Genomic DNA, 144,179 nt, shown 5'->3' with positions numbered 1-144,179 from the left:
TTTTCCCCTCTGCTGTATCAGTGACCTAGGGGGACCTCCTCCCCCACTATATAATCATAGGCTATTAAATCTCATCTTGGGTATATACTCACTTATAATTGGACACTAGCCCAAGAGGCATGTCCCATGAAGGTGAATCTTTCAGAGGACACTTCTTACTCAGCCCACTTTCAAAGGTTGTCTTAGTGACTGAAGAGCTCACTAGCTCTTGGTGAGGCAAAAAGTTTGATTCTCACCACCTAATTTCGGCAGCTCACAATTACCTATAATTCAGCTCTAGGAGGTCCAATATCCTCATCTGGTGTCTACATGCTAGAACCTTATATTTAATATGAGAAAAATAAAAATTAAAGTTCACCAGGTCTGGATGGATGGCTCAGCATGTAGAGACGTTTGCACATAGCCAGAGAAAATGGGTTTGAAGTATATCTCTCAGATTCTGCCTTCCTTGTCCTAGATAAGGTAAAATTTACACCACTATTCAAGGACTTTCCAACAACTTTCAGGCACACAGACATATACCACACTCTTTTTCACACATGCATAGATTCTTTATAAAATCGCCATTATTATCAGATATGATATCTATATGTACTTTAGTTAAGGACTATTTTTCCCAGATATAGTAATCTGCAAAGATACTATATTTTGGAAATGAAAGAAAATAATTTCTCAGGGCGTTATGCAAATCATCTTAAACTTTCTAAATGGCTGTATATGGTTTTGCAAGACTATACATAGTCGGAGATATAGTTGTCAATAATAGAATATGTCATTTTGGTTTCCCCCATCTGATGAGAGCATTCTAATTTCCAAACCACTCAGATTATACCAGATTCCTTCAGAAGCATTAGTCGTTTGAGATTATATTTTTGCAAGATGGAAATTATTAGAAAACTTTCACACACTATGTCCTTGAACATATACACCATGTTCCTTTCACTACCTTTGCATGACTTCTGTCATCTGAATGTTGCAAAGGAGTCCATGGAAGATCTAGTTGTTTTGTTTGTTTGTATTTAGTTTTGGTTTTCCAAGACAGAGTTTCTCAGTGCAGCCTTTTCTTTCTCGGACACACTTTGTAGACCATTGTGGCCTCCATCTCACAGAGATTCACCTTCCTCTGCCTTCCTGAGAGCTGGAATTGCAGGCATGTGCCACAGCGCCACACTGACTAACTTTCTTTCAACCAAAGAAATCTACACTTGTAATTTTTTTCTTATGAGTAAAAGTTAAAACCAAAGTTGGGCCAATATTTCAGTAATTTATCATTTGCTTAGGGTACATAAGAACATACATGTTATCTCTATCATGTAAATAAATATATTAATAAACATGTTTATATGCATGTGGATCATGTACATGTTTAGTTCCATTTAGGCATGTGGAGGGCTTGAAGTTACCTGAAAGTGAAATTCAGAAAGTTTTCAGCCACCATATGTGTCCTTTGAACAAAATATATGTGTGTATCCTCTTTAAAAGCAACAAGTGACATTACAGTTTTGAAGGTAAACCAATATCTAGCTTATCTCATCTCTATCAACTAATAACCTCTATCCAGACCGAAAAATAATTTAACCAGTAAACAACTAAGTCTAGTGGTAAAACTAAACTATTTATTCTTCAACCTCATCAGAGACTTGAGAAGGAATAACATTAATTACCTGGGAGAGATATTTTCATCAAATTTGCCAAAATGCAAATAGGCAAAATACTTTAAATCTTACATTTATATAATTCCAAATTGTTTCATGGTCATTCTCACTATATGTAGTTTGTTGTATATATGTGTAATATAAATATATATTGAAAGAATAAATTTAAAAAATTAAATTAAATTTAAAAAGCAACGAGTGATTTACTTTTTTTCTTTTTTTTATTAATTTATTCTTGTTACATCTCAATGTTTATCCCAGCCCTTGTATCCTTCCATTCCTACCCCCCCCCATTTTCCCATTATTCCCCTCCCCTATGACTGTTCCTGAGGGGGATTACCTCCCCCTGTATATTCTCATAAGGTATCAAGTCTCTTCTTGGCAACCTGCTGTCCTTCCTCTGAGTGCCACCAGGTCTCCCCCTCCAGGGGACATGGTCAAATGTGAGGCACCAGAGTATGTGAGAAGGTCATATTACTTTAAATAAAAGAAATATTTAATCTGGGTCTTGCTTATACTTTCAGAGGCTTAGTCCATGGTCATCATGATAGGGAGTATGGCAGTATGCAGGCATGATGATGGAGCAATTGCTGACACCATACATCTGATCCATAAGATACAACCAAAGAGGAAGACTGGACATGGTGTGTGCTTTTTAAACAAATCACACACTGAATGACACAACTTTTTCAGTAAGGTCATATCCACTCCAATAAAGCCAGAGCTTCTAACCCTTCCCAAACAGTTCCAGTAACTGTAGACTAAGTAAGCATTTAAACATGTGAGCCTATGAGGTACATTCTGGTCCAAACCATCACACTTAGTCTATTCTCTTCTTTGCACTTCTAAATATGCAAATGGCCACCAAGTCACATTGTAATAAGCAGTCATATTGCATTTCTGGCTCTTGATGGGACATTGAGAAACATCCCCTCTTCATTAAACAAACTCAACTAGATGAAACGATACAAAAGCTCTTAGAAGTGAGCATATTCATCATATTAGTGAATCATACTTCTACGTTTTCTTTACTGCAATCAACATCAAAATCAAGGGAGTTAACAGTCACTGGTCATTAATATCTCTCAAGATTAGTTATCTCAATTCTCTAATAAACATACACAGACTAAATGGGTGTATGCATAAATAAGACCTAATATTCTTCTGCATTCAAGAAACATATCTCAGTCACAGGATAGATGTTGCCTCTGGGTAAAAGGCTTGGAAAAGGTATTCCAAACAAACGGACACAAAAAGCAAGCTGGGGTAGCCATTTTAATGTCTAATAAAATAGACTTTCAAAGAAAATTAATCAAAAGAGATGAGGAAGGACACTTCAAACTTATCAAAGGTAAAGTAAAACAATAAGACATCACAATTCTGAACATCTATGCCTTGAATACAAGGCACCTACATTTGTAAAAAAAAAAAAAAATTAACAAAGAATAAACCACACATCAATCCACACACATTAATAGTGGAAAATTTCACCCCACTTTCACCAAAGGATAGGTCAATGAAACAGAAACTAAACTGAGAAACAATGACACTAACCAATGTCATGAATCAAATAGATCTAACACATATCTACAGAACTTTTCACCCAATCACAAAAGATTACATTTTCTTCTCAGCACCTAATGGAACCTTCTCCCAAACTGATCATATAGTAGGTCACAAAGCAAGCCTCAACAGATACAAGAAGATTGAAATAATACTTGTATAATATCAGATCACCATGAACTAAAGCTGGAGTTCAACAACAACAGAAATAACAAAAAGCCTACACACATGGAAACTAAACAAGTCTCTACTTAATGAAAACTGTGTCAAGGAAGAAATAAAGAAATTAAGTACTTCATAAATTTCAATGAAAATGAAGGTACAGGATACCCAAATTTATGGGACACATTGAAAGCAGAAACACCCAAGAGGAGTAGACGGCTGGAAATAATCAAACTCAAGGCTGAAATCAATAAGTTAGAATCAAAGAGATCAATTCAAAGAATCAAGAAAAGCAGGAGCTGGTTCTTTGAGAAAATCAACAAAATAGACAAACTATTAGCCAAAATAACTAAAAGGCAGAGAGACACTATCCAAATCAACAAAATCAGAAATGATAAGAGAAACATAACAACGACACTGCAGAAATACAAAGAAACATTAGGTCTCAGTTCAGAGGCTTATATGCCATAAAATTGAAAATCTAAGGGAAATGGACAATTTTCTCAATCAATTCCACCTCTCAAAATTGAATCAAGATGAGATTAAAAATATCTAAATAGTCCTATTTCTCCTACAGAAATAGAAGCAGTCATTAAAAGTCTCTTAACACCCCCCCCCCAAAATACCCATTGCCAGACAATTTCAGTGAAGAATTCTTCCAGAGCTTCAAAGAAGGTCTAATATTGATACTCTTCAAGCTACTTCACAAAATAAAAATGGATGGAATATTACCAAACTCATTTTATGAGACAACAGTCACTTTTTATACCTAAACCTCAAAAAGACCCAACAAATATAATTTCAGACAAATTTCTCTTATGAACATTGATGCAAAAATACTCACAAACTGAATCCAAGAACACATCCAAGATATCATTCACAATGACCAAATACGTTTCATTCCAGGCATGCGGGGATGGTTCAATATATAGATATCCACCAATGTAATCCATCATAAAAACACTGAAAGAAAAAAAATCACATAATCATCTGCTTAGATCCTGAAAAAAGCATTTGACAAAATTCAACACCCATTCATGTTTAAAGTTTTGGAGAGATGAGGGATTTAAGGCACATACCCAAACATAATAAAGGCTATATACAGCAAGCCAATGACCAACATCAAATTAAATGGAGAGATACTCAAGGAAATTCCTCTAAAATCAGGGACCAGCCAAGGCTGCCCACTTTCTTGATATCTCTTCAATATAGATCTTGATGTTCTACCTAGAACAAAAAGACAACAAAAGGAGATCAAGTTGATCCAAATGGGAAAGCAAGAAGTCAAATTATCTCTATTGGCAGATGATATGATAGCATATAAAAATGACTACAAAATTCCAGAGAACTCCTATAGCTGACACACACCTTCAGCAAAATGACCGTGTACAAAATTAACTCAAAAAAGTCAGTATCCTTCCTGTATATAAATGACAATTGTACTAAGAAAGAAATTAGGAAACTACACCCTTTATGACAGCCACATGTAATATAAAGTATCTAGGAGTAATTCTAACCAAGCAAGTAAAAGACTTGTTTGAAAAAAAAAAAAAAAAAAAAAAAAAAAAAAAAAAAAAAAAAACCTTCTAATCTCTGGAGATGGAGATTGAAGATAGCAGCAGGAGATGGAAAGATCTCCCTTGTTTCTGGATTGGGAGAATTAACATAGTAAAAATGGCTATCTTACCAAAAGCATTTTAGAGATCCAAGGCAATCACTATGAAAATACCTGCACAATGTCTAAAGGCATTCAAAGATCAATTCTCAGTTTCATATGGACAAACAAAAAACCCAGAATAGCTTAAACAATACTGTACAAAAAGTTCCTCTATCTGATTCAAGATGTACCATAGAGCAATGGTAACACAAACAGCATGGTACTGCCACAGCAATAGGCCAGCTGATCAATGGAATCAAATTGAAGACCCAGAAATAAATCCACATACCTATGGACACTTGACTTTTGGCAAAGAAGTGAAATCTATTCAGCGCAAAAAGGATATCATCTTCAACAAAAGATGCTGGTCTAACTGGATGTCTACACGTAGAAAATGCAAGTAGATCCATATTTATTACCATGCACAAAACTGAAGTCCAATTGGCACAGGAGACAACTTACTGAACAGAACACCTACAGTCCAGGCTCTAAGGTCAATAATTAATAAATGCAGCCTCATGAGGCTGAGAAGCTTCTGTAAAGCAGAAGACATTGTCAACAGAACAATGCAACAACCCACAGAGTGGTAAAAGATCTTCATAAACCTCACATATAACAGAGCACTAATTTCCAAAATATATAAAGAACTCAAGATATTAAACAACCTGCAAAACAAACAGCCCAATTATGAAATGGGGCTCAGAATTAAACAGAGAAGTTTCAATAGAGGAATATTGAATGGCCAAAAAACACTTAAAAAAATGCTCAACATCCTTAGTCACCAGAGAAATGCAAATCAAAATGGCTCTGAGATTCCACATTACACCCATCAGAATGGCTAAAGTCAAATTCTCAAGTGACAGCACATCTGCTAAGGATGTGAAAGAAGGGGAACATTCCATCATTAATGGTGGGTGTGTAAATTGTACAGACACTTTGGAAATCAATATGATGCTTTCTCAGAAAACTTGGAATAGTGCTTTCTGAAGACCTAGCTATTGCACTCCTTGGAATATACCTAAAAGATGCTCTACCACGCAACAAAGACATATGTTCAACCATGTTCCTAGCAGCCTTATTCATAGTAGCCAGATCTGGAAGCAACCTAGATATCCCTCAGTCAAAGAATAGATAAAGAAACTGTAGTACATTTAGACTATGGAATACCATTCAGCTGTTAAAAACAAGGAAATCCTGAATTTTGGAGGCAAATGGATGGAAATAGAAATGAGCATCCTTAGTGAGTTAACTCAGATTTAAAAGATACACACAATATATGCTCACTTATAATTGGACACTATCACAATAGGCATGTCCCATGAAAGATTTGGCTTAGCAGGATATTGGTATAGATGCTGGGACTTCCTCTTGGGACTCCATGTGAGAGAGGTATTGGAGAATGGGGAAACAGAAGGATACAGAGGGTACTAGAATCCTACAAGAATACGTTCAAGGCTGGCAGACCTGGACCTAGGGGTATTCTGCTCGAACTACTGTACCAGCCAGGACAATACATACAATAAACCTAGACCCCCCATTCAGATCTGCCAAATGCACAGCACATTCTCCACAGTTATGTGTGAGAGCTGGGACTGATTCTTCTATGAAAACTGGTGCCCCCTATTTGACCACTTTACCTTGGTTGGGAGGCCTGGTGGCACTCAGAGGAAGGGTAAGGAGAATACCAGGATGAGACCTGATAGGCTATGATCATATGGTGGGGGAGGAGGCCCTCTTCTGTCACAGACCTAGGGGCAGGGAATATGGTGAAAGCGTAAGGGAGTGGGCAATGGGAAGATACAAGTGAAGGAATAACTATTGAGATATAATTTGAATACGTTACTTTAAAAAAATGTAAACAAGCTACAAAATGATGAAATAATCATCTGATGGGATTGATGTGTGCAAGTAAAAAAGTAAATAGAATTGTGATCCTAAAACAATTGTTTTAAAGTTTCACATAAAATCTCATTATTATGAAAATGATAAAATTAATTTTAAGATAAATGTATAAAAAAGTTAAAGTGAATATCAAAATATAAAATATAAATTTAGATTCCTTAACATATTTTGACATAATTCTATTCAATTATTTAATTTAACTTAATAATAGCTGATGCTAATTTTCAACCAAGCATTAAATTATGTCTGGGAATTATTTTGAAAAATTTTTCTAAGATAATAAATAACTGTTCATTTTCTGTGCCTGGATGATAGTTTTTATCTATTATGAGGAAAATACTTAGAGTAGTAACTTTCTGAATAGAAATCTATTAAATAATTGCTACAAAGGGAAAACTGCACATTTATTCAATAGAGACGAATGTTTGCTGACTATATGTTACAGAATATTATTCATCAAACATATTTTAGTTTTGGGACTATTTAATTCTCAAGTAAGTACTATATAATATACAAAATTTAAGTAATATATTTGTAGATGACAGGATAATGCCTATTTTATAGATATAAGTAATAAATATTAAATCATTTATCTTTTGTGCTAAGTACATTATTGTCTACAAATCTCCATTTGTGTTCAGAACGTGCATTTTGTATAACAATGCTACTCTCTAGAGGGTGAGAATATTACCCACTCTATCTTCTTTGTATTATTTTATTGTCCAACATTTCAATGGACCACTTAACCCTTTTAAACAGAAATCAAGTGTTTAGTTATTGTAATGAAATTAGATGGATTTCCTTCCAAAAATTTACACTCATTCCTTCTTTCAGGCTTCAAGTATCTCTACACATTTTTGTAAACTGTATCAAAGAACTAAGGCACAGACTAGAAAATGTATAAGGTTGTAAAGTCATGGACTGTCTAGAATATACTGGAACTATTTTCCAATTGTAGTAAACAAAGAAGCATGCCTTTGAATTTCTCACAATCAAAGAGTCTGGTCTTTTCAAATCTCTACTTGGCTAATCAGTTTCTAAAACAAGAGTTTTAAGAAAATTTCCATTGCTAAACTCTTAAAATCAAACATGACTAAATTATATTTTATTACATGATTCAGCAAGTAGCTAAAATGTTGTTACTATAAATATATGAGAAGTCACTGTTTGTTACTTATTAAAATGTTGGCAGTCAAGGTTCAATGAAATTTACAAATACCATAAATGTATTTAGTGTCATCTAATCACTTCCTTTTTTTGTTCTTCCATGTAAAAATGAAATGTAATAGCAGAAATCTGAAATAAATACTGTATTTCCTCTCAAGTCCATACCCCATGGATTTTCTTATTATGACCTTCTTTATTTAGATTCACTAAATTCAGCAAAATAATTTTATTGTGTTCCACTGTGTGTGTGCGTGCATGTGTGTGTGCATGTGTGTGTTTGTGTGTTTTGTGTGTGTGTCTGTCGGTGTGTGTGTGTGTGTGTCCCATGTACAGAGAAAACCTTACAGTAGTCAGTTCTTTCCTTTCACTATGTGGACCTAGGAGCCTGAACTCTTTTAACTTTTGTCAATGCCGAGGTTACATAATTATTTTTCGATCATCTCAAAGGATTGTACCCAAGATGCCTTTGGGAATTATATTGAAATATCTATATCTTAAATTTATTATGTCTTCTGGTCCATAAAAAGTATTTTATAAATTCATTGTGTGAGCTTTTATTTCCAAGAATCTTGTTCTTTTGATACTTTTAAGTAAATACGTCATCAACTTTTTACTCAGTTTGCTCATTAGAAATATTTAAGAATATATTCACTTTAAAAATAAATTTTGAGTGTGGTAATGTAGGCCTATAATTACAGCACTTGGGAGTCAAAGTCAGGTGCATCTTTATGAGCACAAGAACAATCTGGTCTACATCATGACTTCTTGAACAGTCGGGGTTATATAGAAAGATCCTATCATGAAAATCAAATAATAATTATAATAATACCAATATTATTATTGCTATATACTACTTAATTCCAAGAGTGTGACACCCTTGTTGTTTATTTCTAATATATTTTGTATAAAATTTTTATCACATATGTATAAGATCACGTCATCTAAAAATATTTTTCTCTTGCTCATTCATGAAAGATTGATTTTTATTTCTTGTAATCTTCCTATTTGAAGTGTTAATACTGAATAGCAAAATAAGTGTGAACATCCTAACCCTGATTTTAGAAACTTGTATTTTAGGGTTTATACACTTTCAAGGTTTTCATAGAATTCAGATGAAATGAGGAGTATAATGCAAAAGAGAGATGTTAGCTATCACTGGTAACAGGAGACACTGTGGAACATGAGCACAGAGAAGGACCAACGGGCATTGTAAATAAAACATTTCTATTCTCCCATGCTTCTCTCATCTAGAGCCCCAATAGGATGCCCTCCCCTCTGTCCCTGTTTCCTGGTAAGTGAAGGCTTTCGTGGGACATGCCCCTTGGGCTAGTATGCAGATATAAGTGAGTATATACCATTTGATTCTTTCTGCTTCTGGGTTAACTCACTCATTATGATCATTTCTAGCTCAATCCATTTGTCCACAAATTTCGGGAATTCCTTGTTTTTTAATAGCTGAGTAGTATTCCATAGTGTATATGTACCACAGTTTCTTTATCCATTTTTCTACTGAGGGACACTTAGGCTGTTTCCATGTTCTGGCTATTATGAATAAGGCTGCTATGAACATGGTTGAGCAAATTTTCTTGTTGTGTGCTGGAGCATCTTCTGGGTATATTCCAAGGAGTGGAATAGCTGGGTCTTGAGGAAGCCCTATTCCCAGGTTTCTGAGATAGCACCAGATAGATTTCCAAAGTGGCTGTACTAGTTTGCATTCCCATCAGCAATGAAGGAGTGCTCCTCTCTCTCCACATCCTTGCCAGCATGTGGTGTCGCTTGAATTTTTGATCTTAGCCATTCTGATGGGTGTAAGATGGAATCTCAGAGTTGTTTTGACTTGCATTTCCCTGATAATTAAGGAGGTTGAGCATTTCTTTAAGTGTTTCTCAGCCATTTGATATTCCTCTGTTGAGAATCTAGAGGGTCCTAGAAACCTACAAATAGAACATTATGATAGGCAGATTTGGGCCCAGGGGTCCTGCTCAAACTAAGGCACCAACCAAGGACAATACAGGCGGTAAACTTTAAACCCCTACCCAGATCTAGCCAATGAGCAGAACATTCTCCACAGTTGAGTGGAGAGTGGGTTATGATTTTCACACGTACTCTGGTGCCTCATATTTGACCACGTCCTCTGGAGGGGGAGACCTGGTGGCACTCAGAGGAAGGATAGTAGGTTACTAAGAAGAGACTTGATACCCTATGAGCATATACAGGGGGAGGAAATCCCCCTCAGGAACAGTCATAGGGGAGGGGAATAATGGGAAAATGGGAGGGAGGGAAGAATGGGAGGATACAAGGGATGGGATAACCATTGAGCTGTAACAAGAATAAATTAATTAAAAATTAAAAAAAAAGAAAAAAGAAAACAAGATTGAACACACACCACACAACACACAACAAAAAACAAAAACAAAACAAAACAAAACAAAAAACCACATTTCACTGAGTAAGTAAAGGTACCATTGCGCCGTGTACTATTTTCTAGTGTCTCTGAAGAGACAGTGTTCTGTGGAGATTTTTTTTTTTTTTTTTTTTTTTGTCCAGGTGATTGGCAGGCCTCCTTAACGGAGAAGACAGTGATTTTTTTTTCTTTAGAGAAAGGTCTTCCACTAGATAACAATCTTATATTCTTTTTGACAATTCAGGTAGATGCATTTTCACTTAGGGCCAAAGATAAAACACAGATCCTGTTCTAATGATCAACAATCATCTACCATAACACTCAGATAAGAATTGAAAGAAAGCAGATAAAGCTCTAAAAACAGGCATGCTTTTCACGGAAGAAATAGCCTTTTCTTGATGAGCCTCAGTAAAGTCCTTCTGTCTCCATTCTGCCATTTTTGATCCAGACTTTAAATCTCTGTAAGGGCAGAAGGAGACAACTGTGATGTTTTTTCTTCCCTCCAAAATAGGATGTTTTTAGGGATGTGGGATGTAGTAGCTCAAGGCTATTGTGAGAGAGGACTCCTCATCGGTGACCTACAAACATACGAATTTATTTGTATGGACTTCACATGTGTATAAGGAAATACGTCCTTGCTCGTGCGTGCGTGCGTGCATGTGTGCATGCGTGTGTGTGCGCGCGTGTGTGTGTGTGTGTGTGTGTGTGTGTGTGTGTGTGTGTAAGCCAGAGAACAACATCTAATATCACTCCTCTGCCATTGACCAGAAATTCCAGAAATAGTATAGGCTAGTGGTCCTGTGAAAACACGGTATCTGTGTCTTTCTGTCTCCACTGGGCTGCCAGTCTACGCATTTTGGCTTCACTGCTCTTGTTCAGTTGCTGATTAGCAAATCTGCACTGGAGAGATGGCTCAGTCAGTAAAAAATTCTTGCCTTACAAGCAAAAACATCTGAGTTCAATCTTCAGAACCCATGAGACAATAAATGTAGAGGTTGTTTTTATTTGAGACTCCCAGTTGCTTTCTAGACAAAAGCATGGGGCTGGTTCATCATTTTCATAGGGTTGCAATCTTCTTCTTGGTAAAAACTTGTCTGTCCTCTTGAATATTAGTATGTTGAGCTCTTCTACAAATTGCTTTATTTCATCAAAGTCAACTAATTTGTTGGCATGTAGTTTTATAAATTTCCTGAGGCTATCATAACAGATGGCTAAAAACATGAAGTCTTGAAACAACAGACATGCATTCTCTCACAGTTCTTTAGGCCAGATATCTAAAATCAATTTGTCAGTAGGGCAGCAATCACCCTGGAGTCTCTAGGGGGATATGTGGGTCTTACTTCTTCCCGTTTCTATTTCTGTTCTTCTGGCACTTCAGGACATCACGCCTTAAATCATTCTCTGCATTCCTCTTCCAATGACCATCTATTTTTTGATCTGCATTGTTATTTTTTAATTAAGGGTGTTTCTTCTTGTTTCAAAGTGCTTTATTTAATTAAATCTGCCAATAGTCTTTCTTTCATTTATGATCACATAGACTAGTTCTGGTGACTGTTTTCAGGTGTTGCCATTCCAGTCGCTATATGTCGTCAGTGTTCTATTAATAAATGCAGCAGTAATGTTTTATTTCAAATTTTAGAACTGTAAGTCTTATTAACTATCTATTTTCTCTATTGCTTCAGGAAGCAAATGTTATAGGTTGCTAATTTTCTCTGTTACACTTATATACTTTATCTTATACATTCTTATTTCACTTTTTCTCCTTAATTTAAATTTTATTTATTGGTCTCTTGTCTTGGGTCTCGAAATACATTTTAGGATCCTCCTTCTAATATGAGCTTTGGCAGCTGTAATCGTTCATTAGCAACATTCTGTGACTTTTGTGGCTTGGTTCTGTTGCAGAAGAGTAGTGAAGAAAATGAGGTCAAAGAATGAGAGAAGCCAGTGCCAGTGAGAAAGACTACAAACCAGAACAACTGGAAACCTCTGGAGCTACAGAATGTAGCACGGTAGACCATATGCAAAAATGCCTGCACTGTGTGAGTGACTACAAAGCTTGCCATAGGAGGACATAAAAGTTCTTTGTGTAGCACTTAGCCATGCTCTGCTGAATTCTTCTTGCAGATCTGGCCAACTTCCACTCCTCAAGCTGTCCCTTTCTGTATAAGCTTTTTCTGCACAAGAGGGTATAGGAATATATGTAAGGGTTGGTGGAGGGGTGGGAAAGAGAGATGATGTAATTCTTAAAAATGAAGAAAAAGAAAAAACTAATCCATTTCTATCATTAACGTATCACTGTCTGATTCCTTCTTCTAGGACAGAAGACTATTCATATCCTAGCAAGTACCCTGTGGACTCTAATATCCTCATGAAATGGTAACTTTGCCTTTGTTCATGTCATAGTAGTTTATTATATTGTTTGCAATTTTGTTTTGACTCCTTTGAGTATTTAAAAGGTTACTGTTTTAATTTTCATATATTTATAGAATTCTTAAACTTCTTTCGCTGTTGATATCTAATTCTCCTTAATTCTAGGTGGGAGGAATGGTTTGTATAATTTCAAACCTCATAAATGTACCAGGATTTCATTGTGTTATGAGCAAATAGTCTATTTGGGAAAATAATGCTTGTGCTTTTGATAACAATATAGATTCTGCTGTTGCCAAATAAAGTTCCAACAGATGTTTCTTTAGGTTTATTTGTATTCTAACGCTACTCAAAATTTTCTCTAATCTTACTTATGCTATGCTTGGTTATATTTATTGTTGAAAGTAGGATATTGGAGTTTTCATTATTATTCAAATGTCTCTTACTCTTCTAATCTATTTTTAAAAAGTCTTGTGTATTGCAGAGTTTGTTTTCAGATTCCTATATGCTCACAAAGGAGGCGAATTCCTTAGGGATTGATGCATTATCCTTAGAAGAACCATTCTTAACTCATAATAAAACCACTAGTCTTAAAGTCTACTTTGATTTTCACACGCCTGCTCTAGCATTCTTTTACCATGATGCAGCTTTTGCATTTCTTTGTCAATACCTTGTTCATTTCTTTGAAGATAATGAGTGCCTCCATTTCACAGAGTAGAATTACATCGTTTTGCTACATAGTATATTGTTTTCTACCTTTTGATAGGATCATTTTCTTATTGTTTTTCTTTTTTTTTCTCCTTTTTTTTCTTTCTTTTTTTTATTAATTTATTCTTGTTACATCTCAATGTTTATTCCATCCCTTGTATCCTCCCATTCCTCCCCCCACCCATTTTCCCATTATTCCCCTCCCCTATGACTGTTCCTGAGTGGGATTACCTCCCCCTATATATTCTCATAGGGTATCAAGTCTCTTCTTGGCTACCTGCTGTCCTTCCTCTGAGTGCCACCAGGTCTCCCCCTCCAGGGGACATGGCCAAATGTGTTTTTCATGATGTTTCTGATTTCATTGACTTTATTTATTCCATTTTACTATGTTGTAAATATTTCAAAGCTCATAATTTGCTTCGTTAATTTTTAAGCAGTATTAGCAAAATAATACTACATAAAACTTTTTATGTTTTAACTGTAAATAGTATTGGTATTCTGTGACTTTCAAAACATAGTTTAATTTATTACTCTCTAATTTAGTTACATACTAACTAGAGAATAGACATTTATATTCTGTATATTCTTATTCCTGTTCATGTTTGTGGTGCTATGTCAAACATAAATATTTGTATACCACAAACATAACAATTCATTTTTAGGGTTATTGTCATATACTGCTGAACAATGGGGCCATAGTAAAAAAAAAAAAAAAAAAAACAAGGTTGCTAGGCAGTTTTGTCAATATGCAAACATAGTAGTGCATTTAAAAGACTAATATAGCTATGCAGTTATTAAACAATATACGCTTATGGTGCTATCACCTTATATATGCTTCATAATTCACCAAAATTCATCAACCAGCACATGAAATAATTAATTATACAATATCAACTATTTCTATGAAGCCTGAAGAAATGAAAGCAAATAATTTATAGATGTTGAGGCAAACCAACATTGAGACATGTCCAGACATATCTAGGCCTTACTGCTTAGCCTAACCAACAACATCCATTTCATTTTTAGTCTCCATTTTGTTTTGTTTTTTATTTAATTTTAATATTATTAATTTATTCGGATTACAACTCAATTGTTATCCCATCACTTGTATCCTCCCATTCCTCCCTCCCTCCCACTTTCTCCCTATTCCCCTCCCCTAGGTCTAAGACCAAGAGGGACCTCCTCCCCCACTATATGGCCATAGACTATCAGGTCTCATCTTGGTAGCCTGATTATTCTTTCTTTGAGTGCCATCAGGCCTCCCCACCAAGGGGAAGTAGTCAAATATGGAGCACCAGAGATGTCAAAGTCAGTCCCCGCTCTCCACATAACTGTGGAGAATGTCCTGTCCATTGGGTAGATCAGAGTAGGGGTTCGATGTTTGCTAGATGTATTGTCCTTGGTTGGTGCCAGGGTTTGAGCAGGACCCTGGGCCCATATCTGCCCATCATAAAGTTCTTCTTGTAGGTTTCTAGGACCCTCTGGATCCTTCTACTTTGCTATTCTCCCATGCTTCTCTCATCTAGAGTCCCAATAGGATGTCCTCCCCTCTGTCCCAGTTTCCTGATAAGTGAAGGCTTTTGTGGGACATGCCCCTTGGGCTAGTATGCAGATATAAGTGAGTATATACCATTTGAGTCTTTCTGCTTCTGGGATAGCTCACTCATTATGATAATTTCTAGTTCAATCCATTTGTTCACAAGTTTCGGGATTTCCTTGTTTTTAAGAGCTGAGTAGTATTCTATAGTGTAAATGTACCAGTTTCTTTATCCATTCTTCTACTGAGGGACACTTAGGCTGTTTCCGTGTTCTGGCTATTATGAATAAGGCCGCTATGAGCATGGTTGAGCATATGTCCTTGTTGTGTGCTGGTGCATCCCCTGGGTATATTCCATGGAGTTGGATAGCTGGGTCTTGAGGAAACCCTGTTTCCAATTTTCTGAGAAAGTGCCAGATAGATTTCCAAAGTGGTTGTACAAGTTTGCATTCCCAGCAGCAATGAAGGAGTGTTCCTCTCTCTCTACATCCTTGCCAGCATGTAGTGTTGCTTGAATTTTTGATCTTAGCCATTCTGATGGGTGAAAGATGGAATCTCAGAGTCATTTTGAATTGCATTTCTCTGATGACTAATGATGTTGAGCATTTCTTTAAGTGTTTCTCAGTCATTTGATATTCCTCTGTTGAGAATTCTCTGTTTAGTTCCAGAGCCCCTGGCCTGGGAAAGTCTCAGAGAAATTAGTCACCATTTTTATCATAAGGTGAAATTAATTTCTAGTTCTCAGCTCTCCCTAGCTAGATATAATGTACTTGAAACAAAAATAGATTCTTCTAGTTTGGCTCAAGAAAGTATACCTGAAATATAATTGCTATTTCCTGCTTCATTATGTTTTTTTTCCCTTTAATATCTCCCTCTGGAAACAGCTCAGCCTCAGTGTTTGGGTCCCAAGTCTACTTTGTGTCCCTTACTGGTCAGTCCTTTTTCATTGTTCAAAAGACTTTTATCATTTCATCTAAGTAGTCAGTATTCTTCAGCACTGACAATAGACACTTTCCACAACAATCTTTTTATTTACCAGTTTTGTTTATCTTTATTTGTTCCTATGATTTGGCTTAATTTTTGTCACTATTTTATTTTAACAAACTTTAGTTTTCCACAACTTTTTGCATTACTATTCTATAACATATTACATTTCTTTCAAGACATAAGCTCAGAAAACAATTCTATATAGACAATTTTATACAGCTACTTTCTTATCAGAACAGAAAGGTGATGCAATGGAAATTCATAGTTTCTTATAACAAAATTAATTTTCCTATCAGTTTTTTTTGAGCAGTAGTAAATGTGTGATCTCACTTTATTCTTCTGATAGCTTCTTTTAAGTTGCTACAGTTGTGCTTTTTCAAAATAGTTCTAATAATAATAAATCTCTTTCATCTTATATTTCTCTGTAAAATCTTCCTTTTATATTTTCTTTGAACACTTAGCACCTTCTTTGTGCCTCCAGTCTGATGTGAAGCTAGCTCCTGCTCTTACCTTATGCACAATGAATCATCTTCTTACTACATAAAAGACTCATTTCATTTGGAACTTTTCAGTTTTTATTACAACATAATATCTTTGCCTTGATCCCACTTAAAATTGTTTGGGTTTCTTACACATGTACATTGATATTTATCATCAAAATTGTTACATTTTCAGTACCTGTTACATTCTCTAAATATGATACCTCCTTGTGACAATTGTTCCATTTGGTCTATTTTTCTTAAAGGCATCTTAACCTCTGGGTTACTTCCTTCAATCTGGAAGTTTGTTCATTTTGCCAGCCGTTATTATTAATGGCATCTAGCAAAAAAATTAAAAGAATTTACTGGATTTTCAATTTAAGAGATTCGGGCTTACTAAAAGATTCTCTTAATTTATATTCTTGTCAACGAAATAAAACAAGTTTTTCATATAACATTACTGACATCACTTCAGCTAATTATTTGGATATATTCATAGTGTTTTTTATAGCATGTCTTTCTTAGTGTTCTTGCAGACAATTCTATTCTGCATTTTTTTGCTTCCATGGCAAGCCTTCCTTTAATTGGCATGCTATGTAATTATGTTGGAAAGTGGATATTTTAGATAATATATGGCATCACCTCTTGATACTGACCTCTCATGAAAATCTAGTTTTCATAATTGGCTTCATACTGAATTAATTTGATTAAACTATCTTAATGCTGTTTATTTTCTGTTCAATATTTCTATTTTTACAGACTATTATTTCACAATAATATGGCTCTGCAGAGTTCTGAACATGCTAACTCAAGATGGTCCTTATCAGATGATTCCTAATATGCTTAAAATAAAGATCATAGAAGAATGAGAACTCATAAGGCACGTAGACCTTGTTTTAATTAAGATGGGCAATAATGATCTGCAGTAATGTAAGAAAGATTGGAAAGGGAAGGAATTGAAGAATACAGTGTTTATTATCTATTTCATTTATTATCTATTTCATTTTAAAATGGCAACTTAAAATTCCTGGCTTAGAAGGTTTTTCTGAAAGAGTTTTATAGCTAAGTGATTAATGTATCATATGCATAGGATAGACAAGAACCTGGTTTGACATACAATACCACAAAAAGTTTACTAGTTGCTCTCCCCTGCCCTCCAAAAATATACCTGTGAACCTAGAACAAAGTCCTCCTTCAAGATGTTAGGAACACTATATTAGAGTATCATAGTCTTTGAACTAAAAATCTCCCATGTTAGTCTAACTATGTTTATGCTCCCTGTATGGTGTATATTCTTCTAGCAATAGAGTAATTGTCTAAATCATTTTGGTGAGAAGGTGAAAAGTGTAGGGGAAAAATAGTGCATGGCAGTGTTCCAAGAGTTTATGGTGAGTCAAGGGATTGTTTTCTACAGGAAAATTGCAATAGTCATAAGTAAGCAGATCTCCACAAAATGGAACTACATAGAAGTGAATGAGTTAAGAGATGGTAAGAAAACAACAATTCAAGTTTAGTGATACAGACTTGTAATAGCTATCAGGAGGCATAAGCATGACAATAATAAGTTCAAGGCTTATCTGAGCTACAGAGAAATTACAAGATCATTTTGAGTATCTTAATAAGACTCACAGTTAAAATACATAGAGTATAATTTGATTTAAATTTAGATCTATGTTAATCTAGCACAGTGGTAATATTAATTTTCTTTCTTCCATAATACAAGAATTCTCAATTTTCAGGAAGATGGTGAGTTTTCCAGCATCAGGCATGATGACAGTTGTGGTAGTTCACAGATGTGTCAGCTGGGTTAGAATATTTCAATTGTTTCCCTGCCTTGGGAAATGCACAGTTTCTTATGAAGCCCTGGAAATTAGACTGCAGTAAAGAGGCTTTTGGTTCAAATACAGCTGAAGTCATCTAAGTCCAATGTCCTAAGTGTAGAGGCTTTTTCAATAGGGTCCACCCTTAAGCCTTGAGGGGTAACCAAGGACTATAAAAATTATTGATATCATTTGAGGAGTTATGTGGACATACCTGGTTTATAAAAAATAAATAAATAAAGATTAAAAGGACAAAAATGAGATAAGGACATAGTTCAATATTAGAGTCTTGATTTAACATATCAAACCCAAGTTCATTGACCAAAATGACAGAAAAATATTCAGAAATATCAAAACAAAATTTTCTAATGAAATTAAAATATTTTATTAACATGCTTTTGATGTTGTGTGGAAGTTTTCTCTTCATCTTTGCATAGAGAAATAAAATAAAGCCACAAATTAAAATTTTCCATCTCATCCTGCTTCCTTTTGAATATTAAACTTGATTTGAACTGGGATGAAAGTAAAATCAAAAACAACAACCAAACAAACTTCAAAACCAGATGAGGAGAAATGTGTAACGGAATAAGGGTGTGTGTGTGTGAAAGATTCTGAGAAATTATGTGATAATATAAAATTAATCATGGCTGAACCAGCCCTCAGAAAGACCATTTAGAAGGCAGCTTCATCTTGACACTGAGCCTTTATCATCATGAACAGTGGCTTTTAGAAGCCCACTGTTTATGATACCATCTTAGGATAAGAAACCCTTTTCTTCCTTATTACTTTTTTTCTGTAACTCTTTACCACCTTGCATGTACTAGACAGAGCACGGTATTAATAGCTTCTGGTCCTCTGAATATGTAAGGGTCATTGGAGGGTATTGACTACATTCTTATGTATTTTATATATTACAAGATCCAAAATAAAATGATCTTCTCAACATGGCTAAGTAGTTCCTTCCTTTATCTGCCTCCCTTTCTTTTTTCCGTCTCTCCATTCCTTTCTCCCTGTCCCTCTCTCCACCACTCCATCCCTCATCCCTCTCCTCTGTTCACTTTCCTACTTTTCCCTTCGTTCATCCATGCCTCCCTCCCTCCCTCTTGCCCACTCTTGTGTGTGTAGGTGTGTGTGTTATCTCTCATATTCTCTCTCTCTCTCTCTCTCTCTCTCTCTCTCTCTCTCTCTCTCTCTCTCTCTCTCTCTCTCCCCTGTGTGTGTGTCTGTGTGTGTACACATGTGCATACATAGGAATCTTTTAAACAAAACCAGGTTCACAGATGTGGCTTCAGAGAGAAGATTTACATTAACTAAACTGAGCTTCATCACATTCATATGTGATTAACCATTTGCTTTGATATATTTTGAACCCCATAATATTCACATGCTAGAAATTGAAAGGCAAGTTACTGGTATTTAGAGATGAGACCTGTTACTGTTTGGCTATAACATGTCCTATATACCATCAAGTTGGAATGTTTGTTTGCCTCCTGTTGGCATTGTATTGAGAGGCTATGGAACAGTTGAGAAAAGGACCCTGGCTGCTGAAAGTTGATACATAGGGGTTTCCTCTTGGCAGTTCTATTCTTGGATAACGTCTGCTTCCTGGTTTGATCCAGGGTGGATATTCTGTGATGCAAGCTTCTGTGCCAGGCAGAGGTGCCCTTAAAACCATGGAACATAGCAGGAGAAGCCATATTTACAGAGACAGTGAAAAAACAGTCATGTCATGAAGGCAGTCTTCACAAATGAGATTTGTGCATTTTTATGAAAAAAAAAAAAAAAACACTAAACCTATGGGTGTGACTGGATAGCAGAGGACTTCCATTCTTGCTATTATGAGCCTACAAATTTAATCAAAAGCACTTCACTGAAAAACAAAAGCATACAAGAAGAAATACAAGAAAGGCAAACTACTTCTTTTAACAAGATAAAAATGTCAAGTTAGCCCAATATAACCAGAAAGATTAATGTTGGCACAATCAGATCACTAACCCCTTGACTTTAGATCTAGCTCCCTGAATAGGAAAAACACATTTCTGGTTTTTTTTCAGTGCCTTGTTTCTGGTTATTTTCTTGTAATAGGATCCCTGAGTGACAGGCAAACAAGTAAGATTATGCCACAAGAGTGAAAAGCCCAGATACAGGATGTCATTCGCAGGGATAATTATCTGTTGATGAATTAGGGTCTGCTCTCTACTTCCCAACTGAGAAAAAAAAAGATGAGCTGGAAGATTAGAATATGCTAATTACACTTCTACATAATTAAGACAAAATTATAGTATTTTAGGACAAAGGCCATTTATTAGTCTTCTAAGCATGACACAAATCACTAAGGAATACAAGGAAGACAAATAACTCAATCATTAATAGGTTATTCATTTAATAAATAATACACTTTTATTAAAACATTGCATAAATGCAAGGGAGGGGAATAGTTACAAAGATAAATAGGTTATCTTCAGAGGACAGGAACAGTTTTATTGGATGGAATATGCACCAACTCATAAATTAAAAATAATATGAAAAATATTATGTATGTTTTAAAAGTTTGCAAAGATCAAATAGTTCTTTTACATTGTGTTTATATTATTTACTTTATCTATACATTGGTAGTTTAGATTCATTATTATCTGTGACAACTACATTGTCATTGTATATTAAAATAAGGATGCAATATAGGAGCTATGGCTCAAAAAAGTTACTTTTCTGGTCCTAAGATCCAGTCATCTCTAGCTATAATTTCTGTTGTCATTTTGCTTCTCCACTGTGAAGAGACTCATGTAACTTCTAATTTGACTAAATGAAATCTAGGCCCTACTGTCCTCAAGCTCCTCTCAAGAACACTGTTCTGGAGACTAATACATTGTATTTGAATTTTAAAGTCCCCAGGTTGTGCCTGCCATTACTTCTAACTAACAGTGCACACATGTAACAATGCTCAGGCCCCATTTCTGAAAAATCTATAGCTTTTACCACATTCCCTTTGAGAGTCAGTCTCCTAGCATAAAATGATGGAAAGGATATTTAATATTAACTTTTTCTTGTGTTGTCTATTTTACAGTGAGTGTTGGGGTGTTCTGCTTTCTACCCAGTGATCCTATGGTATGGTTGATGATCTACTCCAGAATCAAGACTGTCTGGGACTCTGCTGCTTTTTCCTCAGCAGGATAGAGAACCTTTGGACACTTCTGCTGGAGAGAATTGCGTAGAGTGGAATAAACTTCACTTCACTGCCATAAACTTTCACTTGCCACTACCTCATTCAAGAAAATACACAGGTGTATAAAACTTTCCTAAGTAGTTAAGTACAGAGTAGGTGGAGAAAACATAAAGATATGTACTTCTAAATGATTTTCCTGAAAATGTACATACTGAAAAAATGAAGATAATATTTAAATTGTTCCAAGAAAGGCTGCTTTGATACTGATTCTCTTCACTCAGAGGTCTCGTCTTTTAAACAATTTGACCTACCCTCTGCTCTTCTACTATTTGTCTCTCTCTAAAACCATTGCTTCATGTGAAACTCATATCACTCCTGTCTATGACTCAAAGTATTTCATATGATATTAATCAAATCTGGCTTTGTCAGGAGACCTTCAGAAGCTAATTAATGTTTTTCACTAGAGAAAAGTACATTTGCACATTAGATATGTGTTTATTTATTTATTTACATACAAGATCTGCCATTCTAACATTATTAGATAACAATAGAGTATATAAAAATAATCTGAATTTAGTAAATTTGTGGTTTTATGAATACTTGGCTTACTTCCTAAGGCGAGGTTATTCATAATCCTGCAGATTAGCCATCCACAGTAATTCATGTTTTCATGGTATTTATTTCCTGGATAATCATGGTGTTCACTGGGTGTTCAATTTCATATCTTCCTGACATTTTTTATTTACCTTTGTGGATCTACTTAACCATTATTTTCTGAGGTTCTTGTTTCTGTAGTACCTCAAGTCTGTTCCATGGTCTTGTACCTGAGTCAAGTTTTCCTGAATATTGTCAATGCAGGTTGACAGATATGCAAATACTCTTTAAAAATCTTACATGTTCCTCAATAAGCTCATTCTCTATAGTTCTTACTAATGCCAGCCTTAAGCAGTTCATTTGCAATAGTCTAACAATGATGCATTTCATGTCATGTGCTCTCCTGCAGCAAGCACTTGCAGTTGAGCTGCTCTTTACCTAAAATCTCAATGTTACATTTTCCATATGGAATAGCACGTGTCTCATTCCTCACCTGTAGGACTTTGTGTTTGTCCTAACTTAAAGTTGGCGTTTTCAAAATATGTTCAAATACCCTACTGACTTTGTTTGGATCTTTTTGTTTAACAAAATTTCAACGTCTCCTGAGACTGAATGGTGGGCACGGGGCCATAGAAACCTGCCCTTGTACGTCACTTCATACCAGGGACTACAATGTCTCAGCATAGCGCTGTAAAGGATATGTGACAAAAATAATTAAAATTTTGGCTCCCTATTGTTAAACTATTACTTCAGTATGTACTAGTTCATCTTTTCTCAAAATATTTGAACTTCACTATGGTGAGTCCAGTAGATCTGAAGTAGTGAGTGATATTTCTATCTAGTAAACACTGCGCATTCCTATTCATTCCAAGTTTAGAGTCATGTAGCTTACCTAACTCTACTTCCAAGACACTTGTAGGTTTCAAATTTACAAAAACTTAATGAAGAAGAAGAAGAAGAAGAAGAAGAAGAAGAAGAAGAAGAAGAAGAAGAAGGAGAAGGAGCAGGAGAAGAACTTAAAAATAAAATGTTCTATTTTGGTAGTAATAAAAGTTGAATATGTTATGTTACGATTTAAATATTTGTTAATTTAATAATATGCTCTCTCTTACTCCTCTTACTCTTACTCTCTCTTCTTCTCACTCTTCCTGTCTCTGTCTTTGTCTCTTTCTGGAGTATCTTTTCCTCCTTTTCTTCTCCCCCCCCCCATGTTCATTTAATAAACTCCTCTACAACATAAAAAATGTGCAATAGATCTCTATTATTTTATTAGAGCAAGAAAAATACAACTTATTAGTATTTATCATTAGTTTTTGACTTATTTGTGAAGACTTATTTGTGACTCTACAAGAATTATATGTCCACAAAAAAGAGATCTTCAAAAAGTATATTTAATTTTTATTTTTGAGTTTTTTAGATATTTTGATTTGTAGGCAGGGATATAGAATAAAAGTTAGAAGTTGCCTATGTTTAAATTTCAGTGTAAGGTGAAATATCTCTATGGCTCTAAAAGGTGTAAAATAAGTTCTGACTTTTAAATATTTACATATCTTTTGGTTTTCACAGATACTTGTGAAATATAAATTTTAAATATTTGTAACTTACTTTTACTGGTGAGACATAAATAGAATGCATAACAATTTTCAAATGTTAACATAATTTATCATCACAGACAGCATTACCTTAGAGACACCTGAATAATCCAAGATCATATAACAAGATGAATTTTCATATTATATTATAAATACTTACATAGTTAAAATATATGTGGCCTCAGGGATTATTTATGCATAATTATTATAGTTTACCTCTTACTTTCTTGTGATACTGAGAAATACTGCTTATATGACCATGTTAATAACCCTATTAATACTTTCTAAATCATGAACAGATGAGATATATATGTCTTTACTTATGTGTCTGCATTTGTGACTTTTAATTCTCTGTCATAATCAGTTATATCTCTGCAGACTGGGCTGTGTTATTTCAGATTCTTTATACAAAAGAAGATAGTAATGAAATATAAAACTAGCCGGACCTGGTGGCACATCCCTTTAATCTCAGCACTCGGGAGGCAGAGGCAGGAGGATCACTGTGAGCTCAAGGACAGCCTAGTCTACAAAATGAGTTCAGGACTGAGAAACCATGTCTCAAAAAAAAAAAAAAAAAATTAAAATGAGAAAATGAAAGAGACAGTTTGCTGCCTGAATAATCACCCAAAACTCTCTATAACATTGGAGCTTAATCTTCAACCTTCTGGCACAATATATCTGACAGACATATTTGTAAGGCACGAACTATTGAGGACTTACTTAGGCTGTACTGGCAGAGTTTGGGTATCTATTCTGATTGCATCCAAGCTTACACAATTTATTTTAGGCAGAATTCTTTTTGTGGCAGAAATGAGGACATTTTGCTAAGTGGTTGGTGTGTCATGTTTAAAGTCATCCCCACAAGAAGGTTCTTTGATGCTCATCATCTTCTTTGAGATGGGCTGGGTCTTGCTAGGAGTTAACCTGTTTTATTGACAAAGAGCCTTTAAAATAATTAAAGCATCTTTGGAAGCTACTAACCTGAACTTCCTATCTACTCAGATAATTAATTTTATTCCTTCTCAAGTCTCTGATGGGGTTAAAGACCAGAAATTTTAGTTTTACAGTTAAGCTTAGTTGTTTAGGGTCAAGATATTTTTAGGTCTAGACAGATGTTTTAAGTTGATAAATAAAAGGTATGATAGATGTCGATTTACATTTAGAACTTTAGACACACTGATAGGAAAGACATGCTCTTCAAAGTTGCCAAATACAAACAGCCAAGACACTGTGAATGTGACAATAATGTAATTTCTGATTGTTTTATGATTCTTCTTGCTGTACATAGTTTATTATACATACACACACACATTACATAATTTATTATACATACATATATATATATATATATATATATATATATATGTGCTCTTAAAATTATAGTAGGAAAATGGTGGCAAAAAGGGAAAACTTAAGTTTCAAAATGAAAACCAATTTTATCAGGATAAGTGAACAATAAACAGCACAAAAAGGAAAAAAAAACTCTTAGTCTGTGTTTAATAATAGTAGAAAAGAAAATGACTTCATAAGATTGATGGGTAGACACCCTGGAGGACATTTTCTTAATTAATGGTTTATGTGGGTGGGGACTTCGCTGAGCTGGTGGTCATGGGTTCTAAAATAAAGTAGCCTGAACAAGTCATAGGGAACAAACCAATAAATAGCACCCCTTTCTGAAGTTGTATAAGCTCCTGCCTCCAGGCTCCTGTCCTGTTTGCCCTGTTTGAATCTTATCCTAATCTTCTTTGATAATGAATACTCATATGGGTATGTAAGCCAAGTAAACTCTTTTCACTATCCCCAAAGGAATATAATTGAAAGAATGAGAGATGTTAACTCTTTATATTTGAGTACACTATATGCATGTACACCTATATGACCGAAGAGGTCATCAGATGCCAGTACAGATTGTTGTGAGCCACCATGTGGTTATTCAGAATTAAAATCAGGAACTCTGGGAGAGAAGACAGTGCTCTTAACCAATGAGCCATCTCTCCAGACTGTGAGATGTTAACTCAAAAAATTCTTGATGTAAATTATATGAGACTAAGGAACCTAAAAATGACATTATTTGGCAAAACTTGCCTAATTTTAATAGGTTTATTTCTTAAAAAGTTTAAGCAAGAAAGGGAGGAAAACAGAAGTCTTAGAAACTTTGCTGAATATCTCAACTGATAAGCATGTCTCTAAAAACACTCCATTGATAATGTTTTCTTTTATCACCTGAGTATATTTCCCATATAGCAAATTTTCAAAACCTGATTGGAAAAACATGGCTCAGTTTGATGACATTATGTGATTGGTTAAAATTTAAATAAATTCCTCAGTTAAGAAAAGTCTAAGCATATTTTGAAACTATTATTAGATTTTTAATTTAAAATAGTGTATTAAAATGATATCCAAATGTTCTTTCACCCAAGCCATAGTCTTGAGTGATTGATTTCAAAATAAAATTTAATCCAGCTCAAGGATTAGATCAAAACTTACAAAAATGAAAAAGAAAGAAAGAAAGAAAGAAAGAAAGAACAAGAGTTAGATATTCTTGACAGGTCCCATAGGTTTGCTAGGCAAATCCCAAGGTGTTACATCTTGACTTACTAGAATACAACTTATATAAGAAATTATGTTATTTTCAGTTCCACATTTTACTATTAAGTTCTTGAGGGAGAGCTATGCCCTTTTTTTGAGAAAGTGCCAGAATGATTTCTAAAGTGGTTGTACAATTTTGCACTCCCACCAGGATAGGAAGAATATTTCCCCTTTCTTTGCATCCTAGCCAGCATATGCTGTCACTTGAGTTTTGATCTTAGCCATTCTGATGGAATCTCAAGAGTTGTTTTGATTTACATTTCCCTGATGCCTAAACTTACTGTGGGGCATGATGGTTTATACGTGTAATCGCAGCCTAAGAAACTCAAAGCCAATCTGAGGGACATAGTCAATCCTTGTTTCAAAAATAAATAAATAATTAAAACTAATTAAAATCAAGAAAAATGAAAAATAACATTCTTCTGTTCAAGATAAAATATTGGAGAGTTTTTCTGCAAGCTTAACGTCTACACAGAAGTTGAAAATTACATAAAATATTTTCATCAAAGCTCAGGAAATTGGGGAATTTGATATAAATTACAATCTGAAGTTGCTTATTTTTCAATTTCCATGTACCACCCAGTCGTGACTTTCTTCCCAAACTAGCTTTTATCATGCTACAACTGATTTTTAACAATTAATTCCATCATCTACCCACTTTACACTAACACACCAATTAATGAGTATTGGGTGGAAATTGTTCTACCTAGTGAAGTATATGCAAACATACTAAACAAAATTGGAAGAATTTTAACAAAAAGAAAATATTTTATATAAATAAAATATATAAAAATATATAAGGTTTTAGTAAAATGTAAAACATAAATTTTAACAACATTTTATGTGGATAACATATGGAATGTTAAACATAATTTTTATTATTTTATTAATTTGTAGATGAAAACTTGGACAAATATATAAAAAATAGTAACTATTACAAGGGCCTATGCTCAACTGCAATACTGCCAATTTGCTTATGCCATCTATAGCGAGCACTGAATTTTACTAAATATCTATTAATGTATTTAGTGAGCATGTTAAATATGTTTATAGGTATATAGTTCCATATAAAGCCATTTTCAGGATATTTTGTAAGATTTTACTGTTCTCAGTTGCTAAAGTGACTTATAAAAACAAATTATTTAATGAGTAGCTAAGGATTGACTGTAGCTCCAAAAAGTCCATTTATTCTAGGAAGCTAGGAACCAGTTTTTCTGAGAAGTGTCATAATCTGAGATGAATTAGCATACATTTAATTTTTTTATTAAAGTGATAATGTGTGAATAGGCATTTTTCCTTAGAGGCAAATGCAATTTGGAATTAGATCTTAAATATGGATCAGAAGCAGGTATATTTTCATAAATAAAATTATATATTCTTGGACAAGCAGACGTCAAAAATATCTTGCATTTAAATCAGCATTTGCGTTTTAACTCAATAGTTTAACAGACAAAATTTAAATGATTGTTTCCTTTCAACCTAAGATAGTCAATCTATGTTAAAACTAGAAGTTATTAGTTACTATTTCAAATTATTTAATAATAAAAATTATAATAAGAAATAATTAGACTAGAAAAGATATAACAGAGAGAGTGCAGATAAATTGTACTCAGCCTTTGATCATACAGAAAGCAAAGTGTATGCCTCAGAATTTTTCTGACTTCTTCAGCTCTATATTTCTGTCGAAGTTACACTTACATCTCTCAATTAACTGTAATGCATTTCCAAGCTAGGCTGAATGTTATGAATGAAATGCTTTGAACAAAAAGGTGATAAAACTCTCATCAGTAATCAGTTCAGAAAATACAATAATTATTGGCAAAATAAGGAAGTGTAATTTAGAACTTTGATGTGGTTATAATTTTTAATTGTTCTGCATTTACTTTCAGAATATTGGGGGCCATTGAAAAACCTCTGGTGTATTTCTTTTCATTGCTGTCTTAGATATAACATGATCAACCAAGAGTAAGAATGCTCTTCGAGGTAAAAAAAAAAAATTGCTTTTGTCAAAGAAAGTTTTAGGTCACACTTATGAAATGTTCAACTTGATGTTTTTTTAATTACTTTTATTAATTTATTCATATACATCTCGATTGTTAGCCCTTCCCCTGTTTCCTCCCATTCTTTCCTCCCTCCCACTTCCCCCTCTTCTCCCCTCCCCTATGTCTGTGATTGAGGGAGACCTCCTCCCCCTATATATGCTCTTAGAATATCGAGTCTCTTCTTGGTAACTTGCTATCCTTCCTCTGAGTGCCGCCAGGCCTCCCCATCCAGGGGACATGGTCAGAAAAGGGGCACCAGAGTTCGTGTGAGAGTCAGATCTCACTCTCCACTCAACGGTGGAGAATATCCTGTTCGTCGACTAGGTCTTGGTAGGGGTTCGAAGCTTACTGCCTATATTCTCCTTGGCTCTTGCCTTAGTTTGAGGAGGACCCCAGAATCCAGATCTGCCTGTCATAAAGTTCTTCTTGTAGGTTTCCAGGACCCTGTGGGTCCTACTATTTCCCCATTCTTCCATGCTACTCTCGCCTAAAGTCTCAATAGGATGTCCTCTCCTCTGACCCACTTTCTTGGTAAGTAAAGATTTTCATCCCTTGGACTAGTGTTTTGATATAAGTGAGTATATACCGTTTGTCTCTTTTTGCTTCTGGGTGAACTCACTCATTATGATAATTTCTAGATCAATCCATTAAACAACACAGGAAACTGATATTTTAGGAAGCAAGTTTAGAGCAATATGTTGCTGGTCCAAATATAGGCACATTTGAAATGAGTATAGGTTGAACACAATGAACAGGAAAAGACTTTGTGAGCAGAATAAAATTAACAGAGGCACTAAGATCAACAATTAATATGTGACCTCACAAAATTACAAAGTTCTGTGATGAAAATGACACCATCAATTAGACAAAAATATCTATAGACTAGAAGAAGAATTTTTCCCAACTCCAGATTCAAGAGTGGATTAATATCCAAAATTTATAAAGAATGGAAAGAACTAGATATCAAAAAACTGATTAAATTAAGTAATAAATGCAGTATAGATATAAACAAAATTTTGCATTGAAGAAAATCAAATAACTGAGAAAAAGATTTTAATAAAATACATTTTAATAAAAGGAAAAAAACAATGAACAGGTTTTGCTTTTTCAGAAGAGAAAAATAGGAAATTTTGAAAAGAGTTATTGACTGACAAACATATTGCAAATGAATAATTCAACAATTCCTAGAAATTTAAGATTTATAATTTAAAATTTTGAAAGAGAAGGAAAGCCTTCATTGTTTTGAAAACTGTGAGGTTATTTGAAAGTGGTAAAAGATTTATTTAGTTTAATTTCTATAACGCTCCCAGGATAAAATTAACTAAAAAGCAGGGTTATTAAATCTATCAATAACTCAAGGTAAGATTACAAACCTAAGCAAGAAAACAACTCATGATTTGTCTGACACATCCACAACATTACACAAAAACATATTATCTTTCATAGCACATGTGAAGACGTAAAAAAGAAATTTGTTTTGCGCAACAAGAAACCAACAATACAATCTCACTGTAGCAAACACTATTATATAACCAATCACTCTGAATTTGTATGGAAAATGTTCCCTACAGGGCCCCAAGTGTTGTTATACTTTAAGAGGTTTATGAAAACTTGGGAGCTGGGATGACGTGAGAGAAAGTGCGTGTGGAATAGACAAGTATGACCTTTAAAGCCTGACTAATTTCTTACTTGGTCTACCGAAATGATGATTAGCAGTAGCCATCTGGCACCACAGACAAGATTCTTCCAGGCCATGCCTTTTCCAAGAAGGTGGACTACAACAGTTATCTCAATATGTGTCTTAAAATGCAATAACCTTGAGATTTTTCATTATAAAAATTCTCAATTGCAATAAACCAAATGCCTTACCCAGTTGTTTGTTATGTATCTCCAAACCTGTAGGACTGTTATTTTGTTGAATGGAGGAAAACTGAAAACTTTTCATCTAAGACCTAAAACAAATTAGAATGATGTCTTATTTAGCTAATCCTAGTAAACATGTTGCTGGCAATCATAGCTAGGTAGTTGTGGAAGACAACGAAATAAAGAACACTCCAATTTTGAAAGGAGGAAGTCAATTATCCACTTTTTGGTGACATGTTCTTAACATGCAAGATGATATACATATGAAAAAATAAGAACAAGTTAGAAATAAGTACAATCAGACAAAATATGTTTCACCAGCAACCCACAACAGTTATAAAACCAAGATCTCTTAAAATGCATTTATACACTAATAACATTTATAGAACACAAAAAATACAGTATAAGGAAATATTGGCCTACGTGTATGGAAAATCACAATTAAAGTTATATAAAAGTGATAAAATAAATTACACTAGATTCAGAAAATATCCCATTACCATGGGCTCAAAAATAATTCATTTAAAATATCTATACTATTCAAAATAATTTACAGATTCAATAAAATCCCCATAAAAATACTGATGGTGTTCTTCACATAACTTCAAGAGTCACAGAAATGAAATGGAGCTACAAAGTTCAATAGTAATAGAAGCAATACTGAGTCTAAAAATAAAGCTAAAGGCCCACCATGTAATATATTCTAGCAAAAAAAATCAGTGTACTGATATAAAAGTATACTACTGCAATTTAACAATGCTAGCTGCAGGTTGCACCCCTAGCAGTTCTCTCTGAGAACAGAACGCATGTTGTGACCTTCAAGGCTCCCTTCTTGCAGCTACATTAACAGGTTATGGTCCTAGGCCAGACTAGGTCACATGATGTGGAACACTCATTCTTTTAAAATGTGTCCAGGTTGCCTTAGTTTACCAGAACTGAAAGTTTTCTTTTCAAGACCCCATTATACTGTCTGTGGCATTGCTGTCTTTCCAAATGCTCTTCCCTTTGAAGTGCTTCTTCATAGCAGGTTATGGCTATAAGCATGTGAGTCTCCTAATAAAGCTCATTCTGAAGTGTAACTTCATTGTTTGCTTTATTTCTCTGAAATGTTCTGTATTTAATTTTTTTAAAAAAATAAATAATTTAGAATTGTAATTTAATACAGATGAATAGCTGATTTTCTATTGGTATTTTACTTTTGTTTCTAAGGTCAAGACACTTTCAAAATTTGCTAAATATTTTACTCAAAGTCAACATTAATATAAAACAGGTAGACATGTTATTCCTTCATCTGCACTTCTCTCAATATTGAATATTTTATTATAGGTCTTTAATCAGTGTGTTTTACTTTGCCATTTCTTGTGTTATAACTCTAAGTTGCTTGTGGATCAACAATATAGTTTCTAAGTTGAGGCAGTTTATTTATTGTTTTATTTGTTTGTTTGTCTGTTTTGTTTGTTTTTTTGTTTGTTTTAGATTTTAGTCAGATGTATTCTGATCAGCACACTTTCTTAAAGTTTTGTGGATATCATCCTAAATTTTTCACACATTGCTTCTCCATCTTACCCATATGTGAGACTGAAAAGCATATTCCCTAGTCCAAAGAAAAGCCATATAATTTTGATTATTAGCATGTACTTCAATATTTTTTTGTCTATTTGTTTTTCTTTAACAATTTCAATTTACCTTGTTTCATAGTTGAAAGAGCTCTCCTATTAATCATTGCAAGAGAATAGCTAGCAAAGCTTCATGTACATCAGTGCTCTATTTTTGTTTCCTGTATCTTAGGCAGGCATTTCCAATCATGCCTCTATTGCATCATTCCATTCTCTGCCTTTGCCTGAAAAAGAGGAACAATCTACAGGCTTTGATATTTGAGACTCTCCAGCTAGGCATAGTGTCACTTTTATGTTTGCTGTCTGTGAATCAAGATATAGAACTCTTCTTAACTGCTTCTCCAGCACCATGTCTGCCTGCATGTCACTACATGTCCCATCAGTATGATAATAGACTAAACCTCTGAAACTCTAAGGAAGACCCAATCACATGTCTTTCTTTATAAGAGTTGCTTTGGTCATGATATCTTTTCACAGAAATCAAAACCCTAGCAAAGACAATTGGTGTCCACATGTCTTTTTCAATAGCCTTCAGAATGCCTTCTTGCACCAAAGATAATAGAATGTAAGACTGAAGTTTCTATGTAGAAACTAGCTCACCCTCTCTATGTACAATTAGTTGTATGGGTACTGTACTCAGCAGTGGATCCCTGTTGTCAGTTTGTTGAGAGCAACCCATTGCCTAAGCAACATCCTGGGTTGTTGAATGTTTTCCATCAGACCTCACCCCTTGGTTAACAACTCGACTGCATGCAGCCCATCAGACAGAAAAGCTAGGTGAAGAGGTGTGGAGAAACACATGGATCTCAATTCAGGGGAAAATAGAATAGATTTTAAAGGTCCATGAGAAATGGATGGAAACAGAAGAGGGGATCAAGTTGGGGGAGGGTGAAGAACTTCTCATCATGGGAGATGTGCAATCTCAACTGAAGATTTATGCTGCCATTGTCACCAATAGACCCAGAAAAGAAGAATGAAGAAATTTAAATAAGGTCATTTTTGGAAAGAGAGGTAACCTCATCACAAAGTCTAACTGGATTGAATACACTTCCCTTTCCTTCTCTTCCAATTCACACAACAGCTTGGAGAACTAGATTATAATAATTGTCCATGCAAGTCACCTGGAATAAGGGTTCCTGCAAGAGCTGAGGGATTTGATTGTGTAAAAAATGTTTATTTTTTTTTTGCAAGTCTATAGAAAGAGTTTAAAAAATTCCCAAAAGTTACCTACTCAGAAGTGTACATCACTTGATATGAGTGAACTCTGAGGAGAAAAACAGGGAAAGTTGTTGAGAACAGTCACAATTTCTGTCAGTTTGGCTCCCAAGATGGAGTTAGTCCCACAGCAGAGGGTCAGGAGTGTTCAGAAAGAGCCCAACAATCAGCTACTCTACCAATGCTCGGGGGTACATATGGAAAGCAACTACTTGTGACTGGATAAGATATTCTATTCCTTGGGTCTCATCCCCACAAGCTCAAATTTAATCTTTATTACAGACAAAATGTGAATTCAGACTATTAAACTAATACAAATTGATTTTTATCTGAAATAAAGGCTAATGACTACGATTACAAGCAGTTCCATTTTCTGATATTTTTCTCACTAAAACAACTTACATGTTTATCACACTGACCTGTTGTTTGTACTCTTTAGGCTGTATGAGACTAAATGTGAGGAAACACTAAAAAGGCCAATGCATTATATATCAGTGTTCTTCCTCCAGGAGCTTCTTTCTGAACTGAAAAGAATTAAAGAGTTATTAATTATATATGTGTATATATATATATATATATATATATATATGACATATATGCGTAGTGAAACAGAATGACATGTAATGAAGGAGATTCGCTTTGGTTTCCAATCCTCATCACTAAGATCTTGATTATATATTATGCACTCAACCAATTGTAATTTTAAAATGTGGGTTAATACAAAAGGAACATACAGGCTCACATTATAATTAAGTGTATAAAAGAATTTGTAGCCAATTACTTGAGTTCCATTATAAAGACCCACATTACGGAAATAGAAAAGTTACCCTTTGAATTCTATACCTGTGCTATGACACTTGTATAAATAGAAACAGAAAACACACACATACACACACACACAAACACACAGAGAGAGACAGACAGAGAGACAGAGACAGAGAGACAGACAGACACAGACAGAGAGAGAGAAAAGAAGAGAGGAAGGGACTCTATAAAAATTAATATATAAAGGTTTATGCTTATTCTAATATGTATTTCTCAACTTAAAACTTACGGAACTACAAAAATGGGATGTCAAATAAGTTGTATTGTTTTGATTAAAATGTAGGTTGTTCATACAAAAGATAAAATAAATATACCCCTCTTCAGAGTCTTCAAAAATTCTCCTACAAAAACTTCAAGTGAATTTTTAAGAAACATGTTATATAAAGACAAATGAAGTGATGGGTAAAATATAGGAATGTAAAACAGATGGATAGTGGTAATAAATTTAGAAGACCAGAAAAAGCTGAAACATAAGATAGGCAGAGAGAAAGACAAAGAACCACATGATTTGAACTAGATTGTCCTAGAAATGTGCTAGAATGTCGGGAACAGCAGACATCTGTAAGTGTGGATAGAATACATAAAATTAGGAGAGTAACTTTAAATTTTGCTTATGAATTTGTTGGGTACATTGAGCTTCAGCCAGGCAAGAGACCTTTTCCTGCTACAGAAAAAAAACCCTGAAGTTACTTCTCTAGAAATAGAAAGTATATAGTTTGGACTCACCAGAGTAAAGTAAATCTTTTAAAAGTATTGTTGGGGTAGTCAAAACATGTCACAGGTAACTAAATTTACTGAATTTAGGAGCAAAATAGTTTTTCCTTGAAGGAACAGTATAATCTCCTTCAAGTTAGTTTTTCTTTTGTCTTAATTACTCATCTAGAACATTTGATAAAATCATAATCATTAAATGGTTATCAAGATTTAAAGATTGAGTAGCTTAATATAGTTCCTAGTTCTTGATAATTAAGACTACATATACATAAAGTACTAAAAGTGTTCCAATAGTATATAATGAAAAAATTGTGATCTAATACCAAAAGAATAAATATTATCCTAGCATTATGTGGAGAAATATGCATATACATGTATGATATGCAATATGTTTTTACAGATTTGATAACTGGATTATCCAATTCAATTTAAAGTTTCCATCAATGAATTCATCTGGCAAAGCATGAAATCGTCTTAATCTTATGAAACAGCAAAACATCAAAAGTACTGGATTTTGTCCAGTGCCGGGACTCAGCTCTAAAAAGCCATACAATGCAAAAAAATTCAGCACCTTCAACAAATGGTGGTGGTCTAATTGCATGGCTACATGTAGAGAAATGCAAAAAGATCCATAACGATCACCCTGTACAAAACTGAATTCCAAATGGATTAAAGACCTCAAAGTGAAACCAGAGACAGTCAATCTGTTAGAAGAAAAAGTGGAGAAGAGCCTTGAACTTATTGGCACAAGAGACAACTTCCTGAACAGAACATCAACAGCTCAGGCTCTAAAATCAACCATTAATAAATGAGACCTTATGAAATTGAAAAGTTTCTGTAAGGCAAAGGAAATATCAGTGGAACAAAATGACAGCCTACAGACTATGAAAAGATCTTCACCAGCCCTACATCTGACAAAGGGTGAATATCTAAACTATATAAAGAACTTAAGAAATTAAACAACACCAAACCAAATAACCCAATTAAAAATGCTGTACAAAACTAAACAGAATTTTCAACAGAGGAATATTGAACAGCTGAGAGATACTTAATGAAATGCTCAAATTGCCTAGTTATCAGGGAAATTCAACTCAAAATGACTCTGAGATTCAGTCTTACACCTCTCTGAATGGCTAAGATAAAAAATTCACTTGACAGCACATTCTGGCAAGGATGTGGAGAAAGAGGAAGACTACTCCATTGCTGGTGGGAGCACAAACTTGAACAACCATTTTAGAAATCAACCTGATGCCCTCTCATGAAATTGGGAATAATTCTTCCACGAGACCTAGCCATTCCACTTCTGAGAATATTCACAAAAGATGCTCCACCATTAACTAAGGACATTTCCAACTATGTTCATAGCAGCTTTATTCAGAATAACCAGAATCTGGAAAGAACCTAGATGTCCTTAAAACAAAAAAAATGGATAAAGAAAAGGTGGCACATTTACACAACAGAATATTACTCATCTATTAAAAACAAGGAAAACTTTAGAATTACAGGCAAACGAACGGAACTAGAAAGGATCACCCTGAGTGAGGTAACACAGACCTAGAAAGACACACATGGTATATGCTCACTCATAAGAGGAGATTAGCCTCATATTACAGGATAATTACACTACAATGACTGATACATCAGCCAAGAACCATAAATGATGTGGACCTAGACCCTCTGCTCAGATGTAGTAGCGCAGTCTCCTTGTGGATCCCACATGTGGAAAGTAGGGACTACTTCAGGCATGGACTCTGCCCAAAGAACAATGATCACTTCCTCCTGGTAGGGTGGCCTTCTCAAGCTGCAGAGAAAGAGGTTACAGGTAGTACAGATGAAACTTGATAGGATGATATCAGGTGTTAGAGGAGGAGGTCTTCCATTTTTGAGGACTAGAAGAGAGAGGACGAGAGAGGGAATATAAAGTGAATGAGGGAGGGGCATACACTAAGGATGTGAAGAATTTAAACTGCAGAACAAGCAGATAACTTACATTGCTAATTCCACTACATGGGACTAGCTTTGCGACTGGTTAGGACATGAGTGTGTAGGCACAGACAATGCTTCTTGTCGGCTACAGAACTTACATGAATTATTATTAGATACCTTTCTTCCTATGGAATGAATGAAGATTTACAAATGTCTTTTTTTTTCTGCTCATTCAAAGAGAAGAATACCAGCCTTAATTGTTCTGTGCATCACACACACACCTTAGACATTTATAATTTTAGGACTTTATAATGCTTGAGAGAAAGTATATGTTTTCAGAACAAAAGAACCAGACACTGACACTGGATCAGGCCTGACAGGATTCATTCCTTTCAGCATGCTGGCCACTGACATCCTACATCCTTCATGTTCTAGCACAAAGTGCTTCAGTTACTGTTCTTCATCAGAACAAGACAGCTCCCAGGTTATCTAAAGAAACCTTCCAATCCCAAGTGGTCCAGCTTTTCACATTTTCCCTCACAGGACTCTAATTAGACCTGAAATTTCTCAACATTTAGACACTGGACAACAAATGCTATTCCTAGCTTGTTTAACCCTTTCCCCAATTTTATTTGGGCTCCTATTATGGTATTTTTCTTCCCTAATCAGCCAGAAAAAGCCTTACGTGGATGATGCCCCATTACCTTTAAGGGGGATTGGGTATGTCTTTGTTTCCTTTCTCAGGCTATAGAGGGCTATTTTTCAGTGGTATTTGATTATAAGTTATTATTGGTCTTATTTAGGGATAAAACAAAGTTTGATTCACGGATGTCTCTCTTTTCCTTTATCTTCCATCCTTAGGCTTGGAGATAGGCGTTGAAAAGAAAGAAGGTGGAATATAGAAATATATAGAGGAGACAGAACAAAAAGTAGATTAGTGAATCTACTCCTCAACTTAATGCATTAATTGTCACTCACAAGATTATTTTTAATTCAATGATATAGAATTTTGTATATAAATACAAAATAAGTTGAAATTTACATACACTGGTATAGAATTCAAATTTAGATTATTCTTCATACACATTATATATATTTCTACTCTAATTTGTAAAATTGTACCCATACAACTTAATTATAATACAATGTTTACTTCTAATATTTTGAAAGTGCTTTGCAGGCTGACAAGGATAAATAAGTTAAACAAGTTAATTGTTAGTTGGTGGTCAAATCATGGTTGTATCAATTACTAGTCTATTTATCACAAGAATATATAGCTTAGGCACAACAGATAGATAGGACTGTATAGAATGATAAAGTAAAATAGTTGGGCAAGGTCATCAAAAACCTCAGAGACAAACAGAATACGGCATTTAAAATGTTTTTATTACTTTAAAGATTCACTGACAATGAGACAGGTTAAATCCTGGCAATACCCAGCCGACCTCAAAGAGGATGATGGGCATCAAAGAACGTCCTATGGAAATGACTTCAAATGTGGCAAACAAGCTACTGGGGAAAATATCCTCATTTCTCCCACAGATAGAATCCCGCCTAAAAGTGGCCAAGTGTGGATGCGGTCAAACTTTGCCAAGACAGAGTATGAAATCCCTCAATAGCTCCTGTGTCAACATATATGCTTCTCAGATATATTGGGCCAGAAGGCTGAAGATGATTTCTCCAATGTTATAGAGAGTTTTGGATGACTGTTCAGGTGGCAAACTGTCTCTGTCATCTCATTTGGGAAGCTGCTAACCTGCACCCTCTGTATACTCATGTAATTTATTTTATTCCTTCTCATGTCCATTATATGGAATAATAAACACCTTATTAGCTGATGAAGTTTATTTTAATAATGCACATAAGCCAGGCATGATGACTGTACTCTGAGCATGTGGGGAGGCAGAGGCAGGTCGATCTTTATTAGTCCAAGGCCATTCTGGTCAACAAGAGAGACCAGAACAGCCAAGGCTACACAGAGAAACTCTATCTCAGAACACCAAAATAAATAAATACATGAATGAATGAATGAATGAATGAATGAATGAATGAATCTTGTACTAGAGAACCAGAGTAAAAGAGATGTAGCGACAAGGCTAAGAAGAAAATATTTTAAAGCAATTCCACTAATGTCCATATTAGTTCACCAAGTACAATCCATAGAAGCTATATTTTCATAATTTAAATTCAAGGACTGATAAGTATCCAATTCTGACAATTTATTCAATACTTGAAGTAGTTTAATCTCATCGCATGACAGATAAGAATAACTGATTCATGATTTTTTTTTTCTAATTTGAATCTTCTTTTGGTGAAATATAAAATTCAAGTCATTTTATCATTTAGACAGAATGTTTGATGGTTAGATTTTAAGATGTATGTATTTAATATAATCACTAAAATGATTATATTTTTTAAATTACAGAGAATTCCATGAGCACATATACACTCTTTTCCTAAACTTTCAATTTTATTTTCCCCTTGATGTCATTTGCTATGGAAATACATATTTCTTATACATATATTCCATTATGTATGTAATATATATAACACATGTGTATGTATCCATGCATGGATCCATGTGTGCATAACTTTGTACTAAAACTATTTTAAAATTTATTATAATTAAAGCTATAAATAATAAAGTAACCATATTAGATGTTGAGTCATGTTTAAGGTAGGACAATACTATTTTCATATAGTAATGCTAAATTTGTTGAACAGTTCAAATAATATTGGGTGGACATGTTCCTTTATAAACACCACCTTTTCAGCATACTTATTACTGTTTAGGATAATTTTTTCCAAAATTGATATTTATATTATCCTAAACTACAGTTTACATTTGGTACACTAGATTCTATATAATTCATGCAGTTTACTACATCAGTGAATGCAGTGGTTAGATAAAGTTTTCTGTTTGGTTGGTTGGTTTGGTTTGATTTTTCAAGACAGTGTTTCTCTGTGTAGCTTTGGGTCTCCTGTAAATCACTCTGTATACCAAGCTGTCCTTGACCTCAGAGATGTGCCTACATCTGCCTTCCAAGTGCTGAATTAAAGGCTTGCGCTACCACTGACTAGCTGTTTTATTTTTATAAACATTCTCTGTGAAGAAAGGTTAAATTACTTTATTGAAAAAAATCTGAATTATTACTTAAAACTTCACTTTATTGAAGGTGCACCATCAGAATACACATCCACATCAAACCATAAGTTTCCAACATGATTCACATGTATTAGAATATCTGAGCAATGTTTTTGGAAACAAAAATACTCTTCCTTTAGTAGACTATTATCTTTGAGGTGGGTATGTAATTCAGGCTAATTGTATCTGAATTTTCCTTCATTTTCAATGGAAAGAATGTAGCTAACTTCACATGGTTATGGCGTGGCCTCATTTATGTAGATAAGTCCTAAAATGCTGAGCTGTCACATCACATGACCTTGATACTTATTTGTCTATATTATTAATACTATTCATTTCTAAATAAAACATTTTACTTCTGGCTCTCAATAACATTTTGAACACTATATATGATTCTAAAAGCCTATGTTGATGCTTTAAGAGAAGCTATTGGTTTTACAATGTAAAATATTGGATTTCTACTACTTTTTATTTCAGCTATCCTTTATCCAAATAACTCTTTAAGTTTTACATTATATATTTACAATTTGTACATAAAGGCTACTTGCAACCTTCTTTTCTATGTGTGGTAAAATAAAACATAGCACCTATAGCATTTAATTTTAAATATAACTGTAAAATAACTCATAAAACATTAGTTAAATTAGTCAAATCTCTTTGGGTCCTTATGTGGAAAACTTGCTTTCATCATTATTGTATTTTGACAATCTCTTCAATATATATTCCCTTCTCCTTATCAGACTTCTATAAAGTTTGTTTTTATGTTGACAAATTAGAAGTAAATATGAGTAACACACTTTCATGTAAGAATCCTGACTCCCCCATTTAGAAAAGAACTTTGGGAAATGGCCTCCTATAAAAGAAAATAATCCATTGTAAGAGGAAGTAAACCTGCATCCCATAGCAGCAGATCCTGATGCTCTACTGCAGAATGCTTTGGAGTCACCCTTATCTCTGCAGGTCTGAAGTAGCCCTTTCTACACAGCCTCACAGAGCTGCAACTATAGTCTGGCCTTGTGGGAGGCACTGCTCAGTTTCCACCTCTTGCTCTTTCAGTATAATTTGTTGAAAAGGAATTATCTGCCTAAGGAACATCTCTTAGCAAAAAGGTGTTGTGGAATTAAAACTAATATATGTTTCTATTTCTCCCATGGGTAAAGTACAAGATATGTCTTAAATTTTAAAAAAATCCTATGTACAACAATGTTAGTAATATGAATACTATTAATGTGCACTCCTATTCAGCTCCTGTTTTTCCACCCAACACCTCATTTTTCTCCTTATATTGTTTCCCTAAGTAAAATACCTGTATATAAACCTTACTTCAGGGCTACAAACTTAGTCCCAGGGAAGAAGTATCCAGGAACAAAAAATATGGATAGATAGATAGATAGATAGATAGATAATAGATAGAGAGATAGATAGATAGATAGATAGATAGATAGATAGATAGATTTTCCTCTCATGTAAGTCATTACTTTTTATTTTAACTTGTTATTATTGTTATTATTATTATTATTATTATTATTATTATTATTATTATTATTATTATTATTATTATCATTATTATTACTTGGCCATTTCAGACAATGAAGCATATTTACATTCCCATTTCTCCAAAGTCTACATTTCTACCCTGTTTCTCTCCGCCACCCCCACCCCAAAAACCAGACCAATATGTGTTGTCCATATACTCATTGGAGCATGGTCAAACTCCCAGTGGGCCTCTCTTAATGATAATTAAGTACTGTCCTACTCCCTCACCAGAAGCCATGTCTCTGGTCCGTGCTGTCCAGGAAACCATGTGATATTCACAATCTCTGCCATGATCACTGTTACATCTAAGGAAGATTCTTTTGCATTAGTGTGGATGACTATAGATTCATAAGAATGAGAGACATTGAAGGCTTCTGTGACAGCTTGTCTTTACCCTCAAATCAAAAGTAAAAAACTGAAACAGTCCAGCTCAGAAGCCATGGATGAGAGTTCTTAGAAATTATGATAAAGATGCTGAAGTGAAACTCCTCAGTTTATGGCTTGCATTTGTTTTCTTTCTTTCTTTGTTTCTTTGTTTCTTTCTTTTTTTTTTTTTTTTGGTTGCTTATTTGTTTAAGAAATTCAAATATGAGAGAAATTCACCTGTGAACCTCTGAAAATATCATTTTCAGAATTTTCAGAAAATAACAGTTCTCTGATGCAAAAACTATTTTTCTTCGCATGATTTCACTAAGAGATAGATTTCTTGGTTTTCTCATCAAATAAAATGGTCCTTCACATATTTCAAATATATATTGTGATTAGCATCCTAAGTGGGAAGTGAAGACATTCGAACCAGGGAACATAAAATAAAATCAATTTACTTTCTTCCCTTCCCCCTTTTTTCTCACTTTTTATTATAATTTATTCACATAAATCTGGATTGTAATCCCCTCGCTCTTATCTTACTGTTTCCACCTACCGTCCCTCTGATCTATTCACCTCCCCTAGACCTCTGACCTTTGTGGTCCTTCTCTCCCACCCTCTGACCAGAGCCTATCAGGTCTCATCCAGTCAGCATCCCTTCCCTTTGTGTTCCAACAGGGCCTCTCCAAGAAGCATGATCAAATCCTGGGCATCGGAGATTTTGTCAGAAGCAGATGCCCACCCAGCCACTGCCCTCCCACTTCCCCTTGTGGAGAAGGAGATGTCCATTGGCTACACCTGAACAAGGGATCCGGGCCCTCTGTTTGCCCTGTTCTTGGTTGGTATTCTGTCTGTGCTGGCCACCTTGGGGCTAGATACATCACCTTGATAGTCTCTTTGTTGAGCTCCTGAAAAAACATACCCACTTCACCACCACACCACTCCATACAACTCATAGCTCTTACCCCAGAGTCAGGGTGCAAGTTCCAGTATCTGTTCACATCCCCTGCTGGATGTAGTCTCTCGGAGGAAATCTATGGTGGGCTAATAATCGCTTCTAAGATAGCATAGAGCATGTGTGTATTTCTCAGTCAGGGTTACCTCACTCATGATGATTATGTCTAGTTGCCTGCAAATTTCAAGATTTTTTTTGTTTTTGATAGCTGAACAGCGTTCCATGGTGTAAATGTAATCTTTCTACTTTCATCTAAAGAATTTCATTGAAAGTAAAACAGCTCTAGCTGTCATACTGAGTGAGTTAGCCCAGAATCAGAAAGACTCACATGGTATATACTCACTTATAATTGGACACTAGGCCAAAAGACATGTCCCGTGAAAGTCTTCACTTACCAGGAGGTTGGGGTAGATATGAGGACATCCTATTGGGACTCTAGGTAAGAGAAATTAAGAGAATGGGGAAATATAAGGATCTAGAGGGTCCTAGAAACCTACAAGAAGAACATCATGATGGGTGGATCTGGGCCCGGGGGCTCAGCTCAAACTACTGCACAAATGAAGGAAAATACAAGCAGTAAGCATAGAACCCCTACTCTGATCTAACCAATGGACAGGACATTCTCCACAGTTGTGTGGAGAGCAGGGGCAGACTCTGACATGAAATCTGGTGCCCCGTGTTTGACCAATTCCCCTTGGTGGGGAGACCTGGTAGCAATGAAAGAAAGAATAAGCAGGCTACAAAGATGAAACTTGATAGCCTATGACCATATAGTGAGTGAGGTGGTCCCCCTTGGTCATAGATCTAGGGGAGGGGAATAGAGTAAAAGCAGGAGGAAGGGAGGAATGGGAGGATACAAGTGATGGGATAACATTTCAGATGTAATCTGAGAAGATTAATAAAAGAAATAAAAAACAAAAGTAAATGCATGACCAATGAATAATCACATCCTTTTCAATAAATATTTGTTCAAACTCCACTATGTTCTAAGCACTGTCTCAGTTCTGGTATTATTTGTATACAAAATAGAAACATATATTGTAATAATTGTACAGCTTAACCCAGAAGAAAAACAACAAAAAAGTAAAAATTTATTTTTAAAAATTATTTCAGCAGTCTAATAAGGAAAAAAATACAACAGCAAGAATGCATAGGAAATTAGAGATGTGTTAGCAAATGAACGGCCAAGAAAATCTTACTTTGGTTATTAGTTATATCACTAAATTAATCTTGATTTAAAAAATGTGAGATACTGTCAATTCAAATAAGGTTGGGGGAGGAGATTTTCCATAAGGTTGCTGCATGTAGAAGACTAGGAAGTTATGAATGAAGCTTAGGTCATGAACAGAAAGAGCGGACAATCATGGGTATTGTAAGCTAATGAGACTACCTGTTACACAAGTGTTTTGTTCTGATATCAGACACTACATGCAGGTTTTCCATTGTGAGAAAACATGATCAGACTTCAAGTCTCATAGTTGGATTATATAACTAATAATGCATTAATAGAAGTTTGTATGGAAATAGGTAGGCTATTCAGGAGGTAATTGCAATCATCCAGGGAGAAATTAAGCATGACTTGATAGAAAAGTAATGGTTTTAATGAAAGAATTTATTATGATTATGAACACAGAAGGCATCTACCTTAAGAGAATCACTGAAGATTGGGAAATATACTATGAAGAAGAGAAATCATGGATAAAGTCAATGTTTTTTATGCTGAGAAATTTTGCATAAAAGTCTTGACATCTTCTAGGGAACAATTCAGGTCTGAGGTCACTGAGAAAGGGAAAATTACAGGCCCAGTGCTGTAAACATTATGTCCTAATTTTGTACAATATATCTGAGTAAATATTCTAGTAAGCACTTATATGTTTTTGTGTTCCACGGCTTAGTAATTAGTTGCTGTTTCTTGCCCTACAGATATAGACTTCACAATGTATAAATTGTATTTATCCTTTAAACTATTCATGTTTCATCCATCCCTATTCTTAGATCAAATAAGAATTAAACTGAGAAGGTGTTCTCATGTTCCCACTTGTTAACATAAACTTAATTCACAGCATTGATCTCCCTGTTTTCATTTCATTCTTTCTGATTAATATAATTTTATGATTTTTTTTAGGTTGACAAAATTGATTTATTAGCATTGGAAATTTTTGAATTCTTAGAAAGTTTGCATCAAAATATAAAATGATGGCAGGGTATGTTGCACATTTGGTGAAAGAGCTTGCCTACCAGCAAAAAGCATGGCTTCTATTCCAGCTAGGCACAACCATACCCTTAAAGAGATACTTACTTTTCATCTCAGCCTATTGGAAGTGCAGACATGAGGATCAGGGATGTGAAATCATTCACAAATACCAATTGATTTTGAAGCTAGTCTAGGCTACAGGTTTAAAAAATATTGTTTTCTAAATTTAATTTCATTTTATTTCAATAATAACAGTTAAAAATCAGCAATATTATCATTTCAACTATTTTGGCATTTAAATATTAAAAAGGCAACTGAGGTGATATAATTTCAGTTAAATTATTTACTTTTGTGAAGGTGAATTTCTCTATACGCTAATTAGTCCATATTAATACATGTGGATTTTAGCCTACGAGCAATTTAGGAAGAAATAAGTAAATCACTCAAGAAGAGCAACCTTATAGACAAAGAAGTATCAATTCTATTCTTACATGTCCACAGAATAAATGCTAGGCCTAAGAATGAACAGACACAGTCTGACTTAGTTCTTGCTACTTCAGGTTTGCGGGACTTACAGAAAAATCAATACTGAGAAGAAGACCTTCGTATTCTGAGTAATCCATAGAAACTAACACAGCCATATCACTCTGAAGAGATTGGCTGGAAACCATAAGGAATGGAATGTTGCAAAGTGTCCCTGGTGCCACCTTATGTCCCAAAAGAGAATAGAGATAGAAGTTTTAAAAGAACATATTAATGAAAAATATGCAACAAAGTGAAAGAGCATAACTCTCTTGTCTTCTCTGTCTCTCTGTCTCTCTGTCTCTCTGTCTCTCTGTCTCTCTCTCTGTCTCTCTCTCTCTCTCTCTCTGTGTGTGTGTGTGTGTGTGTGTGTGTGTGTCTGTGTGTGTGTAACAGCATATTCTAAGGCAAACATATGTCAGCGATGTTATGGTAGTTGGGGGAGTAAAAATCAGTGTGTCATGGGGGTAGATTTCTAATACCATAACAAAAAAAAAATCTCCAAGCTCTGTGAAGCCCATTTTCAAGCACTGGATGCTGATTATTTTGCATTGCCCTTTGATAAAAGTTCACTATTGTCAGGGGGCCTAGAACACATTGTAAACTTAAAGTTGGCCCAAAGCACACAAAGCTAGAAGGTCACTTGATAGAAATAATTGAATTTTCTGGATTCTTTCCTCTTTGAGAGATATTCTGAGTTCTTATCTATCCAAATAAACACTACAAAACTAAACAAGATTATTTATTCCTTGGTTGGCATGAAAGGGTGAATGATAATTTTTGTACTAAGACCATTGCTACTTTGAGAGGAGAGCAATTTTGCATTACTTTAATGAAAAATACAAGAAACAAAGAACCTTCTACCATTTTGTTCTCTTATATAACATGCCCACTTTGTCATCCAATGTGTGTGTTTTCGTTTGAACTCTATTAAAGTGAAACTTCCTCTTTACATTTCTATTTACCTCCTCTCAGCAACTCAAGTTTGTCTTATCTGCTACAGTTTGTCAGTAACTATGGTAATTTTTCTACTTCAAATAATTCATTCCAATCATTTGTTTATTATTTTTGTTATTATTACTATTATTACTATTATTATTATTAGTTTTTAAAGACAGGGTTTCTCTGTGTACTTTGGCCATCATGTACTTGCTTTGTACAGGTTTGGCCTCAAACTCACAAGATTAACAACCCATAAATATAATTTAGTACTCTTGGTAGGAAAAAAAATTCCTAGAAAAAAAATCTATGGCTGTAGAGCTGATTCAGAATGTTTTAATCCTCGACCAATTTGATCTTGGGCTACCTTTATTCCCGTTACTAACCATTTATTGGTCATCTCTTGGTGACATAACATCTTTGTGACTATTATACAGATTCTTTCGGATGTATGACTAGCTCTCTTAAAGCTAAGAATGTGATCGGAAGGCATATTAGGCCTACAGTAGAGGTCTGTCCACTTTGTTCTAATTCATTTCCTTAATGTACACTTGAATATATTTGAAAAATATATTAATTAATGACTTTCTCTGCCCAGCTTCTGCTGTCTTCTTTCTGCTTCCCCTTCAGGGTATCCATGCTTGTTGTACACTGAGCTGAATTGGAGAGAAGAAAGCTTAGCAGTGGGTAGGTAGGTGCAATGCAGGATTATGGTTGAATGTGAGTGACTGAGAAATAGCGTTCTGTGGAGACAGCTTCAGTGAGACAGTTCATTTGATTTGTGGGGGGAAAAAAAGACTATTTAAACTGCTTCAGGGTAAGTAAGGACAAATGTGATAAGTATACATAATTGGCTGGGGCCAGGGATCTGAAGATGCCACATTTGCATAAGGAGGAATTCCAGGTGCTTCTGGACATTACCTTAATATACGACAGGAAGTTTAACCTGGCTTCCAGGCTAGGTGACTTTCTAAGGAGTTGGGGATACATGGCAACAAGACTAAAGCATGCAGTTGGGGGCAGTCCTACTCCTACAGATCTCAGGATGAGATTTCTAGGTTTTGGGCACTTCTTGACTCCACTCCCGCTCTGGATTGGCTAAACATTTCATGAAATAGATAGCACATGGAACTTTGGGTGATTCCCAAATCACCTGTGTTCCTATGCCATGCTGTGTCATTACTCAAGTAAGGATAAAGTAAACTCTCACCACTTTTGAGATGCATGTTAGAGTTTTTCTTTTCTTTTCTTTTTTCTTTTTCTATATGTATCTTTTATTTATTATAATTTACTCACATTACGTCTTGGTTGTTATCCCCTCCTTCTTATCTTCCCATTCTCATCCTCTTTCCCTCCTTCTTCTGCCTATTCTCCTCCCCTAGACCTCTGATAGGGGTCCCTCCTACCTTAACTTTCTGGCAACAGCCTATTAGGTCTCATCAGAATAGCCTGCATCCCTTTCCTCTGTATGCCTGCCAGGCCATCTTGCCAAGGTGGAGCAACCTAAAAGTTGCCACCAAAGTGCATGTCAGAGGTTTAGTGTCAGTCTTTCTCCCTCCCCTCTTCATTGAGAACAGCAGGTCTTGTTTCTCTGCATCCCTAGTCCTTGGGTGCTGCATCAATTTGTGCATCCCCACTCTGTGTCCAGATCCTCAGGCCTTGATAGTCTCCCTATGGAGCTCCTGCTCCCTCCTGGACCTTCTATCCCCCCACTCTTGCCTACAACTCTCAGTGCACCTCCTGGAGTCCCTCTTTGAGTTCCAGTATCTATCCTGATCCTCCACTGGGTGGAGTCTCTCACTGGACATCTATGTTTGCCAAATATCCACCTATACGGGAGTATATACTATGTGTGTCTTTCTAGGCCTAGGTTACCTAACTGAGTATGATCCGTTTCTAGTTCCATCCATTTGCCTGAAAATTTAAAGTTTTCCTTGTGTTTTTAAAAGCTAAATAGTATTTCATCGTATAAATATACCACAGTTTCTTTATCCATTCTTCAGTTGACTGAAAATTTTCTCTAAGGCAAAGAACACTGTCAAGAGAACTAAGCGATGCCTACAGATTGTGAAAAGATCTTCAGCAACCCTATATCCAAAAAAGGGCTAATATCTAAAATATATAAAGAGTTCAAGAAATCAAACAACACCAAACCACAGAATCTTATTAAAAATAGGGTACAGATCCAAAGAGATAATTCTCAGTAGAGGAATAGCAAATGGCCAAGAAACACTTGAAATGCTCAATGTCCTTAATAATCAATGAAATGCAAATCAAAATGACTCTGTGATTCCATTTTACACCTATTCGATGGCTAAGATAAAAAAACTTAAGTGACGACACATGCTGGCAAAACAGTGGAGAAAAGGGAACACTTCTCCATTACTGGTGGGAATGCAAACTTGAACAATCACTTTGGAAATCAATCTGGCACTTTCTCAGAAAATTGGGAATAGTGCTACCTCAAGACCCATCTATACCACTCATAGGCATGTACCGAAAGATCTCTATGATACAGCAAGGACATTTGCTCAACTATGTCAGTAGAAACTTTATTTGTAATAGCCAGAATCTGGATTTTTATTTTCTTGATGGCAGTGATCTCTCTCTCTCTCTCTCTCTCTCTCTCTCTCTCTCTCTCTCTCTCTCTCTCTCTCTCTCTCTCTCTCTCTCTCTCTCTGAGTGTGTGTGTGTGTGTATGTGTGTGTGAGTTTGTGTGCATGCACATGCATGAACAGCAGATAGATGATTTGATGAAAGGATGAATGGATGAATCGGTAGATAATGGATGGATTGAAGGGTATGTAGAAATACAAGCCCAAAGACTAAAATGGCTAATCTTGGATGCCAACTTGACTGGCTCTAAAATCAATTAGGGATTTGTAAGCAGATTGTTTGAAAGGAGAAGACTTTCCATAATGTGGACGGCATTCTATGACGTTAACCCACAAAAGAGTAAATGGAAGAAGCAAAATTTGTTTTTTCTTTTTTGCTATCATACATTTATTATTGCTGGTATGTTCATCTATCGTCTTATTACCATTGCTGCATTCCTTTTCTGACATTTGGATAATTTTCTTCATGCTGCCTACATAAACTGAAGACCAAAAGCTTCCAGGACCCTCTGTGGCCTTTAGCATTGAATTAGGACTGCCGAGACAACCAGCCTTGCAAATTTAGCAACTGCTGGATACTGCACCTCTCTGATATGAGTCAGTCACTGGTGTGCTGCAAAGACAGTGTCTTTCAAACCAATATGCCAACCCTAAAACACTCTCTAATATGCATTCATTCTATTGCTTTTATTCCTCTGCTAAAAACAAATAGACACATCCACCAACCAATTTACATTTCTGTATTTAAGATTGAGCATTTGAATTTTTGCAAAAAGCATAAACTCTTACGATATTTAAAACTACATGGTGAAAACACAGAATCAACATTTCATTTTTTGTATAAATACTTAAGTGTAGGGAAGATAACACTGTTTTTGTTTTGGTTCCAAGTGTAGGAAGGGGAAGAGAGCAGGATGTTTACCACTTAGGTGTGGGAGAGTAAGATATTTTTCCACTTAGATGTCGAACAATTTCATTGCCAGCTGAAAAACATCCTTGAACAGACTCAGGGGAGATATGTATATGAACCCATAAACAGGAGGCTTGGGCCTTTTTGTTGGGACTTGGTGTTTGGCTGTTCATCACACTCCACTTCAAGACCTCCTAGAGAGAACCGTTCCAGGGAAAATGTCAAGGCATTGGACTCCTGCTGAGGCTTCAGGTTCCAGGTGTTCCAGGTTCCAGAAGCAACTTTAGTGGACTTGCTGGCCTGCTGAAATCCTGCTGACTATGCCTGGAGAATTGTTCCTAGGAACTGCTACCCAGGGTTCATTTTTGTTTTCCTTAATCTCCTTTTCCTCTTATTTAGGCTAGTCAGGTTATAAGGGAGGTGTGCTCATTTACTAAGTACATAATAAAGTATTATTGTTAAGGTAATTGAGCCTACACTTAAGGTTACATTTTTATTTGTTTTTATTTTATGTGTATGCGGGAGTGTTTGCACATATATATGTGCTTTAATATGTTCAGCTTCCTTGGAATTGGAGGTTCCAGCAGTTTTGAACCACCCTGTGTGGGTATTGGAAACAAAACCCATGTTATCTGCAAAAGCAGTAAGTGTCCTTATTCACTGAGCCATCTCCAGAGCCGCAGTAGATTATGTAAGAGGACGAATGTAAAATGTGATGTTTGAATGAGGTCTGTCCTTTGCTGCCCTTAAGCAGGTAGAATCCAGTATTTATGATTGACACTGGGGACCATTCAGTATTTGCCTCTCAATAAGATTTGTTCAGAAACACAGATATACTCTTCTTCAATGTCAAAAGCCCATTGTTCTTCTTCTCATAACAAGAATATTTTCAGTAGAACTATGCTTGCACAAGAAAAACATATGTATTCACATTTGAAGCCTCCAGAACTGCTAGATTTATCACCAGATTAAGAGCTCCTGAGATTAAACATTTACTACTTGCCCACAACAAATGAGGCATTCTGATTGCAAACCCTATCACAGCCTTCCTAAGGAGACAGGAATGTAACACTTTTGTTCATTCATTCTGTACTGTAGGTTTTACCTGCATCCAAGTTTTCAAAGATATGGAGTGCAAGGCATTAACTATACCCTAGAGTATTTGTTTGTATAATATGTATATATCTTTTAATTTTTATTAAAATGACAGCTAAGAGATAGTGTTAAGCTAGCAATTTCCTCTTTCTGTATCCAGGACTGGCGCCAATTGATAAAAGTTTTCCATCATAGGAGAAAATGAGCATGTTTCAGGTGCCAAATATAGGCCAAGTGCAGGCGGCTTCCATCCCTAGGGTATGAAGTACCTGGATAATTGTCTCATGGATCTTGCTTGGTGACTTTCATAGATGAAGCTGCTTTAGGGAATAGACACTGTAGAAATAGAAGGAAAAGATATCTCCTGAGAATCACACTAGAGACAATAATGTCCCCATTTAAAGGTGTCAAGGATAGATGGTTGATTCTGCAATGTGTGAAGGCAAATAACATTAAGAAGAGCTTTGATATGAATAAATATCAACACAGTTGCTTGAAAACTTGCAAAGAATAAATGTATAGTTTGGTTTCCTGGAAATAGATCAAAAGAGGAAGCCTATCTTTTCAGCAGTTCCTCTAAGAGTTAATTAAACCATAAAAGAAATATAAATTTATATTGTTGTTGCTTCATTTGTTCTACAGCTGCCAGTACTGCAAGCTTTCACTAATAGAACTTAATATTTTAATGGGGTAGGCTACACAAGTGATTGCTGTGTGTAGATGAAACTGAAATTTCATGACATCATCCAAGCTTACATCATTCTATATCTGAACCCTAATTCATAGCCCAGCATGGAATGTCTTTACCGTGAGAATTACGTGTGACTTATGCATATTTGCCTTGTACTCTAAATCATCTCTAGTATATCACTGCTCCTAATATGATGTCCACAGTTTTGTTTTGTTTGGGGATTTTTGGTTTTGTAGTACTCGTTGTTGTTTTATGTGTTTGGTTAGTTTGGTTTTTACTTTATTATCTAGGAGAAATAAGTAAGAAATGTCTGAGCACGTCTAGTATAAGTGCAGAAAGGTGAGTGGGAGAAAAAAAAGCTTATTGGTTCTGTTTCTTTGAAGAATTTCAGCTTAAACTAGGGCCACCATAGACATGGACAGGCTCTTGGGATTTCTTAGTAATGCCCCTCGCTTTCTCCTTTTGCCCTCTATTATTTCTAGCCTGTTAGTTGATTGTCAAGCTGCTTAGTCATCATTCTGTTCCTACATAAGAACTTTTTCTCTAAAGAGTAATGATTCCCTTGTCTTCAAGTCTGGGTGAGTAGATGTGTAATAACCCTCATGGCTCTCCTTTTCCTCTCGTCAAGAATTTACTCATCTTTAGAGAGGCCTCTCAAGGTACCCAGCCAAAAATACTCATGTCTTTCTCTTCCAACTTTCCATCAACATGACACCTCATATCTATTACTACTAAAATCTGTACTCTTTTTCTAGCTATACATTTATCAATTTTATTTGTTCTCTCACTTCACGAAAACCACTGATGGCCTCCTTTTTCGTGTGTAGCGACACACAAAGCCATGTTTCTTTAAAAAAAAAAAAAAGAGAGAGCCACATGGTTTTCATCTAGAAATAGTAGCTAAAATTTGTAGAATAACAGTAGGTAAATGAAATAAAAATATATAAAGAGAAACAGAAGATTTAGAAAATAATATAAAAGGCAGATTTTTAAAAATCAGCATGAAGAATATATACATGAAATATCCCAAAACATTTCAAAGTTTTATATCTAAAACTTTTAGTTTTCCACCCCAAAATGATGTCTTCTTTTAAAAATGATGTTTTTCAGTGTGATAACTACATCGAATTTCTACATAAAAAGTCACGTATTTACACTGACCAAATATACTATTAGAGGTATTTCCATAGTTGTTTTCATTTGACTACTAGATGAGAGAAATAAAAGACAAATGATTTCTGACGTTCAAAATTGTCAAGTTATATTGTCTAGTTCAAAACATCTTTTGCTTACATGTTATTTCTAAAATCAAAGCAGTACCAAAATTCTTATATATTTGGAATTGTAACTGAGTCATTGTTTGTTTCTAATGTAGATGCTCGAAATGCTGTGCTTTAAATTACAAGCACATTTTATGGCAATTAACGTTTTAATGAAATTAAACTATTTGATGAGGTTTTATTAAGGCAATGAATAAAGTAGCTCTTTTCTATTACAGATATAACAACTAAATTAATAGTTAAAATTTTACATTGTTAGAAATACAGAAATAAAGGAGTTTAGAAGACAGTGTGTTTCTTTTAAAACAATTATTAGGAGGTTTACATAAAAAATAACTTTGTACATTAATCTTTAATGTAAATAGCTATTTTTTTTTCATGAATCTGTCTACAGTCAAATTAAATACCAGAATTGCTTAAGTATATCTGGTTAAAGATCCATTGTTTTATTCTTTTGATTAAAATGGGATAAGAAGCTAAAATGTTAGCTGGGTATGGTGGTGCACTCCTTCAATTCCAGCACTAGGGAGGCAGAGGCAGTAGGATCTCTGTGAGTTCAAGGCCAGCGTGATCTGCATAGAGAGTTCCAGGTGAGCTAAGACTACACAGAAAAACCTGTCTTGAAAAAAATTATACGCTGTAATTATACCATATTTCAATGACGCCTTCATAAGCGTTAACATTGTTACTATTGGAAGACAATGAAAGAAAACAACTCTAGCCAGCCCAATAAAATGCAGTAAATTACAGATCTTCTAACTGGCAAAAATATGACAACAGATTCAAATGTATATCCTCAAATAACACCTAAAGCATTCTGCATAATAATAGCCAGTCATGTGTGTCTCAAAATATGTAATAGCTACACAACTCAAAAATGCTTTATAAAAGCGAGAATACTGTCAAATAAAATATCACATAAAACATCATATTTTATTTTAGGATCCAGCATTGGTACTACTTAAAGTTGCCAATTATCTATTTGGCTTTTTTAAAAACTATAAATATTTTTGAAGGTTCATCAAATATTTCACTTTAATATCTATTGAGAATCTACAAAAATATTATATATTCCATTTAAAATAAATGTAGATTATGACAATCACTTATTGTTGCTTGACAACATACCAGAGAAAACAACTTATAGGAAGATTTACGTTTGACCCACAGTTTTGGGGGTTTGAGTCAATGCTCAGTTTCAGCTATGGTTTATTGGCCGTTGAAAGTCAGAAACACACCAGAAGAATAGGTAAAATAAGAGAAACCAACTCCAATCATGCTGCTAGGATACAGATACTGTGAAAACAGAGACATAGGAATTAGACAAACCCTTGTGATGCATGTAGCACTAACTCCTACCTCTCTCCTGGCCCTGACTCTTTGCTGGTTCAGTATCAACTCCTGGTCCAATCATATGCCTGTATTGATGCCTGCTGCAGTCAAGGCTTCAACATGTTTGTCTGGACACTTAGTATTTGAACCACAATAATAACATCTTACATCAATTTGAACACTCCTAGAAAACAACAGAATATTTATTATCATTATTAAAACATTTTTCTTGGAGCTATTCCAATATGGTGGTATTAGAAATATAAGTTACTGCTTTTATTATTTTAAAGATTCACTGACAATTAGACAGGTTAACTCCTAGCAACACCCAGCCACTCACAAAGAGGATGATGAACATCAAAGAACCTCCTTATAAACATGGCTTCAAATGTGGCAAACAAGCTACTTGGCAAAATGTCATCATTTCTACCACAGACAGAATTCTGCACAAAAAAGGACAAACTTGGATGTAGGCAGAGTCAAAGGCCAAACTCTGTTAAGACAGAGTAAGCAGGTTTTCAATAGTTCCTGCCTCACAAATATGTCTGTCAGATATATTGGGCCAGAAGGCTGAAGAAGATGCTCCAACATTATAGAGTTTTGAGTGACTGTTCAGGTATCAAACTGTCTCTGTCATCTTCTCATTTGGAAGCCTAGTAACCTGCACTCCCGGCACACTAGGTAATCAAGTTTATTCCTTTTCAAATCTCTGATGGAGTTAAAAACTAGGTAGCTTACTTTTGCAATGAAGGTTAGTTGTTTAGGGATTAAGGTGCTTTTAGGTCTAGATAGATATTCTATGCTGATAATGAGAAGATGTGATGGAGATTGATTTACATTCAGAATTCAAGATGCACCAAGATAAGAAAAATGTTTTTATCAATGCTGTCAAGTACAAATAGCAAAATAACTAAGAATATAATATGTATATAATTCCTGATTGTATCATGGTTCTTCTTGCTATAAGTAGTTTATTGTATATACATTAACAATATAAATGTATATGTAAAAAATTATATGTTTCATTAATAAAAAAGCATGTTGCTTGAAGTAGGCAGGTACACGGTTTTCCAGATATAATTGAGAGCTTTCTTTTAAGACTAAGAAGTGCTAACATAAACTTTTTTTAAACTATGTAAAAATTATTAACTATTTCAATCATCCTTTGTCATATTTTACAAACATGACCTAGCAGCTATGCTGAAGCTACCTTTTTCATCCTAAGCATCCACATTATTGTTGACCAACTAAATTTTCTTCATGCTTTTTCATGTTATGAATCTCTATTGATTTTGTTCTAGAGTACTCTACTTCACATTTTGCAAATTATGAAATATTTCTCCCACTTTTCAGCTTCCATGCACATAGTAACACACAAATATCTCTGTATTTCATGTTTTGCCGATTATGGCATTACTGAAACTACAACTGAGAAAATATTAAAGCTGAGTTGCCAGAAAGGCATATAAAGAAAGAAGAAGCAGCTCTGAGATTTTTCTAGTAATCAGGGATTATTTTCTGTGTCTCAGACATTTCTAAGTCTTCTTGTCACATCTGTACCCTTTATGAGCCATATGGTTATAGAGGGTAACCAAAGTGAAGAGCTTGAATCATAATGCAGAACAGTGAAGATGTAGTATTGGGAAGGAAAACTGTCCAACATTCCTGAATACAGTATAACTAAATACAAATCAATGTTGCCCATATGCCCAGCAAGAAATAATATTCAATATATTAATTAGCATACACTCATGTTTATTTAAAAATATGCAAAAGGATATACATTTAAGATAGTTCATTAATTTCACAGTATATATACATTTCTTGAAACTGCATGTAATATAAAGTAATATAATTTAAAAATATTATTCTTTTAAAAATCATGGCATAGAAAATATGTATTAAATGTTAATATACTCTTCAAACTTAAGTTTACGAAAGAATCTATTCTTTGACTCTCCTACATTTTTAGAACATAACATTTTTCATTTTGTCAAATTGGATGAAATTTACATAATACATTTTTCGTCACTGGAACTTTGAAACAAAGCCACAGCTACTGAAAAAATATCATATTATATTAAGTATACATTATATTTATATAAACATATTAAACAACTTACTCATAATTAATTGTTACTCTACTTTCTGTTGTGAAGTTGATTCCTCAGAATACTGTAGGTATGATCTAAATTATTCTCCCTAAGTTTTCTCTGCTCTTAATTGTGTTAGATGGTTCTTCTAAGCCCTATAGTCAAGCATTAATTAAGATCATTTCTGATATATACATGTTCCTCAAACAGAACTTATAATTCAAAACCAAATATCTGAGATCACTGTGTAATGTCAGAGATTTACACATGACAGTCTGAAGGATAAAATAGCATGATACGGAGAGACTGACAAGAGTAGAAGGAATAATTAATGCATTCATTTCTTGAAAAATGAGAATTTCTAAACCTCAGAATCTTCATCTCTACCTCAAAGTAATCTGGTTACAATAAACTTATACAGACCAGTGAGAATGTTGATAAATGTAATTCACCAAGGATTTGAATTCCTGGCCAACTTGGGCATGGTCACTTTATATCCCTTTCCCATCATCCCACAGCCCTGAAAAACCTTAAGGACACTTTAAATAAGTGTAACTTCTGTGTTAATGCTCACTGCTTAGCTAAATACTTTCCATCAGAACATATGGAAAAGGCTTTCAGTGGCTTTCAAATTCAAGAGTGACAACCATAAGCCATCACAACACATTAACACCTCTAGGCTGCAACAAAGTCAAGACTCTTAATGAGGGCTTAAGCATAAAATGCTGCATCATGATGAGTCCAGGGGACTCCTTAGTTTGGCATGGGGTGAGAAAGAAGACATAGACTGAAGTCTGTTTCTGCAAACTCCCTTTTCCCATATTATTTCACTTCTAACTCCTATGGTAAGTCATCATTTATAGAGGGTACCTAACTGAAGAAGATGACCATTAACAGGCTGGTCTATGTATTAACACAACAAAATTCAAATATTTTAAATTACATTGTCACACACAAGTAAACAATTTGAAGCATAAAATTCACTCAAGAACTTCAAAACTAAGGTCTAATGGTACAACATTGAACAACGTAAACAATGTAAACAACATGGAAAACTTCAAATACTTTATTTTGGTGGTGATGACATAACCAGAAAGCTGTGGAGTTACAGATCAAGAGGAGAGTAAGGAGAAAATGGAAGGGAGGGAGGAATGGGAGGATACAAGGGATGGGATAACAACTGAGATGTAATATGAATAAATTAATAAAATAGATTTAAGAAATAAAAGAAATAAATAAAATAGCAATAAAAAAAAAGCTGCTAGAGCATGCATCCATACATCAGGCTCCTGGCAAACTCCTGGCCAATGCTTTGGTTTTAATAGATGTATTCTAGACCAGATGGATTGACTTTGTTTCTGGCATTTTAATTTTTGATGCTGTTTATGTTTTAAATCATTTAGAAATTCATGAATAAAGTAACACTTTAACTCCTTATCATTCCTGATCTTTCTATATCAGCAGGAATTGTAGCTGTGTGACTTTCATATTATTTTTAGAGAATCACTATAATAAATAGAGTATTATATTTAACAAAATTGAAAATCTGGCTCAAGGTATCTTTGTCCTTCTAACATACAAACTAAATAGCAACCTGAAATATCAGAATCTAGAAATTAAAACAAAGCCTCATCATTTGCAGCCTGAATGGATGCTTAGTGCAAGTAAGCGCTTGTCCTGACTTAAAAGCAATGTTAATCTAGTGGGCTTTCTGAGCATTTTGTAAGTATAGGCAAACTTATTTCTTATTTTAAAATGGTAAAAAGAATGAAAGTGGACATGGAAATATCTGAGGGATAAATGTTAGTATGTCTAGGTGACAGCCGAATAGGGTATAATAAGGAAAATAAACAAAGCAGAACAAAACCATTCAGTATTCTCATTCAGAAAGGCTTTAGAAAATGCAGTTCTCCCAAGAAAAATGACTTCAGAAAATTACTTATATTTATAAAACTCTGAAAACCCTGGGAAAGACAGAAATCACTGTTTCTGTTCCCTTTTTTATACACATATTGATTAGAATGCTGCAATTTCCATGACTCCAAAGGGGAAAAAAATAAGCAAGAGTGCAATTATTCAGAATGAAGGTTTGGATCCAGTTGTTTTAATCAATACCTTAACTCTACAAGGCATATGAAGTCTTATTTAGAAATGCTGTCACAGGAAATTCAGTATTATTGATTTGACTCTATTTGAACATATTTCTAATTTACTAGAATTATATCTATATAATTATTTTGGATTTGAAAACTTTCATTGATAGTTCACAAGCAGCTCCTCCCCATTTTTATATCTTCCTTTGTTTATTGAAAGAAGTCAGTGTATGGTCAGTATAGAATGTTATTGTGAATATTATGATGTTTAAGTACACAGATTACTAAAGTAACTAGCATTTGTATACAGAGACAGATGGACCAACAGACCGACAGACAGACACAGACACACACACACACACACACACACACACACACACATACACACACACACACACACTGCTGAATCTGTTGGTTTTGGGTATATATGGTTTCATGGCAGAGAATAATTTGCCTTCTTCCAGCAGTCAATACTCTGGCAGTTCACTGTCTAGAGGTGGGACCCAGCAAAACTTCCCCCTTCCACATTATTGTTACAAATATATTTAAAACAAAGAATCAATCATTTGCTTGAAAATAGGAGGGTTTTGAGCAAGGATAACTAAAAGGGACCTGATAACAGAAATGAAGGCATGTAATGTATATTCTTTTTTTTTTTTTTTTTTTTTTTTTTTTTTTTTTTTTTTTTTTTTTATTAATTTTTATTAATTCTTGTTACATCTCAATGTTTATCCCATCCCTTGTATCCTCCCATTCCTCCCCCCCCCATTTTCCCATTATTCCCCTCCCCTATGACTGTTCCTGAGGGGGATTACGTCCCCCTATATTCTCATAGGGTATCAAGTCTCTTCTTGGCTACTTGCTGTCCTTCCTCTGAGTGCCACCAGGTCTCCCCCTCCAGGGGACATGGTCAAATGTGAGGCACCAGAGTATGTGAGAAAGTCGTATCACACTCTCCACTCAACTGTGGAGAATATTCTGACCATTGGCTAGATCTGGGAAGGGGTTTAAAGTTTACCTCCTGTATTGTCCTTGGCTGGTGCCTTAGTTTGAGCGGGACCCCTGGGCCCAAATCTGCCTATCATATTGTTCTACTTGTAGATTTCTAGGACCCTCTGGATCCTTTTATTTTGCTGTTCTCCCATGCGTCTCTCATTTAGAGTCCCAATAGGATGCCTTCCCCTCTGTCCCAGTTTCCTGGTAAGTGAAGGCTTTCGTGGGACATGCCCCTTGGGCTAGTATGCAGATATAAGTGAGTATATACCATTTGATTCTTTCTGCTTCTGGGTTAACTCACTCATTATGATCATTTCTAGCTCAATCCATTTATCCACAAATTTCGGGAATTCCTTGTTTTTAATAGCTGAGTAGTATTCCATAGTGTATATGTACCACAGTTTCTTTATCCACTCTTCTACTGAGGGACACTTAGGCTGTTTCCATGTTCTGGCTATTATGAATAAGGCTGCTATGAACATGGTTGAGCAAATTTTCTTGTTGTGTGCTGGAGCATCTTCTGGGTATATTCCAGAGTATATTCTGTTTCAATAAAACATTTTAAAACCTTAAATAATCGAGCCATGTGTGATGGTGCACACCTTTAATTCCAGCATTTGGGAAGACAGAGTCAGGTGAATCTCTATGATAAGTCAGCCTGGTCTACAAACTGAGTCTAAGACAGCCAAGGCTAAGCAGAGAAACCCTGTCTCAAAAAGAAAACAAAATAAAGCAACAACAACATCAAAAACCCCCCAAAACACAAAAACAAAAAACGTAAGGAATTTGCTGATAAGAAATTACAAGTAAGTTTCACTTCTGAACAATTTTTTTACATTTTTATTCAATATCTGGTCTTCATTATTTAAAAAAGGAACAAAAATATAAAATAATAAAGCTTTCTAAAATTAAAACATCATTTATTGTGACCAATTTAATTTTGAAATCTTTTATTGAAGTCAAGCAGGGAAACTGAGGCCAGGCTTTGATCCTTCAGCTGGCTGGTGACCCAGCAGACTTTCTCTGAGGGCAACCTTCCAGGTTGGAACTGATTGTTACCAGCAGGCAGGAGCTAGGGCTGATGGCTCCTAGGGGTGCCTAGAGTTGATGGCTTCTAGTGAGAGTTTCTACTGATAGTGATGTCTAAAAAAGAAAGGGAAATGAGATATATACACACTTACACTTAATGATGAAGTAAGACAGACTCCAGCAGGTAGGTTTCAGCAATATTCTTCTTTCAAGTATCTCTTACTTTACACATTCACACACACACACACACACACACACACACACACATATATATATGATTTATATATTTTCATTCATACATACATACATACATATATACATACATAAACATTTTGGAGGATGGAACAAATGAGTCCCAACAACCTTCTACACATAGGTATACACAGACACACATCATTGTGGATGGAAAAAGATTCTCAGAACTTTATTATTTTTTCCAGTTTATAATCTAATCAAGATATTTAAGAGATACAAAAATCACAATGGGTTTACATTCAATTTTTCTTCAAGTGGATGATTACAACGAGTATATGTAAATAGAAAACATGGTCCACAATACTATCACATGATCAAGTGTTTTACATATTATGGGTTAGAAAAATTCATGACAAACAAGTGATTTCCAAGAACTCATACACATTTTTTAACTAAGCAACTTGTTATATATTAACAGAGAATAAGAAAGCAAGGTTACTTCTCACCCAAGTATTTTTTTTTAAGCTGGCAAGCTGCAATTTGTGGCTACAAAGAAAGATCAATTATCTTAAAAAGTAATCTTATAAATATAGTAAAAGAATCACAATTATAAACTTCAATATTAAAAGATAAGTGATTTCTACATAAATATTAAAGGTACTCATCTACTCATTAATAATTTTATTAAATCATATCAGGAAGCTGAGGGCAAAAATAAGTATAAGAAATTAGTACCATCACGTCCAGATTCAGTGAGAAACTCACTTCAGCTAGTGTTAACTGGAGTATAGTCTTTGCTCACTAATGTCAAAAAGTCTCTAGCTCTACTATTTTTTCATTGTTATTATTCACATTGTAAAAATTTGTTCACTTTACGTCCTGACTCTATCCCCCTCTCTCCTTGCCTCCTCTTCCTATGCTCCATCCCTCTTTCTCCCTCCTTCCCACCCCCACAACTCCAAAAGGTATTCCATTGTTTAATTGTACCACAGTCTCTTTATACATTCATTGGTTGAGGGACATCTAGGTTGTTTCCAGATTAGGGCTATTATGAATATAGCTGCTATGAACATAGTTGAGCAAATGTCCCTGTGGTAAGGTGGAACATGTTTCAGGTATATGTCCAAGTGTGGTAGAGTTGCGCTGTGAGATAGCTAAATTCCCAGTTTTCTGAAAAAGTGCCAGATCCGTAACTATGGCACCAGCCAAGGACAATACGTGCAGTAAACTTCAAACCTCTACCCAGATCTAGCCAATGGGCAGGACATTCTCCACAGTTGAGTGGAGAGTGGGATATGACTTTCACACGTATTCTGGTGCCTCATATTTGACCATGTCCCCTGGAGGGGGAGACCTGGTGCCACTCAGAGGAAGGATAGCATGTTACCAAGAAGAAACTTGATACCCTATGAGCATATAAAGGGGGAGGAAGTCCCCCTCAGTCACAGTCATAGGGGAGGGGAGTAAGGGAAAAATGGGAGGGAGGGAGTAATGGGAGGATACAAGGGAGGGGATAACTACTGAGCTGCAATATGAATAAATTAATAAAATATATTTTAAAAAAGCAGATTGATTTAAAAATGTACAAGTTTGCACTCCCACCAGCAATGGAAGAGTATTCCACTTTCTCCACATACTCGCCAGCATGTATTTTCACTTGAGCTTGTGATCATAGCCATTGTGGTTGATGTAAGATGGAATCTCAGAGTTCTTTTTATTTGCATTTCCCTAATGACTAAGGATGTTGAGCATTTAAGTGTTTCTCAGCCATTCTATATACCTCTGTTGTGACTTCTCTGTTTAGCTCTCTATCTAATTTTTTAATTGGATTATTTGGTTTGGTGGTGTTTAATTTCTTGAGTTCCTTATATAAATTGGATTTTAGCCCTTGTTCAGAGGTAGGGATGGGGAAGATCTTTTCTCAGACTGTAAGCTGTCACTTTGTTCTGTTGACAGTGTCCTTTGCTTTACAGAAGCTTTTCAGTTTCATGAAATCCTATTTATTAGTTGTTGTTCATGGAGCCTATTCTACTACTGATGTCCTATTCAGGAAGTTGTCTCCTGTGCCAGTGAGTGCAAGGCTCAGCCTCACTTTTCTTCAAACAAATTTAGTGTGTCTGGTTTTACGTTGAGGTATTTAATCCACTTGGACTTGAATTGTGCATGGTGATAAATGAGGAGTCTATCTGCATTTTTCTACAATTAGATACCCAGTTAGACTAGTACCATTTGTTTAACATGCGTTCTTTTTTTCCAGTGTATGGTTTTGACTTCTTTGTCAAAAGTCAAGTTTCCATAGGTGTTTAGGTTTGTTTCTGGGTCTTCCATTTAATTCCGTTGACCCTCCTGTCTGTTTCTATGCCAGTACCATATTGTTTGTATTACTGTTGCTCTATAGTTCAACTTGAGATCAAGGATGGAGATAACTCCAGAAGATATTTTTATCATATAGTATTGTCTTAGCTATTCTGGCTTTTTGTTTTTCCATATGCAGTTGTGAATTGTTCTTTCAAGGTCTGTAAAGAATTTTGTCGTCATTTTTTCCGGGAATTGCATTGAATTTGCAGATTGCTTTTGTTAAGGTGGCCATTCTTACTATGTTAATCCTACTTACCAATGAGTGTGGGAAATCTTTCCATATTCTGACATCTTTCTTCAGAGACTTGAAGTTTTCTTCATACAGGTCTTTCACGTACTTGTTTAGATTTATACCAAGATACTTTATGTCTTTTTTGGCTACTGTGAAGGGTGTTGTTCCCTTAATTTTTCTCATCCCATTTGTCTTTTGTATAAAGGAGGGTTAGTGAATTTTTTAAAATTTTATATCCAACCACTTTGCTGAAGGTGTTACATGTGTGATTTTTCTTCAAATTGTTCCCTAAGATTTTCTGCATTAGAGCCAATAATAAAAACATCTTTACCTAATTTTGCTAAACAATCTATTTTTTCCTAAGACTTTTTATATCAGAGCCACTCAGAAAAAACATGTCTACCTAACCTTGTTCAACAATCTATTTTTCCAAATTCTTTCTACATCTGCAGGTTCATTTTAGGGGTGGTGGTTAAGTCATTAATCTGCTCCAGCAGCAATACCCCAGAGAAATCCATCATTGTTACTATTTATGCAAATGATATTGCCCAGTGAGGGGCTGGAGGCCTTCTTTGTTGTATTCACACAATTCAGTTATTAAGAGGATTATAAGGACTGCAAGGGTAGCCACAAAACCTATGTTCCATAACAGCATGAAGTGCTCAGGACATGTAGTCCCTGGGTTATGCCTCACTGAGACACACTCATCATGGGTATACTAAACAGTGTGTCATATTCCATGAATTCTAGAGCTGTTTTGCTGTCCTTCCTGCATGGTCCCCTATAGTCTTTTACTGAAAATAGTTTTTTTCCATATATTATATTCTGATTGTGGTTTCTCTTCTCCCAGTTCCTTCAATATCCACCTATTGCCCCTTATTCTAATCCACATGTTTTCTGTCTCTTGTTAAAACATAGGCATCCAAAGAATATTAATAAAACAAAATAAAATAAAACAAAACACACTGAATTAGGACAAAACAATGAAACAAAAGTAGAAAAAAAGCCAAAAAAAAAAAAGCATGAGAAACATACATAGATGCAGAGACACACATTCAAATATACAGGAATCTCATAAAAACAAAAATCTGGCAGCCATAATGTGCACACAAAAGTACTTATGGTAAAACAAAATAAAATCCCTGACAAAACTTTATGAAACAATGAACCTCCAAGAATACCATGGAGTTTCTTATGTGTTGTCCATCTAGGCATGGGGCTTGTGTCACCAAAATGAGACTCCATTGGAGATAACTACGTTTTCATTTGTGAGTGTTTATCAATTGAATAAAACTTCTGGATAAAGGTTGGGGCTTGTGTTCACCTCCTTTTTCATTGTTGAGACACCATCTAGGACAGAAATACCCATGATCTGTGCATGCTGCCACAGTGTCTGTGAGTACTTATGATCATGGTTCCTGCTGTTTTGAAAGCTCTGTTTTCTTTGTGTCCTCTATCCCTTCTGGCTCTTACAATCTTTCTGTCTTCTCTTCTGCAGAATGTCCTGATCCCCAATGGGATGGATTTAATGGAGAAACCCATTTAGAATGGAACATTCCAAGGTCTCTTATTCTCTGTGCATTGTCCAGACATGGGTCTCTGTATTGGCTCCCATCTGCTGCAAGAGAAAGCTTCTATCAGCAGCTCTTTAAAAAAATGAGATCCTGTATGGTGGCACATGCTTTTAATCCTAGCACTTTGGAGGCAGATGCAGGTGGATCTCTGTGATCTCCAGGCCAGACTGGTCTAAAGAGCCAGTCTAAGATAGCCAGGGCTGTTTTGAAACACCAAAATAAATAAATATATAAATAAATAACAAAATAATTAAATAATAAAATAAATAGGTTAAGGAGAGAGCACGAAAAAAATCATGCTGAGAGAGGTAACTCTGAGGCAGAAGGACAATTATGGTATATATTTGCTTTTATGTGAATGCTGTTGTTAAGTCTTAGATTGAAACTCTAATTTTTAATATTTCAATGCAGACTTCATAAATGAAAAAAACCAGTGTTAATATAGTGCTCACACTTAGTATAGATTATATCCCCCAGAAGTATGGGTATTTAAAAACTTTCTTTTTAGAATATATATTTTGTATCCTTCATTATCTCTTAAAATGTATTGCCTATTCTGGAAATCACTGTAGACTACTGTTAGTTTGAGGGGTCAGGTAATTTCTTTTCTGTTTTATAGAGGAGAAGAGTCAGAATGAAGCTAAAATTAAATTAAATTAAATAAGGTAAAAAATCAATGAATACAATGTGTGAGTGCTTATGTAGTTATGGAAATGATATCTATGGCTTTCTTGCTTACTTTCTTAACAGTGTGAACTTTTTAAAATTTTGCTTAAGAAATTCTCCCAATAGTCCACAAATTTTGAGAATTCCTTGTTTTTAATAGCTGAGTAGTATTCCATAGTGTAAATGTACCACAGTTTCTTTATCCATTCTTCTACTGAGGGACACTTAGGCTATTTCCCTGTTCGGCTATTATGAATGAAGCTGCTATGAAAATGGTTGAGCAAATGTTCTTGTTGTGTGCTGGAGCATCTTCTGGGTATATTCCAAGGAGTGGAATAGCTGGGTCTTGAGGAAGCCTTATTCCCAGTTTTCTGAGATAGCACCAGATAGATTTCCGAAGTGGCTGTACTAGTTTGCATTCCCACCAACAATGAAGGAGAGTGTTTCTCTCTCTCCACATCCTCAAGTTAATGCTGAAGCAGAGTCAAATGATATATACTCACTTATATCTGGACACTAGCCCAAAGGACATGTCCAATGGAAGTCTTCACTCACCAAGAAAGTGGACCAGAGGGGAGGACATACTATTGGGACTCTAGGTGAGAGAAGCATGGGAGAATAGGAAAATAGAAGGATCCAGAGTGTCCTAGAAATCTACAAGGAGAACATTATAATGGGCAGATCTAGGCCCAGGGTTCTGCTCAAACTATGGCACCAGTAACTTCGAACCCCTACCCAGATCTAGCCAATGGACAGGACATTCTCCACAGTTGAGTGGAGAATGGGGTCTGACTTTCACATGAACTCTGGTGCCCCATATTTGGCCATGTCCCCTTGATGGAGAGTCCTGGTGGCACTCAGAGGAAGGATAGCAGGCTACCAAGAAGAGACTTGATACCCTATGAGCATATACAAGGGGAAGAGGTCTCTCTCAGTCATAGAGATAGGGGAGGGGAGTAAGGGGAGAATGGGAGGGAGGGAGGAATGGGAGAATACAAGGGATGGGATAAAATTTAGATGTAATATGAATAAATTAATAAAAAATATTTAAAAAATAAATTCTCCCTGAGTTCTTATGAATTTCTGTATTATATTTTTCTCAAAATAAATTCCTCCAAGTGTGACGTGAAAGGGAGAGTAAACAATGATAGACTTTCTCTGAGAGAAAGATAAAACACTGTTTCAGTAAAGAGAAAGAAACCTGGATTTGGAAGCTCACCTGAACCTTAATGCAGGCTGCAACTGTTCAAAGGGAAGAACATGGACTCCCTACTGGCAAACCTAAGAATTATGTGACCTTGAGAATTAATGTCATCTCTCATCAAAAGATGAGTTGAACACTTTGAAGATTGCCCTTGAGTTTGAAGAGAAGTATTGAGACCAAAAATTCTGAAAAATGCATGTTATTTTATTTGCATCCTTTTTTTTTTCTTTCTTTTTTTTTTTTTTTTTTTTTTGAAATTAACTACCTGCAGATCAATTCTGGCATTTTCTCCTATCAAATATTAGTAAATTTGCACATTATATGAACCGCTTAAATTAGCAAGATCACTGTATTAATCTGTAAACAGCATCCAGGAATACTTCAGGGATAGACTCATCTATTCCAAACCATTATATTTCAGACACCCATGCAAATTTTATTCTTTGACTAATTCTTCTTCACAATAGTACACTGCGGTGTTATCTGTAGATTACCAAATTATCTTTTTTTCCACACACAAATGAATCTAATTTTTGACATCATAACAAGAAGTACTTAATAGCATATTTTAGATACCATGTACATTTGAAAGTATTTAAGCACATTCATTCTTGAGTTCTTTTAAAAAATTTTTATTATTACTTTCCTTTTTTTACATATACATTTATATTATTACACATAAATGCAACAAACTACATACAGCAAGAAGAACCATGGAATAATCAGGAGTTATAAAAATGTTAACATTTATAGTGTTTTGGCTATATGAATTTGACAACCTTGAAGAAGACATCTTTCCTATCTTTGTTAGTTTAAAATTATGAATGTAAATCAGTATCTGTCATATTTCATTACTATCAACTTAAAACATCTATCTTGACCTAAAAACATCTTAACCCCTAAATAACTAAGCTTAATTGTAAGACGAAACTATCTGGTCTTCAACTCCATCAGAGACCCGAGAAGGAATAAAATTAATTACCTGATTAAACCAGAATTACAGATTAGCAGCTTCCAAAATGAAAAAATGATAGAGACAGTTTGCTACCTGAACAGTACCCCAAAGCTCTCTATAGTGTTGGAGCATCATCTTCAGCCTTCTGGCTCAAGATGTCTGACAGACATGAAGCAGGAACCATTGAGAACTTGCTAACCTGTCTTGGCAGAGTTTGACCATCAACTCTGCCTGCAACTAAGCTTGCCCATTTTTAGTCAGAATTCTGTCTGTGGACAAAATGAGGACTCTTTTCCCAGTTGCTGTTTTGTCACATTTGAAGCCATCTCCATAAGGAGGTTCTTTAGTGTTCATCATCTTCTTTGAGTTAGGTTGGGTGTTACCAGGAGATAACCTGTGTACTTGTCAAAAAAATCTTTAAAATAATAAAACATATTTAAATGCCATATTCTAGAAGTTTCTGAGGTTTTTTGGAGACATTCTAACTATTTTATCTTATATATCTATACTTTCAGGTGTCATTTCTATAGTTTGTTACCAAATTATCTTTGATAAGGCATTCTTAAAGAATTGTCTTCAGTATAATTATTTTGTTTCCTAAAAGTAAATTATTTTTTATTCTGGACATAGGGGGATTTATAGGCATAACTTATTGAAATGGGAACATGTATTTTCTTTTAATTACGACTGCCAAAAAATATAAACCAGAGACGGTTGTCTTTCTTGACCCAATTTCTTCTGTACTAAGATGGAGTGATGCCAAAAGAGTAATTTTGCATGGGAACATATGGCTTCCAAGGAATAAGCTTAGGACCAACATCCCTATCCCCATCAAACTGAGGACCAAGGCACACATCTGTTAGCTGTAGCAATGAATAACGAAGTCTATCCTATGAGGCAAGGAACTTTGATTAGATTTTTTCACTAGACAAAACTATCCATCCCAAATGACCTTCTAATCTTAATTTACTTCTTTTGTGTGACCTAAATAAAAGCCCCATATTCGAAATAAATAACCATAAACCACAAAAATAAAAATACAAGCATGGTACTATCATAAACTCTAATATAATATTCAGCATTTGGGTAATAATAAAATGATAAAAATTCAGCTACTTGTTCTGGATATTAATATTATGTCCTGAATATGGATTTGAAAGGGAGAAAAGACTATTTACAACCCATTTGCTTTTTTAAAACAGCACCTAAATAATTTTAATTACTTTTTATTTTTTTCTTAGGCTGGTCTTTGTTACAATATGAAAGTGTTAATATTAATGAAAGCCAATGCTTTTTGCATTTTTGTATGTGGGTTTTGGTTTTGGTTTTGGTTTCGGTTTTCAAGACAGGGATTCTCTGTACAGCTCTGACTGTCCCAAACTAGCTTTGTAGACTAGGCTGGCCTCAAACTCAGAGATCTGCCTGCCTCTGCCTCCCTAGTGCTGGGAGGCTATATGTAGGGTAAAAAATAAGGTTCAATTTGCACTTTTCTACTTTTAGTTTATTTATCAAATATCAAGTAGAAAATTTAGTGTAGACCTGCCACCTCTGACTTCAAATCTCCTCTGCACTGCAGCCAATACCTCATTCTATCAGAGCTCCCACTTCCTTTTCTGGGGTCAAAGTTACCAAGTCTCCCTAACCTAACCCAACAAGGCCTTCCTGTGAACCAGTCAGATCTAGCCCACGTCCCATACCCATTGTCCTGGTCTACATTGGTCATGCCATGAGGCCTTCATCCCTCTGCCACAATCTGCTGATTCTTCCCAATCACACTCAAGGTTTGCACCCAGCCACATCTACTCTCACAATCTAGGCTTTACTCAGAAGACAGATACTGCACTTCAGCCAGTTCTCTGTGTTCTTGTTATCATTCTATAAAATCTATAAATGTCATTTCCAATATCCAGGGTGAAGTAACCAGTACACTCTAGAGTAACTTCAGAAATCAGGGACATAAAATAGGGCATTGCCAGGATAGAGAGGGGAGGGAATAACGAAGAGGAGAATAGCAGGTACAGGTGATCTGATCATTAATGGGAGAAAAACGAGATCTATAATTATGAAAGGGGAAGATAAGTTAAGAAAGAAAAAGGAGGAAGGTAAAATAATAAGAAGAATACCTGGGAAGGCATAAGAAATCAAGCTATTAATTATTTACATAAAAAGGCTATAATGCACACAAGTCAGTGTAAAATATGCACACATTGTTTAAATAAATTTTTCTCATCAGGGCTGACAATATGCAATCAGAATGTTGAATGCCACTCAGCAGTAATTGCAATGCCAGACGTAAGTGGCCCTATTATGAGCTGTTGTTCACTTTTGACATAGACTCCCAAAACATACAAGCTATGAGCATTGCCCTTGGGTTCCCTAAAAGATGAAAGCTTTGCCCCTATTTCTGAATAAACTATGGACTTCAGAAACAGGACTAACAGGAATCATAGGTGGAACTGACCTGAAGTCTCATTCCTAAAGATTAGCTTTCATGGTACCTTGAGATGCTATGAAAGTTTTGAAAGAAGGAAAACACACAGCTTGTTTATCCATTATTTTGGCTGTGATCCACAACTATGACAAGAATGGCGCAGTAACCTTAACGGGGAAGTAGTAGCACACACACCTTTGCAGTAATTGAGAACTCTCTAATTATACTTAGGACCCACAAAGTAAGAGAGAAACCCATGTTAGTAATAGAAATGCAGCCACCTCTCAAGGATAGTGAAGTCAAGAATCTTGGAAAAGTATCTACAACAACTACTTTTTAAAACAAGCATAACCTTTAACTTCGTTGTAAATATTTGTCTTAAACCTACAAAAATGTTATCCTCAGGCATCATCAAAAAAAATATCTTGTTGTAATAGATAAAGACCATCACAGAATACCACAACTATTCAACCTGCTCAGTTGTGAAGCACAGTTACAATGGATGTATCTAAAAAACACTCCCACAACTAAGACTCAAGGAACACTGAAGAAGAGGAGGAAGGAAATGTAAGAGCCAAACAGTGATTTTCCTTCTGCGATGTTGTGTCTTTTAATAACATCACAAGCTATACTCATAAGGTTTTGCCAACATGACCCACCAAACATGGAGATTTAAAATCGAATGTTCTCATCATTGTAGCATTCATGTCATCCTCTCTGCAACAGTCTCTTTTATCATCTTATCTGTTTTCATCAAAGGTGTCACAGGTTGGCAAAATTACCAACAAACACACAGAAGCACTCTGAGAATAGGTATGTGGATAAAATGTATGATTGTTTAGATAAGCATTGCTCCATAGGCTCCTATGTTTAAGTGTTCAGTAACTAGGGAACGGCACTAACTGAGAATGGTTGGGATAAGTGGAAGTGGTGGAGTAGGTGAGTCTCTGTTAGAGAAAGTGTGTCACTGGATGTTACCTTATAGTTTTCAAAAGCCCAAGTTAGACCCAGCATCTCTTCTTGTTGCCTGAGAATTCAGGTGTATAACTCTCAGCTATTTCTTCAGCCCCATGTCTGTCGGTGGACTGCCATCTCCCCAATAAACTTCTGAAACTGTAAACCATTACAATTAAATGCTTTATTTTATTAAAGTTGTCTTAGTCATGGAATCTCTTTACAGCAATAGAACAGTGACTAAAACACAAAGTTAGCAATCAATCCTCTTCTTTATATTTATTGTAATTTATTTAACTGGAATATGTGTGTGAAAATATGTTCAAGAGTCCTGCATCTTCATCTTTAATATGGTAAGAAGGTAGGGAAACGTTCTTTTAAGAACTCATTTGCTCATTAAGAAAATTTGAGCCAGAGGTGGTAGTGCACACCTTTAATCCCAGCATTTGGGAGGCAGAGGCAGGTGGATCACTGTGAGTTTGAGGACAGCCTGGTCTACAAAGCGAGTCCAGGACAACCAGGCATGTTACACAGAGAAACCATGTCTCAAAAAACAAAAATAAAAAACAAAAAACAAAAAACAAAAAAAAAAAGAGAGAGAGAAAAGTTTGATTTTTATTCTCTGAAACTAGGCCAGTCTGGAATCTAGACGAGTGTCAAAATGAAACTTGGAGTAAATATTCCGGTGGAAGATATTGTGAGAGACTGTGCATTTTAGAAATAATGTGTGCGCCCCTGTATTCATGTTCCACCATTGCAACTGAATGTACCTGAGCCATTACACACATGAGCAGTAACAGTTTATAATAAGTGCTGGTTTACAGAGAAGTAAACTGAATTCCTTTTGTATATTTCCTTTATATGAATCCATCTTTTGACCTGAAGGACGTAGTTTATTAGCTAATATCAGATGTTTAGAGTCTTTAAAAGTTTAGGCAAAGAAAAGAAGATCAGTGAATGATTATTGCTGTTTGTTTTCTTCACACCAAATTTCAGGACAGGATTGAAATATACCCCAAACTGTAAAGAACTACTACTGAAGAGTTAAAATTTGATTTAAAAAATGTCATATTTGGAATCCAAAAATGCTCAGATACAAATTTTTGTTACTTGAATATTTATATATTGAGTTATTAAACTGTAGACAGTCTCAGCCTTTTAAATAAAATAACCTAAAATACTGTCTTTATTTAATGAATCATTTAAGCATGTATTCTCTTAAAACTACTTATTCATCCAGATGCAATGGTGCACACATGTAATCCCAATACTCAAGGAGGCAGAAGCAAGTGTATCTCTGTGAATTTGAGTACAGTTTGGTCTACAAAGCAAGTCTAGAACAGCCAAGGCTACACAGAGAAACCATGTCTCTGGAACACAAAACAAAACAAACAAAAAAACTCACCACCACCAACAAAAAACTTCTTATTTACTGTTATTATTTAGATCCAAAGCAAAATACCATTCTAATCTTGACTTTTCAGGTACCCTCCTCTTTGCAGTGCTGGCACAAGGCCATGTAACAGCATAGACAGAAGATTACTTTCACACGCAGCAAGTAAGTTTTGCTATAAGAGGAATTGGAATAAGGCTTGGTCTTGTACTTACACTATTAAAATCATTAAAATACATAAATCTATATTATTATTACTATTTAAAATATGAATATAATTATATAATTAAACATGTAAATTATCTAAATATAGTAAAATATATAAATATATAAAGTAATTTTAAATGTTTAGTACTTAAAATGCAGTGGTGAGTGCTAAAGAAATGACTCATGCTTAATAATTCTTCTTACTGTTGCAGATGCCCAAAATCACATTATGCAGCTTACTATTATCTGCATGGAACTATCTTTACTCATACACACACACACACACACACACACACACACACACACACACACACTTCAAGCCTTTAAAATATAAATAAATACAGTCAATTATATGTTATGGTATTCTGTTATAATGCTAAAACATATTAATACAGTAAGGTCAAGGCAATTGTTCTTTTTTATAATTTTAATTTTTATGGCAAATACATTCTTTCATACAATATTTTTTGCTCTTCCTTTCCCCTCTCTCCACCACGTAAATCCTCCTCCCCTCCCCAGCCACACAAATACACATGCTTTCTTATTTGATTTCTTCAGAAAACTGACAACTAAAAAGCAAACAAATTAGGTCAAGATAGAAAGAAACAAGGAAACAGAAATAAAAAGAGGCAAAGAAAACCATAAGAAACACTTACAGATGCAGAGTCACATACTCGCATAAATCCCACTTTAAAAAAAAACCAATGTGGAAACATAACGTATGTGCAAAAGATCTGTAATGGAAAAAAATCCCCTAACTAATCAACATGAGACAAAATCCCCCTCTCAATCAAAAACAAACAAACCAAAAAAAAAAAAAAAAAAAAACAAACAAACAAAAACAAAACCCAACAAAACAAAACAAAACAAAACAAAAAGCCAAAAACAAAACAAAACAAACAAACAAACAAAAAAACCCAAATCATTTATTTCATTTTGTGTTGGCTATCTAATGCTTTCCATGGGCTATGGTTTATATTTTTAAGTGTGTTTTGTATTCTCAGGGATACTCCATTGAAGAAAACTATGTTTTTCTTTCATAGCAGTTGTGAATTGTAGATGGTTTCTAGGTTAGGGATGGGAGCTTGTGTCCAGTTTTTCTCCCAGAGCTAGGACACCATCTGCCTTAGACCTGTTCAAGCCTTGTGCATGTTGCCGCGGTTTCTATTAGTTCAAATGTGTATCAGTCCTGTTCTATCTAGAAGTCACTCTTTTCTTGGTGTTTTCCATCACTTTTGACTCTTAAAATGTTTTCCACATCTTTTTCTGCAGAGTTCCCTTATCCCTGATGATGAAGAAATTCTATATAGGACAGAATGTTCCAGTGTCTCTCTATCTCTGCACTTTGTCCAGTGGTGGGTCTCTGTATTAGTTTGCATATACTACAGGAGAAAGCTTCTCTGATGATGGATGAGTAAGACACTGATCCCTGGGTGTATCAAATTATTAGAAGTCGTTTTATTGCCACGTTTATTTGCTAGAATTATAGCATTTGGCTCCCCGTCCCCACCCCCAACCCATATCTATAGCCTATCTAATCTCATGTTCTTAGCTTCTCAAGCTGTGTCAAGTATGGTTTCCATCTCATGGACTAGGCCTTTATTTCAATCAGATAGTGCTTGATTACTTCCATCATAGCTTTCATGCCACTATTTTACCAGCATATTGTGCAATCAGGTTACTGTAGTGGGATAAAGGTTTTGTAGGATTGACATTTACCTTTCTCTTTTGATAATATATACAGTACCTTCTAGTATGAACACCAGTCTTAAGGAGCTAGGTAGGCTGAGGTTGGATTTCTTCATATTCAGTTGTTTGTGTATATGTTGTCCTCATCAAGAGCGCCTTATGTTCAGTTTGTGTAGATCAACCCAGGCAACCACCTGTGTTATTTGGGGTTTCCATGGGACTTGGCTGTCCAACAACTCAATTAGCTGTAACAAAGTCCTGGAATTGGAAGTTTTAGGTGGTGGTGAGAGGAGAGGTGGCTAGTTGAGACTTTGTCTCTCCTGATATTTGGAAAGCCCACTTTATATTTCTTTCATATATATATATATATATGTATATATATATATACATATATAATGTATATATGTATATATATATATACATATATACATATATATATGTATACATATAAGCTAGAGATGGATAAATAAAATATATGTGAAATGTATATATAATACATAGAAAATATATGTTTAAGAAGCTTTTATTTTGTACGTTTCCTTATGACCTCTCAAATAAATTTTCTCTTTAGTTTCCCCTTCCATAATCTTCCTAGCCCTCTCTCTTTTCATTTATTCCTCTAGTACCAGTCTCTTCCCCAATTCATTCATGCTTAAATATATATATTATATAGCCCATTCTGTAGAAGATCCTTCCCTCATACATAGTCTATTATTCAATACCTACCCTCTATGATTATATAGACTGTAGCCTGCTTATTAAAGACCTAAAAGCTGAAACATTCCCTTTAAATATTTGTGAAGAATTGTGGTGGCATTTTGATGGGTATTGTGTTGAACCTGAAGGTTGCTTTTGGTATGTTGACCATTTTTACTATATTAGTACTACCAATCTATATGTATGGGGAATTGTTCTATCTTGTGATATCTTATTCATCTTCTTCTTTCTATGTCTTTGAGTTTTTATTATAGAAGACTTTCTCTAGCTTAGAGTTAACCTAACATTTTTGAGGCTATTGTGAAAGGGATCCTGTACTGAATACGTTCACAGCCAGCCTATTTGTTATCTGTACACAGGAAGGCTGCTAGTTTAGTTTTTTTTATTTTGGGGGGGGTATTTTATTTTTTATTTTCATTTTATTAATTTATTCAGATTACAACTCAATTGTTGTCCCATCACCTGTATCCTCCCATTTCTCCCTCCCTCCCTCTTTCACCCTATTCCCCTCACCTAAGTCTATGACCAAGACAGACCTCCTCCCCCACTATATGGTCATAGGCTATCAAGTCTCATCTTGGTAGCCTGTTTATTCTTTCTTTGAGTGCCACCAGGCTGGCCCACCAAGGGGAGGTGGTCAAATATGGAGCACCAGTGTTCATGTAAAGCCAGTCCCCGCTCTCCACATAACCTGTGGAGAATGTCCTGTCCATTGGGTAGATCAGAGCAGGGGTTTTATGTTTACTATCCTATTGTCCTTGTTTAGTGCAATAGTTTGAGTAGACCCCCTTGGGCCCTGAACCACCCATCATGATGTTCTTCTTGAAGGTTTCTAGGACCCTCTGGGTCCTTCTATGTCCCCATCTCCTGTATTTCTCTTACCTAGTGTCTCAGTAAGATGTCCTCACATCTATCCCACTCATTAGAATGGCTAAAACAAAAAATTCAAGTGACACTACATGCTGGCGAGAATTTGGAGAAGGAGGAACACTCCTTCATTGCTGGTGGCAATGCAAACTTGTACAACCACTTTGGAAATCTATCTGGTGCTTTCTCAGAAAACTGAGAATAGGGTTTCCTCAAGATCCAGCTATTCCATTCCTTGGCTTATACCCAGAAAACGCTCTACCACACAACAGGGACATATGCTCAACCATGTTCATAGTGGCCTTATTCATAATTGCCAGAACATGGAAACAGCCTAAGTGTCCCCCAGTAGAAGAATGGATAAAGAAACTGTGGTACATTTACACTATGGAATACCACTCAGCTATTAAAAACAAAGAAATCCTGAAATTTGTGGAGAAATGGATCGGACTAGAAATGATCATAATGAGTGAGTTAACCCAGAAGCAGAGAGACTTACATGGCTATATATCACTTATAATTGGGCACTATCCCAAAAGGCACATCCTACGAAAGGCTACAGGTTTAGATATGTTAACTTTTTATATTGCTACTTGATGAAAGTGTTTATCAACCATAGAAGTTTCCTGACACATTTTTTAGTGTAATTTATGTTCAAACTTCTCATCTGTGAGTAAAGGTGATGTCAACCCTTCCTTCCTATTTGTATTCTCCTACATCTTCCTCAGTTGTCTTGTTACTCTAGGTAAGATGCCAGTAAAATCAGGAATAAGAAGTTGCTATACACGCTCTTCACACCTATCCAATATAGTTAGTACTTAATATCAAGGGAATTCTATCTTTAGAGAAAGTTTTGATTTAAAGGTGTATTTCTTTGTACTAGTGACCATTTGGCCATGATGGAGTTGTTTAAGTAACCTTCCAGGATATGTGTAAAGGAATATTTCATTAAGTAATTAATACCAGGAAAAAAAACAAGCAACCCAACAACAGTAAAACACATGGTACAGCCACTAATAGCTTGTGTATTTAACAACTTAGTTCCCAGCTGGTAGCAGTATTTGGGAAGGTAATTCAACTCTCAAAAACTGTTAAAATTCTCAGAAAATAAAAAAAATATTATAAGCTTGGCTTTACCAAAAGTGATCCAGAAGAATTAGAAGCAGTGATCCGTAGCCAATCTTTCAAAGGATGAATATTCATTATTTTACAGCAATTATGACATTATTCTTAAGAGAGTTGGGGAGAGTTCCCAAGTAACATTATCATGGAGAAAAATCATAATGGATTAGAAAGATGAGCTGAGTCATTTTTAATAGGATTAAGGAATATGCAGTTATTTATCAATGGTGATAACACCAAACCAGACTAAATGATTCTATCTACCACATAATAAATTCTTCAGTACATGATTTCAGGTGTTTGAGAATTTGGGACATCTTATCTCCTATGTCAAATCACTCTGGATGGATAAGACTTTTTAAAAAATCATTGTTGTTGTTGTTGTTGCTACTGCTGCTGCTGCTTTTGTTGTTAATATATGCCTCTGAAATAAATCACAAAAGTTTTTTGTTTTCCAGTGTTTCAAATTTTAATTCCTTATATCTACTGTGAATATACACAGATGGAAGGAGCTTCTAGGAATTCAATTCAAGTAGGTGAAACTATGGAAAATTAAATCATAGTCCATAAAAGGGAATCTCAGGTGTTCTCTCTGCCTCAAATATTTTAGGAAACTAGCACATGGCAGTCTTCAAACCAGAGAACTTTAAACAGTGTGGGTTCTCACCCTCAGAATTTTAAAGAATGAACTTGTCACTTTTAAAAGAAATACTGCATGTGCTTTAACAACAAGAGAGGCTCCATGGAAAGAAGAATGCATACTATCCAGAATGCACCTTATATAAATATGAGGGATGGGTAGAAAACACTTTACACCTAGACAGGAGATTGAGTGAAGCTGGAAAGGTGTTTCAGGTAAGAAGCGTAAAGAACACAGTGAAAACAAACTTTTGAAAATGTCCAGAAAAGCATACTTAGGGCTTTGGAGAATACTTTAATAGAGTTGGACACAACCATCAACTAAGGTGGAATATGCCTTGTTGGAGTCCTTTGAGTGAAATTGTACACATCTTTTAGAGAGCCTATGAGGACTGATCTCTTAGTGGTAGGAACATGGGAGTGTTAGTCATGGAAATCTGCTAAGACAAGCCTAGCCATTATTGTATCATTGCTGAAGATTGTGTGTGTGTGTGTGTGTGTGTGTGTGTGTGTGTGTGTGTGCGTGTGTGTGTGTGTGTGTATGTGCTTTTCTGTGTGAGTGTATGCTGTGTAAGTTCAGGTGCCCACAGACTCCAAACAAACAATAAGTTTTCAGGTGCCATGGGCCTGATATTAGAGGCCACTATGCACTTATTCACCAGGCTTCTTTCCTCCACTGCCGAAAGGTGGGTTTTAGAAACAAAACATTAGCCCTTTGAAAGAACAGAAGCATTCTTTTTTTTTTTAATTAATTTATTCTTGTTACATCTCAATGTTTATCCCATCCCTTGTATCCTCCCATTCCTCCCTCCCCCCCATTTTCCCATTATTCCCCTCCCCTATGACTGTTCCTGAGGGGGATTACCTCCCCCTAGCCCAAGGGGCATGTCCCACGAAAGCATTCACTTACCAGGAAACTGGGACAGAGGGGAGGGCATCCTATTGGGACTCTAAATGAGAGACGCATGGGAGAATAGCAAAATAAAAGGATACAGAGGGTCCCAGAAGCATTCTTAACTGCCGCACCATCTCTAGCCCCTGACCATTATTTTAAGCAAGAATAGTCTCTTTATGTACAGTGATATAGAAACTTCATTGTAAGTCATGCTTCTGATCTATGTCAAGAAGAAATGGCAATAGAACACACATTACCTAATAACTTCTTAAACAATGTCTGATGCTGGTTTTATGGGATTACATCACGTAGAGGTCAGATAGCTTTATTTCCTTCCATGCACATGCTTTCTTTTTACACCATAGGGATTTTTTGTATTGAATTTTCTATGTCACTATTTCAATATTATGTATTTACCTGTTATAATACAAAGCTCATGGTTTTATGTTTCAGCTTGGGCCTAATAGAATGAGAGTTATTCATTCGGTCATTAGGCGTATGGCAGAGCACAAAGGTTGTGATCTAGAGGTTTCATTGATCAGGCTGACCCAGGGCGTTAACTGTACTAATGCACTGAGCACACTCTATTGGCCTTTTCTGTTCAGTATGTGTTAGGATCTTCACAGTGACAAGGCATGCTCTGAAAAAGACAAGCAAAGGAACAAAGAAGAAAAAAGTGCCTTAAGAGTCATCAGTAATTTAGTAAAATTTAAAACCCATAGAAGCAAGTCTCCATTCAATAAAATTTCTAAACTATGTCCTAAAAGTCTTATATTTATATTCAGGGATGAACTGTGTATTTGTGTATCATTTCTGATGATGCAATAAAATGTACCAGACATTCATTCTATGCTGACACAGATCTCTTCTAAATAACATATTTGTAGATTTTAAGGAATTTTAGTGTTTTTGTTTTTGTTTTCTTCAGCAAAACAAGTTTTAATACAGAAACCGAACAGTGGAGTTTATGTTACAGTTCTCACATTCATGAGGAAAGAACAGCAACATTTCTGAAAGGTGTTTTTATATCTTTTCTTATTCATGTATATTTCAAATATATATTACAGCAGTTATGATTTTATAATTGAATAGCAGAACCCTACAAACGCCTCTTAATAAAAAGTCCCTGATTACTGTAATATCCAGAGTTAGATTTGGTGTCAAGACTTGTTTGATTTGTTAATTCTGCTTTCCATTTTCAACTATTTGATTCCTCTTTTTCTATATATAAGAACAGAGACACTTAGGTAAACCACTTCCTAATGTAACAAAATATCTGTTAATAAATCTCTAGTTTACCTTTTTCTCACCAAGAAGAATTTCTTCCTCTCTGATTCCTTCTAAAATTATTCAATAAAAGTTGTTTCTGACTGTCTTCCAATGGGTGGAATGGGGGACCTGTTCATGCAGAGGAAGCAGAAGCAGGCTATCTGGATAAGACCTGATAGGCTGTGGTCATATGGAGGAGGGGGAGATTCCCTCTGTCACAGGTCTAGGGGAGGGGAATACCGTGAAAGAGGGAGGGAGGAAGAGTGGCAACAGGAAGATATAAGTGAAGGGATAACAATCAGGATGTAACCAAATAAATTATTTTAAAAGAAATAACAAAAAAAGAAATATTATCCTGATGTGTTGATAGTGGCTAGAATCAAATTTAAATACTTGCATTATGTATTTTGAATTCCTTTCTAATACATGCTGAAAAACTATTTAAATTGTATGAGTACTTATGCACCTCATGAGGACCATTTCAGAAAGACAAAAAGAAGACCGCATTGCTGATTTGGAGGGATTAGTCATTTTGAGAACATTTCTCACAAGCATATATATTATAACTTTGCTAAAAATATTCATGTCACTAAATCCTTATCATTATGTACTCACAGTTAATTTTTATATTGTACTAAAACTTCAAATAAATGTTCATTAATCATAAAAACATATACTTAATAACATACTAACTAGTAGCATTTACGGCTATTGGTTCTGTATTCAGCTAAGATGTTAGTCACCTGTTCCACAATAAAACAGTGATGAAATCGTTTTCCAAAAGCACAAGGATTCTTCAGGTAAGATTTGGATTAAGACAAGAGAATTATAATCCAGGGATGAAGAAATAAGCACTAAGAATAAATATATTGTACACATAAAAACTAGTGAATTCAATAGCACAAAACTTCAAATGCCATATTCCACAAATATTGTCTTATGGTAAGTATTCACTACATGAATTACCTTTTATAAAGCATTCCCATAATATTTCATGAAATTGTGATGAGTTAATACATATTCTTAAATTTTAATAAAACCTAAAATGTTGCCTGGCTCCCTTGACAATGACATGTGTTCAGTGATCACCTTTCAAAATGGTACTATGCTACAACTGGAAGAAAATAAATCTCATAGTCCTTATCTTTGTAGAAGGATTAGTAATGTTTACATTATGCCAGTTTCAATTGAGCTCTTCCTCTGCTTTATGACAGAAGAAGAGGCTGGTGTAGCATCACTTTTGTTATTGAATGTAAGTGGAAGGTGATCCAGTTTTTCTCTTTGCTGTATGTTTAATTCTGTGGTTGATGCTGAAAATACACCAATGCATTAACTTCTCCTCAGACTCATAGGGAAATTTCATTCTCTTATGTTTATGACTTAGAAAATTCTCCACTAATCACCGAGGAATCCTGAGGAGTTAAAGTACAGGTCTAGAGGCTATCTATCCCTTTCCTATTATGGGAAACAGCGCCATGGTGCAAATGCATAATCACAGTAATGATGCATTCTGTTAAATTCCATCTTCTGAAACATGCAGCAGGGAGTTGAGGTTCATTCGGAAGAGAAATGCAAATTGAATGTGAATATTTTAAAATATATATTTTTATGTGAAAAAAGAGAGAGGGAAAGAGCAAAACAGAAAGTTCATAATACAGCTCTGTGTCAACACCAGTACGTTGCTTCAGAGGGATTGTCGTAGTCAGCCTTTCTTAGCTCCTTGACACAGTGAAATTTTTCGCCTGTCAAGCTTACTAAGTCAGTCTTGGATGAGACAGAATATTGCTTTTAAAAAAGTCTGCCAAAATATTCAAGGTCTCCAACAAAGATAGTATTTTTTACAGCACTCATGCTGGTATTAGTGGGTGGCCCTTTAAAATGGGTAAGACACTTTCAGACATAGCATCTATATTTTCATTTTAGCAGATACTTCAGAACTGACTGTTGTCCAGGCACCAGGACTGTCAACATTATGAATGTTTTATTGTCAAAATGACACCAATGGATTCTAGGAAAGAAATAGATCATCCCCTTGAGTGTTTCTTAACTTGCCTGCATAAATCTGAATTCATGTTAAGTAACTATCACACAGCCAGCTTTATAGGTCTGTCTCACTGGCAAAAACTTGACTCTAAATTGAGTACTTGAAAATAAAATCTCCCTTAGTACTACCAATTATTTGTGTGAAGCTCAAAGACTATTTATATGAAGCACAAAACATTCTTTGTAAGGGAACCTCTTCCCATGGCCATATCCAGCCATTTCTGGGGATGGTAGAAGAAGATAGAAAGGTTTAAGAAACAAGGAATATTTTTGTTTCCCATATATTACAAAGAACTTTTTTGAAACATAGGATTCATGGCACATAGCAGGAAGGCAAGTTACCAAGAAGAGAAAGGCTAAAATAGGCTCTTGCAATTTCTTACCATCTTGGCACGTGTCTTGAACCTTCTGTTCATGAATCCAGCTCTTTTCCTTGTAAAGTGAGACTACTACAACACCATTATTTTATATACAGGAAAGAGAAAAATGAGATACTCATCATGATTCCAAAGTCATTGGGAAAAAAACCACTAAATTATTCTGTTCTTTTGTAACTAGCCCATGAAACTCATATGCTTGCATATATACATATATATGTCAATATAGAGAGAACATATTATTTCTAATGACTTATTTCAGTATATGATTTCATCTTATTTTATTATTATCTATGAAATAAAAGAATTATATGTCTTAGATATGAATACATTTCATTAAAGATGAGACTAGAGACCTGATAAGCTGTGATCATATGGTGGGGGAGGAGGTTCCCTTCTGTCACAGGCCTAGGGGAAGGGAATAGGGTAAAGAGGGATGGAGGGGAAATGGGAAGGAATATGTGAGGGGAAAACTATGTAATATGAATAAATTATTTAAATAAAAAAGGCATGTAAAAAAGAAAAAGATAAGAGTACAGTAATTGCAAAACATATAAGCATTGATCTATCAGTAGTTTACCAGTTTCTAAGAAAGAATAAAGACACCATTTTTTAAAGTTGCATTAGTTTTAGTACATAGAGAATTTTTTACTTAAGTTCATTTTCCAATTCTATACATTATAGAACTCATATGCTAACATACAAGTAAAAATATATGCAGGGGAAAATGTCACCGGTTTCCGAGATTTGCACCATAATTAACGTCTTACTCTTTTCAATTATTTTCAATTTGGAGCTTCTGGAATCCAGGTTTTTTTCCTCAAAGAGTCTTTGTTCTAAAAAGAGTGCTGGTGTAAAAATTACTAAACAGGTCACTCTCATAGCTTCTTAAATTTCATCTCCTGCAATGGAGGCACATACTGTGACTTTTAATACGGACACTCTTTGTTTTTTATGGCCATTTTTTTAAATCATTGAGTACAAAGGCATGCCAATGAAGAGAAAAACATCACATACAAATGGCTGCACAGAGGATCCAAAAACATCATTTAAACTAGTCTACAAAGCAACAGGAAATATACTCACAAAGCTTTACCCATCTCCTTCACACCCATGGCAGACATTGCTGAATAGTCACCTTAGTCCACCAATAGAAGTTTGTATATGAGATGAAATTCCAAGGCTGATCTCTGGAAACAGCTGGAATATTATTAAAAGCTGGTCCCTAGACCTGACCTGTTCTGCAGCTGACAGAGAGTCTTCTGAATGTAGTTTGGGTTATATCACACAGATTGTCACCAAAATAGAATACACAGAACCATTGCATGGTGGTGCATGCCTTTAATCCCATTCCTTGGGAGGCAGAGATAGGAAGATCTCAGAGTTCAAGGCTAGCCTGGTCTACAAAGTGAGTTCCAAGACACCCAAGGATTGACAAAGAAACCCTGTCAAACAAAACAAAACAAAAAATTCACACAGTGAATGTGGTGATTTGAATAGGAATGCCCCCCAGTAGACTCATGTGTTTGAATGTTTGCCCCATAGTGAGTAGCATCATTAGGAAGTGTGCCCTTGTTGTAGTAGGCGTGGCCTTGCTGGAGAAACTATGTAACTGTGGGGCTTGGCCTTGAGGTTCATATGCTCAAGCTAGGGCTAGTTTGGCAGTTTCTGCTGCTCGTGGATCAAGCTGTAGAACTCTCAACTCCTTCTCCAGGACCACGTCTGCCTATAAAGGACTAAATCTGTGAACTATAAGCCAGCCCCAATTTAATGTGTTCCTTTATCGGAATTGCTACACTCATGGTGTCTCTTAACAGCAATAACACCTTAACTAATACATATAACAAAAGGATAGTGGTTTCTCAGTTATACAAGTAAGTTCTGCTTATTTTGTTTGTTTGGACATGGGATCTTGCTCTGTACTCCAAATGGTCCTTCAACTAATAGTCTACCTGCTTTCGCCTCATAAACCCTGGGATTTCTACCAGGTACCATGATGCTCAAGTAGTTATGTGTGTGTGTTTGTATTTGAAGATATAACAAAAGCCTGCAGTCCTTTCTCAAAAGGTCTATAATCTATCCTTAGCTCAATGACTGAAAGTCAATCGATTATATTTGTACTTATGTGTGACCTATCACTATGATTTATTCGGAGTTTTCACATTTAGGGATAGGTCTGATATGAAAGTAACATTGTAAGAATCATCATTTGTAAAATGAATCCCAATTCATGAAATTTCAAAGGTTTATGAGAATATTAGTCAGGATCCTTTGGAGGAGCAGACTGTTAAAATAAACATATCTCTCCATATATATATTTTTTATTAGAATGGCTTACAGGACGTGTTCAAGTTAGTGCAACAACTAACTGTCTAACAAACGAAGGACCAAAAATCCAGTAGTTGTTCAGTTCATGAAACTGGATGTCTCCGTTGGTCTGCAGTGTACACTGGGATCTTGAAAGTGCAGGCTCCCATGTCAGTGAAGGAATATACTTGTAAACAGAGTAAGAGCAGCAGGCAGAGTGAAAGCATCTTTCTTCCATGTCCATTTTATAAACTGCCTCTACAGATCTAGATTAAAAGTGGGTCTTCCCACTTCGAATGATTTTTTTTTTAAAACTCTCACAGATGTATTCAGTCAATTGAGTTTTAGTTAATTCTTGATGTAATCACATTTAACAGCCAAGAGTAGCCATCACAGAGGGTCACCTTAGAATAGTGAACTAATATGGTAAAATATATAAATTGTTATTAGAACTATAGTCCAACATGAGCCCTTTGTTCATCTCTTCATTGTCTATGTAATGCTTAATGAGTTTTCATTATATAGATGTATAAAGCACTTTCATAAAAGAAGGAAGCCCAGTTGGGAGAATCGTCGTATCCCCTAACCATTCTGGAATTAAAAAGGAAACATGGAGATGAAAACAGATAACTGTTTCATCTTAAGTTTTCTGGAAAGAAATTATTTTAAAATGATGTTTATATGCTATGGATAAAAAGGGAGCATGTTAATCAGCATTCTACAAATTCAAAAAGTGCCCAAGACAATCATCATAAAGTACAAAGATGTATTTTGCCTCATGCGCTTTGAGGTCCTATTCTAGTTTTGGATCTATGGCCAGGCACCCTCATGGTGGAAGTTTGTAGGTAAACAAAGCTGTGCACTTCATACTGAATAAACAAAATCAACATAGGAGATGATGCGGATCTTTTGGTACCCTGAAATGCTATACCAACCATCACCTAAGGACTTTAGGCCACAGTTCCTAAGCATGTTATGGCTTTCCATTGGCATGTCTCAGGAGAGCAAACCTTTTGCATACAAATAAGAGAAGCATTTAAGATCCAAAGAGAAGTATAGATAGTATGAAGCACAATGGATAAACATTAAAATTCTTAAATGAAACATAGAAAAATTTATATATGTAAAGAGAAGTTCTGTATAGGTGAAGTAGAAATTGGTAGAAAGTGCAAGCATGGATATCAGGTAGGAACCTAGCACAACCTCTTTCTTGTGAAGTTTTAGATCACTAAGTAGTTACAGAAATATGAGTTTGAAGAAACATTAGAAAAGAAAATCTGTCAGAAGCAAATATATGTGAAAATTCTAAGCTAAATGCTATAAATTTATTATCACATGGCAAACCTCAAATATGCTTAATCTTTGGCCATGCCTCTGTTTGTATAAAAAAATTGAAGGTGTAGGTATGTGTGAAAATTGAAGAGAAAATATATTTCTCACAAGTTTCAGCTATTGAACCCAACTATGGTCATATGCAATGGTCATATGAGCTCATGTCCTTAGGTGTAGGCAATAGAATATGTTTTGTGGAGGGCATAAAAAACTGTCCTCTCTGAGTAATACTGGATCATGTATTGGTGCGTTTTTTCTAAGCGCATGAAGAAAGTTCATAATTCAATAATTCTGATAGCTTAATTTATCCTGTTATTTTAAAAATATTTTATTTACTATAATTTATTCACATTACATCCTGATTGGTTTCCCCTTGTTCTTATCTTCTGTTCCCACCCTCCTTCCCTTTTCCACCTTAGTCTCCTCCCTTAACCTCAGATAGGGGTCTGCCAATCAGGTCTCATCAGGATAGCCTAAATGTCCTTCCTCTGTGTGCTCACAGGGCTGCCCTGTAAAGGGGCAGTAATTTTTTCAGAAGCAAATCCTCTATTCCTACCTTTGCAAACGTGAAGATTGAGCTAGCCAACAGCTACCTTTGGACAGGGGGTCTAGATTCTCTGCTTGCCATGTCCTTGGTTAGTGTATCAGTTGTACAGTACTCCCTGGGTACAGATCTGCTGGCCTTTATGCTCATTTTGTAGAGATCTTGGCCCATCTGTGTCCTTCCATCCCCCAACTCCTCCTTAAAACTCTCAGGCCTTCCTCAGAGTCCTCTTGCAATTCACAGTACTTATCCCGATACCCAAACTGGGTGGAGTCTCTCAAAGGACATCTGTATTGGCCTAATATCCACTTACAAGTGAATAGATACCATATATGTCTTTCGGGGTCTGGGTTACATCACTCAGGATGATTTTTTCTAGCTCTACCCATTTGTCTGCAAATTTCAAGATTTTTTTTTTTAACTGAGTAGTATTCTATTGTGTAAATTTATTCCAGAGTCTTTATCCATTCTTCAGTTGAAGGACATCTTAGGTTGTTTTCAGGTTCTGGCTATTATGAATGAACTTGCTCTAAAATATTTGAGCAAATGTCCTTGTATGTATCCTGGAGCATCTTTTCTTTATAATTCCAGGACTGGTATAGCTGGATCTTGAGGTAACCCTATTCCTATTTTTCGGAGAACACCCTCAGATTGATTTCAAAACTGGTTATACAAGTTTGCACTCCCATCATCAATGGAGGAGTTTTCTCTTTCTCTACATGCTCACCATCATGTGCTGTCACTTGAATTTTTGATCTTAGCCATTCTGACAGGGTGTCAGATGGAATCTCAGAGTCATTTTTATTTGCATTTTCCTGATGACTACAGACTTGGAGCATTTCTATAAGCGTTTCTCAGCCATTCAATATTCCTCTCTTGAAAATTCTGTTTAGTAGCTAATATTTAGCTTGTCTAGTGGAGAGAAAAATTCAGGTTAAAAGTGATCAGAAAATTAAACATGAACACTCAAATAGAGTGTAAACTATTAGAGAACTGAGAGATTCTGATCCTCAATCCATGGGAATGATTTAGCAGTAACACACAGATAGTGATCCATCCAGACTCAAAGCTAACATGATCCACAAGGCCTCTTCCTTTCCATGAAGTATATGTGCATTGCTCTAGTTGAATTGGTCTGTAAAGATATCACAATATCTTTAAAGTCTCAGCTTTACTGTTAGTTGTTAGGTAGTAATTAAAATAATTAAATGTACTACGTCATAATAGCTGGCTGAAGGGAAAAAAGAGCATTGGCCAATGAACTGAAACAGGAACAGATGATACCTGGGACTTTCCCTAAATTTGTTATATTTAATCAAGTTGTTCTCCACAGGTGGAAAATTCTTAAAAATGGAAGTGCTTTCAATGGCAGGCCCCAGGCTTCCTGTCATAAAACTACTCTTAGAAACCACAGCAGTCTTTACCAAATTCCAAAAGATCTTATTTAGCTTCTTTATACCCACAGTAATTAGTGTTTGAAATTTTATGTTTCTTATTAATGTCAATTTTTGATTAAATTAACTATAATGCAAAGTAACAACCAGGAGCCCTGGACTAGTATTGATGGCAATCAGTGATATATTTTCACTGCAAATCTCTAAAGTATTCACTTTTATTATTCATTAAATCTCAAATATGACTAGGATATTAAAAATGATGAAAATTATAGATGTCTGGGTTTTTTTAATTTTAAAATTAAAAAATTTACATATACATTTGTATTATTTCACATATATACAATAAACTACCTATAGCAAGAAGAACCATTACACAATCATGTTACATTGTTAATGTATTGGCTACTTATATTTGACAACCTTGAGGAAAACATCTTTCCTACCTTGGTGCATCTAAAATTCTGAATGTAAGACAATCTTCATCACATCTTGTCATTATCAGCTTAAAATACTTATATAGACCTAAAATCATCTTAATCCCTAAACAAAAGAGTAAGTAGCTAAGTCACTACACAGGAAATGGTTGTGAAAATGGAAGATAACTTTATGAGCATTTCTTCGTTATAGTCATGACAGAAAAATAAAAATATCTCACTGAGTATTAAAATATGAAATCGAAATATAATTTATGGAAGATTTTTATACTCCAGGTGCAGTTGACATTGTGTTGGGTGTGATTGAGTTTAATTTTTATGACATGTTTGAGCTGTAAGTGTGTATGGGCTATAAAAGATAACAATGCAAAAAAGAAAGAAAAGTCTCTGTTTAGCTCTTTACGCCATTTTTAATTGGATTATTTGGTTTGGTAGTGTTTAATTTCAATTCTTTACATATTTTGGTTATTAGCCCTTATTTCAATATATAAGGTTGGTAAAGATCTTTTTCCAGTCTGTAGGCTGTTGCTTTGTTCTGTTGACAGTATCCATTGCCTTACAGAAGCTTTTCAGTTTCATGCGATTCCATTTATTAACTATTGACCTTAGCACCTGATTATAATATATTTACATTATATCCATATCGTAATCAACTTGTTCCTATCTTCCTGTTTTTCACCCTCTTTCTTTCTCTGCTCTATTTTCCTCCCTTACACAATCTGACAGGAGGGACATCTTATTGCAGTGACTGGCCACAGCCTATAGGTCTTACCAGTATATCCTGTATACCCTTCCTCTGTGTGGCAACAAGGCAGTGATCAAATTGTAGGCTCCAGAGTGTGCATGTAAAGGTTCTGTTGTAGGTCCTCACACCTCACTGTTGAGAATCAATTTTCCATCAGCTACCTCTCAATATGGGTCTAGGTTATCTGTATGTTTTGATCTCGGTTGGTACATTCATTAGTTTGTGTAGGACCGCCTGTATCCAGATCACATGGATTGTGGAATTCCTCACCCCTCCAGGTCCTCTGATTCCCCCAATCTTCTATACACCTTTCAGTACTTCGAACACTGTTAAGACTTCATACACTATTGGTCATAAATTTAGCTTTACTTATTCTTATGGCTGTATAGAACCTGTAAATCTTTTTAAAAATTATTTTATTTTTGTACATATACATTTATATTATTACACATATATACAATAGATTACCTATGGCAAGAAGAACCGTGACACAATCAGGAATTATATAAATGTTATATTCTTATTGTTTTGGCTATTTGTATTTGACAGCCTTGAAAAAGACATCTTTTCTATCTTGGTGCATCTAAAGTTCTGAATGTAAATCAATCTCTATCACATCTTGTCAGTATCAACTTAGAACACCTATCTAGACCTAAAAAACATCCTAACCCCTAAGCAATTAAGCTTCATTGTGAAACTAAGCTACCTGGTCGTCAACTCCCCAGACACTTCAGAAGGAGTAAACTTGATTATCTGAGTATGCTGGGAGTGCAGGTTAGTAGCTTTCCAAATGAAAAGATGACAGAGAGAATATACATCTTAGGTACAGCAGATAGATATGGCTCTATAGAAAGACAAAGTCTTAAAAAAAACCAGAGACATGCACAATATGGCATTTTAAAATGTTTTTATTACTTTAAAATTTCATTGCCAATCAGACAGGTTAACTCCTGGCAACACTCAGCCTATCTCAAAGAAGATGATGGGCATCAAAGAACCTCATTATGGAGATGGCTTCAAATGTGCCAAACTAGTCACTGGGGAAAACGTCCTTATTTCTACTACAGACAGAATTCTGCCTAAGAAAAGGGCAAGCTTAGATACAGGCAGAGACGATGGCCAAACTCTGCCAAGACAGAGGAAGCAAATCCTCAATGGTTCCTGCCTCACAAATATGTCTGTCAGAAATATTGGGCCAGAAGGCTGAAGAAGATGCTACAACATTATAGAGTTTTGGGTGACTATTCAGGTAGAACCCACATATCTTCCTGAATGAATTTCACACAATTCTGATATCCAGCAGAGGTACACTCTTCTTCAGTTTGTAACCATTTCCTTCTCTGCTGCCATCTTAATTTGTGGCTCCTATGACAGTTCCTGGTAAATTCTCATACCTTGTATCATTGGCAAATTTTAAAAACAATTTTAAGAGGTTTTAAATTTTGTTAACATTTGTTATAATTTTAGTTCAAAATAATATGTGTTGTGAGATTTAAGATATTGACCCCAAATTTCGGGAATTCCTTGTTTTTAATAGCTGAGTAGTATTCCATAGTGTAAATGTACCACAGTTTCTTTATCCATTCTTCTACTGAGGACACTTAGGCTGTTTCCATGTGTGGCTATTATGAATAAGGCTGCTATGAACATGGTTGAGCAAATTTTGTACTTGATACCCTATGAGCATATATAGGGGGCGGAAGTTCCCCTCAGTCACAGTCATAGGGGAGGGGAGTAAGGGGAAAATGGGAGGGAGGGAGGAATGGGAGGATAGGGGATAACCATTGAGATGTAATATGAATAAATCAATAAAATAAAATTTAAAGAAAGATATTGACCCCCTCTAGTAGTGATGCTGTTTTTGAAGTCAGCAGTGTTTTTGTTTGATGGTTATACTGTCATGATATAGGAGATTCTCAATCACCTTTTCCTCCTGCTCTTGCTCATCCTTCGCCTCCTCCTCCCTCATTATCTTTCTGATAAGTTTACTCTCCATATTCTTATACCACAATGGTCTGTTTCATCAACAGTCCAGAAATAAAAGAAGCCAGCTAACCATTGTGTTTCATTCCTGAAAGCCAGAACAAAAGCAAAGCTTCACTCCTTTAAGACTTGTTGTCGGGCATCTGTCATAGCAATGAACAAACTAGTTTACCCATTAAACAGTATGTATAAGAAAGAACAGTCTCACTGTTCTTTATATCATTGCAAGTATCTAGCAAAGAATGGTACAGACTTAATGGTAATAACACTAGAGGTAAATTGAATCTTTGCAATTTCATTTTTCCCCAAGTAGCCACTTTCTTCTACCCTGTCAAAAAAAATGAGCTCCTTGCTTTTTGCCAATGCTAAATTGTACATGGCCAGGAGGAAATACGGATGCAGCATGGGGTCAAGTGAAAGACTCATTAAGGTATGCATTGGAGCTACTAAGTGCTTTTTGCAGCCATGCTGTTCCACCACTATAATTAGAAAATATTAAGCTTTCATTAGTTAGGGAAGCTAGCCACCTTTTAACTTTCATTCTTAATTTTTGTCTCATGAGAGATATCTCATCTCTTTAACAGGCACTTGGGTCACCACTGGTATAATTTTTCCTCTCTATACTTCACTAAAGTCCACAGCAGTAGTCAATGTTCAGTGCCTTCTAAGGGTCATTAGTAAATTTAGTCAAATTCAAGTATTTTAAAGTCATAACTGCTGTATCTTGAAAAAATACAATTTCGCCCCTACCATTTTTTAAGTTGAGGTGTACAGAATTGAAACACACTTGCTTTTTTAAATATATTTTATTAATTTATTCCTATTACATCTCAATTGTTATCCCATCCCTTGTATCCTCCCATTCCTCCCTCCCTCCCATTTTCCCATTACTCCCTTCCCCTATGACTATGACTTAGGGGGATTTCCTTCCCCTGTATATGCTCATAGGGTATCAAGTCTCTTCTTGATGTTTTTGTAACACAAGAATACTAGAGCTTTTCCTCTTTTTGCCATAAATTGCTATGTCGTGTTATATGGAATATGTGTGTTTTTCACATTTCTTTCTGTCACCAAAAAATGCTACACTCTAATCCATGAAACTTTCAACATATAATTGTAAGAGTAAAACATATACACTCAGGTGAATCAGTTATCCCATCTCAAGAATTTCCATCCAGTATTGCTGACCATACTGTAATAAGCAGATATACATTAGTAGTTTCATATCTGTATTATGTTTCTTTTATTCTATACGAATTGTCATCACTATAGTTCACAAATTATATATTTTAGAAACAGCACTCCGGCTCTGTGTCCAGGGAACTGTTAGCAGTCTGCACAGCAATATATCTGTATTTGTCTCCCTTATAAACTACAGCCTATGTGCTTCAGACATCAGCTTTTCTTATTTTACCTTGTTTTCCACTGCCTAATAAAAAAATCATTTCTTGAATAAATGGTGACCTTTGCCACAAATGGCATCATTTTTATTTTAATATATATATATATATATATATATATGTTTTAGAAAATATATTTGTAAATGACATGGGATAACTTTGTAAAATATCATAAAAGGTATAAGATTGGGTACCATCTACAATAGCATCATCCAAAGTGAGTTCAATAAGAATGTGAAAAATATTATAATTTTATTACTATAATCTGACAAGAATTTTCCTTTATTTTCAGCTATAGGGAGCTCCAGAAAATTGTTCACTTATACACTCAAAGCTCACTATTATCTTATAAACTAAGCTGTTTCCTTCACCCATGAGCATCTCAAAGAATAGAACTCACTGGCATTTTTTAATTGGAGTATAAAAATATTATTTGAACAGGATTGTGATGAGGACCAGATTTTGTGCTACTGCTTGTTTGGTTTTTCGGTTTGTTTCCTAAAATTTACTGTACTTGTTTAGCATTTACCCAATTCTAGGGTCTGCTCTAATTGTTCTACATTAATTATTGAAATATTTTGCATTATACCTTTGAAGTTGTCACGCACATAGTACTATTTATTTGTGGGAACCTCAAAACCAGAACTATCACTCAAGCATTTTGAGTCAGTGGATGGGGTCACATAAGATTTCTGGAAAACATCAAATGTAAACACCCTCTTGAGATAATTCTTGAGAAAATCCGGATAGACAACAATAGAACATGGTGTTCTCAACCCTTACCCCAAAAGCTCCTGAACATCACTGGAAAATGAGAAAGGTTTGTAAGAGTGAGGCAACTTAGATATGTGTTAAGAGATAGTGTTTTCTACACATGACAGGGTAGCTACACCTGTAAAATCTCAACATTATGGTCATTTGCAAAAGAATTGAATAATGACAACACCAGTTAGCACGCTGATGTTGATGGCCACCATCCTGGATTAAGAACTACAGGCAATTAGCAGTTGCTGAGGAAGGGGAAATCAGTTTTCACCAGAGACTTAAAAGAAAACACATTAATTATCTAATCTCAAGTGGTCATCACTAAATATGTATGCATATGACCAAAACCAAATGTACTCAGCAGGTTTTATATGTGTATATGCATGTGTACAGATATGAAACATGTGATGATAATGATAAAGAAGAAGATGAAAAAGAGGAGGAGGAGGAGGAGGAAGAGGAAGTCAATAACCTGAGAAGGAGTCAGGCACAGAGGGAGGTATTTATGATGGCCAGAGTATAAATACTGTAAATAAAGTAGTGTATGAAATTATCAAAAAGTTATAAACTAAGGTAAAAATTTAATAAACCAAGAAAGAAGGGCACAAAACCAAACCAAAACAAATATCTAACTTATTCTCCCAATTTGCCTTATTTATAACAAGCAAATTAACCTTATAAAGAACAATTATATAAAGGAAAAGATGTAGTTGAGTAACTTGGTTTTGTAGGGAGTAATGACAAAAATGTAGGCATGGAATATGCATAACTTACACTAATAGAAAAACAAGGAAGCTATTGCTTCTCAAGACAACTGCATTTTGTAACTTTGGCATATTATCTGGCTGGGGAGTCTTTCCTGTGCATCTTCAGACATCACGCAGGATTCAAGGCCTCTGCCAACTAGATGGCATGATAACCTGTCTCACTTAATCTCTAATATGATGAAATGTGTCCACAGTGCGTAAAATCTCACTGCAATATCAAAAGAAATTATGTAACTTTAAACTCTTATTTTTATCAGCTCTCTATTTTGAAAAATATTGTCATGCACAATAAAGAAATAATACAAGGAAAATAAATTTGTTGTAAGAGAAAAATAACTTACAAATATGAATAAAAATTTAGTCTAGGCATGATAATAAATCCAGTTTCTTTTAGGTCTGTTTAGTCACACACATACACACACACACACACACACACACACACACACACACACACACAAACACATGTGCACATGAACTACTACTATTCTTATCTATGCCCCAGAGACCAATCAATATTCTTACATTTGTCTTTAAACATCTTCCTGTGCTTACACTGTTGGATAAAGCTACAACAGAGAAAAACCGATCAACCCAGAAATATCCAGTTGCCCTCAGTGTGTCTTAATATTTTCTAAGAGCAAAATTAAAGGAAATGAAAGTGGTAAAGACCAAAATATCCTTATGAATTCTATTGCTTTTATTAAATACACTGGTCCAGGTATAATATCAGAGGTGGGCACACACACACACATATATATGTATATATTATATATAATATATAGTGTGTGTTAAGTAAATGTATATGTATGCATATGTGTTATATGTAGATTTATAAAATATTAAGTTGTCTTATGTAATTGTTTAAATAACATCTCAGACATATATAAAGATCATTCATCACAATTATTTATATCATTTATACTATAAAATGTTTTATGAATTTATCATTCAATTTTATCATTTAGACAATTTATTGCATACCATGCTTTTATTTGAGAGTGGAATATAATCATTTTCAGATACCTTAGCATTGATTTCTGTCTTTTTAATCTAAACTCCAAGGCAGTTAGAAGGCTTAGTAGCATTTTTATCTGTTAGCAGACAATGACTACTTCGCTCTAACTGTTCAAAATACCAAATAGTTCAAATGATTGAAACTCAAGATCTTTGTAATCAAAAGTATTAGTTTTGTTGATGGGAAAAACAAAAATTGTACTTGTATTCTCATCTTTTTGTTAGTTATTTGCTTCAACTTGATAAATAAGGCAAAGCAGCCAGAGTTTACTAGTTAAATATTCAGATGTAAGCTTGTTTTCCTTAAGTAACTTAGCATCTATAATCTATGTATAATTCAGATTTATGCATAAGGACACGTTTTATTAAGCAAAGTCCTGTCTGACTAAATCTGTATTTTTCTCAGACTAACATCTAAGTTTTAGTTTCTTGCTTATGTGACATTTTAATTTAATTAGCAATCTAGAACTAAATTTTTTTGTTTTTAGGGGAATTCATTTTATATTAAAATTTCTTCTCTTAATAGGCTTAAAAAGAAATATAACATCAAGTCAATTTCATTAATTCAATTTTCACTAATATGACTTATAAATATAATATCTTTATCATATTAACCAGCAATTTTATATCATTGCTAATAGAATTTTTAAATCAGATCTGATTATATTTTTGCATTTTTATGTTTGAGCATGGAATTTCTTTGAGGCTAATGATCTTCACAGCTGTTTGTCCATGCTTTATCACATAAGCCAGTTTCAGTAATAAAATATTGAATTTTTATTATGTAGAAGTCACATTTACGGATAGCTCCAAAGACTATGTGAATCATTATGGATATATAATCTCTATTAATATTTAAACATTTTTATGAGCTTGGAAACTTTATCCAGCATATAGGAAAGCTAAAGCTGCAAAAATTAACTTCCCAAAGTCAGTAAAAAAAAAAAAAGCAACTATGAATCGGATTAAAACTGAAAAGGAAAATGTATGTACACTACATAGTGTACAATAACTCAATCTTCCTAATACACATGTTATTAAGATATACAAATTCTTTACTACTCAGAGTCCTATGCCTTTATGGAATGTGTAGAATCTTGGGACATTTGGGATTAGAATTTCACAGGCCATTTATATCAGAATAATTAGAATCTGTATCTTCTGTGTATATGTTTCCTACAAACTGAAGCTTTCCTTTTTGAAGTAAGGAGGGTGGTTGAAGGTACATGGGAATATTATGAAAATTACAAGACATACAGGTTAGCCAAATATTTCTGTGCAGCAGGAGATTTGAGACAAGTTGCCTGCAATAGTAGGGAAGTCCAGCGACATAGTTTTGTTCAGTCATCACTTATGCTGACATGAGCAAAAACGGCTTTGAGATATCCACCCTTCTGTAAGTTACACCCTAAAACTCATCAGTTCACCAAGCTAGACATGACAATAATTGTTCCTTTTATCTGTCATCAATGCCCTATCTGAGATGAAGAGACATTTGGTCATACCTCCTTAGTAAGTTCACACATCTCAGGTGACTCCACATATGCAATTTGCTTTGTGAGCAACCATTCAAACTTTTCTCAAATGGTTTCAATTTTTGATTCAGGAAACATTCAGCTCCAGCAAAGGACATTCCATCACAGATAAACCAAGCTGGTTGAAATAATCTATCCATTGCAGGAGAATCAATATGTAAACTTCTGGAGATGATGACCTAAAAATCATTTATTTAGGATAGTTAAATAATATACTGATGGGATCACCTGATTGTAGTGACAGATAAGGTAAATAGAAATCACACAATTTTTCAATAAACCATTGTCAAGATAGTGTGTATGTATACAAATCTCCAATAACCATTTTTAGTGTGTTGTACTTTTCTAGTTATCAGAGAAACCAAAACAAAGTAAAACAAACCAACAAGAACTAATATAAATGTCCATCATCATATGAATGTATGACAAAATATGCATGAAAATGGATAGACCTGGAAAGTATAATATTAAGCAAAGTGATCCAAACTCTTTTAAGAAAAAAACCTGCATGTCTTACCTCATATACAGTTGATAGCCTATTGTGTGTGTGGAGTGGTTGGATGGTGGAGTAGGCCAGTTAATCGAAAGGGATGATCAGATCTTCAGCATCACTGTGGCAACAAGCCTGAAGATTGATTTGAAACACAATTAATCCCTGTGGCATAGGGTAAGGTGTAAGACACATCCAAATAATTAGGGATTCTCATAGCTAATCCAGTTTAAAGAGTCATGGGAGGCTTTAAAGGAAGTTAGGAATTTATAAGAAATCAGTAGCCTTAATATGTTATTGCTTAACCTCAAAATACTTAGAAGAATATTAGAATGCTTCCAAGTATCTGGCCTAATTGGAGTCAATGATGTTTTAAAAACAAACAAACAAAAAACTCTACGAGTGAAGACATTGGCGTGGAGGCAAAGGAAAAGCCTGATAAAAGTCCAGTTTTCAGTGTAGGGTCACATGACTTCCTGATCCAAGGACAAGTACAATGCTTGTCATGGGGCCTGTCCTTTTTGTCTACATATGTGTAGAGTGTGCTTCTGTCTTTATAAAAGAATATCCTTTTTCTGAAGTTAGGTTTGGTAATTTCAAGTTTCTAGTGGATATGATACAATAAACTCAGAAAATCAGATGCTGTTCTTTCTGTATTATACAAGAGTTTATTAGGAGAATACCTTCTAAAGGGAAAACTTGGCTTACAATCAGGGCTTTCAAAAAGGAAATGAATCTTAAGAGAGTGACTTTCCCATTGACCCCTTAATTGTTAAACTTATGCTAACAATAAGGAAGCAAGTTTTGGTCTTTCTCTGGACCATAAATCAAAGTCATCCATGATATTGGTTGAGAGACATCTCAGTCAAGCTGTCATTTTAGTGGCTTTACTGAAAGTTTCAATGCACTGAACTTCTCAAGTCACAGGCTGTTGGATTCTGGACTCTAACTTCTGGAATATTAGTATCAGATCAGAGAAATTTGAAATCAATTCTACTGTTTTTTTCTCCATATGAATGGATTGCAGGGATATTTCAGCCCTTTCTATAGAATTATTATTTATCATATCCTCACTGTTCTTAAAATCTTCATGAAGGTACTAAACTATTGAATACCACAGTGGGGATTTCAAAATGTATGAATTTATTTTGGTTAATGTCAGTTTTGCATTTAGATAGTAGTTAGTACTTAGGAAACATTATGGTGATAAACTGTTCATTAAAAATTGTCATATACATGGACAATTAATTTTATTTGTTCAAAATACTTTTCATACCACAAAGTGAAATATTTAAGAAAAAAATTGTATAGTTATGGATTTCCATATAAATTCAACAAACAAAAAGATTGAAATCATTGTAAAAACATGTTTTCTTCTATGTTAACAACTGTAGGTATCATGCTAATATCCCTCAGGATTTAACTGAAAGGCCTCCAACAAGCACAAAGTGTCAGTATAAAAATAAAAACACAGGAGGCCTTTTGGCTTGACAAACAAATCATACAATTCTAGAGATGATTTTTGGTTGCTATTTTCATGTACAAATATGAAAGTCTGAGAACAGCACTCTCTACATTATGAGGTTCTCTCTTAATGAGATTTCCTTTCTATTTTAATAAAAATACAATTGGTAATTGTTTTCTAAATTGAATGATTGAAATTCTCAAAAAGAAAATGGGTCCTAAGAATGAAGTCCCACTTGCTTAGCATTTCTAATGGTTTAGGTTCAATCCTCAATACTTTGTAGATATAGTATAGGTGTAGAAAGATTGTGCAGCAGTTACAAGCAAATCTACTTTTCCAGAGGGCTCTAGCTTGGCTTCTAAAACCAATGTCAGGTTACTCATAACCATCTGTACCTCAATTTCTATAGGATCTGATGCCTTCTTCCAATCTTCTGGGGGAATTATGTACATATTACAAACCTTTACATACACATAAGTGAAAATAAACATATATCTTTAAAGAAGCATAATTTGAATACTTAATGGAAATATTCTATGGATACAATGATAGTTGCTCTTCTAATAGATGTAAATGGAACCTGTTTCATAAGTGTGACATTTTGAGCAATTAAGCAGCAAGGTATAGATTCAGAAATTACATTAACCTTAAAATACACTTTTAACTTTTCAAATTAAACATTGTCTTAGATATTAGTCTTAAAAGATAATAGGTGCTAAGCTTTTAAAAAGAAATCATTAAGTCACTTTTGTGACAATTACAGCGAATTACAGGCCTAAAATTTTACTCAAAATAGTTTAAAGATTTCTTATATTTTTGTTTTAACTTAATATGAGAAAGGATCTGAAAGAGAAAAGTTTTTGTACAGATCTTGAAACACATATATTCATTGTGTTCTATAATATTCATAGCAATGCTTAATTATAACATCATTTCAACTTAAAGAATGAGAGAACTAGATCAGGGAATTTATCATCTTTTCCTGTGGGCACACAGTCTCTGAGTGGCAAAGAAATGGAAGTAGATTTTGGCCTATGTTAGTCAAGGCTAATCATACATTGTTCTGGGTGTTCAAAGGATCTACTTACAAAGCAAAAAGATGCTGCAGGTGTTAGCAGGTCGTTAACTAAAAATGTGCTAAAGAACTGCTGATAGCACTGTCATGGAGGTTACAGCTATTTTCTAAAACACAAGAACCACTCTTCTGAAGCTTCCACATAGCCAATAACTAGGCATCCGCAGCTATTATTTAATTTGTCATAATGAGGAGACATAATTCAAGAGACTGATTTTGTAGCCTACACCTAACAAGTTGTATAGATACTCAGACAACAATCAGGAAGGAGCCAGCATTGAAACAAACAGAACGTTTACACAACTATGAAGTCTCTTGCTCTAGTAGTACAAATGTGAGTACAAAGAGTGTTGACTCAAAGGAATGGACCTTGGGTTTGGATTAAAGGAGAAACTATAGAAATAGAAGCAAGCACAACTTGGATAGGAACATGCAGAGGAGATACCCTGAAGAGAAGACACACTAAAGGACTCATTAATACTCCAGGAGATCAGGGAGCAGTGAAATTGATTGAAACTTCCTCAGATAAGACATGATTTCCAAACCTCATCACCTCCAAGATCTTACAACAAGCTACACTAAGACCTGGGCCCTCTGTGCCACTATAACTGGTCTGGAACTGCAAAAAGACATTCCTAAAACTGTACATTTTCACCTGGTCTGGATCGTATTTAAGATCATATTAATTATAAAACACAAGTCCAGGCAAAGCCATGAGGATAATGAAAATTTATAATGAGTGTAAGTGACTTCTGTGTATCTTTAGTAGAAAAGCCCCAATGCTTTTTAATAAACATGTGGTTGGTTACCCAATTCTAGTGCTCATTGACATTGAATTCTTCACATGTGATATAAGACTCCTTTGGATATAGATTAATTAATTCATTGCAAAAGAATTCTAAGTAAATACAGAAAAATTATATGTCACCGGTTCAAATGACTTTCCACCATTTCTTACAAAATCCAGATTGATTATATTTGCTTATTTAATATGAGTATAGCATAATGCATGTGTGAAAATTTCATGGTGAAATTCATCCTTTTATTCAATGAATACGCACTAATAGTAGTCAAGATTTTAAAGACAGTTTGGCTTTGTAAAAGTCTATAATATCCTTTGAAGAAAAAATTCACTAAGAAGCAAAAAACTAATGATTTTTAAAAAATTCTCACTTAAAACATGCCTGGCACTGGTATTCCCTTTTGAGGAAATTTTAATATATTTTAAAATATGTTTAAATAATTATTTTATTTTATAGTTTGTATGAGGCAAGGAAGTTGGTATGTAAATGTGAATACAGGCACCCTCAGAGGCTAGATTTATCACTAAGCTGAAGCTGGAATTAAGACACGTGAGAATTTCTACTCTTAAGTGCTAGAAACCAAATCCATGTCCTCTATAAGAACAATAGGTACTAACCACTCCCTCAGATTATAACACTTTATCCATTCCTGTATCGATAGTTAATTTGATTTTATTACCTTAATTTATTTCTTTGTGAGATTTTTTGATATGACTTTCTCACGTACTATTGTGCCTCACATTTGACCATGTCCCCTGGAGGGGGAGACCGGGTGGCACTCAGAGGAAGGACAGCTGGTAGCCAAGAAGAGACTTGATACCCTATGAGCATATACAGGGGGAGGTAATCCCCCTCAGGAACAGTCATAGGGGAGGGGAATAAGGGGAAAATGGGGGGGGGGAGGAATGGGAGGATACAAGGGATGGGATAAACATTGAGATGTAACAAGAATAAATTAATAATAATAATAAAAAAAGATTTTTTGAATTGTATCTTTTACTAAGAATTTATCATTTAAGATATATAAGTTAAACATATGTGGTATAAAAAGACTGAAAAGTGACATATAATTATCTCTGGCTGTGTGGGAAAGAGGAAGTGATACATATACTTCTGTAGATAAATGTCTAAAGGCATTTCATTACAATAAAAAATGCCATTCTTCATAAATAAATCTACCAGTATCCATAGCAAATGATATACACCTGTATATCAGAGAGATGCAAATTCATATAGCTTTTTCATGAGTTAAATTTGAAGGTAAGTAGACACATAAAAGAACTGTAAAAACCTATACTTAATGATTTTTGACATTTAAGAAATTATTTTTCCACTTTTTAAAAATAAGTAGTATAAGAACACAAAATGATTCTGTCAACCTGTTGATAAGATTGAATATTCTGTTTTCTTTAGATATTGAGACAATTTTTTAATCCTTCTAAGCCCTTAAAGAGAGAAGACCTATCTCTCTCCAACCTCAAATACAAAATGTCTTGACAACACCAGACGGGTTTCACAGACAAAAGAAAATTTATTCTTAGTATTCACCTAGTTATTAAGTGTTTCCAATACCTCTGACTATATTCCCATCACCTTACCTTTTTTTTTCCTACACAAATAATACCACATACTGACAGAGAAAAGTATAATGAATTTGTTTATTTTTCTCTTACAGAAATTTGTGTCTATCAAATTCTCTTATCACTAGAATTCAGGGGCATTTGCAAGACTAGGTGTATGGTCTTAGACTATGCTGAACCTTGGGTAACTGTCCAATGTCTGTTCTGGTTTGCATTCGTTTTGTCACCCAATAATGTGTAAGCTGAAGAGTTGATCCCCACAAGGGAGATATAGGAATTATGACACTATGAGAACTATACCACACGGTTCTAAACAACTTCCCATCACATTATTGCTGAATGGAGCTGAACACCTTCAACAATGTCAGGAGGTGAAGAGCCACAAAGAAATGAAGGACACAACCTATAAAATCCCAGTGGGTGGTCACAGCCTGTCTCTTCAAACACTATGCAACTGAAGTTCTACATTTTTCCTGATTTTTGAGGGTGAGCATTAAATCATAATTCTATGCCCCAGAATGGACACAGATCATTTATTTGGAGAAAAGTGGTCTCCCTTAGCAGTAGCACTCACAATGTATGTGTAAACCTGATGATATCTGACTTATTTTTATGCTGCTTGAGTAGACCAAACATATTAGATCAGATAGAGAGGAGAGACAGAGAGAGAGAGAGAGAGAGAGAGAGAGAGAGAGAGAGAGAGAGAGAGAGAGAGAGAGAATGAATAAAAAAATAAGTGTGGTTGCCTATATGACTCTGTGACTGGACCGCTCTGAAGTTTGTTCAGAAAAATAGTCAGTGATACCATGAAGAAGGAAAAAATAGATGGTTTCCCCTTGGCATCATCTTTGTTCCTTAAATAAAGCATGGCCAACATTATAAATTTATTCTTTTTCAAAATGTATAAATGATTCAACTCATTCTTACAGTTTCTTTCAAATCACCAATCAGTAGATTTATAAGATGAAAAGAACAATTTTCTTTAAATTGACTAATGTTGTCTGTCTGTCTGTGTATCCAAAACATATTTTATACTTAATTTCCATTTATCTTCAAGTAATAGCTAAATATAAAGTCCCAGAAAAATAGAAATTCCACTGCTTTATTAAACATATATTGAAAAGATTCATATTACCTGTGTGAGGGAAGTGCTCAGTCATAGAGGTTATTTGAATAGTGCAGATTCCATGATGGTAGGAAAATAATTCTGAACAATACTATATTTGATAGTCCTAAGTCATATGTTTAAGCATTATGGCTCCAATAAAGCCTCATGGCTTTGAATATATCTATCTTCAAGTTGTATATAAAGTAGAACAACTTGAATCATCTCTTTGCCTTCCTGGAATCTCAACTATTATAACTGAATGTATGTATTTAGATGGCTGAGATCAGCTTTCTTCTTTATAGTAAATGCACATTTAGTCATCTCTTAAATGACCTCTTTACCCATCAAGACAATTTTTTCAATTATGAATCTGAACTCACTACTAGTATATTTTAGTTAACTGAGCCTCATATATACCCATAATTCCAAAACATTTATTAAGCTGTGTGTGTATGTATGTGTGTGTGTGTGTGTGTGTGTGTGTGTGTGTGTGTGTATGTTTGTATAGGTGCATGAAAATAACCTTGACTCTGCTTCTTCAGGAGAGGGACCTCCTGCCTTTGTTAGTTAGTTAGCTTGGTTTTTAGAAAGGGTCTCTCACTGATCTGGAGCTTGCTGAATATAGAAACTTGGTTGTCCAAGAACCTTCAGGGAGCCTATGTGTTGTCTGCTCAACACTGAGGCTAAGAGATCATGGTATTATACTCATCTTTTTGGGAATCCAGCATAGCTCCTCCTGTTTGCAGATCTTTACTGATTTTGATGTCACCTCCAACCATTATTGAGTTTTAGCAATAGTTGGAACTTCTGTTTCCTAAACAAAAATAGTTTTCAATAGGGTAACAAACATATCTACAGCACAGACTTAGAAATAAATTTTTGTAGTTGATTTTGTATCTAAGGAAACATAGGAAAAATTAACTCTAATAAAATGAAAATTGTGTAAGAGACTAGTGTGTTTCACTATTGTGGGACTTTCCTGGATCCATCTGAGGTATAAGTAAGGAATTTCTAATATACTTTAAAGCTGTTGGCCTTTCACTGGCTTAGTTCTCCACCTATTTCTAACAATTTGATTTCCTGGAATGTGACCCAGTCATGTGCATAGCTCTTTACCTCCTCGCTCCACCCAAGCCCAGTGTCTGTACCCCTTTTCTGCAATTCTACCTTGATATCTTGCCTTGGCATGTGTCATTTTTCCTGGAAGGTAGGCTCTTGTTCTTCCTGCCCCAGCTATTGGCTGTCAGCTCTTTATTACAATGAATCAGCAGCAGGCAGCACCTGATACATCTATTAAATTGCCTCTAGGCATAAAGGCCTGTCTGACCTTCAAGAACCTGAGAAAGTATGGAAAGATAAGTTTTTACAAATATAAGGATAGTGACGGGCCATAGAAAAGACAGTGCCTGGCACTAAGCTTTCTGCTGGTACTATTGTCAACAATTGAAAACACAGAGACGCACCTTCAGACAAAGTAAGGAAGGTCACCTCAACACTTCATGTAAGACAGTTATGAAATGAAATGATATTCAATAAAAATAAATAAACAAATAAATGACTGCTCAAAACAGATGCAAGATACTGTAAAGGAAATAAAAATAAAATAAGAAGAATCAGCCAGAGCATGGATCCCAGTAGCCCATGTCATAATTGTGACCATAACTTAGCAGGGGAGTGTAGAGACAAAATTCAGCTCTCATATCAAAGGAAGGAAGATGTGCAGAAAGGATATCAGTGAACATGCCATGCAAGCAGAGATTCAGGTTACTCTAAATAATATGTTCCAAGTAGCAGCAGTTAAATTTTCTTGTGACAGAATTCTTTAATCTCTTTTGGGACTCCAGGGTGAGGACATACTCTCCTCACATTCCTGTAATTTCCCCCTGCCTTTCTGTTGTGTCTCAGAATAAAACAATCTGCCTTCTCCAATCTTGCAAGTGTTACTCTCAACCCATTTCCAGTTTCAGTTTACCTAGGAACAAATGGACAAAGTATCTCTGAGTATATCCTCTGTTTCAGCCTGTAGGTACTCTGTGGCTATTCTCTGTCAAGCTTTTTAAAGTTCTTCAACTGCTACAGGATCTGATAATATCCTCAGATTTTTCACTATGCTTATAGTTGCATTTTATAAAAGCCACCTCAAAGAAACAGCAGCATCATTGACAATTTTCTAAGCACAAAATTCCCTGAATGATCCAAGGGCTATACCAAGCTCTGCTTGACAGAGAAGACTCTGCTACCTTCTACCTGAATCTTCAATTGTCCTCTGGGATCTCATGGGGAAAAATGGCAATATGAATAAAGTGACTTTGTTAAAAGAGCTTCTCTGTCTTGTAATTGGGCACATGCCTAACAAGAATTAGAAAAGAAATTTTCATGAGAGTAACAGGTATGAGTAAAGAAATAACTGAAAGGATATTAAAATATGTATTTATTTGAGACAAAAACAATATGGATTATACTTAACAAGACTTGCTGTTAGAAACCATGGAACCAGGTAGGTATTAGCTTGTTTCTTTTTTTTTTTTTTTCCCCACTGAGAAAACTGGCAATAAGTTGGGAAAACAACTTCACTGCTTCCTAAATGCCAGTAGGAAAATTATATGAGAAAATATATTCCTTTCCATAGCAGTAATTTAGACCCACTCTCAATTAATGAAACCATCCTTAATCTGGATTTTCCTATTGGCCTCTCTTGGATGACTGGATTCTTACAATAATTTTCAGTTAAAAGGCATAGTTTACACAAAGTGAGGGTCATTAAAACAGATCCTAAGGGGAAAACACTTACACTTGGTATAAAAAATTATTCTTTTTGTGAAAGCAAACAAGTTTAGCTCGGGGCATTGATTTCACATATTTCTGTAAATGATTAAGGAAGGTTCTTAGGCTATTTAATACTACATAGCAAAAATGAAATGTAAAATAATGTGTTACATTGAAAAATGAGTAAAAAAAACAATTCTTGCATATGAGTGAGATAAAGAATCAGTATACCTAGAACATAATATTACACATTTCAAGATCTATAAATAGCTTTGCTATGATAAATTAAATCATAAGGGCTACATAAAGGTTTGTGAGTTTTTTTCCTTTGTTTTTCTGTTTTGCTTAAGGATCTTTCCAGAGAGTAAATCTAACTTTGTGATTTAGATTCATGTACCCTTAAGCAATGAGCAGTAAAAAAAAAAAAGACTCTGACCTCTGACTTGTCTTAGACACTCTCTGCTGACTACTTTGTGACCTCACTCACAATCCTGTATGTAATTGGTTTTGGTATCTTTAAAACATGGATAGCTGTTACAGAGAAGGAAATGACAGAAGTAGTACCTGATGTTTTGTTTGTTCCTTAAGAACAAGAATTCTGTCCCTTCTGGTGCATTTCTCTTCCTCCACATTCAAAAGATTTTCTTAGTATGTAGGGCAACCTCGTGTTTGGTTCTATCTAGTATTCTAATACCTGGGGTAAAACATCCTTAAAGCTGCTATTTCAAATCTATTTCACTTAAATTTAGAAAACAAGGGGAAAATTAAGTTAAAAAACACATAAAATGTTAACATATTTTTAAAGACTTACTTTATTTTATGTGTATGTGAGAGTAGCTGCATATATGTATGCATATCTCATGCATGACTTGTGCCAGTTGAATTCAGAAGAGGGCATTAGATTTCCTGGATCTGGAGTAACAGGTGTCTCTGAGACATTCTAAGGGTAATGGGAACAGGACTCAGGCTCTGAAAGGGAGAAAGGTGTTCTTTACCACAGAGCTGTCTCCCTAGCTCCAAACAACAACAAAGCTCTTGCAAATCCAAACAGATGGTTTAGAGCAATTAGCAATATCCAAATATTCACAATCTAAGGTAATGATTTCTCTTTAAACGAACAGTACAGATTTTCCCTTGTCTGGTACCATGCTTCTCAGGGTCTCCATCTGAACAAAGGATCCAGACATGAGTAGAAATCTGAAACTACAAAAACAGAACTTTTCTTAGAGAACCTTTTTAATGTTTAACTAATAAAAGAAAATTAATAGTTAAATAAGAATATGCTGAGTATCCTAATTTGAACATGACAAATGATATTTGACAGGTTTAACAGAATGAGTTAATGGTGAGAGGAAGGAGGCAAGGAGGAGAGAGAAGGAAAGGGAGGGAGGGACGGAGGGAGGGAGGGGCGGGGGAGAGAAGGTGGACTGAGGAGGTGAAGGGTAACCAAGATGTCTGGATTTTATAGTGAAGAGACTCCTGGAGAGGGGAAGCCGCACCCCTAGGCTAGGGCTCAGAGAAGAGGCAAGGTTGCCATTCATGCCTTATAACAGGTAGGGTCCTAACATCTCAGCATTTCATTGATAATAAATGGATAAGGGGCAAAGAAAGCATTTTTAGCTACTTTCTGCTGACATCGGGGTCCTTAATATTGGGGGAGGCAAAAAGGCTGGAATGTTGGCCAAATCTGGGAAAAGCAAGCTGTTGCAGTTGCTGTCTAGAACTGGTAAGACCATCTGTGGCTAAGAAACTGCCAGGCCAATCTTAGGAGCAATCTTAGCTTGCTTAGGAACAGCAATCTTAAGGTTTAGGCTAGAACACCTGAGTTCTGCATCCAGTTCTTGAGGAAACACATAGCAGAATGCTGTAAGAAGATAGAGTTACGTTTTGGGAGAGAAAATTTTTCCCTGGGCATGCATTTGAAACTCCTCAATGCCATGGTCTTGGTAATTAAAGGTGGGTGGGTCTCAAGAGCAGGAAAAGAGGATAAATCCCACTCTCAGCCAGACAGGTTGCTGTACTTATCCAAAGTCCATTTATCCTGTTAGAAGTGTATTCCCTGAAGCTTAAGGAATCTTTTTAAGTTTACAAAAAGAGACAAATTTTAAATGTTAGTATCATCTCCAACCTTCATAATTTGTGTTTTCCAACCTCAAAACACATTCTTTGACCCTCAAACACTTTATCAGAAGTTCAGACCTGATATAAGCTGTCCATTATTAGGACAAGGCAGGAGAATCTCTGTTTGCTGCCTTTATACTGATCTTCAGACACATCAGAGACCTGAGACAGATGAATTACCACAGGAAGCATAAAGCAAGCAGCCCATGTATCAATTAATATGGCCGAGGTTTACGTATTCACAGACTTCCCACTAGGCTCCGGTAGTGTCCATGTCTTCAGTGTGGGCAGGGGCCCTAGGGCAGCAGATGTTTTTAGCTGCCAGCCCCAACTTTTTTGTGAAAAAGGAACTTGGGAGACTAACAGACCTTGTTTTGAAAATGGGGCAGCCAACATTTTGAGGTGTCCTATTTGTCCACAGTTCAGGCAGTCCTTACCAGGGGGCGAGTTGGGGGAGTTGGGGCAGTCTTGCTCAGTGTTAAAATCCAGGTGGAGTCATCTACCATTGTTCCCACATCGCTTAGGGCCAGCAATAGAAGCTGTCATAATAAGCTTTATTATTCAGCATTTAACGTCATATTCTACAGATTACCTGACAGATTTGAGGACCCAAATCTATTAAGCGCAGCTGAGCTAAACAAACTGTGCTTGCATTTAGTTACCCATCCTAGGATTAACACTGAAAATGTAAAACAAGAGACTAGGAAAGCTTGATCCTGTAATTAGCGGCATCATTTCTTTCTTTCTTCTTCTTATCAATTTGAATTAAGCTATTTAATTTACACCCTAATTGCAGCTTCCCCTCTCTCCCCTCTTCCCCTCCCCTTTGTTCCCCAACATCTATTCCCTTCTCTTCTTCTCCTCAGAAAAGGGGAGGCCTCCATGGATATCAACCAGCTTTGGCTTTTCAAGTTGCAGTAAGACAAGGCACATTTTCTCCTATTGAGCCTGGACAAAGCAGCCCAGTCAGTAGAAAGGGATCCAAAAGCAGGCAATGGAGACAGAGGCAGCTCCTGCACCTGCTCTTAGGAGTCTCACATGAAGACCAATAGGCACTGGTGTAACACAAGTGTATTGGTACTACTTCCATCCCGTATATGATTTCTATTTGGCATTTCAGTCTCTAAGAGCTCCGATGGGCCCTGGTTGGTTGATTCTGTAGGTTGTCTTGTGGTTTCCTTGAGCTCTCTGGCCCCTCCAATCCTTCATCCTCCTCTTCCACAGGAATCTGCAAGTTCATCTTAATGTTTGGATTTGGGTCTCTTCATCTATTTCTATCAGCTGCTTGGTGAATCCTCACTGATGACAGTTATTCTAGGTTCCTGTCTGGTTAGTCTTGGTGTCAGCATGCCTCCTGGAAAGCAGGCACGGTCGTCTTTTCCAAAGATATATAATCAATCAGTATACATCATCACTTTTCTAAAATTAAATGAAACAGTTCTTATACTAAGAATAAACATTAAAATCCCTTTTAAATGATGTATAGATGCTACACTCTGGCCTGGTAAGACACTCCACCGGGGGGGAAGCGATCATTTCTTAGCATGAATTTTCATATATAGCCAACGAGCCAAAGCTTAAACCCAGAAGTTATATATGGCATTCAGGAATGTACTGAATCTAAGTTGGCAGGCCCTCAACAAAGATGTTAGAGAAACTACCACCCACTCACAACAAAGATAGCTGCTAGTCATATGACTGCCCTTAGCCAAGACGGCAAAGAAGCAATGGCTCTACACTCTTTATTTAAAAATCGACATGGTGACCAGTCATGTGTTGTATGAGGCCAGCACCTGGCATTTTAAAATTGCACTGATGCCACTGCTGCTGCTGACTAGACGTGTATGGATGAGAGGGAGGGAAGGAACTGGCTTGGCTGAATCAGCAGGAAAAGGGGAGGAACAGGGGTAAACAGGACATAGAGCTGCTTGTATAGCAAGCAGTTCCAGGAAGTGAATGAGGGGAAAGAGCACAGTTCCTAAAAATCCTGGAAAGATATAGTTTGGACAAATTCCCACAGACACCCAGTGGTATCAATCTTCCTAGCTTTTGCTGGAATCCCAAGATTATTGAAGTGGCATCCCCAATCAATAATCTGGGATCAGATGCTTTGGGGCAGGGGGTTAACCTACTGCCCAAAGCCAGGCCTTTGTTTTGGAAGACTTCTCTGGCTTGGCCATATCTTGACAGCTGAAAGAGGTGGCACCAAATGAAAGTGGGCATCAGACACAGAGGAAGGTAGGAGGAGAGAAGCAGTTCCCATGAGGCCTAAGTTGCTGTCACTGGTCTGGTTACTCAACTTCTTACAGGTTTGAAGATGATTGTCAGAGCAGGCAGAAAATGATGAGGTTAATGGAGTGGCCCTGAGAGTCCATCTTGGCTTGAACTGCTGGCCTGGTTGGGGAAAACTTCCCCCAGTCACAGGCAACAGATAATTAGCTAATGGTGAAAGTAAGATATACATATACATGCATATATGGGAAGAATGTGTTTCTAAAAAGAAGTTTTGTGTAGGCCCATAGGTGAGTACAAAAAGAAGGGAAGGAAGGAAGAAAGAAAGCAAGGAAAGAAGGAAGGAAGAGGAAAGACTTGTAAAGCAAGAGTGGATCCCAACAATATGCTACCAGTAAAAGTCCTCATTTAGTAATTAGAAGGTTTTACTACACTGAGGCATTGGAGAGAATAATGTTGAGTTCACCTATTTGGCCCATGACCACATGCCACTATGCCCACTTTCCAGGAACCAGACCAAACACTTCTGGTTCTTCTAGACTCTGGAGAGAAAAGAAACAAGGACCTTTCTGGCTTTGGAAAAGAACCAGAGCTGCTTGTTTTTTACAGTTTCCATCCTTAAAACTGCCTAAAATAGTTTGTATCACCTGCTATCAGTAATATTCTTCCTTTCAAGAATAAAAATGTCATCTGATCTGGAGAGATTTCACAGTTGGCAAAGTATCTGATTGCTTTACAGGCAAGAAGACCTGACATTGACCTCCAGAATCAATGATCTGAGACAAAAATCTTGGTGTGGTAAGTACACTTCACTTGTATGGTCTTGGTCAGGGATTCAGACATGGAGAGATTATAGGGATGTACCAGCAAGTCAGCCAAAGAAATTCTCACCTTGATACTAGTTGAGAATGACACATAATTTACCCTTTGGCCTCTGCAAACTCACCAACATATCCATGTTAATGCACACGCGCGCGCGCGCACACACACACACACACACACACACATTGCCAAAAAGAAATAAAACATTTTTGTTCACACATTCAGAACTTTCAGATATAGCACCTTGACCTTTAAATAGTTTCTGACATAATTTACAGCAAGAATAAAAATTTTTCTCACCCTGAAAAAAATGCTAGAGACAGTGATGATAATCTAAATTATATGATGTTGGTCAATACCCATAAATCTGTTTCAAATACATGTATTATATTATCATTCAATGAATTTTATTAAAATGCTGATATTTCATAAGAAAAGACCAAACTCTTCAAAGGCAATTTAAATTAACTACTTTTATTAGAAATTCTCATTCACTGTATAATAAAACTACGTACTAAACGTTTTAGGAGTCAGTCGTAACCAGATGAAGATGTGTAAATTACCCTCTATAATTTGTTACTATGTTAAGTCTTCTAAAACTCATTATTATCTAGGACACAGTAAAATATTATAAGTACATAACCCATATACCAAGGACTATGGCTCATAATGAAGTGAAAAATTCTTTTTGTGTGTAGTGTATAGCTGTGTCTCTCTGTCACTGCTTCTCTGTCTCTGCCTCTATTTTTCTCTGTCTCTGTTTCTATCTTTCTCACCTCTCTCTCTCTCATGTGTGTTTGTGTGTGTGTGTGTGTGTGTGTGTGTGTGTGTGTGTATGTGTGTGTGTATATGCCTTCTCTCTCGTGTGCTCCCAATTTTAATTGGTATCTATTTCTTGTACATAACAACAAATTTTATGAAGTTTTTTTCCTCAAGGCTGTCAAATACAAATAGCAAAAACATTAAGAATATAGCATTTATATAATTCCTCATTGTGTCATGGTTCTTATTGTATATATATTAATAATATAAATGTATATGTAAAAATTTAAAAATGCTTAATTATAAAAAAGGAAAAAAAAGAGATTTTTTTCCCATACGACTATATCACACATTTTGGTCAAATTTAACCTCTTTTGCCTCCCTCTAACCCCTATTTTTTTCTATTCATTCTCCTACTGTCACTTTTAATCTATGTCCTGTATGATTTTGTGCTCTATTTAAAATATAAGATCCACAGAAATTGAAAAAGAGTCTTACTGCATATTGAAGGCTGATCCAAACTTGTACTCTTCTATATCAGTCTTTGTATTTCTGGGACAGTACCAGTTCTATTCCATCATTTCCAACTGTCCTCAGATGGAGATATTTTGTTTTACTCTTATGAGCTCTGGAGCCTCATTAGTAAAATTTTTTTATCTGTACTAGTCATGTAAGACCATAATACTTAACAATTCATTTTCAATAATAGCTGATTGAATTTTAGGGGCCTTTCATAGTTTTTGGACCATATTTTACATGTTCTACACTCATTTTCTTGACTGTGGAAACAGTAACAAGTGTACAGTGTTAAACATGCACTACAGAGAGCAAAACAAAAAGTAACATGTGAATATGATTCATAATTCTGATTTCAAAGTGGATGAGAAGTTGGAATTTGATGAAAGACTGCTTGAAATGTGAAAAGTTTAATTGCTCTGAGTCATAGCAATACCTAGATTAGTGGTCAATATTTAAAGACATCAAGTTTATTAAATTTGGGCTTATAAAACAATATTCTTCTCAAAGAGCCATTACAAAGACAATGGAAATAAAGTGTCATCTGTAATTAAAAATGGCAGTTTGGATGTTGTATCAGGATAAAAATTCAGTGCCCATCTCTTAAAAATAACTTAATTACAAAGATCATATGAGGGATTAACTGAGTTTTGAGGACATTCTTTTAGAAAACAAAATGATAAGAATGAAATATTACCGATGTGCAGATAGCAAAAACTTCCATGGAAACAAATTATCCATTGATAATCCAATTATAGTTGCTTGCAGATCTCCAATCTGTTAATTACCTCCATTTATTTTGAATCAGCTTTCAGCCACTGACAATCATTTTGGTCCTTTCAAGCCCATGGTACAATTCAATGGATTTATATTTCACATTTTTTCATAGGAAGAAGATAGATATCTGTCTCATCAGTGCTCTGATTTATAGTTTGGTATAGTCCTGATAAAGTGTTTTGCATTGGTATCATTTTGCTGACATGAAAACCTGGTCAACCTGAGCCTCAAAGAGAAGAGTAGTTGCTGAGTCCATTAAGCTTCAATTGACACAGTTTATAGAAATTCCATAAATGCACGTAGTGTTTTATAAAAATATAAAAACACAATTCATCTCACATCATGTTAGGATCCATTTCTATTCCAGTTCATAATGCATTGCTATTTCCTTATTCTAGTGAAGTATCATTATATATTCATAACTTTGCACTTCAGGAGTACAGAGAAAATAGAAAAGGCTGAGCTTTCTTTCTTTCTTTCTTTCTTTCTTTCTTTCTTTCTTTCTTTCTTTCTTTCTTTCTTTTTGCTTCTGTTCCTGCCATTGCCTATACAGGCTATTGTCCTTTTCATTATTCCCAGAGAGCAGCTAAAACAGGCACCATAGGAATCTTGAAAGCAACTCTGTAGGTCTATAAGTCTAGTAGGTATATACAGCAGGAATACATAGATGATACTCTGCTGCTAAATGGAAATTATATTGAAAATAATACACAGATCTTTGTAAACAGAGAGAGAACAGCAATGTTCTGCATCAAATCTATGTTCCCTAGCCTATCACAAAATTTCAGAGTTTAACATCCATGTTTTTCCAGCTCAGATCTTTAAACAGGAGACTGATGAGTCTGTGCTAACATCTTCAAAACCGGTTCATTAGTCATGGCGATGCTAAGAGATACGCAACACATGACCTTAATTTTGTTTAAATATACATCTAGTCTCAGCTCTTTAATCAGGACAGAGTGATTCAAAGGAAATGTGTTAGAGTTAGACAGCAGGCTCACTTCTATATCGATACATTTTTACTATGGTCTGGTGTTTGCATCTTTGTCCATATTATTTTCCTTTTAGGGATGATACAGTCATGAACACACAGTCTCTTCTATTCTCATTTTGCAGAAGTATTCTCATTTTGCAAAGTATTCTCCTTTGCTAGGCCTTTCCTGGTTCTCCTGTTGTCTGGAATAAGCACAAGGACTCATTATTCACCACAATACTAATGGTAATTTCTTGTTTTGATGCTGTTCTTTTAATGCAGATTAGAGAAAAGAGACGAGAAAGCTACCTGTGGATGAGCCAAACTCAACATGTACCGTCTATAAGCAATAAGCTTTAAATAAAATCCTGAAAGTAAATGAGTGAAAAGGTTAACTTAAAATAAGAAACACATGACATCTGAGACCCAAAAGTTTTGGGGAGGTGGTCTATTACATTCCTTTTCAAGTAAGGGATCTGGAAAACTGAAAACACTTATAACAACTAGTTCAGGAAGTTAGCAGGAGACTTAAATGAGTCAAAGTTTAAAAATACTGAAAGCTTACAGTTCCTAAATCCAGATATTTCCTTTCTAAGTATAATACAGACAGATCATGGGAAAGATATATGGAGAAAATTATAGGAGATGAGGTGCAACCATATCCCTTTCAACTACTGCATAAATTCAAAAGTCAGGGAAATTGTACATCACATAAGAAGAAATGAGGGAAGGCAAGCAACTGACAAGAGTAGAAAGAATATTTTAGGATGTGGGTAAAAGCATGGTGGAAATGTGTACCATGTATGTAAGTTTCTGGAACCACTGTTGAATTGCGCAGTGAAGAAATGAATGAGATGAGTGTACTTAAGACGTGTGGCTTGGCAACTGATGTGCTCTCTGCCTTCATTTTAATGGCTGAAAATCCCCGACTATCTGTGGAATAAACACATGACATCTTTATTTAAAAAGTGACTTCAGGGACATTTGACTAGTTTTCTAATCTCTTAAAAACTCATTAGAGCTTTTTAATAGATATAGAAATAGAAAATAGAAAATTAAGACGTTAGTACTTTGTAGTCAGCTATGATTGTGTATGCCTTGAGATGCAAAGTCAGGTATAGTGCTATGAGTTCAAGACCAGTCTGCTTTACATGGTGATTCTTAAAAACCCAGAGCTACAAAATGAGACCATGTCTCAGAAATATAAATAGTGATTATTAAAGCAATATTTACAATACTTTTAATTTCATATATACTAAAATATTAAGATTTTGATTTTTAACCTGTTCTAAATATGTATTTCCCAATAAATATAAATACAAAAGTAAGGAAAATTATTATTCTTTCCAATAGTGAGTCATAAATATAATTAATTAATACTTACCAGCAGAAAAATTAATACCAAGAGAACAGGAAATATTCATGCACAAAGAGAAAACCTAGGCCCAAGTTTATCAAATTTCCAAACCTTCTGTTTTATTGTGTGTACAATGACTACTGCATATATTTGGTTTTTATTTTGTCTTTTTCTTCTTTTAGTATATTTACACTGAGTATTTCAAAAGTTAAATTAAAATAATTAAGGAACTTGGGTATAGATAACAACCTTAATCAGAAAATAATTTTTATCTGTTATTTGCTACTCTTTCTGCTAAAACAAAATAATTTTGAGTAAACATTTCCAAGCAACAAAATTTGGCACAATTTATGGATATTTATTTCTTGAGGGCAAAGTTTCTAAAATGTATTAAGAGTAAAGATGAAAATAATAATGCAATCCACATGAAGATAATTAGAATATGGGTATACATAGAGAGTTCTCTCAGACTGTCCAGCTAAGATCTTTCATAGCCTGTTGAGAACTGAATCATGCCACGTATTATGAAAAATTCTTCAATTCTGGAAACACTGCATGCACAAATCAATGACATAAATGTACATATTTAAGGTCAGTAAAAAATGGCAGGGTATTATCTCAGGAGGGTTATTAGTGCAAAAGATCTCACTGAAGATAATTTTTTTATTTAATTGTGTGGCCACACTCTTTTATTTTTATTTTCATATATACATTTATATTATTCCACATATATACATTAAACTACCTATAGCAAGAATACCCATAATACTATCAGGAATTATATAAATGTTACATTCTTAGTGTTTTGCCTATTTGTATTTGTCAGCCTTGAAGAAAACATCTTTCCTATCTTGGTGCACCTAAAATTCTGAATGTAAAACAATCTCCAATACATCTAGTCATTATCAACTTAAAACCTCTATCTAGACCTAAAAATATATTTACCCCTAAACAACTAAACATCACTGCAAAACTAAACTACCTGGTCTTCAACTCCATCAGATACTTGAGAAGGAATAATCTTGATACCTGAATATGCCGAGAGTGCAGGATAGTTTTGACAAGGTGACAGAGACAGTATTCTACCAGAGTAGTCACCCAAAACTCTCTATTATGTTGAAGCATCTTCTCCAATCTTCTGGCCCAATGTATCTGACAGACATATTTTTGAGGCAGGAACTGTTGAGGACTTGCTTACCTTGTCTTGGCAGAGTTTGGCCATCAACTCTGCCCATTGACTCTGCCTGCACCCAAGCTTGCCCTTTTATAGGCAGAAATCATCTGTTGTAGAAACAAGGACATTTTGCCCAGTGGCTTGTTGCCACATTTGTAGTCATCTCCATAAGGCAGTTCTTTGGGCAATAGTTGCTTATTATCAATAGGAGTTGGATACAAGTTATTATTGGTATTATTTAGAAAGTGATGTCTCTCTTTTCATTATCTTTCATTTATTCTTATGTATGGAGATAGGGTTTGAAAGGAAGGAAGGGGGAAGATAGAAAAAAGAAAAAGTATATTAGTGAATCTATTCCTCAACTTAATGCTTTGTCACTCTCAAAGTTATTTTTATGTCACTGGTAAAGAATTTTATATATAGATGCAAAATTAGTTTAACTCTAGATATGGTGGTATAGAATTCAAATGTAAGTTTATTCTTCACACACACACACACACACACACACACACACACACACACACACACACATATATAATGTATTGAACCCATATAACTTGATTATAATACAAGGGTTACTTCCAATACCTTGGAAGTGCTTTAGAATAAATAAGTTAATTGTTAGCTGATCAAATCATGGCTATGTCAATCACTAGTCTACTTTTATCACAAGAATATGCATCTTAGGTGGAACAGATAGATATGATACTGTAGAAAGATAAGGTAGGATAGTTAGATAAGGTCTTCAAAACCTCAGAGACATAAAGAATATGGAATTTTAAAATGATTTTTATTATTTTAAAGATTCACTTACAATGAGACAGGTTAACTCCTGGCAACACCCAGCCAACCTCAAAGAGGATGAGGAACATCAAAAGGCCATACTTTCATTTCTTCTCAATTTTGTTTCTTTTCAGTTATTTTGAATCTTCAAAAATACTTCTGTATTGTAAAGAAACACAACAATTAAGCTTAAATAGAGATTTGACCTTCCACGGTCTGTAGAAATCAGCTAAAATGTATAAATCGTGACATCTTGAAACTGGGAAATTGTTTCCTTTCATATGTAATTAGCAATGCCTCCATGGGCAGCTTAAGAGACTCCATCAGGTACTCCTGAAGTCACTCAAAAATGTAAAAGCAAAGAGTCTTTGGACTAAAACCACTGCTCTCTTTTCCTTTTTGCCCAGAAACAAGAAAAGAGAACCAAAAACTATTAAACTTTATTAACAGATTTATTTATTTCTTTATTAATTTGTTTTGAAGTAAGAATATATCCCCCTCAGAACAGTCATAGGAGAGGGGAATAATGGGAAAATGGGGGGGGGGAGGAATGGGAGGATACAAGGGATGGGATAAACATTGAGATGTAACAAGAATAAATTAATAAAAAACAAAAAAAGAATATATAACTCATTGCACACAGGAAAATGTGTATAAATAAAATATATGTATTACTTAAAAAAAAAAAGAATATTTAGCATGGGATTAGTCCTCTGAACAAACTCTTAAATCCATATAGACTACAGACACAATGTGGCACTGCAAGCTCAGAACTTATTTATCCTGAAAAACTGAAGCTTTATTCCTGAAGAAACGTAATTCTGAGAAGAACTCTGAGACACACTGAAACACTTTGGAAAAATTCTTTTAGTACTAGCATGATTTTGAAGAACCCGCGAAGCCTCAATTTCCTCCTTGCCAAATGTTCTCAGTGTTGTTAGAGTTATAGCATTTAAAGCAAACATTTGTGTGTGTATGTGAGGTGGATGTGGGAGGTTCATGACAGGCTTTCTCTGTGTAGCCTCTCCTGTCCTGGACTAGCTTTGTAATCCAGACTGGCTTTGAACTCAGAGATCTACCTGCCTCTTCCTCCCTGCCTGCTGAGATTATAGGTGTGTGCAACTGGATCCGGTTTATTTTTTCCCCCAAACCATCACATCATTTTAAATATCAAATAAAATTGTACCAATCGATTTGATTCCATTGAACAACCAGTCTATTTCTATGTCAGCACTAAGCATTTTTTTTATGACTACTGCTCTATAGAAGAGCTGCAGCCTAGCATAGCTGCCCTCTGAGTGGCTCCACCCAGCAACAGATTGGAACAAATACCAAGACTCACAAGACAAGCCTTGGGTGAGCATAGGTAGACTTGTGGAAAATTGAGGAATGGATAGAAGGACCTAGAGGTGACAAGAGCTCCACAAGAAGACTAACCAAGGCCCAGAGGGTCTTGCAGACCTAGGACCCCTACACATTTGTACCCCTACACATTTGTGCCCTATGGGCAGCTCAAGCTTCATGTGGGTTTCCCAGTAAGGGGAAGCAGGATCTGTCTCTGACATAAACTCTGTTGCCTCCATTTGTATCACTCCCTCCTGGTGGGACTGCCTCCCCAGGCCACAGGGGAAGAGGATGCTCTCAGTCTTGATGCATCTTGATGAGATGTGGTAGGTGGTTTTGTGGGTTTTCCCTTTTCTGAGAAATATGGGAGGGGGGATGTGGGCAGAGGGGTTGGGTGGGGCCAGTAAGAGATAAGGGAGGGGACTATAATTTAGATGTAAAGCTAATAAATAAATAGAGAAATAAATAAACAAATAACTATTTTAAAGATTTATATTTGTATGCAAGACACTTTTCAGAATCTGCACTGTACATTTCTTCACATAACTACCATTTTTGTTGTGAGAAAAACCACTTGCATAATTTTTGTATATATATCTTTACTTGCTATAGTTCCAGGTTGTACATGAACCTGGCACATACCTCTATATGTTAGTTTAGTCAGCAGGTTACATCCTTTGACCAATTTCACATTAACCTTCAACCCATACCACCAGATACCCCAGTTGCTAGTGATCCTCATTCTGTTCTCTAGCTCACTTAAAGCAACATTTTTACACTTAGCCTCTATCTGAGATTATACACCTTGTCTACCTATGTTTGTTATTTCATTTAACATAATCTCCAGGATTTAGCATGTTACCATGGGTAAAAAATGTACTAAGTTCCTTCATCCCTTTTCTCCATTGCTCCTTTCTGACTCTGTCACTTTATCTTATGTTATTTCTGTCTTTTTGGCTTAAAAGCATTATAAATATATGCATGTAATATATACATATATTATATATTACATGTAATAATTTACATAATTTTATTATTACATATATGTATAATTCACACACATTATATAAATAATGATGTCTATTATTTTTATTATTCAACAATGTAGTAACACTGATTTATAATTAATTGGATTCTGTAAGACAAATATTGCAATTTTAATAATGTTTCAATAAATATGAGAGCGGTAGTCTTTTTTGAATGTATAGATTTTTAAAAATTTTAAATATACACCCAACAATAATCTTGTTGAACTAAAAAGTTGTTCTAATCATTTTTTTTTTACTCTGATTGCTTTCAAAGTTCCAGATATAACAAACAGGCTGCTGGGAGAAGAAAGCCATAAATAGTCATCAGCAGTCTTACCCATATATGAATCCTGAAAGTTACAAAACTAATCTATATAGCCATATGTGATGACTGGTACAAGCAACAGTGTCATGGATGTAAACAATTTCTTTCTGACTAGGTATTAACCCCTGTTCAGAGAAAGGGACTCACTTTGGGCATGATCAAACCAGCTGTTGTGATACAATATTCTAACAATATCTCTTACATTTTAAGAGATTAGAAATGTTGTGGTACCTCACATAATTAATAATACAGACTGGGGTCTCTAGAAGAGTTTTAATTCAATAACATGGCTGCTGTGTCAAGGAATCGCATCCAAAGACTTTCTTGGTCTATGTGAGCCAACTGGATTAAGACACCTTTATTCCCTCTGGCTGGAGTACAGACATGCTTTTGGTACACACCTTTAATCCTAAACAATGATGTCTAATTGAGGGGCTGACAAAATGCAGAATCAGAGAAAGATATGAAAGAATGACTCAGAGATAGGATAAGACCAACTCTCATGAGAACAGACTGGAACAAGAGGATACTTAAAAGCAATGAAGAGAAAGAGAGGGGAGTTCATTTTGGTGACCTATGTTTGAGTGCTATTGAGTTGCTGCAGTTCCATTCAGTTCAATTCCTGTAGCCAGTGCCAGTCAGTGTCAGTTCATGGAGTTCAGTGGAAGTTTATTCAAGCAGAACAATTCAGTGAGAAGCCAAGAGAAGTCAGTTTGAATCAGTTAGCTTGAAGAAGAGGTTTGGGCCAGAGCAGCTAAATTGAAATAGCCAGCCAGAGTTCAGAAACAAGCAAACAAAGAAAAAACTAGAAAGAGTGATCTTATTCACAGTAAATACCAGGGGCTGAAGCATTCAATGTCTAGGTTAGCAAACTGGAGCTGGTAGCTGAAGCCTTCAAGGACTGTGTTTGCAGATGATTAGATTGTATTGGGCCTAGAAACTTCCAGGCAAATGCCTGTGGATAGTTAGTTTGAAATTCTCTGGACTCCAACAAAGCTGTCTGTTTGTAGAGCCTGGATAGTGGCATCATGTCTTCCCTTTATCTGAGGAAATAAAAACAACATTTATAGAGTTTACTTAAAACTTAAGCCTTTTGTCCTATTGTGTACTCAAATTGTATAACCTGTCTTTATGAGAACAATTCATCCAGTATTACATGCTTTGGATTACCCACAGAACCAATTTCTATAGCTGAAAATAATGTATATCTGTAACATTAAATTATGAACTCTTCCATGACCCTGACCTAGAACAATGAATGTGTATCATTTGCTGACAGCAGCAAATCAGAAAATGAAGGTAATTTCCTAACATCTATCGTAAATTTTGAAATCAACATTTATGGATATTGGTTTATAAACAATCATATTATTTTATTTGCATTAGTTGGGATCAGTTGAAGCCAGTGACTTAATTCCTTGTAGAACCCTCTTAACTTTTCTGCAAAATACTCCATTTTCACCATACGATGTTTACTGTACTGATCAAACAAACAAACAAACAAACAAATAAAAAACAGAGCAAAACTCTTGTGAGGTACAGACATACACGATAGAACAGAGGCAAGGAGCATGAAGTAAGGAATTATATTCAAGACTTGCTCATATTTGTATTTAGATGGTTTCAGTGCTGACTACAACTTCACCAGACAAGCAACTAGTTAGTTCATCCCTAAGAGAAACTAACCTTTTCTATCTCAGCAGTCACTAGTTTTCTATAGTCTCTCATGCAGGAGCATCACCTTCTGAGATCCCTTTGGCCTTGTTCCTTTATTAGGATGCCAATGCAGACAAATAAATTGTCTCATTAGGTTGTAGTTATGCACATGTGTGCATTTACCAATAACTATAAGAAAGGGATTATAAATTTGAGTCTTGTGGGCATATGGAAGAAGGTGGAGCATGGGGAAAGTTGCAAGGAAGAAAGGAAAAGGGAAAATGATTGAATTATATTTTACTTAAAATGTATAGAAATAATTTAAATTACAGACTTACGAAGTAAAAATATATAGTGATTGAATATTGTGTCTGCCTTACTGATACAAATCATGTTTCCAGTGACATCTATAAAAAGTAATCATGTCCAATTACTGCAATGCATTTATTATGAATGTGAACTAAAAATGTGTGTGCTTAATAGAAATATAATGTGTATGAGTGGCTGGAAGGAAGTCTGAGAACTGGAGAGTACATGTTACTCTTGGAGAGGACCTGTGTTCATTTTCTGGAACACATACGGTGTTTTACAACCATCCATAATTCCATTTATACAGAATACAACAACACCTTCTCACTCCCACAAGTAGCAGACATGCACATGGTGTAAATGCATATATGCAGGCAAAACACTCAGACATAAATATTATATAAAATAAAATAAAATATTATTTTAAAAAAGTAAAAATAGAAAAGACTTGCTCCTGGTTGAATGACTCCAAGGGGAAGTGCTTTTATTTTTTTCCATAATGCAACACCAATACATTACTTGTAACTTAGAGTTCATCAGTAATGCATACAGTCTATGCACTGCACCAAGAGCACGTGACTGGGAAGATCAAAGGTGCAAGGCTAAAACCTAGTACTATTATTTTATTAAGTAGCTATAATATAAAGCTGCCTTGTGAACTTCATAGTTATTATAAACTAATATCTATATATTATTACAGACCACTTCTTTCATTGTAAAATAAAAGAGTTTTTCAGTAAAAAGTGGCTAATAAAGAGTCTTCCACCTGGTCATAATGCTGAGAACAAATGATTATGGAGTACTGAATCCTACATGGGTCATCTATATATTTTCTTTTCCTGGCAAGGCTCAGGAAAAATCAACAGAGAGAGAACAGAACATTGCTAAGAGGCAGAGGTTGGGGGGGACTGCAGCAAATGCTGTCTCACATAACATAATACTCACAAACTCATTGCAGTGGTAGTTATCTGCAGAAATGAGGCATAAGACAGAGTGTCTCAAAATATCATAACAAAATGAGGCCTGGAATCTTGCCTTAAAGACTATTAACATCTAATGGTAATTGGAGAAAGAGGTACCACTTTTTTCAGTGGAGTAAGCACTGATAGGTTTGCTCTAGCAAATAATCTTCAGATTCTATCTCAGTTCAACTCAGTGAAACTTACACATACTTACACACACACACACACACACAAACTCACGAATATACAATTTGTGGGGTCACTTATGTTTACTATTACATCATCTGCAAATAGCAGTACTTTGACTTCTTCCTTTCCAGTTTGAATCACTTGATCTCCTTTAGGTCTCTTACTGCTCTGTCTACAACTTCAAGTGCTATTTGGATATGGAGAAACATGGCGAACAGCCTTGTCTTGTTCCTGATTTTGGTGGAATTGATTTAAGTTTCTTCCCAATTAATTTGATGTTAGCTGTCAGCTTGCAGTATATTGGCTTTATTACTTTTAGGTATGTCCTTTGTTTCCCTGATATCTCCAGTATTTTTAATTTTTAGAGGTTTTGAAGACTTTAACAAAGGCTTTTTCAACATCTAATGAAATGACCATGTGAGGTTTTTTTCTTTCAGTTTGTTTATATGTTGGATTATTTTGATGGAATTTGCTATTTTTAATCATTCCTATATCCCTTGGGTAAAGTCTACTTAATCATGTCTGATGATGTCATTGATGTGTTCTTGGATTTGTTTTGTGAGAACTATATTTGACTATTTTTACATCAATTTCCATGAGGGAAATTGGTCTTAAAATATCTTTCGTTGTTGAGTTTCAGTGTCATTTAGGTATCAGTATGTCTGTGTCTTCCTAGAATGAGTTTTACATGTTCCTTCTCTTTCTACTCTGTGGAATAACTTGAGGAAAAATGATATTCATTCTTCTTTAAAAGTCTAGCAGAATCCAGAGCTAAAACCATCTGGCCTTTTTGTTGGGAACGTTTCAATTACTGATTCTATTTTCTTAGGGGCTACAGTCTATTTAGATTGTGTATTTGATCTTGATTTAACTTTGCTTGGGAGAAGTTATTTATTTCCTGTATTTTCTTGCATGTAGTTAACTAACTTAGGTTTGAATTTGTCTTCTAGTATCTTCTGTAAAGCTGTATCTTAGATAGATATTGTTCACTGGCTAAATTTGAAACCCACTCCATGGAAGAAAGCCAACCATTTACACTATTAAATATAGTCTGTTATGCTGGAAGACAGAAGCCTAACATAACTGTTTTCTGAGAGGCTTCATTCAGCAGCTAAAGTAAACAGATGCAAAGACCACAGTTGAGCAATGGATTGATCTCAAAGAGTTATGTAGGAGAATGGGGAGAAGAAGTGACGGTGCCACAAAGGCCAGGGGTATCACAGAAAGGCCTAAAGAGTAAGAAGTCCTGGATTAACGTGGGTTTTCAGAGACTGAACTACCAGCCAAAGAGCATCGATGGTCTGGACTTAGGCTCACGACATAGGTATAGCAGATATGAAGCTTGGTCATCTTGTGAATCCTCTAACATTTAGAGCTGAGTAGAGTTGTCTCTGAGTCTGTTGCCTGACATTGGACCTCTTTTCCCTAGCTGGGTTGCCTTGTCAGGCCTCAGGGGGAAAGGGGTCACTTAGTCCTGCTATGACTTGATGTGCCAAGGTGGCTTGGTACACATGAGTGGCCACCCCGTCTCTGCGAAGATGGGGAATGGTGGAGGAATTATGGGGGTGTGAATGTGAGGAAATGAAGGAGTGGGCTGGGATAAGACTGTAAACTGATTAAATAAGTAGATAGATAGGTGAAAAATTTCTTTTGGAATATCTTGTTTTCTCCATCTAAGGGGAATGAAAATTTTTCTAGCTATAGTACTCTAGAATGACATCTGTGGACTCTTAGAGAATGCCATGTAAATTTCGCTGCTTTTCAGGCTTTTAGAATCTCTGTGGAGAAGTCAGATGTAATTCTAATAGGTCTGCCTTTATATGCTATTTTATCATTTTCCTTTGCAGATTTTAATATTATTTCTTCATTCTGTACATTTACTGTGGCAGAAGCATTTCTTTTTTAGTCCAATCTATTTGGTGTTCTATAAGCTTATTGTATATTTACAGGCATCTATTTCTTTAGATTAGAAGATTTTTTTTTATTCTCTGATGTTTTGTTGAAAATATTTTATGGACCTTTGAGCTAGAAATCTTCTTCTTCTTCTTCTATTGTTATTATTCTTAGGTTTAGTCATTCTAGGGCATCGCAGATTTACTGGATGTTTTATGTCAGAAAGTTTTTAGATTTAACATTTTCTTTAACAGATGTATCAATCTCCAGTCAGATATATCAATTTCTTCAATTATTTCTTCTACACCAGGGGTTCTTTCTTCCATCTCTTGTATTCTGTTGTTGATGCTTGCTTACCTAAATTTTTCATATCCATATTTCTCTCAGTTTGTGTTTTCTTTATCACTTCTATTTCTAATTCCAGTCTTAAACATATTTATTCATTTGCTTCACTTGTTTGGTTATATTTTTCTCTGTATCTTTAAGGGATTTACTCATTAAAGGCCTCTATCATCTTCATAAGTTTGGATTTAAGGTCATTTTCTTGCGTTTTACTTTTTTGAATATTCAGGGTTTGTCGTAGCAGGATAGCTGTCCTCTGGTGGTGAAATATTGCCCTGGCTCTTGTCGATTTTTTTTCTTAAGCTGGCCTCAAGCCATCTGGGTTTTGAGGTTATTATTGGCTTAGGTGCTTATTTCTGATATTATCTTTTCTAGATGGATAGTTTTTAAGTGGTTTTTCTCTTGGCTTTTGTTTTCTCCTGATCTTATGGCCTGCATGACCTGGGCCTCTGATAACCAGAAAGTCTTCAGATCCAATAAATTAACTCTGCTGGCCATTTTTGGGACCTCAGAGGTACCTCGGTCTAGCATGGCTTTATGGAGAAAAGGTCCTCTGCCAACATTTTGGGATGGAATATGAATCCCAGTTGATGGAGTACCATTTATGGTGGTTGTATGTGCTTTAAGGCAAACCTCAGGGTCTTACCTGGGGTTGTTAGTGCCAGTACAGCTCTATCAATTTCATCTCTACATTTCTAAAGTAACAAATTTTAAAAAATCATGGAACAGATTCTGACCTACTTCATTCTCCTTACAACTCCTGCCAGTTGGTCACAGCACAGTACAACAAAGCACACAGAACTGTGAGGCCGTTCCTCAGGCACACAGCCAAGCTTGCAGCATGAAAGTCCCCATATCTACTCTTTCTAAGGTTAAAGTAAATAGTATTAATATTTCCTTCTTTTTTCTAAGGAGACATTAAAGTCCAAATAACTTTATTAATGAGCTGAATAGAATAACAGTGATATGCATCGATCTTACACCGTATAGAAGGGCAAAGTATAAATAGCTTGAAGAGTAGAGTAGTTGGACATAACATGGCTTGCCTGGAGAGATTTGTAAGAAATGGCCCTTAACTTTGCCTGAATGATCTGAGGTGATATGCTAGCAAAATATGATTTCAAACTTGAATCGACAGGCTGTTGTTCTAGGCTGTACAATTTAGTCTTGATTCCTGGAACTCAGTAAGCAAACGCTTCAACCACTACTAAATATATAATTAAATACAAGTGAAGAAAGTCTTTTCTTGGCCTGCCAAAAATCATTAAAAAACACATCTCGATCATAAAGAAGAAAAAGACAGTTTGTGTAACCAGCAGCCCCATTGTGCTTGTCTGCTATTTACATATAAACAAAGTTTCACAGAGCATGTGCATATTTTGGAAATACACAAAGCATGAGCCATCCATCTAATGTCTACTCGAATAAGTTATCTCAAAAGAGTTACACTAATAATTTAACAGAATAGAGACAGGTACTTTGAGAATATAGAAACTTAAGTCACAAGTCATTTTGTCATATAGAAGTCTTACTACAAGTATTCTATTGAAATTTAACAATTGCTTAGAAGGGGGGTTAATTGAAATAATTTCAACTTGTTTATTATTAGCATAGGTGTTTACTTTTTATACATTCTGTGAATATTACAACAAAAAATACTGTGTGGGTTCCTTTCTCCAAGAGGCTGGCCTGAGAATTGGGTCCCAGAGTTTTCTTCAACCTTCTGGAGGCTAGCCGAAGAAGGTTCTGTCCTGAAAACTGGTTATGAAGAAGGCCTTCTGGACAGACAGGGAGCGTGGGGCAGCCATGTTCAGCAGGGGTTGGACGATAGAAATCTATGTCCGTTTTTGCTTCTGGGTAAACTCACTCATTATGATCATTTCTAGCTCAATCCATTTGTCCACAAATTTCGGGAATTCCTTGTTTTTAATAGCTGAGTAGTATTCCATAGTGTAAATGTACCACAGTTTCTTTATCCATTCTTCTACTGAGGAACACTTAGGCTGTTTCCATGTTCTGGCTATTATGAATAAGGATGCTATGAACATGGTTGAGCATATATATATATCCTCATTGTGTGGGGGAGAATTTCTGGGTATATTCCAAGGAGTGGAATAGCTGGGTCTTGAGGAAGTCTTATTCCCATTTTTCTAAGAAAGCATGAGATAGATTTTCAAAGTGGTTGTACCAGTTTGCATTCCCACCAGCAATGAAGGAGTGTTCCTCTTTCTCCACATTCTTGCCAGCATGTGGTGTCACTTGAATTTTTGATTTTAGCGATTCTGATGGGTGTAAGATGGAAACCCAGTGTCATTTTGATTTGCATTTCTCTGATAACTAACAATGATGAGCATTTCTTTAAGTGATTCTAAGCCACTTGATATTCCTCTGTTGAGAATTCTGTTTAGTTCCGAGCCTCATTTCTTAATTGGGTTATTTGGTTTAGTGGTGTTTAATTTCTTGAGTCAAATAGTATATACTCACTTATATCTAGACACTAGCCCAGGGGTCATGTCCCATGAAAGTCTTCATTTACCAGGAAAGTGGGTCAGAGGGGAGGACATCCAATTGGGACTTTCAGTGAGAGAAGCATGGGAGAATGGGGAAATAGAAGGATCCAGAGGGTCCTAGAAACCTACAAGAAGAACATTATGATGTGTGTATCTGGGGCCAGGGGTCCTGCTCAAACTATGGTACCAGCCAAGGACAACACAGGCAGTAAACTTCAAACCTTTACCCAGATCTAGCCGATGGACAGGATGTTCTCCACCGTTGAGTGGAGAGTGCGGACTGACTTTCTTTTTTAAAATATATCTTATTTATTTATTCATATTACATCTCAATTGTTATCCCATCCCTTCTATCCTCCCACTCCTTTCACATGAACTCTGGTGTCCCATTTTTGACCAAGTCCCCTGGATGAGGAGGCCTAGTGGCACTCACAGGAAGGATAGCAGCCTACCAAGAAGAGACTTGATACCCTATGAGCATATACATGGTGTGGAGGTCCCCCTCAGTCACAGTCATAGGGAGTGAAATAAGGGGAAAGTGGGAGGGAGAGAGGAGTGCGAGGATACAAGGGAGTGGATAACAATTGAGATGTAATATGAATAAATTAATAAAATATTAAGGAAAGAATCTTATTTCCCTTCTAGAGGGGGAAGGGAGCCTCTGGCTTGTGAAAGGCCAGACCACACTCAATTAAAATAAAAATTCAAGAGTCAAGAACTAGATTTTAATTCTCTAACCTTAATGACAAAAAAAGACAAGGGGAGAAAGCTATGGGGGAGAAATGGGGTGTGCTGCCAAACCTTCCAACCTCTGTGTTTTTAAACTAAGCCTACCTGAATAGTAGGAGATGCTCCCAGGATACTTCCTAAGAGCTTGTCTCCAGTGTACCTTTGATATGTTTTTCTCCAGAGAGCCAGTGTTTGACTCCTTTTGTGTGGTTTAGAGTATGCAAGGAAATAGCTTTTTAACACATTTGGATCTGGTGGGTTGTTATCAGCAGGGGGTACACTCACCTAGGTCCAAGCATGAAGCTTACGTAGAGGGAGCTTCTCCTCTGCCCTCCACCTGCAGACAAGGGCCCACAATACCTAAACACTATCACCACAAACATCATTTGGGATGCTTTTTTATTTTTAACTGTAGGAAGCTCATTGGGCTCTTTAATAGCCTGTTTTTCTTCCTGGCATGACATTGTCAATCCCTGACCTACTTCATATAAAACAATGTATGCTATTGTTTTCTGAACATTTTATATCACTAGTACTCTAAACTACGTAATGACTTGTGGCTGACCTCTCCCGTGTAGCACATGCTAGAGAACGCTTTATCTTGAGATGTGTAATTTGAAATGCTAATCATTATGTTGTAAGGATCAACAACACTTGCCTTTCTCTTGAACGGATTGTTAGGATTGGAATTAGCAGAGCACATAGTAAATTTATCCTTTTAATTTATACAAAAATTTCAAGCTTCTCCACAAAGTGGCTATATAACTTGAATGCTTTCTTATAACATATAAAGACTCTAGAGTGTCCTTGTCATCACCAGCAGTTACTATTGCCCCATTTTTATTACAGCAAAAAGACATATCACTGGAGGTTGGTTTGCATTCAGTAATAATTAGTAGTGTGCATTGTAGTACATGATTATTGGGCATTTAGATGTTTTCCTTGGAAAAAATGTCAGTTCAGATAAGGACTAGAAAGACATCTTTCCAAACTAATATGTTGCAATCATAATGGCCATGTTTGGATTAGCTTAGTAAATGTGGTTTGCCTTTTGGGAGATAATTATTGGATCAAGAAAATGGGGCCATCAGGTATGCAATGGCTGCCCTTACAAGACATGCCAGACACCTTATTTGTCAGTTTCCTGACAAGTAGTGAATGCTTTAGACTTCAGTTAAATAAATTTTGAAGCACCTTAGTTATTTTATTTTATTTTATTTTATAAATTTATTCTTAATACATCTCAATGGTTATCCCATCCCTTGTATCCTCCCATTCCTCCCTCCCTCCCATTTTCCCGTTACTCCCCTCCTCTATGACTCTGACTGAGGGGGACCTCCTCCCCCTGTATATGCTCATAGAGTATCAAGTCTCTTCTTGGTAGCCTGTTATCCTTCCTCTGAGTGCCACCAGGTCTCCCTATCCAGGGGATGTGGTCAAATATGAGGCACCAGAGCAGGTTGTTTTTTATGTTATTGTGAGATGGAAAATATTTGCCATTTCATATTGCATATATGTTTTGGATGTATGGAAAATTTGTTTTTGTTTTATCATATAGGAGATTGTTAAATGAATTCATCTATTTGGTATGTAAACAAGACAAATTTGTGTCTTTGTTATGACTCCATTCCTTCATTTTATGTCTACAAAGATCATGTACACTGAATTAAAGGCAAATATAGCTTCCTTCACAATTTAGTTACTTTTTTCTTTCCCTTAGTACATTGACATTTCAATGTCTGATTGTAGTAATTACTACAGTTCTCTTTAAGTCTTACCAATTTTCAAAAAAATAATATTTGATATATTTATTATTTTGATATTTACTTTCTGTATACCTCAGATTTTTTTTTCTGTTTATGTATGCTTGTCTTAACACTATACAGTGGGCTCTTTAAGTGGTCTTTATTTTGCATTAGTGTTATCACCCTAACGGTTAAAATATGGTTTTTAATATGTGAAAAATCATTAGGAAATGTGGAAAAAGAATGATTTTTAAGTATGTTGATGCTCTACAGATCTGTTCATTCATTCATCAAGATCCTGTTAAATCTCACCCATTCATCTCATTTTGATAAGTGGAATAAACTAGTTTTCATATGAGTGCACCTCTGTGATGGCATGAAATTAAAATCAGAAGATAAGTAATTTCAAGGAGTTTGGCATTTGACGTAAATACATTGATGTCTTCCTCCTGCTCTCAGAAGAAAATTATCAGTCTCTAGTCACACAACATAATACAAAAAAGTAGAAATTGGTTTAATTTATTTATAAATATCAGCCAAGTCTCAGAGCTGATAGAAGTGTTCCTTAAGTATAAGCCCATTGGTTCCCATGGTATTATCACTCACTTCTAAAAAGATATCTTTTTAATTTGTACATAAATATCAAGAAAGTCTTACACACTAATGGCACGCTAAGTTTGTGTACTGATGCTTGTATACACTGTGTAATAGGTAAACGAATTTAAACATTCTTACTTTATCAAAACCTAAGCATTTTAAAGATATTTTTATATACCAGTCACTGAGAAGTTATCTATAAATAGATAAAACTGTTATTATTCCATAGTTGATAAGGAAGAATCTCTTCCTGATAGATAGATGTTTATAGAGATCATAGTAGAGTTCATATAATGTTCAGTTATTCACATTAACTTATATGAGTGATCTTGTAACAAGCAAGACAACAGACAAAAGAGAAGAAATACAAATTTCGAACTACACAAAACTAACACGCGGTGCAGAAAGTTGAGAAATTATATGTTAAGTCTTAATTTTAATTTCAGGTAACTACAAATATACCACAGTAAATATGTTTAAAAACAATAAGCTTTAAGTGTGTAAATTTGGCATATAACTTTTACACACTTAAGCACCTTTTATGATAAACTCCATAAATATACCTGTGCATACGATTAAATATTCATGAGGCTATACACAAGTACACAGTTGCTTTGGCAATATGTTTGAGAATATGCATAGAGACAGGAATTCCATTCTGGACGTTGCTCTTCAAGAGATACCTACCTACCTTGTGTTTTGAAACCATATCTTCATGGGACCGAGGGCTCACACATTAGAAAAGACGAGCTGATCAAGGTGCTCTAGCCATCAGCTAGTCCCTCAAGATTATAAATGCAAACCATCAGACAGGGCTCTTTACTTTGACACTAGGAAAGTCACTTGACAAGCTTCTTACCTACTGAGCCATCTCACTAGTCCTCTATCCATGTCACTTTATAACCTTAGCTCACTTCTTTTCATATAGAAACACAGGACATTTTCAGTCACATCACTTGCGTGATATCATAAAGCCAGGAACAAAAAGTAGTATTGATACCGAAGACATGTGAAAACTCTGTCGTTGTCATATTCAAAAAGTTTGTTGTCCTCCAGTACTCTAATACAATGGTATAGAAGTTCATTGGCTTATATTGTCTTTAGGTCTGATTAATTTTGATGTGTAAATTTTTTATTTGTAATATGCTTTTATAACAAAGTTTAAAATAAAATTAATATTTAAAATTCTTTATTACTTACTCTATATTATCAGGCCCAAATCTAAGTACCTGCAGAATTCATTATTCATATGTATAAGGAATGAATAAATTAGAAAAATCTGAGCTAGCACATACTTTCTAAGTAGATAACCTGATATATTTGTAGAAATCCATTACCTAAAATGGAGAAATATCATGATCACAGAATACTATGGTAAGCTATCTGTTCTGTTTATGAGCAAAAGTCTTGCTTCTTGGCCTCTAGTTTTCTACTTTCTACAGAGTGATTTATTTCTTTTTTTTTAAATTAATTTATTCTTGTTACATCTCAATGGTTATCCCATCCCTTATATCCTCCCATTCTTCCCTCCCTCCCATTTTCCCATTATTCCCCTCCCCTAAGACTGTTCCTGAGGGGGATTTCCTCCCCCTGTATATGCTCATAGGGTATCAAGTCTCTTCTTGGTAACCTGCTGTACTTCCTCTGAGTGCCACCAGGTCTCCCCCTCCAGGGGACATGTCAAATGTGAGGCACCAGAGTACGTGAGAAAGTCATATCCCACTTTCCACTCAACTGTGGAGAATGTTCTGACCATTGGCTAGATCTGGGTAGGGGTTTAAAGTTTACCGCCTGTATTGTCCTTGGCTGGTGCCTTAATCTGAGGGATCGTTTCTATAGTTCATTACTAGTGATTTATTTCTTAAGAGAAAAATCAAGAAGTGCATAGAGCAGAAAGTAAAAGTAAAGAGAAAGAAAACCTATAATGGTGTCTGCTTGATGTAGGAATTCATCTGGGAGATAAAAGGGTCATGTTGTCCTCAGATTTGTAAAAACAACTATAAAAACAAGATAAAATCCAAAGCCATATATATCAACCAGCAACTTGCAATCCAGTACACTATCATCTTATAAGTCCCTTGGTGTTTCATCAAAAGAAAAAATAATCAATACAATTGATAATTAAATATTCAGTTAAATAGATTACAAGCTGAGATTCAAGAGTTGAAAAGGAGCCAGTGCAACAAATTGCCAGAGAGATATGATCAGCTGGAGAAGGTGCACTGCGGTGGCAGGCTCTTACTTTACAGGACAAGCACCTAGAGATAGAAGCCATGAACCATGTCAAGAAAATAAATTTGAATCCTGAAAAAGATCACCCTGCCTGCAGATAAAAAGTCCATATACACACAGGGGCAAGCCCTTTAAAGGGTCAAATTGAGGGCTGGCTGTATGGTTGGTGAGCCAAAAGTGGCTAGTGATAAATGATGCCCAAGCCTAGCTCTTCCCAGGGCTGGTGAGGCTGATTTAATATCAAAGTTACGTCAGTTGTGAAATGAGACTCCACCAGTAGCACAGCATTAATAATACTTTGTTTTTATGCATCAAGTTTGTATTGTCTTTACTATGGATTTAAAAATCCCCTTCAGGATTTCTGTTGCTTAAGTGTCTCTTGCTATCTGGAGCTCAGCTAAATTGCTTATAAGAACTGTGGAAAGAAGTTGTAAATTGCAGACTTCCCAATTCCCAGAGCTACTCAAGAATCTTTTACAGTTGAGGGATGTTAATATCTCATACAAACCTACTGCAGTCTTGAAAAATAAAAATAAAAACCCTTCCTTCCTCTCCACCACATTTGCTGCTCTATTATTTTGTGTCAAATAAAAATATTTTCAACTCTCGTTTTCTTTATGATCTTGGTGCCATTACCTCTCCAGGCAGGATAATCTTTTGCAGCTGTCAGCTTTGGTTCTAACTTTTGATGACTTGGGGCTTTCTTGGGCCAATAAATACTTGTGAGTGACACTGGAGTCTTCATCCTCTCTTTGTTTTTGATAAGCAGTTTTTCTGTCTGGAGGAATGCAAGTGCTCTAATGGGACAATTTTTGTAAAAAGGGTAAAAAAGTCCAGTGATCATTTTCTTGGATTTGAGAAGTTTACTTGAAAGTCTAATCAGAAGTCCTTCAGAATTGGTATAAAAGTGGAAAGCATCCTGAGGTGCCCCTGAAATCACATACATAGTTTACCATTGGCAAAGGATAAATGTCCGCTTGTTTGACTAAATGGTTTAACTTGGGAGTTGAATCGATGAGACCTTGGTGAACTATAAAATGTTATATTCCAAAATAATTGCTCACTTCTGAATACGCCAGGGGAGCTAACATATAATTAGATACACAAACTGGTTGGTTATGTTGGCAAGAAATAATGTTGAATAACCCCAGAAAATATACATTCTAAATTCATCAGAAACTTATTTCTTCTAACATTCTCTCTAGAGTTGTTTGTGTTGATTTAACCTTTTAGTCATTCAACATTGATTTAGAAAATATTTATTAAGTGTCAACTATCAGTCATTGAATGTACTGGGTAATTGGGAATAAGTGAACAAACACCTAGTTCCTAGTTACTCATAACTGATGTCCAATACTGAAGGATGTAAAAGCAGCTGATTTGTAATCATGAAAAAAGAGCAAGAACATATAAATGTTCCCAGAATATATGATTGCACTTGAGCTAACTCATTATTTGTAAGATTAAAAAGACAAGGGTATTTTAAGTTGAAAGAATAAATTATGAAGAGAAAAAATAAATGTATTTTATTAAGAAATGACAGAAATGTGTGGACCATAGCATTTTAAAGTAGAGAATAAAATAACAAATGCAAGGTAGAGCTAAAATTTAAAAGCAGTTCAAAGTTTAAAACAAGAAATTTTGTTCTTATCTTACCGGTAATGGAAAGTTGTTTGATAACAAGCATGTGTATGTTCTAGTAATGGAATTCAGACTAAGCTATGTCGGATTGAATGTTGTGGTTTGGGTTCTACCACCACTGTGCAAACCTTGAGACAATTTCCAAAATCAGACAAGAGGATGCAACAAATCAAGGTCAGTTGTGTTTTAAACACAACCTTACTTTTGTTTCTCTTTCCCATTTTGTTGGGCAGAAATGTTTGTTTTGATGTTGTTTATATCCACAGAAAGAGGGAAAAACAAGGGAGCACATAGACTCATCTTTGCTTCCAGACATGTGAACCATGGATGTCAAATATGAGGAAAGAGTGCTTAGCATCTAATGATGTTAGACACAAGACTTGTGAATACATTTGAGTGATATTAAGGGAGAAAAGTTATCAGAGTTAGTCATATAATAAGCAATAATGGAATATTCAGGAATGAATGCTAGGTTACTAGCCTTGAAAAAGTAGATAAATGAAGAGGATAGGAAAAGAACAGCCTGTGCAAGGTTTATGGAGACTTTAAGGAAACGTATAGAGCTTATAGGACATGCTAAATCACATGTGTATAAAGCAACCAGTGGAGTATATCCACATGTGGGAAAGCTGACTGGTAAATCAACAGGCACATGAAAATTACCTAATTTAGTCGTAATAATATTATTGGAATTCTCAACAATTGTTTTATCAATTTGTTTTAGAGATACAACCAGTGAAATATATACAATTTGTCTAAGAACATAGGAAAGGCAGAAGTGGCCATATTTATACTGTGCTCTCTTTGTTGTATAATAAATATATTTTCTATTACCTTGAGACAATTACTTATTCAAAGACTAAGAATCAGATCTGCTTGTACAATGTTTGCTGTCTAATAAATTTTCTATTTCCTGGTGACAGTTAGTACTTCAATGACAATACTAGTTATTAATAAAAAGACATTTTGATTAGCTACAATAAAATTGAAAGTCTATCCAAAGGAACATCTTATAATCAGGGAATTTAGTCATTTGATTGTGTGTGTGTGTGTCTGTGTGTATGTATGTGTGTGTAAAGAAAACAACTAACAAACAGAACATACTAGAAACGTACCATATGATTGTCAAATGAGGCTCAAGTGATTACTGGAAATTGGTAAAATATGTGAATAAATATAAATAGATGTGTAACAATGATACCTACATAGATATGTCATATATAACTTCAGATGCAAGGTTAGCCATGATAAAGTATCACATACAGGATAATTTAACAACAGTAATTTCTTGAGATATTTTATCAAAGTCAAGATCCTGGTTAATTTGGTATAGTTAGGGTTATATTTGGGGTTGAAAATAACACACCATGTCTCTGTGGAGAGCATAGGGATAACAGTCTTTTATACTTTTAAAGCCTATGTCCTTCTTATATCTTCGTTCTTCTCTATCTGTGGATTATGATCCAGTCTAATGAGGTCACCGTAAAGTTTTCCATATATGAAATTCACATCATAAGATAAGGATGCTAAGACATTGACAGCCATTTAGAATAGAGATAGCAGAACACTATTTAATGTACCAAATTGTATTACTGGATTCAAGACAGTGAGCTATAGAGAAAAATCAAATAATCCATTTTCACATTGAGCCTATTAAAAAACTTCCTGGTGAGAATTTTGAAACTCTTTCCTCTCCCTGTTGACTTGAGGAAAGGGAACAGAGTGACTCTGGAAGATATAAGTTAAAGTTACACCACTACAAAATAAAAAATAACTGATTGACCTGGATCACTCCTAAAAATAAGTCAGCTCTCCATTCTGGATTATATACCTTGGCCATTTATTATTTAAGTAGGAAATTAACATATGTTGTGCTTGAATGGTGCATTTTACATACTATATTATTCAGTAAAATGTGAAAGTCTATAAAAATAATAAAATGGTCATAGGCTGAGAATATGTATTTTATTTTACACAGTATAGGCTTAAAAACTGTGCTTCTAGCCTTAAAATGGTGCACAAAGTAAACAGTGCTGTGTTATGGAGTCTAGTCTAGTTTACTGTGATTCATCAGAGATATGAATCTTAGATTCCCAGGAATTTTCCTGGTTAATCAACCAAGTGAGTTCTCAAAGTCTTCGAAAAGGGTTGTTAATTATCATGCTTGTCATTTCCCGGATAACTACCTACAGTCACTAGCTGTCCTACACCTCAAACTGTATTTCCGACATAATCATTTACTTAAATATGTAAGTGCTGATGCATATCCATCTCCATCTTATGGAATGATAATGTTTGAAAGCATTACTGCTGGGCTCAAATATTGAATAACATAAAAATATACATAATTTCACTTGTTCTGGTTTGATCCCATTTAAACTGGAATTATGATAGAAAAATGAAAAGTAGTAAGCACTTTACTCTACCTAACGTGAACTGATGGCAGAAAACAGTCTGAAGAAATATTTTGCCCTGTTTTTGATATCTTAGAGACTATCATCTTTATGCTGTTTTGTTAAGCCATTTAGAGTTGGCTTCTAAGTTCCCATTGCACATTGGGAGTTGTAGTAAAGAAGCAACAAAGCACTTTTCATCACATTTAGTAAGACAAAATAGCAGTACACTTGGGTTTCTGACTCATTTGTTGTTTATCACCTTCAGACACTTCTGAGAAATTAAGCACTGGGGTATCGTTTCAAGGGATAAAATAAGAATGTTTCTTTAGGAGAAAGGTACATGGGAAGAACTGTATATTTTCCAGAGGAGCTTTATTAATAACCAAGTGTTCAAATAATCTGAGTGTGTGAGGCCAGTCTTTATGCCAAATTAAGTCATCCCAGGTATGTGTCAATTTCATCTAGGCTAACAGTTCACTGGTTCAATACTGAGTCTTTCCATCTTACAGAGGGCATAAGGCTAGTACCAACAGACGAAAATAACAAAAGAAAGCAGTCAATCTGAACTATTTGGGAAAATAAACACTCTACTCTCAATTTTTTTGTCTCATTTTTATAACACCTTTACTTAGAAAATATCTTTTTATATTCTTGCCAGACTTTATTTCTTTGTTCATCAGATAAACACACACTTATTGAGCTACTCTTTTGTTCCTATTGTTTTGAAGTCCATGCTGTTTTGAAGCAAGAAAGCAAATTTTCTACCAACACGTAGGTTACTTTATAAGGGATAGTGTACTTCAATGGTAAGAATAATGCTGTTTACTATAACAGTACAGTTTAATCAAGAGGGATAGTTCGATCTTTTCAGATCTTAAAATTTTGCTAAGTATAAATTATTGATATACCACTTTGTCAAGCCTATCAGCGAGGTGACTAGACATGCAAAATGCCATACTCTTATTCAACACCCAGTACCTATTTCTCTGCTAGAATAACTAGCGTTAGAGAATTCCATAAAGTCTACAACTAAGATGAAGTCTAAAGATTTTCGACTTTTGAGGAAAACAGTAGATCTTATTCTTTTTCATGTTATTGCCTTTTATATGTAGCCTATGCTAACAATCTTATTAAACTATGGCAGAAAAGTAATACTTTTGATAATAATTAAAAATACACTGCTTAGTAAATAAGACAGAAATGCCTTTATAGTTTAGCACACATCACACACACTGTCTCAATTGCTTATATTAAATTCCTTTATTGTTCTAAATGTTATGTTTACATTCTTCAGATAACCCACTCCTCTGTGAAGTCAATTGCTGCCAAGCGCACTATTACAGGTAAAATATAGACATGAACAAATCAAAGACAGAATAGCTGTGTGCTTTGAAAACTTGATACGATAATTTATATTGCATTTCCTGTTGCCCTGGTTGTGAGTAGTGTTGCTCAAATATATATAGCAGTAAATAACGGACCCATAGCCACACTAGAAAATTCAAACAACACACATTTCATGGGATCATCCTTTGTGCTTTGGAGCAGTATCAGATATGTGAGATAAAAGAAAAAGCAGGTTGAGTCAATATGCCATCATATGACAATTTCACAAACAGTTGCATTATGCTCCAAGATAGTATTTTAAAAACACATGTTATCACTATATTGAGGGAATCCATTCAGATCATGTTACTATAACATGGTCTCCTTGTGCTCTTTTGCTTATTTCTTAACTTTGTTGACTGGCAGAAGGACATTTGGAAAAAATAAAACTGACAACCATTTGGTGAACTATAACAGTAATAAGTGATTATTATTTCTAATTCAGGTCTTCCTAAAATCACAAAAGAAAGAGAAGAGTTTCACAAAATTGAATTACTCTCTTATATTATTTATAAAATTAAGTCATTCAATTTGACTCTAAATCAATATGGCCCTTAAATATTATGCTTAATGTACTTTAGTAATACATTAAAAACTATTAGATCACCTAGTCATCTGAGAAAGTAATGAAATGTTCTTGGTTTTTATTTTTAGAATTGAATAACTTGTGAGTAAAGCTGTTATGAATTATAGTCCTTAAAATACATAGGTACCACAGTCCATTAAAGTTGATGCTGTGATCATTTAAACCTCTACTTTTATATTATGATGAAGTAAATTTGACTTCCTAAATAGTACCTAATAATTGTTTTATTTCTCAATAAAAATAGAATGAATATATCACCAATAGTTAATCACTACCACAGAGGCATCTTCTCAGGTATTCATGCCTCTCCATAAATATCTGTGCTGAAATATTATAAACAGTAGTCATTCTCCAAAACTATGAATAAGATAGATCATTGAACATTTATTTGTCGACTCTCTGTTCTCTTCACAAGTGAATGATGAGTCCATAATTTCAGCATCTTTTACAACTCACACATTAAGTACTATCATGAGATGCAATAAATTTGCACAAAACTCATCCAAACTATTCTCTTCATAAGAAGACTTTGAAAATTCCAAATTATAAATGCCATGCTTTGCCTCCACACTGAAGTAAATTCATGACTTAACTTATAAATATGTACTGAAGGAAACATACAATACAAAAATAATTATGGTAGTAAGACAAAGCCAAACAAAAATGTCAGTAGTCCCTTCCAGAATTGTCTATTAAAATGAAACATTGAATTTAATACAAATTAGTTAATATTTACCTCAGAAGTATTGCTAATTTACTGTATTTTGCACAAGGACTATAAGAGTAGGGAGATAACTTTGCCCTCCTGTACCTGTATAGGAGGTATTATTCAAATGTCATGAACAGAGATGCAAACACACACAAACACATACAAACACACACACACAGAGGGGGGGGACTTCCTTATAACAAAGACATTATTGTTATTTACTTGTAATCAGAAATATAATTAACTCGATTGATTCTTCTATTATTTTCCCGGCCCGCGGGTCCAGCTATTGGGGGGCAGCGAGGAGGGTCGTGACCTGTGAATAAAGAATGGGAGAAAGAGAGACAGGGCCCAAGGAAACATTGCTTGTCAAGAGCCGTTTATTGTAAGGGGGTATTCAAACTTAAAGTGAACTTCAGGGAGGGCGGGGGTAGGAGGAATGCAGTGGAAAGTTACAAAAACTTCTGGGCCAGGCCCAAGGGCAGCAGGTGTGGAGTGGGGCGATTATTCAGAAGTCGTGATACACCGAATGTTCTCTTTCTCAAGGTCAGGCTGGGTCTTTTGTGGTTGCCAGGCAGAATAATTATCTCAAGTATGCAGAGAGCTGTGGCTTTCAGCCAGCAGGGCCTCTCAGGGCCTCTCACTGGGGCAGGTCCGGCAAGGTCCTATGGCTCCTGACATATTATGTTACCTAATTTTTGCAATTCCTTCTTAAAATATTCCATTAATATTTTCATTTGGGATGTCTTGACTAGTAAACATGAAGGAAAGAATAAAACCATCAAACTATTAAGGGTGATGTAAATATGTCAAAAATGATCGTTTATTTATACTGGCAACTTTGAAATACTGTGTCCTTAAAGTCGCTGATGAGGATAAGCAGACAAGTGGTAAAAAGTGGAAAATATAGTAACGTAAACTATCCATATCAACCACAATGTAAGTGACAGGAGGGATTTCTCCCCACTGCCTGTCTCCTAATCCCCTCTGCAATCACATAAACTTCAAGGGCAGGCCATGAACTCCAGTGCTGTAATACACTTGCCTCGCATGCATAAGACCCAATACTGGAAACCGGAGAGAAAGAAGCAAATGCCAGTATGCATATCTTCCTATTATAGCTTCCACCAAAACAATCCATTCACTGTTGTTATAAATACTGGTTGTAGATATTGCATAAATACAGCATTCACTTTCTGGAATATGTTTAAAATCAATCCTTCAAAACAAATATGGTTTAATACACAGATAGCTGCCATTACCCTTTCTCTTATTCTTTAACAGATTCACATTCCTCTCTTTTTTCCTTAACAGATTGACTTGCTAACCTTGAAAGTCAACTACAAAATTCCCTTCTATGAGAACTTCTCCTCCCTGCTTTCAGAGCTTACAGCAAGGTCACTGTCAGAGGGTATATCCTAAATTCAACTGGAACCTTTTATTCAACTTGCTAATTTCTAGACCTGTCATCTCAAAAGTTGATTTTGAGGTCATTTTCAGGTATCTCAAGACTTGTAATATCTTTTCTAATAAATGCTTTTTTTTTTTTTTTTTTTTTTTTTACAATTTTTTTTTTTATTAATTTATTCTTGTTACATCTCAATGTTTATCCCATCCCTTGTATCCTCCCATTCCTCCCCCCCATTTTCCCATTATTCCCCTCCCCTATGACTGTTCCTGAGGGGGATTACGTCCCCCTATATATTCTCATAGGGTATCAAGTCTCTTCTTGGCTACTTGCTGTCCTTCCTCTGAGTGCCACCAGGTCTCCCCCTCCAGGGGACATGGTCAAATGTGAGGCACCAGAGTATGTGAGAAAGTCGTATCACACTCTCCACTCAACTGTGGAGAATATTCTGACCATTGGCTAGATCTGGGAAGGGGTTTAAAGTTTACCTCCTGTATTGTCCTTGGCTGGTGCCTTAGTTTGAGCGGGACCCCTGGGCCCAAATCTGCCTATCATATTGTTCTACTTGTAGATTTCTAGGACCCTCTGGATCCTTTTATTTTGCTGTTCTCCCATGCGTCTCTCATTTAGAGTCCCAATAGGATGCCTTCCCCTCTGTCCCAGTTTCCTGGTAAGTGAAGGCTTTCGTGGGACATGCCCCTTGGGCTAGTATGCAGATATAAGTGAGTATATACCATTTGATTCTTTCTGCTTCTGGGTTAACTCACTCATTATGATCATTTCTAGCTCAATCCATTTATCCACAAATTTCGGGAATTCCTTGTTTTTAATAGCTGAGTAGTATTCCATAGTGTATATGTACCACAGTTTCTTTATCCACTCTTCTACTGAGGGACACTTAGGCTGTTTCCATGTTCTGGGTATTATGAATAAGGCTGCTATGAACATGGTTGAGCAAATTTTCTTGTTGTGTGCTGGAGCATCTTCTGGGTATATTCCAAGGAGTGGAATAGCTGGGTCTTGAGGAAGCCCTATTCCCATTTTTCTGAGATAGCACCAGATAGATTTCCAAAGTGGCTGTACTAGTTTGCATTCCCACCAGCAATGAAGGAGTGTTCCTCTCTCCCCACATCCTCGCCAGCATGTGGTGTCGCTTGAATTTTTGATCTTAGCCATTCTGATGGGTGTAAGATGGAATCTCAGAGTTGTTTTGATTTGCATTTCCCTGATGACTAAGGAGGTTGAGCATTTCTTTAAATGTTTCTCAGCCATTTGATACTCCTCTGTTGAGAATTCTCTGTTTAGTTCCAAGCCCCATTTCTCAATTGGGTTATTCGGTTTGGTGGTGTTTAATTTCTTGAGTTCTTTATATATTTTGGATATTAGACCTTTGTCAGATATAGGGTTGGTGAAGATTTTTTCCCAGTCTGTAGGCTGTCGCTTTGTTCTCTTGACAGTGTCTCCTGCCTTACAGAAGCTTCTCAGCCTCATGAGGTCCCATTTATTAATGGTTGACATTAAGGCCTGGGCCGTTGGTGTTCTGTTCAGGAAGTTGTCTCCTGTGCCAATATGTTCCAGGCTCTTTCCCACTTTTTCTTCTAAGTGAGTTAGTGTCTCTGGTTTTATGTTGAGGTCTTTAATCCACTTGGATTTGAGTTTTGTGCAAGGTGACAAATATGGGTCCAGAGGTCTATGTGCTTTATTTTTTTTTAAGAAAAATGACCTATATACAAGGAAAAATATGTTTCCCCAAGACTGTAGGGAATATCTTATTACCCCAGTATGAAGCATGTTGTAGAATGATACATACATGTACTTGAGTATTGGTTTTCTTCTATGACCTTGCAATCTGTCATGCATTTTGAATATTCACTTTTCTATTTGCCATCCATAGGAAATAATTTCTGTCATCAGTATGAAAGGAGAATAATAGGAGATGGCATTTGTCAACCTTTGGTTTTATAATAAGTGATTAATAAATAACAGTTGGATGTACTTTGTCATTTTCATGATACAGGGTACCACACAATGTTTTCCTTGAGAATTTTTGGCAAAACAACAAAATATTATGTGGTTTGTGGATTTTTTTATTTAGCTCTGCTTGGCTGGAAGTTTACTATAGAGTTCAAGATAGCCTCTTGTCTTAATCCAAGCAAAATGCTAGCAGTCATGTTCTGGTATGAACCCCCAAAATTTGCTCTTTTTCTTTTTAAATTTAGAAAATGGTAAATTAAATTTATTTTCATATTAAATTGTAAATTCAAATCCAAAATTATCTCATAGTTCTATTATTAATACAGAAGAAATAGTTGTCACTTGATTCAGCTTTCTGGTTTTAAACAAGATGATTGAGAACTTTAAAAAGCAAATCTATACATTCAGAATTTTAGATGCACCAAGATAGAAAAGATATTTTCTTCAAGGTTGCCAAATACAAACAACCAAACACTATGAGTGTAACATTTATATAATCTCTGATTGTTTCATGTTTCTCCTTGCTGTACGTAGTTTATTGTATATATGTATAGTAATTTAAATGTATGTGAAAAAAGAAAAATAATAAAAAGGAAAGAAAGCAAAACTGCTAGAATGAAGCATAGTAGCTTCAAAGATGACCATATGGGTTGTATTTCTTCTTAGTACTTTTAAATTATATTTTTAGTAGCAGACAAAATTCTATACCTATTGAGTATTCATCAGCTCTTGAAAAAAGCATCCCTTGCTTGCTGAAATATGGTTCTTTTAATCTCTCCTAATTGGGTATGACTTAGAACATGTAAAATTCCACATTCTTCTTCTGTAGTAAATGCATATTTATATAGTTCATATTTAATTGTGCACTGTTAGTAATGTGTGCAGTATGGAATTTAATAAGATCTTATGCATCCTATAGGTCTATATCTGTATCTATTCTTTTCTATTCTGGGTGCATGGCAGAAATTTTAATCATGATATTTACAAACTTTCAATTCAGGGTTTCATTGGTCACTGAAAGCATTTTACCTAACACCCCTCAAATAGTACTAAAAAATTAAATCTC

The sequence above is a fragment of the Acomys russatus genome, chromosome 4 (assembly GCF_903995435.1).
Source record: "Acomys russatus chromosome 4, mAcoRus1.1, whole genome shotgun sequence".
NCBI lineage: Eukaryota > Metazoa > Chordata > Mammalia > Rodentia > Muridae > Acomys > Acomys russatus.
The sequence above is the reverse complement of the archived record's forward strand: the minus strand, read 5'-3'. Positions refer to the sequence as shown.